Source organism: Cajanus cajan, chromosome 11, assembly GCF_000230855.2.
Source record: "Cajanus cajan strain Asha chromosome 11, NIPB_CcT2T_4, whole genome shotgun sequence".
Classification (NCBI taxonomy): domain Eukaryota; kingdom Viridiplantae; phylum Streptophyta; class Magnoliopsida; order Fabales; family Fabaceae; genus Cajanus; species Cajanus cajan.
The window spans coordinates 27216269-27360447 of NC_138527.1; the positions used below are offsets into that span (position 1 = coordinate 27216269).

At 35.9% G+C, this 144179-nt stretch overlaps 12 protein-coding genes and 1 pseudogene across 18 annotated transcripts; 9 read left to right on the top strand and 4 right to left on the bottom strand.

The window, feature by feature from the left end:
* Positions 1-5688: 5688 nt before the first annotated feature.
* Positions 5689-14878, bottom strand: LOC109802953 (Early-responsive to dehydration stress protein (ERD4)). Of its 4 annotated transcripts, none has more exons than XM_083066479.1 (11): positions 14860-14878; positions 12952-13277; positions 12628-12783; positions 12403-12466; positions 11753-11962; positions 10433-10624; positions 10037-10335; positions 8646-8922; positions 7756-8028; positions 6442-6675; positions 5689-6195 (listed from the first exon to the last, which is right to left on the bottom strand). In XM_083066479.1, exons 2-11 carry the CDS (start codon positions 13230-13232, stop codon positions 6037-6039), a joined length of 2145 nt encoding a protein of 714 aa, XP_082922605.1. In that variant the 5' UTR covers positions 13233-13277; positions 14860-14878; the 3' UTR covers positions 5689-6036. The 4 variants fall into 4 exon arrangements, with proteins under 4 accessions (XP_082922605.1, XP_020219976.1, XP_020219975.1 ...); XM_020364387.3 differs by lacking the exon at positions 14860-14878 and adding an exon at positions 14319-14677 and having other exon boundaries at positions 10037-10332; XM_020364386.3 differs by lacking the exon at positions 14860-14878 and adding an exon at positions 14319-14676.
* A 1552-nt stretch (positions 14879-16430) lies between these two features.
* On the top strand, positions 16431-20045 carry LOC145953480 (uncharacterized). Its single transcript, XM_083067444.1, has one exon. It carries the CDS (start codon positions 16431-16433, stop codon positions 20043-20045), a length of 3615 nt encoding a protein of 1204 aa, XP_082923570.1.
* A 19152-nt stretch (positions 20046-39197) lies between these two features.
* Positions 39198-40311, bottom strand: LOC109802983 (senescence-specific cysteine protease SAG39 pseudogene; annotated as a pseudogene).
* Positions 40312-42163: 1852 nt separating this feature from the next.
* LOC114915069 (uncharacterized) lies at positions 42164-43458 on the top strand. Its single transcript, XM_083067445.1, has 3 exons — positions 42164-42559; positions 42674-42905; positions 42986-43458. The coding sequence occupies exons 1-3, from the start codon at positions 42164-42166 to the stop codon at positions 43456-43458; spliced, it is 1101 nt and encodes a 366-aa protein (XP_082923571.1).
* A 4742-nt stretch (positions 43459-48200) lies between these two features.
* Positions 48201-54563, top strand: VTI1B (Vesicle transport v-SNARE family protein). The gene is made up of 6 exons (XM_020362871.3): positions 48201-48358; positions 48481-48588; positions 49244-49302; positions 49406-49594; positions 53812-53982; positions 54240-54563. Exons 2-6 carry the CDS (start codon positions 48492-48494, stop codon positions 54390-54392), a joined length of 669 nt encoding a protein of 222 aa, XP_020218460.1. The 5' UTR covers positions 48201-48358; positions 48481-48491; the 3' UTR covers positions 54393-54563.
* Positions 54564-54998: 435 nt separating this feature from the next.
* Positions 54999-58545, top strand: LOC109801751 (plant/protein). The gene is made up of 5 exons (XM_020362870.3): positions 54999-55472; positions 55561-55660; positions 55961-56099; positions 58079-58174; positions 58260-58545. The coding sequence occupies exons 1-5, from the start codon at positions 55193-55195 to the stop codon at positions 58395-58397; spliced, it is 753 nt and encodes a 250-aa protein (XP_020218459.1). The 5' UTR covers positions 54999-55192; the 3' UTR covers positions 58398-58545.
* Positions 58546-59669: 1124 nt separating this feature from the next.
* LOC109802240 (serine/threonine-protein kinase VIK) lies at positions 59670-64944 on the top strand. The gene is made up of 11 exons (XM_020363521.3): positions 59670-60301; positions 60422-60496; positions 60663-60779; positions 61269-61363; positions 61986-62106; positions 62214-62293; positions 62772-62831; positions 62970-63091; positions 63632-63717; positions 63817-63932; positions 64422-64944. The coding sequence occupies exons 1-11, from the start codon at positions 60032-60034 to the stop codon at positions 64546-64548; spliced, it is 1269 nt and encodes a 422-aa protein (XP_020219110.1). The 5' UTR covers positions 59670-60031; the 3' UTR covers positions 64549-64944.
* Positions 64945-65472: 528 nt separating this feature from the next.
* LOC145953481 (uncharacterized) lies at positions 65473-66633 on the top strand. Its single transcript, XM_083067446.1, has one exon. It carries the CDS (start codon positions 65473-65475, stop codon positions 66631-66633), a length of 1161 nt encoding a protein of 386 aa, XP_082923572.1.
* A 30672-nt stretch (positions 66634-97305) lies between these two features.
* LOC109802901 (rhamnogalacturonan I rhamnosyltransferase 1) lies at positions 97306-102465 on the top strand. Of its 2 annotated transcripts, none has more exons than XM_029272101.2 (9): positions 97306-97826; positions 97938-98252; positions 98955-99022; positions 99106-99194; positions 99279-99441; positions 100299-100588; positions 100793-100997; positions 101370-101479; positions 101725-102465. In XM_029272101.2, exons 2-9 carry the CDS (start codon positions 97982-97984, stop codon positions 101996-101998), a joined length of 1470 nt encoding a protein of 489 aa, XP_029127934.1. In that variant the 5' UTR covers positions 97306-97826; positions 97938-97981; the 3' UTR covers positions 101999-102465. The 2 variants fall into 2 exon arrangements, with proteins under 2 accessions (XP_029127934.1, XP_020219905.1); XM_020364316.3 differs by having other exon boundaries at positions 97307-97826; positions 101322-101479.
* Positions 102466-103356: 891 nt separating this feature from the next.
* On the top strand, positions 103357-107602 carry LOC109802485 (leukocyte immunoglobulin-like receptor family A protein). The gene is made up of 4 exons (XM_020363873.3): positions 103357-103516; positions 103904-103993; positions 106481-106748; positions 106943-107602. Exons 1-4 carry the CDS (start codon positions 103474-103476, stop codon positions 107250-107252), a joined length of 711 nt encoding a protein of 236 aa, XP_020219462.1. The 5' UTR covers positions 103357-103473; the 3' UTR covers positions 107253-107602.
* A 1336-nt stretch (positions 107603-108938) lies between these two features.
* LOC109801739 (phosphate transporter PHO1 homolog 10) lies at positions 108939-116558 on the bottom strand. Of its 3 annotated transcripts, none has more exons than XM_083066190.1 (14): positions 116342-116558; positions 114655-115138; positions 113719-114073; positions 113560-113608; positions 113317-113388; positions 112155-112284; positions 111922-112042; positions 111528-111786; positions 110940-111044; positions 110816-110860; positions 110616-110714; positions 109764-110042; positions 109532-109668; positions 108939-109189 (listed from the first exon to the last, which is right to left on the bottom strand). In XM_083066190.1, the coding sequence occupies exons 1-14, from the start codon at positions 116366-116368 to the stop codon at positions 109084-109086; spliced, it is 2268 nt and encodes a 755-aa protein (XP_082922316.1). In that variant the 5' UTR covers positions 116369-116558; the 3' UTR covers positions 108939-109083. The 3 variants fall into 3 exon arrangements, with proteins under 3 accessions (XP_082922316.1, XP_020218444.1, XP_020218445.1); XM_020362855.3 differs by having other exon boundaries at positions 110565-110714; positions 116342-116535; XM_020362856.3 differs by having other exon boundaries at positions 110565-110714; positions 116260-116474.
* A 3497-nt stretch (positions 116559-120055) lies between these two features.
* LOC145953482 (uncharacterized) lies at positions 120056-123457 on the top strand. The gene has a single exon (XM_083067447.1). It carries the CDS (start codon positions 120056-120058, stop codon positions 123455-123457), a length of 3402 nt encoding a protein of 1133 aa, XP_082923573.1.
* A 5437-nt stretch (positions 123458-128894) lies between these two features.
* On the bottom strand, positions 128895-137936 carry LOC109802652 (disease resistance protein Roq1). Its single transcript, XM_083066765.1, has 5 exons — positions 137087-137936; positions 135292-136390; positions 134839-135114; positions 133503-134327; positions 128895-130383 (listed from the first exon to the last, which is right to left on the bottom strand). The coding sequence occupies exons 1-5, from the start codon at positions 137584-137586 to the stop codon at positions 129907-129909; spliced, it is 3177 nt and encodes a 1058-aa protein (XP_082922891.1). The 5' UTR covers positions 137587-137936; the 3' UTR covers positions 128895-129906.
* Positions 137937-144179: the final 6243 nt, after the last annotated feature.

Consider the following 144179-nt stretch of genomic DNA (forward strand, 5'->3'; position numbering starts at 1 on the left):
CAAGAATTTTCTATTAGTTTAACGATACAGCTTGGATAAGGAAATTTCTTGTTACATTTGAAGAATGGATTCTACCAATTGCTTATGATCTATTAGGAGGAAGTCTTTAGCTTCTATAAATGTCGGATCAATTCAAAATGTAAAATTGGATTTAGAAAAGGAAAGTTATTTAATGGAAACCCATGCTGTTTACACTCTCTTGAAGTAAGAAAATGCTCCATTTTGCATTTTTGCTTGAATGGAAGAAAGACAAAATGTGAAATATGATATATGATATGAACATTTCTTTTTCTCTTAATTTTGAAGTTTTTAAATATGCTATTTTCTTATGTTTCTTCTCTTTCATCGCAAAGAAAGGTGTATATGTCATCCTCTTATCTTAATTTTGTTCACATTATGAGAGGAAAAAATATAAAAATAATTATGATAAATTCATTATGATTTTTATATATTTTTTTTATCAATTTTTGTGTTTGTGTGTAGATTTTCCTTTATAACAAAACTTCTCATGTTACTTATAAATATGAAAGATTCAAATCCATAAATTTTAGCATTAAGAAAGTCATTAAATAATTTTAATTTTATAAAAGTCTAACTACATTTAATTGAACTATTTTTTTATATTCCATTGATGCTTTATCTAATTTTGTTAATGGTAAAATTTAAAATAACTATTTTAAATTCTCAAAGTGAGAAATACAATTAAACAAGGTTTCCTTTTAAAAATGATTAATGTTTTCAAACATAGGAGTATAATAATTTACAAGGATGTGTAAGTTTTTTTTTTCTGAACACTTCTCAAGTTTTCTCTTTTTCCTCCATATTTGGGCAGGGCACAAAACAACTTTTCATCTCTTGACTTTTTGTCCACCATAAAATGAATCTTGTGAACCGACATTCTTCTCATAATATGCCATGTTACTTTATGATTGCCTTCGTTCTTGTAATCATACATTTTTACTTTTTTTTTTTTTTAACAAGTCTCTAGTTTCACACTTTTCTTTTCTTACATCTATTCTCATCCTCAACTATTATTATTCTTTTACAAAACTTACATACAGTGTCAACAATTATTGTATTATATCTAGTTTTCTTGTTATATATTTTCTTTTTTGGAAAAAAACTTAGATATATACTATAAAGGTTTAATATTTTTTTTATAATATTTTTGTAACTTAATTTATAAGAATAGAAATTTGTTAACAATCAATGAAATTTCACACGATATTTTTAGTACATATGGATGATAACAAAAAATAATAATTTAATATGATTGTCCAGATATCTAAATATTAAAAATATTTTGTTAAATTTTATGAATTGTAAATAAATTTTTAAAAGTAAGAACTAAATTAGAAAAATATAAAATAATGAATATATAATTACAAATTTTTTTAGTTTAAGATCAAATTGAAAATTTTCAAAAAAATTCAAACACTAAATGATGTATTAAATTCAGTGTAAATATTATTCATACTGTTCTCTTATTGAAATAAAAATTTTATATTAACAATATCATCAACATAAATAGAATAATTTATATGCATTTTATAGAAATAAAAGCTAAGTTTTAATTAGAGAACAACACCTGTAAATAATATTAAATTACAAGTAAGTTTTATCCTTTTATTTCTCCTTCTTATCACATTATTCAGCCAATTTCTTTTTTCCTTTTCTATCCAAAACTACAATGTATGTATTAAAGTGCGGGGAACAAGGGCCTTATAATTCGGGCTGGCTAGGTCTATATGGGTTGGGTCAAACATGGATTGATCCATGGTGGCCCACCTATAATTTACCTAATTTACACTATACAAGTTGAGTTATTTATATGATTGGATATAAAAATATATATATATATATATATATAAATAATCTATATTACTAAAATGTACTGAGACATTTAAATTAATTTTTAAGAAGTGTCATAACTTAATTATTATTTAAAATAAATAAATTTAAGTAAATTTAGAAAATAAAATCATGATAATTATAATCATTAATTATGTTTATTTCGAATTTGTTGACCGGGTCACCCAATGACAACATCAGATTGATTATAACAAATTAATCTTCTTATTTTTTTTTTCATTAAGGATTTGGGAAACAAATATCACACCAAGATAATCAATTTTTTTATCGACATATATAATAAAGAAAATCATTCGGTTATTGTAAAAAAAACTTTTTTGAAAATTATTCTATTAAATAATTTATGACTTATATTAAATTTTAATGATACAACTATTAAATTAAACTATCTTAATGAATAAACTAAATTTGTAAATTTTTGGTTATTTTCTTCTTAATAGGAGCTGCAGTGTTCTTAGTTGAAGGAGAATATTTTTTATTTGAAAATATTTCTATTTTTATGAGAAAGTTATTTTTAATAGGATTCATTATTTTCAACTCATTCTTATTATCCATGCAACAACTATATGAATATACCTATAGTCCTAAAGTTTTTATGTTGAATTTTGTGATAATTAAAACTCTATAAGAAATGTATTGTTTTTCCTTTGAGTTAATGAACTTATCTTTACCATTCAATATTATTATGTATTAAAAGTAAAGATTTGTAACCTACAAAATTGACTTGTAAGATGAGGGTTGGTCTATATATATACTAAGTAATTGTCTGATCTCTACTCGATGTATGATTTGTGTTTTTTCCAATACACCCTTCACGTCCAACACTATTAGATTTGGTATGTGGATAAATGATAGATGACTTTTTTTTAATGATTTAGGATAGGTGACCCTTTTTTAAGAATCTAGGATAACTTTAATACCATATTAAAATAATAGATTTAAGCCTAATTCAATCCTACAAAATCAACTTATAAAATAAGAGTTGTTATCTATTTATATACTATATAATTGTCTAATCTGTAGTCGAAGTAAATCTTAAGTTTTATCTAATAGAATTATTGTTTACAGGAGTTATTGTCGCAGTTAACCAGTGAATCAGAGTTATAAATATCTAAACACTATCTAAATCTAATAACGAAGTAGATAATAACAGTTAAAGGCTGGTCCTTATGATTCTTATTTTTATGCTTTCGTCGTCATCTGAATATATTATTTTTGTGTTCAACATATATATTTGGATCAATATATTTATGTATTATTTGATATCAAAGCATCTTATAGCTTATGACTTGCTTATATTGATGTTTTGTTAGAGTTTCTTTTTACTAGATTATAATCATTCCCTTTTGGGCCACTTTTAATCAAAATAAAACTAGAAATTGGATGAATATCCTTTTCTAGACATTTATGTGATTTAAAACATCCTTTTTCGATGTTAAAAAAATGGTTGAAAACGTCTAGTTTTGATTCAAACATGCGAGTTTCAACCAGAACACATCTAATGTGAGTTCGAAAGCCCGTTACTGCTTGAGGTTGGTGAAGATGATAACCCCTTGAACCATTTATTTAACTTTGGATATGATTGTAATTTATACATATATTATATAAAGCATGTGTGTTTTGTATATAATTATTATTTTTAAACACTTGGCATGTGGGAATCGAACCAAGTACGTTTTCTGCATATGTAATAATTCTAACCACTATGATATAATTAACTTACAATATTTTAAAGTTGCTTCGAATATATTTATACGCATAATGCGTCTATTAAATTCTAGTATGTATGAAATGTTTTATTTTGTTAATGGGAATAATGTTCATGAGTATGTGATATTGAGTTAAAATTGATTATTTAGAGCTTATAATTTATTAAATAATCACATGCATATTTTTGAAATTTATATATGTATAAATTTGTTATTATTGTACATGCAAAAAATAAGTTAGATAATATGTATAAATTAGCATTCAATTTATTTGTATTATTAAGGATGTTTATGTAAATATTTAGCTCTTTATTCAAAATTATTTGATGTTTAGTGATTAATGTATTTTTAATAAATTAAAGAGTAGCCACAATATCTTTAATCGATTAGAATTATACATTAAATCTTATGTTACTAGATTTATAAATTATGACATGTTATGTATTGGTAAAACATGACATTCATTTTAATCTCATTTTGTAGCTTCTCAATCTGCAAATATCTTTAATGTTAAATATAATCTTCAGAGCTAACGGGTGATAGTTATAAGAAGTTGAAGGAGAAAAGTCTTCTTCATTTAAGTTAATTGGACATCGATTATGCTATGTAAAAAATGAACTATTAGATATTACTGAAACTAGTAGTACTATAGATATTATTATTCTTTAAAAAAAGTGGGAGAGATCCAATCATCTATCTATCTATTATGTTCATGAAGACCAACATTTCTATCGATATGCAAGATTGTATTAACTAACATAAAAATGTTAGGCATCTTTCGAAGACAATTGATGAATAATTGACTTCATTTGACAAGGCCCTTGGCAACACTCTTATAATAAAGTTTCCATCCATCAAGTTCATTGGGGTAAGAGGAGTGGGAGACACATCATGTGCATAAGGGATATAATGAATTCCTTAAAAGCCATGAAGGTTATCATATCAAAGTCCCATCTAGGATACTGCAATTCGTGCACTCTGTCTCATGCCCTCACCAATATGCTCCATTTAATGTCTCCTCTAACACTCATAATAATAATAATAAAAGATCTTAAATGAGACATATTGAGTAATTTATTATTAAATATATTTTACAGTATTAAACTCATATTTAATCAATCTTTATTCAACCACAGTTGAACCAATATTTTCATTCGGGCAACATTTTAAAACATTAGTTACTTTACCTGATTATTACTTCAATTTGAGTTGACATTTCTACCTATTGCTAATTGATTTAAGAGTAAATTGTCAAATTTTCACAATATGAAACTCCTTTAGTCAACTTAGTTCTTTAATAATGAGTTTTTTTTTAATCAAATTAGTCATGTAAAGTTTTAAGGGCTTGATTACTTCTGTTTTCATTTTTCATTTTTTGTTTTTAGTTTTAGTTATGAAACTGTCATTTTGTTTTTAGTTTATTTACTGTCTTCAAAATAGAAAGAAAAAAGTCAGTTTTTGTTGTACAAATCTTTAAAAACAAATAACAAGTAATGACATAATTTTATAATTATAAATGAGGATAGAAAATGCATTTTTGAAGATAAACAGATCCTAATATATTTGTAATAAATTTTAATGTATTTGTCTTTATAATTTACCTTTAACTTAATTTTAGTCTTTATACTTTAAACCTGTAATTTATAGTCCTTTCGATTGAAAAAAAAAATGGTTTTAATCTATGCAATAAGAACCAAAACTAAGCGAAAATTACGTTGGTAAAAAATCTAAATTTACAAAAAAATTATAAGGATTGGTATTAAAAATAAAGTCAATTACTATGATAAAAGCATATTTGAACTTTTTAATATATAAAGTTTGGACCAGAAATTGTAGAGCCAGTTTGAAATTTCACCTATCAATAAAGTATTTGACAATAACAGGTCTTAAATTTTTGTTAACGTGCATCGAATGCATGTTAAAAAAAATGTCCAATAAAAATGCAAGAGTTAAATATCTTGAAAATCTAAATAATATTTAGTATTTTATTCTGCAGATAATTAAGCCCAATGAGAAAAAGTTAAAGTAATATATACATGATTTTATATTTAAGTTTTATTGCTGTCATTGTAATTTTTAATAATAATAATAATAAAAAAAAGACAAGTAAAAAATGTTGTTTTATTTCTAAATATGTGCTCTAGGTGTACACACAAAAACCCTTATCAAAATGTGGCAATTAAGCAATAAGAATCATCTTTGGCTCTGACATATCATGTTCAGAACAAATATACACAAACAAGGAAAGTGATTCAAGATCAAGGGCAAATATATAAGTTCAGTGCTGTGTGCAAGTTTTAGGCTCTTCATTTAAGAAGCTGGAAAAAATTGGCTACTGTTTTAGAATTCAACTTTTCTATCTGCAAACAGGCATATACAAATACCACCTTTTGCACTTCACTCATTGCTCTTGAAATTTGAATATTTCATCATTGAATAACATTGTGCCTTAGCATTAAGCTTGAGATATAAGGGGAGTGTGAAGACTGTCATTGTCCGGTGAGTAATGAATTGGAAGCAATGCAGGGTCTTCATAAGCACTTATCAAATTCTCATAAAACTGTGTCATTGTAGCATCATTTTGTTGGTCCTCCCTATCCTTCTTTATCAAACTCTGGAAACACAAACCCAAGTCAAAATCAGACATGACAGATTGAATGCAACATGCAACAACAACCCTTTAATTTTTCAGTAATGTTAAACATTTGAACGTTCAAGTTTAGAGTCTAGTCAGATATAATTTAGAAGTGTTTAAAAATTTCAGAATACTTTTTTGTAAAAAAGCTTTCGAAAACGTTTCTAAACTTGAATAAACTTGTACCAAACAGACTCTTAATCATTTGTTGGATATGAGATGTACCTCTGCAGAATATGCAACAAATATGGGCAGGAACCGTTTTCGGCAGTACTCATTGAAGATAAGTGTGAGAAGTGGTAGGGGAATCGTCAAGGAGGATGCTAGAGAAAGCTTTTTCAGTGCAAAGATTCCCACTGCAATGATGTGCATGAGTACCAGAGAAAATATCATTGAATTGTGTACAATAGGCCAAAATTTCCCAGCTGTATCGTACTTTGGTGCATATACATTTATAAACTGCATGATACATTTGCAGAGAATCAGTGTAAATTATTCAAAAATGTTTTTTAAGTGTCTCACATGTTTATGGATAAAGTTAACATTGTCAGATTCCAGAATCAACCAAATTTTATATTATGGACAAAATTAACCAACATCAGGAAATACTCTTAAATGTAGACAGAAATCAAAAAATATCTCTAAGATGTCTCCTCGCTTGAGAGCCTTTAGGACTTGAAGCATGATTAATGTTCGGATGTTCCTATTTTCTTGGTGCTTAAATTTATTTACTTTGGGTCCACAAACACTCTAGAAAAGAAAAATGAAATAAATTTCTCTTAAGTTAAAACTAACTTATACATAGGTTAGAAATAACATTTTAGAAAGGTTTATAAGAGAAAATTTTTACAAAAAGGTTTATAAGAGAAAATTTTTACAAATTAACTTATGCGTGAATTAATTTTAACTTATGAAAAAATTTATTTCAATTTTTTGTTCTTATTTTTTTTCCTATAAGTGTTTTTACAGAAATTTATTCGAACATATTCTATATAATGAGCGGGTGACACAAGGATCGACCATATTTTTAGAAGCTTTGGTACCAGATGACTTAGTTCACCCCAAAGTTTAAGCTAATTGGTTGAAGCTTAAAAACAGTTCTTGAATAGTACCTATATTAAAATAAATAAGATTACATATATGTTTTTAAGTCCTTGAACTTTTGTCCATTTTTGTTTTTATTCTTTGAACAAATATTTTACAAATTTTAGTCTATGAACTTTTATCAATTTTGACTTTTAGTCGTTAAATTTTTTCTGCTATTAACATTTCAATTTCTGATGTCAAAATTTTTTTGTTCATGGATAAAATTTTCAAGGACTAAAATCAAATAAAATTTGTTCAAATACTAAAAACAAAAATTGACAAAAGTTGAAGGATTGAAAACATATTTAATCCTTAAAAATAGTTGGCCTGGATTTCCAAAATGAAATTCTCCCTTATTTTTATCGGTAGAAGCTCATCCATGGCATAAAATAAGCTCAGAAAATATAAGAGGCTTCTAACAGATATCAAAATAACATCCAAAGAAATGCTGACCTGGTTTCGAAAAATGATGTAAGCAAGACAAAAGTAGGCCAAGAGGAAGGGCAAAATTAATGGAGCTAAGAAGAAATATGTAATGCCAAGAAGTCCAAAGAAAAGGACCCTTGGAATATCCTTGTGGTATGGAGCAGATGGAACTTCAAAATCATCGTCTGTACTAGTGAAAGGCCTTGTTATCAAACTGAAAATGAAAGGAATTACTCGAAAGAGTTCTGATGACACGCTTGTCCATCCTTGGGTGACAACATAGGTAATAAAAAATGATGCCTACAATTAAACCAAAATTAATGACATCAGAAACATACAAATAAATAAATTAAACAAAAATAAAATTATATATATATATATACATTACTAAAAATTGTTACTTGATTTTAGACTTGAGTTGGGATCATGACATTTTATCTTTCGAATAAGAAATGTCAGAGTTTTCCTCTCTGAAAAATTAACACTTTCCATGTCACATGTTATTTTATTATTATCATTTTCCTTTTGGTTAAATAACATGAAAGACTTCTGGGGTTAATTTGTTATGAGATTTTAAATTACAAATTATAAGTGTGGCAGCTGCTTAAGCAAAAGCTTAGAAAATTATATGGCTAGTCATACTTTATGTTTGAAAATCATGACTAATGATTGTGATATTTCTTTTCATGAATATTCTGACAATAGAAGGTAGGCTGAGATCAGATTAGTTTATGAACATAAAACATGGTTCAAGGCTGTACATTATTTTTATAGTCCTCACACCACAAAAATAATTTGAATAGAAGTTTCATGGTACTTTACAATAGGAGAAAATGTTTCTATCTTGCAACAAAAATTTTGTAGCCCTCAAATGTATGTTTCAGGAAAGTTTACGATGGAGAGAAACATTTTCTAACCTGAGCTGGAACTGCAACTGCCAGCTTCCCAGGAATGTTCTTGGGATCAAGGAGGGCTCTCAGCACAGATAGAATTGAGCCAGAAAATACAGTGGCAAAAAAGACATTCCATATTGTGAACCACAGCACTTTTCTAGATGCACTCATTTCTATATCACTATGTGAGATGTATCCTTGAATAGAGGAAAGGAACTCCATGGCAGGAGGCACCAATTTCAGAAACAACTGAAGAATAAGACTCGGTAGGTATCCTGTAACTATTTGACTGACGAATTTTCTGCAAGCAGATTCACAAAAGGCTCAGTGATTTTGTATTAAGAAATCAAAAATCAAATTATAAAGCTAAAAATAGCATGTCAGCAAAATGAAGATATAAGACATGTTTGGATAAACTTCTCCGGAAACATTTTTATAAGAATAAAATAGGAAGAAAAATTGAAATAAATTTTTTCATAAAATAAAATTAGTTTATTTATAAGTTAAAAGTAAGATTTTGAAAAGATTAATAAGAAAGAACTTCTATAAAACAGCTTATGTATAAGCTAATTTTAGTTTATAAAGAAACTTATTTAATTTTTTTTCTTCCTATTTTTCTCTTCTAGAAATACTTGTGCAGAAATTTACCCAACCAAATGCATAGCATCACAAGTAGATGGGAAAAAAAAATCACATGCAGATATTTGACTTGACACACTGCTGTGATTGGATCATCGTAGAGGCAAGAAATCTAAACAAGGAGTATATCTGGCAAAAAAATTGTCAACAACAACATCAACACTGGTCTTCAAGTAACCATCATCCTATATCAATTGCAAAACCCATACTTCGCATCTACAAGCAAGATTAATTAAAAAAATGTTGGGCACTGGAGTTCCTATGTGTATACCCCTAAGCATAGACATCCATGAAAAAAAAAAAAACTTTCTACCAATATATGGCATCATGGTTCAGAGTTCTGACCAATTAGTTTGATATATCAATTTTCTTTATATTTCAAAATCAATTCATAGCTTCTTGGCTTTTCCTTGTTTGAACTAACTAATATTTGTTGTCCTTAGATGTTAAGAACACAAATTGATTTGAACTCCTGAGACATGCATTAGATCAGTTTGTGTTCTCAGCATTTAAGGACAACAATATTCCTACTGATGAACTATAAATGCAATCAAGGCAATGTAAAATCTGCTGTCACCAACTTATGGCCTGGCCAATTCTTGAAAGCGTATGCTCTAAGAAACACTCAACAATCACTTTGACCTTATTCTCATGCAAGGTTTTTCTTTTGAGCAGAAACTCACAGGTTGATGAGACCATGAAGAGAGGGGCAATAAGAGAAGCATAGAGAGGGGGTTTGTCATTAACAAATAAATAAATAAACCAAGTTGACTTACATGGTTAGGATACTTGTCAAGAAGGGAAACAAAACTTCCAATTGACTAAGGTTGGTAAGCCCCTGTACGATTACTACAGGTATAAGGAACAAAATAGTGAAAAGAATGCACACAAATACAACCACCAACTTAGAAATCCATCTTCGCATGAACGACTCAGAGAAGAAGGGCCAGTACACATCGCTAGGTTCTGGAGCTAGCTCAGTAATCCAGTGGGTGGGATTGACTGATTGCTGCAAATGTACAGCAGTTGCAGCACCAAAACGAGACTTGAAGAACACAAAGGCAGCTCGAGCCTCCTTGAACAAGAATAGTGATCAGTAGGATGCACCTTATACAAAAAAATTGCAAATAGTTAAAACAAGACTGAAAAAGACATGAAAGATTACCACATACTTCTCCTGCCAATGAAGCCTCTGATTGCTTCAACCTCACATTCTCCTCAATGTTCTCTAATTTCTTTTCATAATGCTCTATAACACTGTTTTTTCGGCCAAAAAGTCCAGAAGAAAAACTACGCCTATGCTTCTGCTGAGTGGGATCCGACCGTAATTGAGTAACTGTCTTATACAATTTTTTTGCATCATTCTAGATAAAAGAAATGGAAAGATAGGAGTATCAGTTGCATAATTCCATAAAATGAAATGGAAATAGAATACATAAGCACTTAATCTGATCAACACATGGCAGCCACCTATACATATAATTGAAAAGATAATTGGATTTGGATTACCAGCAAAGCTGTTAAACTTAATAAACGACACTTGGGCGGTGAATATGATAATAATAAATTACTATGAAGATTTTGAGTATCATAATTGTCTCAAGGAATTTTCCTACAAACAATATTTTTTCATGGAATATCTCATTTATATTATAGACTATCATCAAAAGTGAACCAAACCAAAGGAAAGAAAAAACAAAATAGTAACATTAGGTCAGGGATGTGTTTTAATCACTCCAATATGGAAAGCAAATAGGTAGATTGTTCTACATATAAGGGTCTCTTTGGATACATGCTTAAAAATACTTTTGAGAGCTTCTCTATTGGAAATAATTCTTTATTTTAAGTAGAGAAACACTAAAAAATGTTTCTATTTTCTATACAAATAAGCTCTAAGTTGGATCAATTATCTCCTACTTATTTGTCAACCCAAATCATGTAAGTTAAAGGATCTACTAAAACCTTTGGAACTGTATTGTATGGGTGTAGTACAGCTATCTTATTATCTAGCTTATATTTCACAGCCAAAATTAGCATATTATGTTCTTTTAACTATCTAAATTAATCACTTAGTATTGCTTTTGTTCTTTCAAGTAACTATCCTTCTATCCTAACAGACTTCCATTCCTCCCCTTATCCTTACTTCCCCCTATTTATTATCTAACTAGTCTCCTCTAACTATCTAAACATACTACTTTGTATTTCTTTTATTCTTCCAAGCAACTAACCTTGTCTCCTAATCAATTCCTATCATTTTTTTGTGATTCACTCAAAGCTCCAATCCAATTTGACTTCTTTGTCAACTATAACTGATACATCTCTTAATGCTTAAATTTGAAATTAGAATCCCAAATATGCAGCAGATCAAAGCACAAAGCCACAAAATTATGCACACCTTTAGAAGACTAAAAATAATGTTTTCAAGAAAATGTAAAATATAGAGGCGAAAATCAATTAACAAGAAAGGAAATTAAATTAAACATGATCCTTACTAGGAGGCTACGGATTTTACTTGTTCGGCGAACAACCACATGTGACAGATATGTAGAAGGGTAAAGCTCATTAAAGAAGCTCCCAACACTGTCACTGATGCTACTAGAGGAGGAAGTGGGAATGCTGCGGACTAAAATTGTGAAGTGATGAGGCTGAGGTTTGGAAGAATAAAAGTAAGAAATTCTTCTAGAAGATATGTACTTGTATTCCTGAAGATTAAAACAATAGAGATATGAGTAAATATTTCAACTGTTAGCTCATGTATGTTAAAAATAATTCAACTGTTACCAGCAAAGCTCTTTTTCCAAAAATACTTCTAGAAGAAAAAAAATTAAAAGAAATGAAATAAGCTTCTTTAAAAGATAAAATTAGCTTATACATAAGTTAAAAAACATAGTTAATATTAGTTTTGACAAAAGCTTATTTCACTTTTTCTTTATAATTTCTTCTCCGAAAAGTATTTTTGGAGAAATTTATCCAACTAGACCTCTATTTATACGTTGAAGAAAATTAAATGAAAGAAAAAAAAAGGTTATTATCAAGCCCTGTATCAAATCTGTTGCACAATGCATAAAATGATAAAACTATTGAGATTGCTGAAGCAGTTAGACAAAAATATTTCCATAAGTTAAAGGGTGCATGTCCTTACATAAAAAAGTTGTATACATATGAATCCAGTGACAATATATACAGCACTGAAGTGGACCCATAACCTGAAACAAAAACCATAAAGGTAACAATCTCTTACAATTCTAATCCATAATGAGTCAGTAACAAAAAACCAATGCTGAACAAAAGACCTCCCAAAGCTGAAATAAGTTCTCTAAGCAATCTCAATTAGTACAATAAAAATCTTGAGTTAGTTAGTAATCACCAGCGAGAGCCACTGTTTACATTTGATATAGTGAACACATCCAAGGAATTACTGACAAAGTCCGCAACATCAATACTTTTTAGCTGATCTCCCCAACAATTGACTGGAAGAAGCACAAGGATACCAATAATCCCAGCAAAGGTGAACATTTTCAAACTGCATCCAAGAAACATAAGAACTCAGTCTACAATATAAATAGGAGAAGTTTATGTAGATGCTTCCTTTCTTTTTGTTTTGGAAGGGATGAATATGGAAAGGGTGACACACAAGGTTACAAAACCATGAAGATGAATGCACTATCACTTAAAGCAGGGAATGATATACCTGAAGGTTATCATGCGCATAAACACCACACCATCCAACCCGGATAATGATAGCAGTTCCTCCTCAGAAAGCCTCCAGGCTTTTGCAACCCAGCCTGTTGAAGGAATCAGTCTTTCTAAGTTGAAACGACTTCTCCTCTTAGAAGTTCCTTCGGCCAGCAGGCGTGGCACATAAACTTCATAATTGCTGGGTTGTTTCCTCAATATAGAATACAGTGCGAAGAACATCACACACAGGGCAGTGTTGATACCAACAGATGTCAATAGAGCAGACACAATCATGTTTACAAGGGAATATCAGAAACGGAGAAAATGGCAACAAAGCTACTGCAGGAAACATAAACAATGGAAACTCAGAATCAAATAGTTTCCAAATAGGGGTTTATCATTTGCACAAAACACAATTAAACCAAGAACATGGAGCAAACTTTGTAAATAAATAACTTATGGTTAAAATATCCTTTTTGCTCATCTTAATTTTTAGTTTCAATTTCATCCTCTAAAAAGTTTCACTTTAATTCCTTAAAATGTTTCTATTAAATTAGGTTGGTCGTTCCATTGGTTTATTATTACCCTAAATTCATCAACATGGTGACACATCACAAACTATGAGAGGTATCACATCAAATAGATGTTGGCCATGTCAGCCAAAGTTAACACAATTAGTGACATATAGAACCAATTTGGGCTGATTGGCCAAACTAGGCAATTTTACGTAATATTTACCAATTTGTAACTCTTCTGAAGAATATAATTATCACTTTGGGGTAGTCAACACTAAAAAATGCAATATGACGCTAGAAAAACATACATAGCATATTGCGTTTTCCAGCATTGACCAAAGTGGTAATTTGTTTCAAAAGAGTCCCAAATTGGTAAATAATTTGTAAAACTGCCATAGATAATTATCAATTTGGAGTAGTCAACACTAGAAAATGCAATATGACGCTAGAAAAACATACATAGCATATTGCGTTTTCCAGCATTGACCAAAGTGGTAATTTGTTTCAAAGGAGTCCCAAATTGGTAAATAGTTTGTAAAACTGTCATAGTTAGTCAACCACACCAATTCGGTTTAACATAGTTACTCTAATAGTCTAATGTCTAATGGATTAAAATAGAACTTTTTATAGAAAACAAATAAACTGAAACTAAAAATTAATATGATGGAGCAAAAGAGTATCCAAGCCATAACTGTTCACTACATTATTTGATTATAAACTAAAGTACAACGATATCCTAGGTCCAATTTCCTGCATTAAATCATCAATCAACCAATTGAAAACAGTCATACACATACAATGCTGCACAGACCCATATTTAATAGCTAAACAGAAGAACAATGAAGCAAGAAAAAAACAAACATACTCTCGAAATAGATGTTGAGAAGAAACCCAGATTCAGAAAACTCTCAAAGCATGAGACTTTAATCACAAATGATCGTTGAAATCAGTCAAAATTCAAAACCCAAGTTGAACACACTTGGATGGCAATATTGGAGACTTGGAATAGAAGCTGATATTATGTGGCAAATTGGCAATCTTTGCTATGCTGAAAGAATAGAAGCTACAGAGTAAGAAGGACCAACAGTTGAGAACAGAAGAAAAGAACAAAGATTTGCCAAATAGAAGCTACAGAGTAAGAAGCTAGACTTGTAGATTTGCCAAGGAAGAGTCGAGAAAAACGAGTGAACATAAAATATGTGTCAGAAATCAGAATAGCATCTGAACATGGACAAATTTTTGCCAAGTACCCAATTGAAAAGACAATCAATCACATCAAATCATTTTTAATTTTAAAAAGAAGTTTAATTTCAGAAGCAAAAAATAAGAGTCAACACAATACTCGATTAAAATAGTTAATAAAGCATAATTTTAATATACTAATTGATTATTTCATAGTTACTTACTGTAATATTTAATTTTGGGGAATGGAGTTGAAGGGTCGTTCAACCAATGGTTTCCAACTGCCCGTCACTGACAGTTAGCTGCACTGCTACCAAGATGGAGCTTGCTTAAATAATTTGTGCAATATTATAATTTTGGTGAAATTGATTTAATTTAAGAAAAAAAATTAATAGCATTGAATTGGAACCGTTGGATTCACTCTTAAAAGCATCTTTATTGCTGATATTTTATTGAGAGTGGATCTTAAAAATGGTGAATTCTTGGGTGAACTAGTAATGCAAGTGGTATATCATGGACCGTCAAAATTTACCGTGAAATATAATAATAAAATAATAAACGGTTGAGATGTTTAATTGGTGTATCATAACTGAGATTTTAAAATTGCATATTAGTCCTTTTGTTTGAGCTGCTTTGAAAACCTCTTTTCTTTTTTCGTCATAATATTGAAGTGATGAAACCCTTTCTTTCGTTGCTTGTTTTTCTTGAGTCATAGTAAAAATTATTTCCTTCATCATAGCATAAGAATACATGTTTTTTATTTTTATTTTTTTCACCGTATGCCAATATATTTGGACAAATTCTAAGCGTGGCAAGTCAAATGGTAATGAGTGAGGATTAATTGTTGAATTTGGACAAATATGGTGGAGGAAGAACTTCCATCCATAAATATGGCAAAGAAATAGTAGTGAACATTCTGGTTAAATGTTTATAAAGGACTTTTTGCAAATTTGTACTAACAGGTGGATCTTTGTTTGTAACATGTAAAAAGGACTAAAATGTAAATATTTTAGCTTTTGAAACATGTTATAAATTATAATTGCTAAGTCTACTATTAGATTTTCAATATATATAGAATATAATTGAGGCTAGATGTTGAATTACTAAATTGTGAACAGAAATCTAATTGAGTAATAAATCTCCATTCAGTTAAATTATTTTGTATTGTTTTTAAAAAAAATACTATATATACCGTATGGTGCCGACTAGGCCGAGCAGTCCGAACGCTTTGTGTACCTGAACACGCCGAGTACCCGACACCACCGACCCCGCACGAACGTACGGAACTTATCGGTACGGTCGGCCAAGGTCAACGTCATTACCGGCTTAATTACGGATAACTTAATTAGCATAAACTTCGGATCAGTCCCCTAATTTCCCGGGGCCCAACCCATAATCACGGCCCAACACGAACACCTATAAATAGAACTCCTGAGAGGTACGTAACTACTTTTGACTTACCGCATTTATTACGCCGAGTACTTACTTGAGCGTTGGAGTGTCTTTGCAGGCACACCCCCCCTCACATCGGACTACCCGGATAGGAACGAGAAGATCGAGACCCAGGATTAGACTCGCTACAACAAGGATAAGTGAAGTGTGTATCCTAACACAGGAACATTTGGCGCCCACCGTGGGGCCGAAGAGACGTTTTCAGCCCCTTTCTTAACTCTACGACTGAGACCGAGATATGGTAGTGACCCGCAAAGGAGAATCAACAACGACCCAACCGACTCACAACGTTAATACCGAAGCCAATCCCGCCATGACTAACTAAGAGCGTTACCCGTACGGAATGCCCCAAACTCAACCGGAACCCGTGATACAGCAGGTCCAGCCGAATACTGATCAAACCCAACCAAATTTACAAGACGACCTCCGCGCGTTGCGGGAAGAAATGGCCACCATACGCAGGCAAAGAGAAGCCGACGCCCGGGAGCTAGCCGAGTTACGGCGGCAGAATGCCGAACTCCGGAACCTGAACCAAACTTGTGTGTCGTCCACCCCCACAGCCGTGGAAGAATCTGCCTATCACGCCCCGACTGAGCCGGTAACTCGAATGCCGAGCACCTCATTGATAGCCAACAGGGCCGAAACCACCGTCCATTCCCTAAGACATCCCTTTTCACGGAGAATAATGGAAACAACCCTCATGGATCATTGGAAAAACCTCCCAATTGAGAAATATGACGGAACTTCCGACCCCGATGAACACCTAAATGTTTTCCTGACGCAGGCAACTCTCTCCACCCAAGACGACTCGGCCCTGTGTCGAATATTTCCCACCTCACTGAAAGGAAGAGCTCTAAACTGGTTCACCAGGTTGCGGAACTCTTCCATCGACTCGTTTGGCGAGTTGTCATCCCAGTTCACTTTGCAATTTGCGACGAGCAAGCCGTACAGGACGACCTCGTTGGCTTTAGCGGGAGTGCGTCAGGAGAAGAAAGAGAGTCTGAGATGTTTCATGGACCGGTTCAACAGGATTGCCATGGAGATCGGTGATCTTAACCCAGCCGTGGCGCTGGACCGGTTGAGCACTGCCCTCAGGCCGGGACCGTTCGTCAATAGCTTATGCAAAAAGCCACCTGTGGACATGAATGATCTCCGACGCCGAGCTGAAAAATACATGCAAATGGAGGAGTTGGCCGAAACAAGAAATCAAGCTAGAGCCGAGGAGAATTACAACCGGAAGGAATCTAGCCGGGAACCAACAAAAAAGATCAATGCCGACCCCTCAAATTCCCGCCCCCCGAGAGGACCACGATACACAACGTACACTCCCCTCAACGCTAGCAGGGCTAAGGTATTGGAGCAAGCCCTCTCGTCGGAAATCTTGATAATTCCAAAAAGAGCGAACACGCCCCCAAGAGCGGACAAGGCGAAAGCATGCCGATTCCACCGAAACCGGGGGCACTCGACAGAAGAATGCTCGGCGCTAAAGGACAAGCTTGAGGACCTTATCAAGCAAGGTCACCTGAAGAACTTTGTCTCACCGCAAGACCACCGGCCAAGAGGGAGAGACGAAGAATACAGTCGGCGAACGTCACCACCAAGGGATCGACGTCACAGGTCTCGTTCGGCCGAAAGGAAAGACCATTCACGAAATTCAAGAGAAGACAACACTCGGCCGAGAAAGATAATAAACACGATTGCCGGGGGTTTCGCCGGAGGAGGCTCCACCTCTTCGGCTAGAAAGCGGCACCTCCGGGCTGTCCGAGATGTAAATACCGTGAACCAACAGAAAGCACCGAGGATGCCGACCATCACATTCTCAGACCGAGACTTTCGTGGTGTCGACCCCATCCAAGACGACCCTATGGTGATTTCAGTCGAGATGCACAACTGCATCGTGAAGAAAACCCTGGTCGACCAAGGGAGCTCCGCCGACATCTTGTACTGGAATACTTTTGTGCAGCTAGGGATTCCCGAGGAGAGCTTAGAGCCATATCACGAACCCCTGGTCGGTTTTTCTGGCGAAAGAGTGATGACGAGAGGGTGCATCGACCTGTATACCCGTTTCGGGTTCGACCAAAAGACTTCCCGAGAGATCAAGATCCGATACATCGTGGTACACGCCAACACGTCGTACAATGTTCTACTGGGCCGACCCTCGATCAACACGTTGGGGGCCATTGTTTCGACCCCTCACCTGTGCATGAAATTTCCATCGAGGGATAAGCAGGAGGTGATCACCGTGCATGCCGACCAAAAAACTGCAAGGGAGTGTTACCTCTCTAGCCTGAAGGTGCATCCTCTGGCCGAGCCACCCGCGACAGCAAGAGGGGTAAACGTGGTTAGACAGGAGACAGCCGAGAGCATCGACCTCGATCCTCGTTTAGGGGAAGTGGAACGAATTGAGGCCGCCGAAGACCTCGTCCCTTTCCAGCTCGGCCGATCACCCGAACAAATCACCCAAATAGGATCCCAGTTGAGCGAAACTGATGCAAACCGAGTCAGGCAAACTGTCCGAGACAACAAAGACTTGTTTGCTTGGACGGCGTCAGACATGCCTGGGATAGACCCTGGTTTCTTGTGTCACCGGTTAGCAGTGTGCCGAGACGCCCGACCGATAGCCCAAAAGAAAAGGAAAATGGGAGACGAGAAACGAAGGGCTGCAAATGTTGAGGTGCAAAAACTATTGCAAGCAAAGTTCATCCGAGAAGTTACCTACACCACGTGGCTGGCAAATGTAGTTCTGGTCAAGAAGTCAAATGGCAAATGGAGAATGTGTACCGACTACACCGACCTCAATAAAGCCTGCCCGAAGGATGCATACCCGCTCCCTTGTATTGATCGGCTTGTAGACGGTGCGTCAGGGCACGCAATCTTCAGCTTCTTGGATGCATATTCAGGTTATAACCAAATAAAAATGCACCCGGCCGACGAGGAAAAAACGGTGTTCATCACCGAAAGCGCCAATTTTTGTTACAAGGTAATGTCGTTCGGGTTGAAGAACGCTGGGGCAACCTATCAGAGGTTGATGGACAAGGTATTCCGAGATCAAATCGGCCGCAACATCGAGATTTATGTGGACGATATGGTGGTGAAATCTAACTCCATGGAAGATCACGCGGCCGACCTCGCCGAAGCATTCGGAGCATTGCGTAAACATAACATGCGACTCAACCCCGAGAAGTGCACTTTCGGGGTTAAGGGAGGTAAATTTCTCGGTTTTATGCTATCATCGAGAGGCATAGAAGCTAACCGAGACAAATGCCAAGCTGTAATAGATATGCGGAGCCCGAGCAGCCTGAAGGAATTGCAGCGCCTCTCTGGAAGACTGGTTGCCCTGTCCCGATTCCTCCCTCGGCTAGGCGACAAAATCAGTCCGATGACGAAGCTCTTGAAAAAGGCGTCGACTTTCGCCTGGAACGAATCATGCGAAGAGGCCTTCGCGGCATTGAAAACAGCTTTGGCGACCCCTCCGACCCTGACGAGACCGGACCGTTCGAATCCGCTGTTGGTATACTTAGCCGTATCAGACGAAGCAATCAGCTCGGTTCTGGAACAAGAAAAGGGAGGCTCCCAGGTTCCCGTCTATTTCGTTAGCCGACTTCTTCAGGATTCTGAGACCCGATACCAACTTATTGAAAAAGTCGCTCTCGGATTGGTACATACCTCCCGACGTTTGAGACACTACTTTCAGAGCCACCGAATGGTCGTGCACACCGATTGCCCGGTTTCCAAAGTCCTAGGAAAACCCGAACTCGCTGGGAGAATGATGGCATGGGCTATCGAACTCTCACAATTTGACATTGCATACAGGCCGAGAGGGCCGATCAAAGCGCAATGCTTGGCCGACTTCGTGAACGAGTTACACCCCCACGGCCACTTCGAAGAACAATGGTGGACCCTCCACGTGGACGGCTCCTCAAACAGCCAAGGGAGCGGAGCAGGTGTAATCTTATAGGGGCCGAAGGGCATTACTTTGGAGCAATCCCTGCGTTTTCGATTCAAAGCCTCCAACAATCAGGCCGAGTACGAAGCCCTGATAGCCGGGCTCAGGTTAGCCGAAGACATGGGCGCGACGAGAATCAAATGTCTGACCGATTCTAAGGTTGTGGCCGAACAAGTAGGTGGTAATTTCCAGGTCAAGGACCACGTGATGATGAAATACTACCACACTTATCAAGGGCTGAAGTCAAACTTCCAGGAGGTGTCGGTCGAGCACATCCCACGAGAGAACAACACTCGAGCCGACCGGTTGGCTAGGCTAGCCACAACCAAAAAACCAGGTCACTTGAGAACCATCATCCAACAGGAGATCGACCACCCCAGTGTTGACACCGAATTGATAGCAAATGTCGATGCTGACCACACCGCACCGAAAGATCCCCCAGACTGGCGAGCCGAAATCAAAGCTCATCATTGACGGGGTCACACCGGACGATCCGGCCGAGGCCAAACGTTTGCGAACCCAAGCCAGTAGATATACCATCATTGCCGGGCAATTGTACAAACGTGGTTTCTCTACCCCGTTGCTAAAATGTCTCGACCTCCAGGAAGCCGATTATGTGACGAGAGAGGTGCACGAGGGAATCTGCGGCCTGCACTCAGGAGCAAGGACAACTGTCTCCAAGCTCTTACCGGCCGGATACTACTGGCCGACCATGAGCACCGACTGTGCAGCGTTTGTGAAGAAGTGTCTACCGTGTCAGAAGCATGGGAACCTAATCCACCAGCCGGCCGAGCAACTACATTGCATCCCCCCCGCATGGCCATTCGCTACCTGGGGAGCCGACATACTAGGACCATTTTCGATCGCCAAGGGGCAATGCAAGTTCCTCATCGTAGCCGTGGATTTGTTTACCAAGTGGATTGAGGCCGAACCCCTGGCATGCATCTCCGCCCTCCAGGTTCAAAAATTCCTATGGAAAAACATCATCACCCGCTTCGGCGTCCCTCACACACTAGTGACCGACAACGGCCTTCAATTCACCGATCGAAAACTCAACGAGTTCCTGGCTGGCCTAGGAGTACAACACAAGTTTACCTCGGTGGAACACCCACAAACAAATGGGCAGGCCGAGTCGGCCAACAAGGTCATCCTGGCAGAATTAAAGAAACGGCTAGGGGAGGCAAAGGGAGCATGGGCCGAGCAACTACCCGAGGTGCTCTGGGCATACCGATGTACCCCCCAATCGACTACGCAGGAGACCCCTTTTCGCATGGCTTATGGGTCCGATGCGATGATCCCAGTGGAAATCGGGGAACCGTCATTCCGCCGAACCCACTTTGATGAGGCAAACAACGAAGCCGAACTCCGAACAAACCTAGACGCGATAGAAGAGGTTCGAGACCGAGCGCTGGTTGTGGCCGAGGCCACCAAACAACGATACAAGAGAAGGTTCGACAGCAAGGTGAAGCCTCGAGCATTCCGAGAAGGAGATCTCGTTTGGAGAGCCACGGGCGAAGCGAGGAAAGATCCGAAGCAAGGGAAGCTCGCCCCAAACTGGGATGGGCCCTTCCGAGTCCGACACAACCTGAATAACGGAGCATTCAAGCTGGAGCACCTATCCGGAAAGCCTATCCCTAGAACTTGGAACTCAACTCACCTAAAGATGTATTACAGTTGATGTACTAGTGCACTCTTTTCCTTGACCGACTCTTTTGTCCCTAAGGAGGGTTTTGGGTCGGCAAGGTTTTTAACGAGGCACTTAATTAATAAAAAACTTATTTCATTATCTTTCCTCATCCAATATTATGCATATGTAGACCACAATGATGCGGAATTCGATCTCGATCGACACGTACAAACGCCGAGCAATCCTCGGCCGACCACTTCGACGTTCTACCGAGCCCGACAGGTTTCCCTGCCGAGTACCCTCCTCGGCTAAGGATGCCCCTGGGCCGAACGTTACTCACGCACCAACACCGAGCAATCCTCGGCCGACCACTTCGACGTTCTACCGAGCCCGACAGGTTTCCCTGCCGAGTACCCTCCTCGGCTAAGGATGCACCTGGGCCAACGTTACTCACGCACCAACGCCGAGCAACCTTCGGCCGACCACTTCGACGTTCCACCCGAGCCCGACCAAGCAACCCTCGGCCGACCACTTCGATGTTTCCTTGCCGAGTACCCCCTCGGTTAAGAACGCATCTAGGCCGAGTAGCATACCACCAGCATTTAAACCCAACATAACGCCCCGACTCCCAATGGGTCGGGCCCATCACGATTTGACCGAGCTACCTCCTACTCGCGTAAGTAGAACAAGAACCCGCTACGCACCATACATGGCGGTGGGATCACTTATGGCCGACCTAACCGACCTCTCACAAAGAAAACCCTCGGTTAACCCAAATGAAGTCTCATTATTAATAACTGCCGATTAAGCCGACCTCTCGAAAAGGTTTCATTTCCACCGAGTTGAGAAAGGGAAAACCCTCGGTTAAGCCGAGGCCGATTCATTTTAACTTAGCATTCAAATGCAGTCTCATTATTAATAATGGCAGATTGAGCCGGTCGCTCGCACAGGTTTCGTTTCTATCGCGTTGTGAAAAAACCCTCGGTTGAGGCGCGTTCGGTTCATCTTAACTTGAAATAAAAATTGTCTATTTAATCAGTGCCGATCAAAATGGCTACTTACAAAAAATTAAATCAGCCTACACCCCCGACACCTAAGGCCGAGCTAACAAAAGGCGCCACCGGCCAAATTACAAGTAATCCCTAAACCTAGCAGACTATACAAGCCGATCCTATTCAACCGCCGGCTCCACCGGGGTCCCGTCTCCGACAACATCAATTATTTGGTCATCCTCCCCAGTTGATTGCACCGGGGCCCGACTGGACATATTCTGGCGCGGGGCCTCGGCATCTGGCTCGGCTCCTTGGGGGAACTCGGCGTAGCTCATAAACTTGCCACCCAAGAAGTCCCGACTAACATCAAACTGAAAGTCAGCCGGGACGTCGCAAAAGTGATAAGCCTGCCGAACAGCGTGATGGAAGCCGGCGTCACGTTGGGAGAGAATTTGCTCGGTGGCCTCGGCCTCGAACTGCGCAGCCGACTCCTTAAGCCGGGCGATCTCGTTTGCAGCAGCGGCGGCGTCGACCTTCATCTTTTGCACGGTCAGCTTCAAGTCATCGGCCTCTCTGCGATACGCATCGGCGGCTTTCTTCAATTCCTCAGCCGATTCAGTGGCCTTGGCATTAGCACTCAAGGCATCTTTCACCGTCGCCTCAGCATCTTTCAAACGGCTTTGGAGCCTCTCGGCCGAGACAGCCGACCTCATCCTCACATGCTTGGCCACGAGGGAAGTCCGAGCATCAAGCTCACAGAATAGCTTGAACTCGGCCTCCGTTGACATCCCCTCCAAGTATTGAAGTCCTCCCCCGGTAGTAACGTCGAGACTGACCAAGTTCTCGACCTGCACGTTCGAAGCCAGGAAGTTGGACCCCGCAACAACAGCAGGAATGGCGATGGCCCCGCACCCTGTTTGATCCAGTGATAGCTGCTTCGGCCGCTTGGAGGAAGTGCTCGGTCGTTCCGACTCAAGGTTCTGTTCGGCCGCCCGAACCCTAGACGACCCCCCTTTCTTTTTGGGATCGGACACCGGAATCAGGACGTGAGGAGGCTTGTCTCGTTGTTCCTTGAGGGCCGATCTTGCCGGCGGCACCTTTCCGCTCTCCTTTGCTTCCTTTGCCCTCTTGGCGAGCATCGCGACCACGTCAAGTTTGCCTCCGGCCATCAATCCTACAACAAAGCAAATTTTAACATCAATTAAAAACGGTGCTACATTACCGAAGCCTAAGGTACATACCTAGCAAGACCATCTCAAAATGAGACGTCTCGAAAATATCCAGGAGGCTTCGGACGGGTAGTTCCTTCGGCAGTTGGTCGAGGAGTTCTACAATCTCTATGTCCTCGGCAGGGAGTTTTGATTTTGATATAGCTTCGTAACGAGTCGGACGCCTCGTCCAGTAGAAGGGGAATAGGGGAGTGTTTTCGCGATCATAGAAACAATCTCTCATGTCCGACCCCCAACGAACCTTAAAAAACCCACTCTTAAACCCTTTATAGGACGAGGTGAAGGCTTGAAGAAACCCACGCTTCGGCACCCGAGACAACGATACCCACTTCACCGGTTTACTCGGCCGACACGTATAAAAATATAGAAACGCCAACGGCCGAGGCGTGAGTCCTAAGCATAGACAGAAGTTTCGGAATGCCTGCATTGCCGCCCAGGCATTCGGATGTAATTGGGTCGGCGCAACATTTAGCACTCGGAGCACACCCATCTGGAAATCATCAAATGGCAATTGGACCCCGAGATCTTCGAACCAGCACATGTAGGCGTAGAAGTAGTCGGCCTCGTCGTCACTTGGTTCCAGAAAGACGAAATCAGTGTTCGGCCCATCGTCCTCGCACGTCTCGGCAAGCAAAGGAAATTCTCTGTCTCCACTGCCAAAACACTTCTCCAAAGAAACAAAGGTGTCTAGCATGGCTTGGTCAGACCACTTGGAGAAATATATGCCGACCTCTCCGTCTACCCATTCATACCCCGACATCTCCAGAGAGCCATAATCAATCCTCGCTCTCGGCTTAGGTCTCGAGGTGACCTTACGTTTACCTCGACCACCACCGATCACTTCCCTTACACCCCCCTGAATCTCCACGTCGGCAGGCTCTACCCCGACCAAACTCACCCCCCTCTTGTCAACTTCGACAGCTCGCGCCAGGGCTATACCTAGATTCGGCGGTGCCGAGATCTCAACCACCTCATCCCCACTATCTTCTGGATCGGGGCGGTCGGAAGGAAACACTACCTCGCACTGCAGAGGCGGCAGCCTAGATATCTCACTTGACCCCGACCCCCCTCTACTTGAATTAGTGTCTGAACTCTCCGAGGACGTCCAACTCCTTGCCGAGGAATATCCCCTATCCATTTATTGCTAAAAAATAACGAATACAAAATTTACCTTACTCGGTTAGCTCGGTCGAAACTGATTGCGAGAGAGCTCGGAGAATTTACAGCAAGTAAATTCTCACACACCCCCCCTATTTATAGGTGAGGTAAACGGGGAAGGTGAAAAGCCTCAGCAAGACCGGGACCGTTCGATCTAGAACATCCAACGGTCCAGATTAAATAACCGTTGGGCCTGTAACCGCTAAGGCCCACGTGGCAAGTCACACTCGTTTCAACCTCGGCATGACCTTCAACACTCGTTTGAGGCCTCGGCACAACAATTAATTCCAACATTGGAGGCCCACTCATCTCGGCGGTCTCGGTATCGGCTCCCAACATCTAAAAAGACCTCGGCACAACAATTAATTCCAACATTTGAGGCCCACTCATCTCGGCGGTCTCGGTATCGGCCCCCAACATCTAAAAAGGCCACGGCACGACCTCAAATTTGAGCATTTTCAGGTCACTTCTATCAGAAATCTCGGCATGATTTCCAGGCCACCTTGTCAACTCTAGGAACCCTCCACCGAAGTCCACGCGTCGATTTCACAACGCGTAATCCAAGGAGGGTTCGGCTCATCGACACTGAGAGCTCGGTGCAGCGTTACTTCAGGAGATTAAACCCCCCCCCCCCGAATTCAGGCCTTGCGAGAAATAAGGCCGAGCTACCCGAACGCCAGGGGCTCAATGGCTAAGTTTTCTTTATCGTCTTCGTCTTTTCTATCCTCGACGCTGAGGGGGTTGTATACCGTATGGTGCCGACTAGGCCGAGCAGTCCGAACGCTTTGTGTACCCGAACACATCGAGTACCCGACACCACCGACCCCGCACGAACGTACGGAACTTATCGGTACGGTCGGCCAAGGTCAACGTCATTACCGGCTTAATTACGGATAACTTAATTAGCATAAACTTCGGATCAGTCCCCTAATTTCCCGGGGCCCAACCCATAATCACGGCCCAACACGAACACCTATAAATAGAACTCCTGAGAGGTACGTAACTACTTTTGACCTACCGCATTTATTACGCCGAGTACTTACTTGAGCGTTGGAGTGTCTTTGCAGGCACACCCCCCCCTCACATCGGACTACCCGGATAGGAACGAGAAGACCGAGACCCAGGATTAGACTCGCTACAACAAGGATAAGTGAAGTGTGTATCCTAACACAGGAACACTATATTTTATTTTGTAATATTGATGTGTCGTTTATTTAATTAGAAGTAAATTAATTATCATGCTAACATTTTGTTTAATAATAAAAAAATTATTAATCACAATATAACAGTCATTTAAATATTTGTGTACCGGAAGGACCCTATCGGCCACGTGGATCAGCCACGTGGACCGACACGTCATGTCCTATCAGATATTGACACAGCTCAGACATCATTTCGGCTCGGCCACGTGGACCGGCACGTCATGTACTATCAGATGACACTGCTCGAATACCACTGAGAACTGTGCTCTTCCCCTATCGGCTCGGCCAGAAGCCGAGAGAGGACGTTTCGGCCGTTTTGTCTCGGTTCAGCCAAAAGTCAGCATCGAATAATTAGAACAACGATTATGATTAACAAGGATAAGCACATGATTAAGACATAATCAGCCGATTAACATCGTATTACCTAATTTGGTAAATGTCAGAGAAGGCACACCATGCTCAGGCCCATGTCAGGTATTATAAATAGGTCACACGTAACAAGGTATGTCACTGTTCATTTATTACACTAGAAAATCGTGTCTGTCCTGACTTGAGCGTCGGAGTACCTTTTGCGGGTACCTCCCCCCTCTGAAGAATCCACTTGAAGCTCCCGTTCGGCTCCCCTACACCCCAGAAGACTACGAGTGTGCCCTCAGACAGGTACATTTTGGCGCCCACCGTGGGGCCGAACCGGTAGCTTTTGAAGAAGTCAGATTGAGTACTATTTCGAAGAGATATCATGGCAAAGACAAGGAGAAATCACACGGAAGACCACCGATCCAAAGATGAACACCAATCCGAAGCAGATACCGCCGAGACGATTGACGAGACCAACATGGTCGAGATGGTACGGTAACTAAAGGAGGAAATGGCCGCCATGAAGCAACAATGAGAGAAAGATGCTCGTGAGATGGCCACCTTGAGGGAAGAGAATGCTGCCTTGAAAAACCAAAACAAAGTTCCCACATGGAAACCTTCCGAGCCGACTCATACCCAGGGTTCGTTCCACTCGCTCGGACATACCTCTCTTCCCCACACTTCCAATGTCGCCCCAAGAAACCACGCCTTGGCTGCCCAAGTCACCGGCCGACCCGCATACGCTCCACCTACCGGAGCACACCGACACCCTTTCACCCCCAACATAATGCAATCCTCCCTTCTAGACCATTGGAAATCCCTTCCGATAGATAAGTATGACGGGACCACTGACCCCGACGAGCACGTCGATATTTTCCTCACCCAAGTCACACTTAGCACCACCGACGACGCCGCCCTATGTCGTATCTTCCCAACATCTTTGAAAGGAAGGGCATTGAGTTGGTTCACTCGTCTCCCGGCCAACTCGATCGACTCTTTCAACACCCTGGCATCCCAGTTCACTATCCAGTTTGCCACCAGCCGACCCCACCATCTGACTTCCCTCGCACTGGTGAGCATAAGGCAAGAGAAGAAGGAATCCCTTCGAACCTTCATAAGCCGATTTAACAAAGCAGCCCTTGAAATCCGAGATCTCAATCCGGCTGTCGCCCTCCATCATTTGACCACCGCCTTGAAACCGGGACCATTTGCCAACAGTATCTGCAAAAAACCACCAACCGACATGGATGATTTGCGTTGGCGCGCCGATAAGTACATGCAGATGGAGGAGCTTTCTGAGTTCCGCAATCAGGCAAGAGCGGAGATAACCGTCAAGACCGAGAAGCCGACCGAGAACAGCTATCGGAGTCGCCCGAAAGAGATCGTCCCCCGCGAGAAGCCTACTCGGGGACCAAGGTACTCTCATTACACCTTGCTGAACGCGAGTCGATCGGCTGTATTAGACCAGGCACTCGCGTCGGAAGTCTTGGCCGTGCCAAAATGAGCTTCGAACCCCCCACGTGCGGACACAAGCAAGTCTTGCAGGTATCACCGCAACCGGGGTCACTCGACCGAAGAATGCGCAGCTCTAAAAGATAAAATTGAAGACCTAATCAAACAAGGGCAGCTTCAACGTTTTGTCGATCGACCTCGCTCTCCTCGACACGATGATCGTCGGCATCGTGAGGAACAAAACAACCGAGACCGATCCGACAGGCGCCCTTACAGGGAACGAAGTCGGTCGAGGGGCCAAAAGGAAGATGAGCCGGCAGCCCAACCTCGAAGAATCGTCAATACTATTGCTGGCGGATTCGCAGGCGGCGGCTCCACCTCTTCAGCTCAAAAAAGACATCTGCGAGCCGTCCGAGCCGTGGACGCGGTAGAACGTACTCAACGCAGGTTGCCGGCCATCACGTTCACCGAAGCGAATTTTAAAGGCATTGACCCGGACCAAGACGATCCAATGGTCATCAGTGTCGAAATCCACAACTGCATCGTTCGAAAAACGTTGGTCGATCAAGGCAGCTCGGCCGATATACTATACTGGAATACATTCAAGCAGCTCGGCATCCCGGAAGCCGAATTAATCCCGTACAATGAACCCTTGGTCGGATTTTCTGGTGAACGGGTACAAACAAAAGGGTACATCAAGTTATTCACTCGCTTCTGCTTTGATGGAGCCGAAGCCCGAGACATCCCGGTGAAGTACGTGGTTGTGCACGCCAACACGGCTTACAACATCCTCCTCGGAAGACCCTCCCTCAACAAGTTGGGTGCAATTGTGTCAACACCACACTTGGCTATGAAGTTCCCGTCCGAATCGGGCCGGATTATCACCGTCCATGCCGATCAAAAAGCGGATAGGGAATGTTATTTCGCTAGCCTCCGGCTGCCCCAGCTTGAAGCAACCGAGCCGCGGGGCTTAAAACGAGTTCACAGAGTGTCACAAGATATTGAAACGATAGTGGACTTCGACCCTCGTATGGAGCAAGACGAGAGGGTCGAACCGATTGAGGACCGACATCCAATTGTTATCGGACCGACCGACTTACATGTAACCTATCTCAGTTCCAACCTATCAGAAACAGAGAAGTGCGATATCGGCCAAGTTGTCAGAAAAAACAAGGATCTCTTCGCATGGCGGCCGGCCGATATGCCAGGGATTAACCCAACATTTTTGTGCCACAAACTTTCGGTGTGCCGGGAAGCAAAGCCAGTTGCCCAACGAAAAAGAAAAATGGGGGAAGAAAGGAAAAAGGCAGTCGAAGCAGAAGCTTCCAAGCTCTTAGAAGCAAGTTTCATTCGAGAAATCCAGTACACAACCTGGTTGGCCAACGTTGTGATGGTCAAAAAGTCAAACGGCAAGTGGCGAATGTGCACCGATTACACGGATTTGAACAAGGCATGCCCCAAGGATGCCTATCCGTTGCCGAATATAGACTGATTGGTTGATGGGGCGGCCGACCATAAGTTTTTAACTTTTCTCGACGCGTACTCAAGTTACAATCAAATCCGCATGCACTCCCGAGACGAGGACAAAACGGCGTTTGTCACAGAATCTGCCAATTACCGCTACCAAGTAATGTCGTTCGGCCTCAAGAATGCTGGTGCCACGTATCAACGACTCATGGACAAGATTTTCGGCAGCCAGATTGGGAAAAACATAGAAGTTTATGTAGATGATATGGTGGTCAAATCGGCTGACACACCTTCCCATGTAACGGACCTAGCCGAAGTCTTCCATTCCCTTCGGAAGCATCAGATGCGACTTAATCCTGATAAGTGCGTATTCGGTGTCTCAGGTGGAAAATTCTTAGGTTTCATGCTATCAAGTCGGGGCATTGAGGCTAACCCGGACAAATGCCAAGCTATCATCAATATGAGAAGCCCGACAAACTTGAAAGAGGTCCAAAAGTTGGCTAGCCGACTGACACCGTTGTCTCGTTTCCTGCCATGCATGGCCGAGACTTCCAGGCCGATTCTTAGCCTCTTGAAAAAAGCAAATCGATTTCAATGGACGGACGAGTGTGAAATATCTTTTCAACTCTTCAAAAAACGCCTCGGCACTCCACCAGTGCTGAACAAGCCGACATCCGGTCGAGAACTAATCCTATACTTGGCAGTTTCTTGTGAGGCCATAAGCGCTGGTCTGATACAGGAACAAGACGGCCAACAGCAACCCATATATTTTATCAGCCGAGTGCTTTAAGATGTCGAACGCCGATACCAACTGTTGGAGAAGGTAGCGCTGGGTCTCATATACGCAGTTAGGCGCCTTCGACAGTATTTCCAGAGCCACACTGTGGTGGTCCGAACAGATTGCCCGATCGCCAAAGTACTTCGAAAGCCAGAACTAGCCGGCCGAATAATGGCATGGTCGATTGAGTTATCCGAATTCAACATCTGTTTCGAACCATGGGGAACCATAAAAGCACAAAGTCTGGCCGATTTCATCAACGAACTATCACCACTTGGCCATTTCGAAGATAATACCTGGACCATGCATGTCGACGGATCATCCAACAAACAAGGAAGCGGCACTGGCATAATTTTGTAAAGCCCATCCGGTATTACCCTTGAGCAATCACTACGCTTCGGCTTCAAAACGTCAAACAATCAAGCAGAATATGAAGCTTTGCTTGCCGGCATGAGGCTAGCTGCCGAGATGGGAGCCACACAAATTGTATGCTGGACCGACTCGAAAGTGGTGGCCGAACAGGTCAATGATAACTTTCAAGTTAAGGACGAGAACTTGTTGAAGTATTACCATCTGTTCAAAGGGATGAAGGATTAGTTTCAGGATGTACAAGTCCGACACACACCGCGTTGTAACAATGAAAGAGCCGACCAGCTAGCTCAGCTGGCAAGTAGTCGAAAACCAGGACAGCTCCGAACGACCATCCACTTGGAATTACCCACATCCAGCATCCCACAAGAATGCATGCCGATCGAAGAACTTTCAAACTCTTGGATGACTGGCATCATGAATTTCATTGTTAACGGCTCAGAGCCGGCTGATCCAATCGACGCTAAAAAGATCTGAACCCAAGCAGCACGTTATTCCGTAGTGACAGGAGAGTTGTATCAGCGAGGGTTCTCCACACCCTTGTTGAAATGCCTTGACCAGCAGCAAGCCGACCATGTCATGTGAGAAGTTCACGAAGGAATCTGTGGATCCCACTCAGGAGGAAGGACGTTAGCTGCCAAGGTTTTGAGGGCCGGCTACTATTGGCCGACCCTTAAAACCGATTGCGCCGAATATGTGAAGAAATGCAAGCAATGCCAACAACACGGCAACCTAATACACGCCTCGGCCGAGCAGCTTCACACGGTTAGCGCTCCTTGGCCGTTTGCCTTATGGGGCATTGACATTCTCGGCCCTTTCCCACTCGCCAAGGGTCAGTGCAAGTTCCTAGTAGTAGCTGTTGATTATTTTACCAAGTGGATCGAAGCCGAACCGCTTGCCACCATCACGGCCACCAATGTCCAAAATTTTTTTGGAAGAACATCATCACCCGGTTCGGCATCCCATACACAATCATTTCCGACAACGGGCTTCAGTTCACGGATAAAAAATTCAATACCTTCTTGGAGAACCTCGGCATCCGGCACAGATTCACATCCGTCGAACACCCCCAGTCCAATGGTCAAGCTGAAGCAGCCAACAAGGTGGTCCTCTCGAATTGAAAAAGCGCCTCGGCTCGGCCAAAGGATCCTGGGCTGAAGAACTTCCCGAAGTTCTCTAGGCATACAGGTGCACGCCCCAATCAAGCCCAAAAGAAACTCCGTTCCGGTTGGCATACGACATAGATGCCATGATACCAGTCGAAGTGGGCGAACCCTCATTCCGACGCACACATTTTCATGAAGAGTCTAACGATGGCGCAATTCGGGCCGAATTGGATGTTGTTGATGAAGTCCGAGATAGATCACAAATCATAGCCGAAGCGTGCAAACAAAGAATGTCTCGACGGTTTAATTCCAAATTAAAACCACGAAATTTCCGAGAAGGTGACCTCGTTTGGAGGGCATCCGGTTCGGCACGACACAACCCGACTAAAGGAAAGTTGGCGACAAATTGGGACGGCCCCTTCCGCGTCCGACACGCCCTCCAAAACGGCGCGTACAAGTTGGAAGAATTGTCCGACAAGGTCATTCCTCGGACATGGAACTCCACCCATCTCAAGACCTATTACAGTTAGATTTTCACTCATGTAAATGTCCTATGGTGCACTCTTTTCCTTAAACCGGTCTTTTTTCCTCTTAAAAAATTGTGAAAAGAGGTTTTTGGCCGGCAAGGTTTTTAACGAGGCATCCAATCATCAATAACAATACAATTCAGATATTTATGTCTTGATTTATATTTTCGCAAAATTTACAAGTCTTCCCTCCCGAGATGTCTCTCGGCCAAGGACGTGGCTTTCATTACAAGTCTTCCCTCCCGAGATGTCTCTCGGCCAAGGATGTGGCTTTCATTACAAGTCTTCCCTCCCGAGATGTTTCTCGGCCAAGGATGTGACTTTCATTACAATTTACAAGTCTTCCCTCCCGAGATGTCTCTCGGCCAAGGATGTGACTTCAAATTACAAGTCTTCCCTCCCGAGACGTCTCTCGGCCAAGGATGTGACTTCTACAAGCATTCCCTCCCGAGAAGTCCTCTCGGTTAAGGGTATGACTATTTCAAGTCTTCCATGCGTTAAATACAAATTAAACTACGTTCGGCACATTTGTTATATTGATGTTCGGTCAGAAACACTTTGATAAAAGCAGTAAATTGCATTAAAAAAGACATAAGGGCTCTAACGGCCCGGAATTACAAGAAATTAACAGGGCACTATCGACCCCAGCATACAAAATCATAAAAAAGAAACATAATAACCCTAAGCCTGTGCCTCGGGCTCCCCTTGGATCGAAGGCTCCGGCTCGGCTACTTCCTCCCGCACATGGCCGTCGCCACTCGGTTCGGCCTCATGGCGAACAAGAACTTCAGTGTCCGGCTGTTCATTCGGCGGGATTTCGGTCAAATTGACAAATTTCCCTCGATAGAAGTCCATGGTCATATCAAATTGAAAGTCCACAGGCAGGCTTCCAAAATACCGGGTTTGCCGAGCCGCTAGGGTGAAACCGGTTTCATGCTGAGAGAGCACCTTGCTCCTAGCCCTCTCCCGATATACGCCGAAGTCCTTCTTCTCGGCTTCCAGCTCCTTCAACAGTAAAGCCGACTTCTCAGCCTCGGCCTTCAAAAGATGCTCCAATCGTTGAACCTTCAAGATTAGGTCATCATTCTGACGGCTCCGACGGTCCAGCTCCGCCTTACATTTCTTGCCATGACCTTGAGCCTCAGATAGAGCCGCCAAGGTCTCCTGCACGAACTTTTCCGACTCGGCCAGCTGTCGGTGCAGCCCGTCGGCCTCGGCGTTCGGTTGAATCATAATGCTTTGAGCCAAAGCCAGGGCCCGAGCCTGCAACTCGCAGAAAAAAGTCCACTTGTGGGACAAAGTCATCTGCCCCAATATGGACTGCCCCATCTCCAAAGTCAAATCCTGACTCAAGTAGTCTTGGGCACTAACATTCGACGCCAAGAAGCTGGGGCTCACAAGCCCCTGAGGGGCCACAAGCGCAGGCAGCCTCTGTTGCTTTTGCCGGCGCGGCTCGGCCTCGGCCTCAGCCCTTCTCTTGTTCTTCACTTTGTGAGCATCCTGGTTGCTCTTCTCCTTCGACTGCTGTTGAGGCCGAACCGGTTCACGGGACGGAGCCCGGCTCTCTCCATGTGGAGCCGATTGCTTTGCAACTCGGCCTTAGATCAGGGCACGAATATCTAAGTCGTCTTTGCAGTTCGCCATAATACCTGCACAAACACTAGTCAAAATCAATGGCAACACAAGAATTCAGGTAAAGGACAAACACTATACCAATTAAATCATCAACAGGTTGGGCTGATTTCATAAGGCGAACGAGATCTCGGCACGGCAACGGCCGCGACAACTTCTCCAACACTTCCAAGTCAGCTCTCTCCTCAGCAGACATCTTGGACTTCAACACCACATCATATTTTCTCGGCGCCCGAGTCCAATACAAAGGAAAAAATGCCTCTCCTGCTTCATCAAAAAAGTATTTGTTGCCGTTTTCGGGCCGAATCATCACCTTGAAAAACCCTACTTTAAATCCCTTGTAGGAGGTGGTAAATGGCTGAAGCAAGCAATGTTATGTCCGAACCAGTGATAACCACTTGGCCTTCTTTGTAGGCCGATAAGAGTAGAAATACAAAAACAGATGGGGAGTCGGCTCAATACCCAACGTCAAGCATAACTGCCGAAACCCTTGCATCGCGGCCCAGCTATTTGGATGTAACTGTGTCGGCGCAACATTAAGCAACCGGAGCACCCCCATAAAGAACTTATCAAACGGGAGGGTTACGCCCAAATCCCGAAACAAGTAGTCATTGTTAAGTCTCATTTTTACCTCTTTTTGGATGAGACTTATACAAGATTTAATGATCAAATTCTTCCATTCTTTGTATCATTGCATATAATTGTTCTCATTTTGGTTTCTTTTGTATATGCAGGTATTCAAGTAGAGAATTGAGGAAAAAAAGGGTTAAAGGAGTGGAAAACAAAAGAATTAAGGAGCAGAGCAGGCAACCGCGCCAGGCGCCGTATTAATCTCGCCGGGCGGGCATAAAATAGAGTACTCTCAGCCTTTGGGAACCTCGCGCCGGGCGCAATTTATAATTGCGCCGGGCTCAATTCAAGGCCGAGAGCACATTGAGCATCAGGGGAAGCCCGCGCCGGGCGCGAAGTGTAACGCGCCGGGCGCAATAACCCTAATTTGTCTCCTCGGGCTGCATAAAAGGAAAATGTCGAGGGTTTTCTCCCTCATTCGCCCAGGGGCGCCTCCAGGAGCGCTGCAGGAGGGATTCTCAGGCTTCGGAAGCCTCCCACGGTGGATCATTCCTTCGGTTCTTCCTTTCCTCTTCCATCTCTATTTTAGTTTTCCCCTCTTTGTTTTGAGAGGTTCTATCCATTGTATTGGGGTTTTGATGTAACCAACAGACTCTATTGTAATCCCTTTGTGTTTAATGATATATATGTTTTGTTTCATTCCTTGTTGTGTATGATTCTATGCTTAATGCTTGCTTTGGCTTGATCACCCTTTGCATGATTTAAGGTTTCATTGAGTATTGGGAAATATCCTTGAAACTAGTTATGAACATATGCCTAGTGGGAATTGTACCTAGGGATAGGGCTTGACCCATTAGTAGTCTTAAAACCCTAACCGGTAATGCGGGTGGAGGTATTGAGTACTCAAGGGACTGATATTCAATATTTTGCACCTAGGCTCTTTCTCTAAGGAATTAGGTCTGAGTAAATTTATGGTTGACTGAACAATGGTTGTAACAAGAGACATAGGATTCACTAGTGTTTGTTTGGTGAAATCAAACCCCCACAACTTCAAGTGTCCATTTTACCATTTCTCACCCCATTTCATTTCTAATTCATTCATTTGTGTTTTAACAATTCCAGTAGTTTTGTTCTTAAATTCATATTCATATTTATTGGGATTGTTCTCAAGTCACAAGTAGCCAATGAATGCTTAGTTTACCTTCTAATCCCTGTGGATACGATATTTTTACTACTTGTACGGCCGGTACACTTGCCGTGTTTGAGTCCGTTGAGGGAAGTAACCTAATCTATAATTATAATAAAAAGTACTTCAACGGAAATCTCAACAAGTTTTTGGCGCCGTTGCCGGGGATTAGAATGGCAAATTAAGTATTTATAGCTATTTGTGACTTGTTTGTTTATATGTAAATATGTTTTGTGTTATATGTTGTTTGTGTTATGTATTGTTTGTGTTATTTGTTAAGTGTGTGAATCATGTTTGAAATGAGTTAATGCCCCACGATTAATGCCCGACGGTTACAATTCCCCACTCCACCTCAACCGTCACAACTGTAAAGTCGCTTTTACCCTTTACGTCCTTGCACTCCTCAAGGTTGGGGGGCTTGTGTACCGGAAGGACCCTATCGGCCACATGGATCAGCCACGTGGACCGGCACATCATGTCCTATCAGATATTGACGCAACTCAGACATCATTTCGGCTCGACCACGTGGATCGGCCACGTCATGTACTATCAGATGACACTGCTCGAATACCACTTCGGCTCGACAGGGGACTAAGAACTGTGCTCTTCCCCTATTGGCTCGACCAGAAGCCGAGAGAGGACGTTTCGGCCGTTTTGTCTCGGTTCGTCCAAAAGTCAGCATCGAATAATTAGAACGACGATTATGATTAACAAGGATAAGCACATGATTAAGACATAATCATCCGATTAACATCGTATTACCTAATTTGGTAAATGTCAGAGAAGGCCCACCATGCTCAGGCCCATGTCAGGTATTATAAATAGGTCACACGTAACAAGGTATGTCACTGTTCATTTATTACCTTAGAAAATCGTGCATGTCCTGACTTGAGCGTCGGAGTACCTTTTGCGGGTACCTCTCCCCTCTGAAGAATCCACTTGAAGCTCCTGTTCGGCTCCCCTACACCCCAGAAGACTACGAGTGTGCCCTCAGACAGGTACAATTTGTATTGTTTAAAGTATGTTTTTTTCTTGGTAAAGTATTGTTTAAAGTATTTTAAATATGTGAGACTATTACAATATTTTTATTAAATTTTCTCTTATGTGATCCTTATATTTATTTAAAAGATATTGCTATTAAGGGTCATTTTGAGTGTCTCTTGTCCATATCATTCTCAATTGCTTACTTTGGTCATCTTCAAATACTTTTATAATTAAGCTTCTATTATATATGTTTTGTATACATTGATGTTAACATTAATAATGTTTTACATTTATCGATGGAAAGCATAGTTACCTGTTTATATATATATATAATGATCATCATTCACAACATGTAACGTTGTTACATTTTTAAGGTATTTAAGTCACAATGTAAGGAAATGGACATAATTGGTTGAGAATATTTCACTCTTTATAGTCAACTAGACATGGATCCGCACATTACGCCATTTATTAAAATTTTCTATTTTTTTATATAATATTTTAATATAAATTAAAATTTTGTAATATAATAACTATAATTTTGGAACATAAAGATATGAAATAAATATATGAAAATTGTCACATATTATTTTTTATTGATTGTATTACAAATTTGTGTTCACACTTCTACATTAAAAAAATAATTAATGAATAATAATATTAAGATTCTTTAAGATAAGTTTTAAAGGATATAAATTTTTTTCCTAATTTTAATATTAAAAGATAGGGACTTCCAAATTCATATATTCAACAAAATAAATATTAGAAGACCAAATAATGGAGAATAATATTATAGTACAAAATCTACCTCTATATTTTAATTTTTAAAATTATTAATTAATTAATTAATTAAAATTATTTCTAAATGGAAGATATTAATAAATAATAAATTATTTAATATAAAATAAAAATAATTTTTAAGTATAATCTACTTGAAATTTTTATTTTCAGTTGTGCATGTTAAATTACTAATTAACTAGTATATATTTGTATTTACTAATTTAATGCATCACATGGCTCTTCATAACAAACTAAATAATTTAAAAATTAAATTACTTATTCGTTCTCATTACCTTGAATCTAGTTTATTCTAAATTAACATGATATATATATATATATATATATATATATATATATATATATATATATATATTAAAATTTATGAAAATAAGAATAGTTTAATTATCAATTTATTATTGTTCAATTTTATTAAAATATAATTACGTTCCAATAGTTCAATTGATGAAAATAACATTTTATATAGAATAGGTGTTATAATCAATTGAAATTCAAATTGTGATAGATGTACAATATTATTTTCTTTGCCTCAGCGGAGACAATGTTTAACTTTGCAAAATATGAAAGTAAATTGAATGTTATTATGTAGATTAATTGAAATAGAATGTTCATTGTTAAAATAATAAATGTCAGTTATAGAAAATAATAAATAATATTCAATTATTATTTATTAAAATTAATGACATAGTAGGTAAAAAGAGAGAGATTTATAATTATTATGTGGAGGTAATTCAAAATGACACAAACAATTTTGTTGACATAGCCGTATGTTACAGATATTTTAAGTTAATGTGTCATCGTAATACAAAGTAGTTTAACTTTTATATTATAAATAGAAATTTATATGCATAATTTTTAATTAAAATAGAAATTTTAATTATAATAGTTCTAACAAATGATACTAATAAACAATCAAACATTCAAATAATATTTTTTTTTCTTCTTTATAACTACTTTTAGTAAAATCAATGACTTATTCATTAATCTTTCTTTACAATACTTTGAGATTAGTTCGATTTGTTCAAAACTTTGTTAAAAGGTTGATTATAGATTTGTCTTAACATGACAATCTATGATCATGTTAATCATTTATATTTCACCATGTATTTTCTAATATCTGATTATGACAATAAAGAAAAATAAGGTTAAGGGCAAAAGCATACAACAAATGCTTTTAGAATCAACAAAAATCCACCAACAAATAAAAATAGTTTAATATCAATTAATATTATTCATTTAGAAGTAATTTAAATTAAATAATTAATAGACTAAAGAATTGAAATATAAAAGAATAATAATTACAATATTACTAAATTTTTATATAAATATATATTAAAATATAAGATAAAAATTATGAGTTTCGATAAATCGCGTAATGCATAGATCCATGTCTAGTTTCAATTAACACTACTGCTTGACATTGAAGCTGCATGTTCCAAGTCTATCTTAATATTGTAGTGATCAACAATATTCTTTCAGAGACAATTCATTTTTCTCTCGTATGATCTTTGCCTTAATACTCCTTTTCTCTCCTTTATGGTATGGTTCTAATACTTTATCAAAATGAAATAATTCATAATAACCATTAAGTTAATCGTTCTTCATTTCATAGTATTTGATTGATAAGTACAATAGTTCATGCAGGGGATACAGTGATATACAGACCCAGTAACAAGAATCAAAGCTTAAAACTTAAAAAATATATGTAGAACTGTAAATTCTATATAGTCCAAAAATTTGATAATTATGCGGTCGGGTAAGATGCTTGCATAGCTATACCACAAAGTCCTTCAGCAGCACTCACGTTCCTTTGCATCCTAATGTACCCTTCTTCACCCCACTCAGTTCCCCATGAGTTCTTAACCAACCAATACTCAGTCCCATCATTGCTAACACCATATCCCACAGCAGTGACACCGTGATCCAACTCAGTTCCACATGAGCCTGTGAAGACACCACTTTTGTAATGCTGAAAGTCAAAGCCACTGGCATCAATGGCTACGGAAACTGGTTGATTAGCCACAGCTTTTTGCAGTGCCTTCTCATTGTTGGCAGGAACATCCTCATACCCAGTAATGGTAGCAGCATGGTTGCCTACTTCATTTGCATTGCACTTTCCATCAACACCCTTATAGGGGTAGCTGGCTTCTGTGTTGAGCCCATGGTTTTGGATGATGAATTTGAATGCATCGTCCATAAGACCACCTTCACAACCTTGGTCCACACCCTTTGTGTCACAATCAACAAGTTCTTGTTCTGACAAAGAGATCAATTTTCCACTACTCAGTTTATGAATTCCTTCCGTTGTTGCAGCAGTAGAAAATGCCCAGCAACATCCTGCAAGACAAATTAATAGTTAGATAATAGTTATTCAATTCAATTTCACTTTTTAAAAGTCATCAAGAACTAACCACATTGGCCTTGGTCCTTGATGGGTGTCACTGCTCCTTCTTGTCTCCAATCTATAGAGGATGGTACTGCAGTCACATTTTCATACTTAAAAGTTGTAGTCCTTGTGATTGAGGAACACATGTGCCCCTTGAATCTATTTCTTGATGCTATGAACTCCTCATTGGTGAGGTCTGAAAACTGATTAATGCCTAGCTTGTAAGGTTTATTATTAGCATTGTTGAAGGCTTCAATGTAATTCACGTTGTCCTTGAATATCCTGAAACGTTTTTCCCTTTCTTGAGGGTCCTTATACACTTTGCCATAACGAAGCATCCATTGCTCATGTCTCTCATACATGGAGGCATCTTGGAGAGTGCGAGATGAGACTTGAAGAGCCTAGAATGCCGTGCACAAAAGCATTGCCAATGAAATATGATACAAATGATTTTTGGATCATACCATGGTGGCTGGTAGTGTTGTGTGACAATTATGGGAAGAACTGCTTCAGGTTGGTTAATGAAGTGTGAGAAAGATGTGTTGTGGTGGCACAAATCTTTAAGGTAAAGACTCCATCCTTCCTTTCTTTATCTTACTTTTTTTTTATGTCTACACTAATTATAAATAGTAACAGATATTGTTTGTATCAGGCTTTATTGCAATCCTCTCTTTCCTTAGGTAAGATTGAGATTATCATTCCTAGGACACAAATTCCAAGGTGGTTCAGTAAACAAAATGTGGGTAGTTCAATAAGCATGGACCTATCTCCTATTGTGGAAGACCCAAATTGGATAGTTATTGTCTGTTGTGCTATGTTAGTGGCACATCATGATGATTCTGCTAATTTGAATGATAGATGGAAACTTGATGATTCTACAAGTAATGGATATAGTGCGTGTTTGGATGCGCGTTGCCGCAACGCGTGTATTTCGTTCTGCAAACGCAATTTGTCTCCGTGAAAGCATGTTTGGATGTTTTTTCTTCACACGATTCCATCAACGCAAATCAATTTTGGCTGAAGCGCGATGAAGATTGCTTCTACGTTTTCAGGAAATTGATTTTGGTAAGTGGATATTTGATTTTCCTCATTTGTCCTCATGAAACTTCAATATTCCCTTTCTCCTCACCTAATTCATAAATGTTCTGATTCTTGTCATCAATTTTATTTTCATTGATTTAGGGTTCTTTCCTCCTTGTGTAATGTTCTGATTCTTCTCATCAATTTTATTTTCACCGATTTAGGATTTTTTCCTCCTTGCATGTGTACATGTTGCACCTGTGAACCAGAAAGTTTATTGGGCATTTATTTTGTACTTCAATGCTAACCAACAACCTCTCCAAGTTGTAACTTTTATTTAAGTTGCATTTTGATGGATTGTGCGTTCATGCTCTATGAATCTGTTCATACTCTTACGGGATTCCAATTTCAGACTTGTGGAAAGATAGGAAAGCCGTTGTAGCATTTGCACGTCAGTTTGGGTGATTGCGATTTTATCATATTTACTGCACAAATTAACTTACCCTTTAGTAAAATCATAGATGTATCATGTGCTAGTTATTGTTTGAGTTTGTTTAACAATCACTTGTGCTCCTTTTTTTTTTGTTTCTCTGTACATTTACAGGTGCGTGTTGTGCTGTAAAAGGGCAAATTATCTTGCATCCAAGAAGGTAAAGTTTTCTGCCGTTGTCATTTTTCTTGTCTCCTGTTCTCAAAAATACTTATAAACTTGTATTCAAACAGACTTTAAATTACTATGTTCTTACAAGCTTTCAGCTTGAAGTTTTCGCAGGAGGAATCCTATATCATCTTTCTTATTTCATGGTAAATGTTTCTATTTCACTAAAAGTCTATTGCCTCCCTAACATGGATGTGTTCTATCGACAGGATATACTGGATGCATCTGGTGTAGCACTTGTATTGATTGGACCTGGGAGCATTGATCAAGTATATCAGACTTGTATTGATGTGTTCTATCGGGTTTACTGCAAATGTTACTATGAATCTGTTGGTGTGGCTGGTATAAATTTTAAGTTGCATTTAAGTATTAATTTTAGCTACTATTTGCTAAGTTATATTTTGTTAAACCTTTTAATGTAGAAGTATGGGTTCTGAGAAAGAAAAAGTTTGCTGGGATCTTAAAGCAACTGAATGTTTTATCATAGCATGCTTGGAACAAGTATGGGTTCTGAAATGCATGCTTCATTCCTCTGTTTGTGTTATGATACACTTTTTTTCCCCATTGAATCTTGATTTTATATGTGAGCATTCATCATAGTAGTTATTTTATATTTTTGTGTGTAGGTAAAAATGAATGAGCAATTTCTACAATTGGAATCAAACAATGATGAAGATGATGAATTTATGGAAGAAGCATCATATGTGGGTGTGCTTATTGGTGAATATGCAATAAAGCATATATGTAAAGAGCCACGTAGAACAAGTGAACAAACAGGTCATGCATGGGTGCACGAAATATTGCAAGGTCATCCTATTCGTTGTTATGAGATGTTTCGTATGAAAAAACATATTTTTTACAATCTTTGCTCTAAGTTAGTTGACCATGGTTTAAGGGCCTCTAAGCGCATGCGAGTTGAAGAAATGGTTGCAATTTTTTTAAACATGGTTGGACATGGGGTAGGAAATAGGATGCTTCAAGAGAGGTTTCAACACTCTGGAGAGACTATTAGTAGACATATCCATAAGGTATTAAATGCTTGCCTTAAGTTATGTGTAGAATATATTAGGCCACAAGATCCTCTATTTCATGATAGTCAAGCCAAAATAGAAAATGATACAAGATACTGACCATTTTTTAAGAATGCAATAGGGGCAATTGATGGAACTCATGTTCCATGTGTGGTTACTCCTAGTGACCAAGCAAGATTTATTGGGAGAAAGGGTACTCCAACACAAAATATAATGGCAGTTTGTGATTGGAACATGTGTTTTACTTTTGTACTAGCTGGATGGGAAGGTACTGCGCATGATGCTCGAATCTTCGATCATGCTCTCACAACTGCCAACTTGAATTTTCCACATCCTCCTCAAGGTATTATTTATTTATATCAATACAATTGAATTCCAATTTCAATTAAATTATATTAACATTTTTTTTTACTTTTTTAATAGGTAAATATTATTTGGTAGATGCTGGTTATCCAACACCAGTGGGATATCTTGGTCCCTATAGATGCGAACGTTATCATCTACCGGATTTTAGACGTCAGAATGGGTTTGAAAATAATAATGAAATTTTCAATTATTACCACTCAAGTTTAAGGTGTACAATTGAGAGAACCTTTGGGGTATGGAAGAATAGATTTGCAATCTTGCGACACATGCCTAAGTATAAATTGGAAACCCAAGTGCAAATTGTATGTGCAACAATGGCTATACACAATTTTATTAGAAGGAATGCAGAAAGTGATATTGATTTTAGCCGTTATAAAGATGAGAACATAACCTTTGAATCAGATGATAATTATCATGGTACAGTTAACTTAGAGAAAAATCAAGTTCTAAATGTTATTTCTTCATCCAAAATGGATCAAGTTCGAGATTCAATACGAGATGAAATTGTACAATTGAAGAACAAACATTAGTATTGATGTTGTAGGTTAATGTTTTATTGCATTAAAAAGTATTTTCCTTTTTTCCTATGTTAGTGTTGCTACTTTATATATTGTTAATTCACTTTATTTTTACTTGTTTTTATATACATCCATTTATATAATAAGGTAATATATTAATTGTTATTTTTAACATGTTATAAAATTAATAATATACATGTCAATATACAACTAAAAAATAATACATTACACTACAAAAAAAAATCAACAATTAACTAAGGTCTATTTTGGTAATTATACACTTAAAATCAATTTTGATAACTATTTTCCAAACATCATTTAATATGAAAATCAATTTTCTAATAAATGTATTCAAACAAAAATCACGTTAGTTTAAAATCACGTTTACTTAAAATCAATTATACAAAATCACGTTAATCGCAAATCAATTTTACAAACGCAAATCCAAACATGCACATAGTTTTCAAAATAATTAGGTTTTGCTGAAAACATATTGGGTAGTTCCAATATATAGCTTTAAACAATGATCTAATCATGAGTGAAATAGATCACTTGTTCATATTATTTCTTTCTCGGGAAAGACATTCATCATCTAAGTCTATATGAAGACGAAATGAGTGATCTTGATAAAATGGGATTCACAATTGCCATATTTAATCAGCCTAAAGATTTGCGTTTTGAGGTGAAAAATTGTGGGTATTGTTGTGTTTTTAAGGAGGATCTTGAACAATTAAACCTAAACATGATGTCCAGCGGAAATTCTTCATCTAGGAAGCGCAAGCTTTTAACAAGTGATTAGCCACGCATCATTCATTGTCATTAAGCTAATCCATCAAAGCGTAGAAATTTCTTTTCAACCACAATTCCATCAAAGAAATACTAATCCATTTAAGGTAAGATTTGAATAATACAGTAAAGTACAAATATTATTATAAATTTATAGTCAATTATAAATACTATTTTTTGTATCTTATAGTGATGATATGATTTTCTTTTTCCCATTATCTTTCCAAGGTAAACTCACTGTTACTCGAGAACATTGTTAAAAGTGATAATATAACCATATTTAGTCTTGGATTGTCATGAGTCATAAACTATTATGATCCATAGCCAATTGTCAAGATTTCAAGAAAAATGTTGTACAACATAAATTTTGATATAGCTACCTTAAATTATAAGTTTCTAATAATGATCCATTTTATTTTTGCTTGAATTAAATGTGATAGTCTAACTCCTTTCCTTAATTTACCAAAGTGAATTATTTGATATATGGGAAGCCTTTTTTTGTTTTCATGGCTTATATTATCAGAGCCACCAATCTCCACTTACAAAGGAAAAATGAGCTGAATGAATTGCAGGATTCAAGGCTGGTTTAGTAAGTGATTGTGCATTTGGAACTGAATGAAGATTACAACAAAATCAATTCCATGAATTTTTGCATGGTATTTGCCTAATTAATCAGTTTCCCATTTTTGGCAGAACTCAATCCACCTATTGGATTTAAGCTCAATCCCATTTTTAAAGTGTTGACACATGAGTTGCACGGGTAAAAAAATGTATATATAATATTTTAAAGAGATTACAATTATATTAAATTATTATTATTTTTTAAAATGAAATAATTAATGCATAATAATTATATGTAAGATATCTACATATGTTTGTGACAAATTAGGAGAAGAAGATTGGTAAGATAATATTCTTCTACACATTCATTAAAATTATTTAATTCAAACTCTATTACATATTTTGTGTGTGAAATTTGATAATCTTTTCTAAATTAATTAACCTGTAAAACAAAAGAAAAAAATTAGAGAACAAAAAATTATAATAAAATATATTATTAGCAATCAAACTTACTTTTAATCAAAACAAAACATCATACCATTGATTTCACAATATAAGAATATTGTTTCGCTTGTCAAAATATCTTACAGGAAACAATCTAAGAATATAGTGAGAAAAAAAAAAACACCTCATATTTGTATATCAACTCTATCAATTTCTTGAATATATTTATATATTTGTAGCTATGTCATATTTTCATGTAAAGGTAGGTTGGGTATGCCTTAACTCTTTTAAGAAAAAAGAATGATGTGATAAGAGAACAAAATAAATAAAGAAAGAAATTTTTTTGAAACATACATGTTTTGTTAAATGGGTTATCAAATCTCAAATCATGTGAGTGAAATCAAATTAAGTATTTAGTGAAAGAAAAATCCATGAAAATTAGTATTTAAACATTTCATGATATTCGACAATGGAGGAGTGACCGTTGAGATGGGAGAAGGTGGAGACAATGGAGGAGCGGCCATCCCACGTACGCGACAAAGGTACGTCATCCCACGTAAATAATAAGGGTATGAATGTTGCGATTTTGCTTCAATGGAGAAGCCATGACTAGTGAGTATTGGAGGTTTATGGGGTGGGGAGGTGACAATGGTCGATAAATGCGATAGAGAAATGATTGTCACAATTTTGGGGAATAGGGGATGGAGGAGGTTAGTATGACCATTGCAGGTAGAGGAGTTATGGATATGCTATGCAGCTATAGCGGGTGCTCCAAGTATTTAGGTTTTGTGACCATAAAGATATAGAGTTTGTAATTATGAAAATATATCTATCTATTTATAATATGCAAAGTAGCTTGAGTTTTATATTATAAATAGATAGATAGATGTTTAACATAAACACTCTTATACTATTAAGTAACATTGTGAGAATTAGTCTGATATTAAAAAATGAACATAAATAATGTAGTTTTAATTCAATATTTTTAATTTTGTATAAATAATAATACATTAATATTACATGATATATTTAAAATTATAACTTTTAATACTTAAGAATTTAATGAATTAAAAAAATAAAATATTTCATGCATCACACATGTCACCTATCTAATTTTAGTGAAACAAGACATTTAATATTATATCTAATGTATGTCAATAATGGCTCACTAATGGACCATTTAAGTGATGGTTCATGATAGAATCTACCCTTAAAAAAAAGATTTGTTTCTTATATAAACTACAGTATCTTAAGAATGAAAAACATTTTATTATATCAACTAGAAACATCAGAAAAGTGAAAGGGGAAAATGATAGCCTTAGGAGGAACATCATCTCTTGTGAACAAACCATAACTGAAACCGAACACTTTGTAGTAATTAAATTGAGCTTGCATCTAAGTTTGGGTTGGACGGCTACAACAACAAAGATGTATTGGGCTTGGCGTAGAGGCCTGGGGGGGCGAGGTGGACAGTTGAAGGAATTCATATGTGAAAGAGGTTTTATTTTATTTTATTTTATTTTTTTAATTTATTTATTTTAATTTTAATTATTAAAATGTTAAATTGGAGATCACACTCCTATGACTATTAGCTAGAGGGTTAATATCATACCGAAGATCTTTAGATTAAGCTCTAATATTCACTTATTATTTAATCGAACTAGTAGCATTCAATTTAATCCAAGACATTGCTTGTTGAATTGAGCAGCAATAAAAATCTATTTGAGGATTTTCACTGCTGATACTAAATTTTTTTTTTGAGTAGATATGTTTTTAAAGGAATGTCACCTCTTGCATGAAGAGATCTTCTTAAATAGGTATGCCAATTAGAAGATTTTCATTCTTTAACACTAAAAAATCTCTTTAAATAGATATATCCATCAAAGTAATGTTTTAATAGTAAAAAAGATGTCAAATTTATGTGATAAAAAACATAAATTTAATCTAGATTTAAAACATTTGTTTGAACCCATAACGATTAGGTAAAGGATTTACATATAAAAGTTGAGTGATAGAGGAAGAAATATAGAATACGAAGTATTTTAAATGTGACATGGACCTACACTATTTAAAAAAATAAATTAATATCGAGTCTATAGTGTTCTCCGCTCATAAGATAATGTTATAAATTTTCATTATTTATTCTTTCAAACACATGCCAAAAACTTAAGTAATTTTATCTCATTTCACCAAATCTAACATTAAATAACTTCCACCCCACTACAAAATCCAAATAATAAAATAAAGACTTTATTTTTGCTAAATTCATTTTACTCTATTTCATTATATTTATTTATTTATTATTTCATTTTCCTCCATCAATCCAAATATATATAGCTCGGGAATTTACTCAACATCTTTAATAAATTATGATACTTTCATTCGTAAACGCACGAACATACAATAAATTAAAGAAATGTAATTTAGTTGGTTAATCATGATATATGAGTTATGATAAACTTTCTAGATGCCATATTCTATTTCTATGAATTAAAAACAAACCAACAAAAACTTAATTGTCTCTTATAAAGTTAAAAAATCAATATATTCTTATGATATGGAAACTTAATTATCCGTGGTGTACTCTTTTAATTTTTATTTATAATCATTTTGACATTATTTTTCTTTTTTTTATTATTATTTTTCTAAAATTAATAATTTATTAATTTTCATTTTTATTTTTATCCTTGATCTAATTATCTAAAAGATATAACAAAAAAATAAATAATAAATATTTTAAAAAATTAAAAATATTAATTATTTTTTTTAAAATTTTTATGCATAACCTTAAACATAAAAAAAAATAAAAATGGGAAGGAGTACTACATTTTAATTTTACCTCTCCAATGCTATGGTAAAAACAAAAATTGACTGTTGACTTGTACCATCTATGTTCACAACGTACCGGACCAATGGTCCGAACCGCAGGCACTTGTTCTCTACGGTTAGTTAAATTACAGTTTCTCAGGTGCAAAAGGAAACTTCATAGTTAATAGAACTATACTACTATTCTTCCTTCTCCTCATAAATTTTCCACGCTCGTTTTTCACTGTTAACAACACCACCGTACCCAAAATCTCAACCTTGTTCAGATCTCTCACACCCTTCCACTCAAACTAAGGTAAGCAAAATCGATTCATCCACCACCTTCAATTGATGCGTTTCTCTATTATTTCTAATTTCCAATTTTTAATTTTCAATTTTCAATTTTCAATTTTTAATTTCTTCCTCTTTTCGGAAAAGGGTGTGACAAGATGAGTGAGGTCTTCGAAGGGTACGAGCGCCAGTACTGTGAGCTCTCTGCTAATCTCTCCCGCAAATGCAGTTCCACGTCTCTTGTTTCCGACCAAGGTACCTTCAAAATCCGAACTTTGTTGTCGTTTGATTCACCCCTTTTGATCTCACACCCTCTTACTTGTTTTTTTACCTCTTTTTCTGCGTTGCGTTTTGATGTCTTGGACTGCCCTTTGTGTTTTCTTACTCTGATTGGGAAATGGAGTATCTCATAGCTGCACTCTTCCTCATAATTGTTCTTTTACTTGTGTTAAATTGGCTCTGAGCAAGAAGACTATACGGATTATTATCCAGAATTTGTTGTGCTAGAAACTATTTGAGTGTCAAGGTGTGGTCAAAACAAGTAAAAGTTATTATTTTTCTGTTATTCAATGATTTTTTGCTACTTCTAAATGATTCGATCTATATGATTTGATGAAGTATCCTATATTATTGAGCAGTTGAGTTAATTATATTGTTGGGACTAGTCATGTTTGCTGGTTGCTGCTGTCCAATTTAATGTCCCTGGTGACATCGGTTTGTTTGCTTTTGTTAATAGTGTTTACTTGTTAGAAGTGGAATCTTAAACAAAATATCTGGAGGTGGTGGAGGATTTAGTTTGCTCTGCTGCCTGTCGGTTGTTATCTTGAGTGTTCACATGTGAAATGAAGATGTATGATGGCTCATCATTTACTTTCACACTAAATCTTTTTTTAATTAACACTGTTTTCAGAACAGAAGCAGCAGAAGCTTTCTGAGATCAAAACCGGACTTGATGACGCTGATGTTCTGGTATGGTAAAATATGAAATGTTTTCTTAAGTGCCTTTGCTTTGCTTTTGTAGGCTTTATCTTCTATTCACTTTCTATATGATATATCACTCTTCTCTCTTCAGATTCGGAAAATGGACCTTGAGGCTAGAAGTTTGCAGCCAAGTGTAAAAGCAATGCTTCTTGCAAAGTTAAGGGAATACAAATCCGATCTAACCAATTTGAAAAAGGAATTTAAAAGGATAACATCACCTAGTGCTGATGAGGCTGCCCGTGAAGAATTGTTGGAGACTGGAATGGCAGATACACATTTGGTATATTTTGAACCCTGGATTATATTACTTGATAACATCATTCCTTCCTTTTCTTAAAAATATTAAAATAAAGAAAGGAGCTTGTGACTTTCTTGGTTAGAGAGATCCAAATTAGGAAAAAAGTTCTGTTTCTAGTTCTTTTTATTTGTTTGTGATAATATGAAATGTTTTTCTTCTCTTTGGAACATGAATGAATATATCTTGACCTGTTAATTGAAGTAACTATTACAAATATGATAAAAATATACTGTCTCTGTTCCTATATATGTAAGACCCTTTTCATTTTTTTGTTTGTCCCTTATTATAAGATCCTCTTCTAATTGTTAGATGCATTAATTATATCTTCTCTAAAATATCCTTATTTAATTAGACAAAAGATAATAAATGCTTGAAATTAATTGGATAAAACTCTCTCTCTCTCTTATTAGGATTCTTTTATTTGGATTGGAGAAAATAAATAGACACAGATATCTGTCTCTTCCAAACATTAATTAATTAGGTGGAAAATAATTAAGTGGAAAGATAAAATGTTAATTTAAGAAATGTCAAGGATAATTTTGGAAAAGTGGTTTAAATTATTGACAAATTTAATGCTCTTAACTAAATTTAATTGAAAAAGTCTTATAATTAGGGACGGAGGTAGTATAACCTTTATTGTATCTTCTAACAGCTTAAACTTTTAGGATAATTGGTCCATGACATTGTACTAGAGCTTTTATGACCAAGTGTTGAGTTTGATAAAGAGGTTTAATTTCAGCATGAGATAGGTGGACCTGTGCATTGTCTTTGCTTTCAGCCCAAATGGCTCTTGTGTAAGGGGTCATGTTAGAAATATAATATAAAACCATTCACGTATCTTCACCTAGTATAGCAACTTAAGCTTTTCAGATGGTTCATGATAGTAAGTTAGTAACCACTATTAAGGCTTTTCACAAATCAATCTTTTTTGGAGATATTGTGGGAAATATTGTTGAAATATTTAGTATAATTAGGTAAATATTGTCCATTGATGTGATTAGAAAAATCCCAGTATTTTGTCCATTATTTCTATATGTAGATTGATTCTTATCCTTGATTCTAATATCTAAGAGTGTGCTTGGCAAGACATTGAAGGAGCTTATAAGTTAGTCTAATTAGCTTATAAGCTAGTTTGACCAAAATAAGTTTGTTCGGTAGGTATACGAACTTATTTTAGTAGCTTCTAAAAAAGAAAAAACAAAAAAGAAAAAGAAGAGTTAATAGCTTATAAGCTAGCTTATTTTCAAAAGCTACTTGAAATAGCTGATGAAAATAAGCTAACTTATAAGCTACTAACTTTTTTTGTTTTTTCATTTTTATCCTCATTAATTTAGTTGAAATCCTTTTTTACCTCAATAACTAAATATGTCCTTTTATGTCATTTTACACTTGCTAGCTAGCTTATTAGTTAATCTTATCACATACTTTTAATTCAATTAGTTAGCTTATATGTTTCTAGCTTTTCAGCTCCTAGCTTAGGATCTGTTTTGATAAACTTCTCCAGAATCACTTCTAGGAGAGAAAAATAGGAAGAAAAGATAAAATAAGCTTTTATAAGCTAAAATTAGCTTATGCATAAGTTAATTTGTAAAAATTTTATCTTGTTAGCTTGTCTAGAATCTTATTTTAACTCATAAAGAAGCTAGTTTTAGCTTATGGGGAAACTTATTTTGATTTTTCTTCTTATTTTATTCTCCCAGAAGTGCTTCTGGAGAAACTTATTCAAACTTGCCCTTATAGTTTATGAGCTTCAACTTCAACTAACTTTTAAGCTAATTTTACAAAACACATAAATTTATGGACTTGGGTTCTCAGCCTTTTATATATAGTACTGTTATCATTACATAAACATCATTCTCTAATCTCTAATTTCAACATGGTATCAAAGAACTACTATGCTTTATGGCCTGTCTCATCACTACTTCATCACCAAGCTCCCTAAAATTCGACTTCTACTTTAATTTTGTGATTCTTCTTGCAAATTAATCATCTTCCATTCTTTCCTCCAACATCTTGCGGCTTTTTAACTCCCTTCTATTTTGTTATTCACTTATTCCTTAGTACAACTGCGAGTTCAGTCCTCTTCCAGTTGTGTTCTTCATTCCAACCATCTCTTTCTTCATCTTTTCCTTCATGCATTTTACTGGTGTGTTCTAGATAATTTCTTTGGCAACCTTGTCCTCCTTTTGGTAGTTCTTGGTGTGTTCTTTATTCTGGTCATCTTTTACATTGTTTCTTCTACGGTTCTACCATTGACATATTTGGCATGCCCTAACACTTTTGTTTCTCTCTTGGTTCCTATCTCATCCGCCATTCATTTTTCTGGCATGTTTCAAATAATCTTTGGTCTCTGTTGCTGATCCCCCATTGTTGTGTCATCATTCTGACCAAGGTGGTCAAACTTGAGAATTTATTCAGACCCCAGGAAGGGGAAACAGAATTGTAAATGGTGGAATCGTAACACAAAAGTGTAAGATTCTACAATATTCATAAAATTCATATATATGCATATAATATATCATAAATAAAAGAGAAATTTTTTTTATAACACATCAAATATTTAATTAAGCTTTACATTCACAATCATATGCATTAAAGTATTTTGATTAGGTAGTTTTATAGTAGAATTTATGTAGTTTGATTAGGTATTTGTCACATTTTATAACACAATCATATTTGTCACAACCTCTTCACTCTTCAATCCCAAATTATGTAGTTTGATTAGGTATTTGGTATAATTAAGGAAATATTGTCCATTAAAGTAATTAGGCAAATTTTGCTCTCATTCCATAGTTTCTTTAGGTAGATGGATTCTAATTACTAAATTTATGAGATTGATTCTCGCAGCTTTGTATATAAGTATAGTAATCATGAAATAACATATCATTCTTTAGTTTCAACACTTTTGATTGATTGAATGTTTATAATTACAGCGTGATATAGATGGACCTGTGCATTGTCTACATTTCAAGCCCAAAGGGCTCTTGCATGAGGGGACATGGTAGGAATGTAGTATAACATCATTCAGGTGTTTTCACCTAGTAGCTTAAGCTTTTGGGATAGTTGGTTTATGACAGTAGCTACCATTAAGACTCTTCAAAATGTTTCCATAATTATGCACTCATTTACATCACTAATTTACTACTATTTTTTCATTGTTATATTACCTCTTTTTTAGTACATCATGTCAGGGTATTTAATGTTGATATCTTTAGAGCAACTCCAATGGGAGTTGCTTGACCCATGAAGTAACTCAAGCCCCGGTTTCTTGCCATTGGAGGACTCTAACGTGGCAACATGAGTTGCTTGAAAAAGAGAGAGAGTTGCTTCCTCAAGCAACCGTTTCTTACCAGATTTCAAGCAGATCTTATTGAACATATTTGGAAATGTCTCGGAAATAATAATGATGAAAATTAATTTCGTATAATGTCCATGTATTTATTATTGCTTTATTTTATTTTTAATATCTACTTATTATGTATTTTTTCTCGTAATTTATTTTCTTTCATTGTAGTGTAATTATCCTTTTTAATAAAAATTTAAAATTGGTTCATAAATGATTAGAAATTTTTTTTTTAAAAGTTGAATTTCTTAAAGTTTCTTACCATTGAAGTAAATTTGTGTTTGAGTTGCTTAATACTGACTTGGCACACTAGGGACCACTTTTTTCATTTTTCAATACATGAAGCAACTCAAATGAGTTGTTTCTATTGGAGATGCCCTTAACCTCTTTTAATCCTGAATTCTATAGTAGAATTTATGTTTCTAGTTCCTGGACACGATTGATGTTTGAAGAAATAACTCTGACCGAATGTGGGTTTGATCAATTACTGTGCCCAGTATAATTAGAGGCTATTTTATTACAGGAGTATTTATTGTAGAATGGTTGCAATTTGCCATTGTTTTTACATCCTGTGCATTATTATTATTATTATTAAGCTTGGCATATATGTATGATCAATGAGAGTATTATGCCTGTGATCAGAATAAAACTGATTGTTTCTTGCAAATAAGGTTGCAGACGTGTGCATATGAATATCTCAGCTTGGTTTATCTTATCCCAATATTTTGTTTTTTAAAATTTGAAATTAGTATAGGTTTTTGAAATTGATTGCACTTGTAAGCCAAAGAGTGCAGTGGATCTGATGCTGTTAAATGTTAATCCATTGTTTGGCGGGAAAATATGTACAATATTGCAGGCATCTGCTGATCAGAGAGAAAGATTAACTATGTCAGTGGAGAGAACAAACCAGTCAAGTGAGAGAATTAGGGAAAGCCATAGAACCTTGCTCGAGACTGAAGAACTCGGTGTCTCCATCCTCCAAGATTTGCACAGTCAGAGAGAGACTCTACTGAACTCCCATAAAAGGGTATGCTGATATGTGAATGCTATGTTTTTTTTTTTAAAGGGGTTCTTTGATTATGTTAACTTCAGGTAGTTTTTGTCATTTTTTCATTCACTAGGAAACAATCTTAAGATGATCTTATTCTGTAAGAAGTATTAAAATTTAAAACCAATCATGATACTTTTTCCTCGGTAAATATGATTGCGAACCTTCAAAATAACAAGTGAAATATTGAAGTTGTGATGGTTGCTTGTTGATGGTTGATTTTGTTTGTCTTACAGCTTCATGGGATTGATGACGCCATCGACAAGAGTAAGAAGGTTTTAACTACAATGTCAAGGAGAATAACTAGAAACAAATGGATTGTTGCATCTGTGATTGGAGGTCTTGTTTTTGCCATAGTTGTTATTCTTTTCTACAAGCTATCTCATTAACTATTATACGCAAGATACAACATTCAACAGGATGGAAGCAACGTTTAATGCTTTTTATGTACTCGGTTGTATATAGGAAACATATGACATGTGTGTTGGTATCATAACCCTGCAATTATTTCTCCATTGTTACGTTTATGATTGGTAATTTTCAATGATACCTTGCTGGCTCTTCCTTGTGTTTTTCTTTTGATCTGTAAGAGCGTTTACTTGATGCAAGTAATTTTCAATCAACATATGCTAAAGAGCTTTCACACTCGTGCGTAGGGGAAAAGAAAGCATAGAAACTTTGCTGAACAAGCAATTCCTATTATCTTCTCTGAAAAGTTTATTTTGATAATCTTTTTATAAAAGTATTTAATTAAGTAAATTATAAAAAAAAAAAAAAAAATCAGTGAACGCATAATCAGGATTTATTTTTATCAAAATTATGATACAATCATTTCATATCTTAATAAAAAGAAAGTGTGTAGAAAGTACGTAAAGGAATAGCGATAGGAAGAAAGATGGTTGGGTGGCGTAAGTAAGTAGGTAGTGTAGAGTACAAAATGATCACGAAGCGCAGTTCAGTGCGCGAAAGAAGGAGAATGGGCACGCGTGTCTTAATTGGTGAGCTGCGCCAACTTAGAAGAAATAAGATCCACGTGGACCCCACCTTAACAAAAAAATCTGAGATCCCCTCCCAATTCACTGGATTCACAACTTCAACTTTCCTTTTGCTTTTTCTCTCTAAATTCTCTCCTTCTTCTTCAAACTTGTAACTCACCAATCACTCTAACCTAATCAAATCAGTTGTATTAATGGATTCCCTTCCCTCCGTCTCCCCCTCCATGGCCCTCCCTCCCAGCCGCCCCTTCCGCCGCCTCCCTCCCCGCCTCCTCTCCGCCCGAACCAGAATCCGCCGCGTCTCCCTCTCATGCGCCCTCGCCGGCGACGGCACCGACGACGAACTCGACCGCGCCCTTCACATGGACGGCACCATTCCCGGCACCTCCAACGAGTTCGTCAAACGCGTCTCCTCACGCGCCTACGACATGCGCCGCAACCTCCAACAATCCTTCGACTCCAGCAGCTACGACGGTACACTGCCACCACCACAAACTCAACTTCTCCTCTCTCAATCAACAATTCGTTATTACTAATTCTCTCTTCCTTTTACTTTCACCAGTTTTGGATGCCAACCCTTGGAGGGAGACTTCGAAGCCCGTCTACGTGCTCACGCAAAAGGAGAACCAATTGTGCACCATGAAAACCCGCAGAAATAGAAGGTTTGTATTAATTTCTTTATTTACTTTCTCATTATCAAATTAAGAAATTCTTAAATATGTACTTGAATTCTAAACCATAAAAAAAAAATGTATGACTAAATTAATAATATAATATTGATATATTTAAAAATTTATTTGGCAATTTCTTAGTTTTAGAAATTAATATAACAATGTCTTCCAAATTGAGGATCAAAGTAGGTGTTTACTTTGATTGATGATTTGATCTTCCTTGCTTTTCTCTTGAGTGGTGTTCGGCGTTTTGTTTCCCCTTCCTGAGTGAGTGTGCTTTATGTGTGACAGTGAGGTTGAACGAGAGCTTGGGTTGTTGTTTTCTAAAGGAGGCAAGTGGAGATCTGGAATTGGAAATCAGTCCAAACAAGCGAGGGGAGGGACTAACAAGTTTCAAATGCTTGTGGAGGATGTTAGAGAGGGAGTGCTGGTATGTCTTCTTTTTTATTCACACGCCCACACATTGTGGCCCATATTTTATGTTTATTCCGCACGTGGCAAACATTTTGTAGTGTGAAATGCATCTGAAAATGGCAAAATGCTCTGATTTATGTGCTTCCCTTTTGTTTGAAGGAATTTGTTACTATATCGATACTTCAACTGTAATGTGATGATTACTTTGTTATGTGTGAATTAGGATGCAACTTGTAAACTATAAAATTCTTTGATTAACTTTTTATACCCTACTACCCTAAATAACAAGTTGAACCATAGATAAAACTTAAATGCAGTTTTCTAAGGTACTTCTGGTACAAATAAACCATCAATTTCATCCTTAAAATAATATTATTTTTTTCCCTAAATAGTCTCTAACAGTTTAACATAACAAAGTTATATAAGTAATTTGTCAAGTATTAGAATTCATACTTCTTCTAAGTATAGAAGGATAATCCCTCAAATTAGTCCTTAACCATCAATAAAATATATCAACTCAGATTAAACTGATGAATATTTAATATTTTAGGGACTACTTATTATGTAGCACAAATTCGGACATGACACAGACAAACATAGTGATGCAACAAAATCAAAAAACACAAGACACAAAGATACAACATATATATAATATGAATAACATGACAAAAAAAATATATTGATATGACAATAACTTACTAAGTCTCAAAAACAAATTAGTTTCATGCTCTTTAATTAACAAAAAAAATGAAAAAATAGTGACAAAAAATAATAGAGCATCAGAAATTGTTTCATGTTCTGAAATCGAAAAAAAAAACAGATACATGAAAATAATAGAAAATTAAAAATTAAAACAAATACATAAAACTGATATATGTCCAAACTTTTTCAGTTAGTGACCTTATATCAATTGCGTGGTGATTAGAAAATGAAAAAGAAAGACTTAAAAAAATGGTTCCATTTTCAGTGATTAGAGATTAGAGAAAATGAAAAAAGACAAGACTTTACCATGCCACGACTTGCACAATGGATGAATGTTGAATGGCATTCTGGTTGGTTCTGATTCTTTGGCTTTGGTTCTATTACGTGAAAGTTAAGTAAGGATCCAAGAAGAGAGAACCATTCCTTTCCTTGTTTCTTTTTTAACAAGATTTTATTTTTAATCCTGAATCCACATGTCAGAGTGTTGGGCCGGCTCTTGTCAGTGTTGGATCATGCCTGTGTCAAAGTGTCTGACGACTGGGTCATGTCAGTTTTTTTGGGCTGTGTCCGACACTACATCCGTGCCGCAATTGCACCATGTCTGTGTCGGATCTGTTTCCGATCCAGGGATGCGGCAGCCCAAAGGCCTGTACGTGCTTCCTATATTACTTGATTACTTTAAGGACTATTTAGGATAAATGGTAATGCTTGAGGGAAGAAATTGAGACTTTATTCTCTTTTGGCGGTCATCTCTAGTTAGAATTGGAATTTCACTTTTGGTAACTTACATTGATCTTCAATGCGAACTTATGTGAGAAATTCTAGCAATACACTACCAATCTCTCCACTTTACTATTGATTTGTTGTTGGTTGAAACTTGTTGAAAATCATATAATTATGTGGGTCTTATTCCTTATCTGATGAATCCTACTAATATTTTGTAATTTTTAATAAATTTTAACTAATGAGAGAGTACATCGGTAACACTTCTCAACTTTTATTACATTGATTAACAAGTAAACTATAATTCTATTTGCCATGTGTTTGGATTCACTATAGACAAGCTGGTTGCACATCACCAACACAATATTTAGTTGCTTTTACGTTCAAATAAACGTGAATCACAACATAATAATGGGATGTAAAACCAAACATTGAAGAACTACATTGAGAGCGTTTGAAGAAGTACTAGTGCATTGTTTTGTCCCCATGCTACCATAGGACCTGTGCATTGGATTAATTTTCATATGCAATGAAACAGTAATCAATTACAATTTGACAATATGGTTGCAGGTATTTGAAGATGAAAATGAGGCAGTAAAGTATTGTGACTTGCTAGAAGGAGGTGGTCAAGGTTGTGAGGGTGTTGCCGAGATAGAAGCCTCATCGGTACAAATAACTAGGCAATTATTATTGTCCCTCTCCTCTGTTTGAAAACATTATACCTAACATTTGCTTTGATAATTTCTTGCAGATATTTGATCTTTGCCAGAAAATGAGGGCTCTTGCAGTTCTATTCCGCAGAGGGAGGACACCTCCTCTACCTGAGAGTCTTAAGCTCAATCTGCGAGCACGTAAACGGTCTCTCGAAGACCAAGATGATTTGATGTGAAATTCAGCTTCCCTTTTGATGAAAGGGAAACAATTGTACGCGAATTGCTAATATGCTTGGCCTCCCAAAGGAACAAAATATGTATATTGAATAGAAATCCATTCATCATATAATTGAAAATAATAAAAACATGTATATGGTTGTCAAATGATCATGTTCAAAATTTCGGCTTTTCATTGAGAATTTAAATCAACCCATGGGAGGTGTGGCTCTGTGTGGATCATGGATACAAGATAAAATGAGTAGAGCAATATATCCTCTTAATTTTTAATCTATCAGAATTGAGCATGGTATCAGGTGTCTATAACAACTCACTTAATTGTTCAACTTAGTGAGATAGAATCCTTTGGTATATCCTATTGTTAATTTTCTCAAAAAAAAATTCTACTTATTAATAAAGTATTAAATGAAAAAGTAATATTTAATATCTTGAAAATATAACACGTATTTAATGCTTTTCATACAAAATAAGCAAACAAATTAGTAAGAGGATGTTGTAAGGAGAACTTATAATTATTTAATGATTGAAATTCACGTTTTATGTATATAAAAATAATATCGTTGGTTTTGCTAACCTATTGGAATACTAAATATCGAATAAATCATTTTTTTCAAATATTATTCACTTTAAAAGTAAAATATATTTTTAAGTATTATAAATCATGCTAAATAGTTTCTCAAATATTGAAATTTTTTTAAATCAATTCTTATTAGAACGATATATATTAATAAATGGGTTGAACAAATGATATATATATTTTTTAATTCATGAGAATCAATCTTGTTACTAGATAATTTATATCAACTTACTAATCATGTTCAATCAATTGAATTAAATGTCTTTTTAAATTATTTATGTAATTTTATCATTTTAAAGAATATATAAGAGAAAGGATAATCTTATTATTTTAAATACTGTTTAAGAGAAAAGATAATTATCGGTGGATGATGAATTCTTAAATATTCAATGACACACTACCATGTCCATGTTCAAGAGTTTGGGGCCCACCCGTAGAATTTTTCACATTTTATTTTATTGTAATGATTCCCCCACAAAGTTTTTATTATATAGTTTTTGATTCGACGTAGCAATAATAATAATAATCCGATTTTATCCACTTAGGTATGAGCACGAGGAATTGAACAAAATTTCCCAAATAAATGAAATCTTCGTAAGTGGAAGCATTTGACATTGACAATATAGATTCTCATTCTCTCGTCCCAATTTGAAAGCATATAAAATTAGGCTAGTGGCAACCTGAAGAGCCACTTACAGTTAAAGAATCACACAAAAATAGAATATACCCCACACCTAATCCAAACAAGAAAATGCTCCAAAATGTTTTTCAAAAACCCAATTAGAATATAGAGTAATTAAACTGAAACGTAGTCGAATAAATAAAATTGATATAATTAACTCTACTTTTTAATAGGAAAAAGAAAAAAAAAACAGAAGTGTGTTGAATTAGTAAAAGTAGGATAACGAATAACTGATAAGAGAGCCAAAAACTTAACAATCACATCGCACCAAGAAACCAGAAACAAATTTGCATACCGGAGAACCATTTTCTGATTTTCATTTGCATTGCATGTGCATTTGCATTTGCATTTGATTCCGCCAGCAGTAATCCGCGATGAGCAGCGGCGGATCGTCCGGCACGGCGGCGAAGGAGAGGGAGAAGGCGCGGGTGAGTCGAACGTCGCTGATACTGTGGCACGCGCACCAAAACGACGCCGCGTCGGTGCGGAAGCTTCTCGAGGAGGATCCGTCGCTCGTGAAGGCTAGGGATTACGACAACCGCACGCCGCTGCACGTGGCGTCGCTCCACGGCTGGGTCGACGTCGCCAACTGCTTGATCGAATTCGGTGCTGACGTCAACGCTCAGGATCGTTGGAAAAACACTGTACTCTCTCTCTCTCTCTCTATGTTTGTGTGTGTGTTGTGATTGATTAATTGGAGAGGTTTTCAGTTTTCAGTTTTCTGACGAATGTCTGAAAAGTTTGTGTTGTTTTGTTGTGGAAAGCCTCTGGCTGATGCAGAGGGAGCTGAAAGGACTGCGATGATTGAGCTTTTGGAGTCACATGGAGGCTTGTCTTATGTAAGTACCTCGTTTTCTCTCTCTAATGGAAGAGGCATTTTTGTAAAAATGTATTTTCTATTGAATGAAAATGAAACCGAGGGGAAAGTGAGTTTGTGATACTAATATGAATGTGTTGTGATTGGTGAATGGGGATGAATCATGAATCTGGTGTTTGATGGTGCAGGGCCATAATGGAAGCCATTTTGAACCGAGGCCTGTTCTTCCTCCATTGCCTAACAAGTGTGATTGGGAAGTTGACCCTTCTGAGCTGGACTTCTCCAGTTCGGTCTGCATTGGGAAGGTGTTTTCTACGTTTTCTTGATGTCATTGGCGTTGTATTGTGTACCAAAATCTTACCGTGATTTTTAGAACTTACACTGTATTTATTGTGGTAGAGTTGAGTCTGAATTTGTGTGTTATCATAGATCGTAGATTAGTCTGAGATTCATGCTACTATGCTTCAGGAGTCAGGACCTTCTCGTGAGTCTGCAATTGTCAATTTTCATGATGATAATCTGGCTATTGAATTTGCTTTAATTTCTTTCTGTCTTGGTTTTTCATTGTTGGGATCGTCAGTGTTAAAGATTAGTCATTGTTGACTGACAGAAAAACAGACACACTTATCTGCACTTGCTAAGTTTGCTTTCTCTTTACACTTGTGATTGTTGCAGTTACTTTTATGTGATTGCTTTACTGCTCATGTGATTTTACTTTTAATATTGCATTTATACTGTTGATGAACCAAATCTGCACTTGAGGTTTGGTCTTATTGTGGGTGTGTTTCCTGAAGGGATCTTTTGGTGAGATTTTAAGAGCCCATTGGCGTGGAACACCTGTTGCTGTCAAACGTATTCTTCCATCTCTGTCAGATGATAGATTGGTGATGTAAGACTCTTTATTTAATTTCCAGAATTTGTCTGGATTTGATTGCTATATGGGTTTCAGATGATGGGTGATGTGAAAGTTTTCTGATTGCATGCGGTTGATGAATCTTTTAAAACGAATAACTTTTATTTGTCTTCTGTCAAGTCTTACACGAGGCTATAGGCAGGGTTCTCCTCTTGGAGCCTGAGAAGATGGACATGGTCCCCCACAAAACTTTTTTAGTTTACTTTTTTATTTTAAACTTTTTTTTTCTTCATGTGCTTCTTTTTTATTTAAAAAATTAACTTGTACCTCCCAAACTGAAATTGTGTCATTGTGGATCCAATCACAACGGTTCTTCCCTGGCTACGGGTAACCATTTAAATAATTGAATTGTTTCTGATGATGTTATTTTGCTATGGTTGAACCACAACCACCTACCTCTTTAGGGAAAAATGATTTACTGTAAAGCCCATGTAATTATTTCTGTGTATCAATAAATAATCAAAACTAAATGAGAGAGAAGGCAACAGACAAAAACTTGTGATTGAGCTTGTGTATTTTCAGAAATAGACCATTTTTTCTATCTTAGACTTTGTCAGTCACTTATCCTTTTCTTTTTTGCTGATTACTTTTAATACAGTCAGGACTTCAGGCATGAGGTTAATTTACTTGTGAAGCTTCGACACCCTAATGTCGTCCAATTTCTTGGAGCTGTTACTGACAGGAAGCCCCTTATGTTAATTACCGAGTATCTGAGAGGAGTATGTGAATGCATATAACTAGGCACCTAGGTTCTGATGCACTGAACTTATTCAATCTCATGCTTTAAGATTAAACTCTCTAAATTTCTATTTTGTGCCATTTTTAGGGTGATCTTCATAAGTACCTCAAGGACAAAGGTGCGCTTAGTCCTTCAACAGCTATCAGCTTTGCCTTGGATATTGCGAGGTATGGTGTGTCATACCTGAAGTTTCCTTTCCTTTTCTTTTTAAATTTGTTTATAAAGAGAAGAAGAGAACAGAAAACCACAGAAGAGAAAAATTAACTTCAAGACCTCTGAACCTCTCTGTAAACCTGTTATTTAAACCACCCCTAATTTGCCATTTTTGTTTTAAAAAGAACTGAATCGAGCAATAATGGCTACAGACTGTATTCACTAGCTCACTTAAAAATGATCGAAGTTTTTGTTATTCCTCATATAAAGAAACTGAATATTTCTTTTTGAGGAGGTGGCTGAGGGAGGGGGACAGAAGGAGGCCCTCAAGGATGTTGCTGGATGCATAACTAAGGCAATTGTAGAACATCCTGTATTTTATTGATGCCGATAAAACATCATTAGGAAATCCAGAAACATTTGAAAGCATGCAACTTCATTGAATCTAACTATTAATTATGCTAATCTATATTTTGTGTATATTGTTTGTAGAGGGATGGCCTATCTTCACAATGAACCAAATGTTATCATTCATCGAGACCTAAAGCCAAGGTAAATATATTATTCTTACTAGTTGATTTAAACTTTGTTTTCCCCTAGATTGAGAATATTTAATGTGATCTGGAACATGGCAGGAATTTATGTCTGTGAATTACATGTTGAAATCTTTTTTTACCCCTAAAATTTCAGGAATGTTCTTTTAGTCAATTCTAGTGCTGACCATTTAAAAGTTGGTGATTTTGGACTCAGTAAGCTTATTAAGGTTCAAAGTTCTCATGACGTATACAAGATGACAGGGGAAACTGGAAGCTGTGAGTATTAGAATTTCTTTCAAATTAATAAGGGAAAAATGCATAGACATGCCATGAACTCTGCCTTGTTTTTGAAATAACCGCCTTGAACTTTCATAACAAGGTGAGTGCATAACTTTCTAAATCAGACCATTCCATTCAGAAATTAAATTAAAATCACTGATCATGTGACTTGTATGTGATAATCTCTAATTTGTTCATTTATTTTCAGTTTTTATTTATTTTCAATTTCCATAAATTAGAATAATGTAGTATAATTTAAAAGGAAAAGAAAGTAAGAGAGGATTTTAAAAAAATAAAATCATATGGATAAGTAAGAGATTATCACGTGTATTAATCAATACACGTAGTATGACGAATGATTTTTGTTATGCTTATGGTCTATACAATTTATGAAAGGTTAAGGGCCTTCCATATGGCTATTTCAAAATGAAGTAGAGACCGGTGGGGTTGAGGGAATTTGTGCACTTTTTTCAATTAATATTAGTAACTTTTCCACACAAAATTGAAATTTCCTTCTTTTTTGGGGAAAAAATATAGACCGCTATATGGCTCCTGAAGTTTTCAAACACCGGAGATATGATAAGAAGGTTGATGTGTTCTCCTTTGCAATGATTCTGTATGAGGTAATTCTGCACACTCAAGATTTGGGATTTTGTTTGATAAAATTTGAAGCTATTTCTAAACTTCAAATTCATGATTCTTGGAATCCTTCTTTGGTTCAGATGCTTGAAGGTGAACCTCCTTTTTCAAATTATGAACCTTATGATGGAGCCAAATATGTGGCAGAAGGACACAGGCCTTCTTTTCGGGCAAAGGGCTATGTATCTGACCTGCGAGAGTAAGTCGTTTTTTATTTTTCTCGAAATCCAATTTCTCTTCTCTTACATTCCATACATGTGTGCTATTTATTAGAAACGTAAATCATTCTTGGCCTTGAACCTAATAACTTAAGCATCCACTTCCTTTCTTTTTTTACACCAATCCAGCATCTATATTCTCTGCGTGTGTGATTTTGAAGTACTTTAAGATCTGGTTCATTATGAATGAGATTAAGATTTAAGAGAACAAAAGGGATGCATATCTTTTTATTCTGCCTTTTTGTCGTACTTGGAAAAAAATTGAACAACTAAGCTTACTAGTGAGTACATCCAATTTTCAATACTCCTAGTAGTAGCTTCTGAATGCTTTACTGATTAGGCTGTTGGAAGTTTCAGTCTACTCGAGTACTTATTTCTTTTATATCAACAATTTATTAGAGCAACTTTAGGGTTGTAATTGGTAATCATATATGAGTAGTCTTATGGACTTTTACCTTGCGTGTCCTTAGGTTAACAGAGCAGTGTTGGGCTGCTGACATTAATCAAAGACCTTCGTTCATTGAGATCCTTAAACGACTTGAAAAGGTCAAGGAAAATTTGCCTTCAGATCATCACTGGAGTTTGTTCACTTCATGAACTCTAGGAGCATTAGTGTCCAGAAATTCAGATGATTATCTGCTATTACCATTCCAGCAGGGGTTGCCTTATCTACTGCTGTGGGGTTTGTGAACAGAGGCAACATGGAAAACCTAACTAAGGTCACGAGCCTTGTTTTGAACACTTAGACCCAGATGAGCATAACAGGTTGATGCCGATTGCTTTTATCAGGTGTTTACATTCAATTACTCTTTTTGTCTGATTAAAATTCTTGGCTGAGTTCCATTCAGCTATTCAAGTGAGCAGATACTAGTTGTTGCTTGAGTGTAATATGCTGTGTACAAAACCCACTGAGGAAAAATATAACACATCATGCTACTACTGTTTAATATTTTATCTTACGTTTAAAATTAATTGTAGTTTTGATTTCTTGAATATTGTTTCACCAATTATTGTGTTAAATGCTACCAAGTACCAAATACTATCAGATTTCCCTTCTCAATTTCTGGGTTGAAGTTCTCTCTATTGGTTTAGTGAGAGTTGACTAACAAATAATGTAAGATAACTTATTTGAAGAAGGGTTGGTTATCTGCTAATCACACTTATGACTTAACTAGTCTGTAATTGAGTTGTAGTGCTCTATGTTATGAAACTTAAATTAGGAGTTATTTTGCTTTAATAATAATAATGGTGTTAATTATGAGAGGCATTTAAAATATGTAAACGTTGTTTTTTTTTCAGCTACAAATAAGTGTAATTTCATTTGCAACAGGAATGAGAATATAGAGAGTTTATTTGCTCCCAATTTTGCCTTATTTGTGATTAACAAATTGGCATCAGAGCTGGTTGTGTAAGGTGAGTGTGTGAGCCGACCTGCAAAAGTATTGCAGTGTACTCAGCCTGAGAGAAGAGTGTCAAAAAGTCTTGTGAGGTGTGTGAGTAGAGCATATACACTCAAGAGAGATGGCAGGTTTAACTAATGGCATTCCACTACCCAAGTTGACTAAAGATGTCAACTACGACAACTGGAAGGTGCAGATGAAGGCCCTTCTCGGCTCCCAAGATAACTGGGATGTGATTGAGAATGGGCACGAGGAACCAGTGACCACCGAGGGGTATACAAATGCCCAACTGAATGCATTGAAGGTTGTTCGAGCAAAGGACAAGGCAGCACTGTATTTGCTGTACCGAGTTGTTGACGAGTCGGGTTTTGAGAAGATAGCAAATGCTAAATCTTCAAAAGAGGCATGGGATATACTCGAGAAAGCAAAAAAGGGAGATGAACGCGTGAAGCAAGTTCGACTTCAAACTCTTAGAGGCGAACTTGAAAATATGAGAATGAAGGAGTTCGAAGGAGTATCCGAGTTCATTACTCGGGTGGAGACCGTGGCGAACAAACTAAACAGGAATGGAGAGAATCTTCCCTCAAGCCGAGTTGTGGAGAAGATCTTAAGGTCGTTAACAGATGACTTTGAGAATATAGTGTGTGCAATCGAAGAGTCCAAGGACTTGTCAACGCTCACTGTCGAAGAGCTTACTGGGTCCCTGGAGGCATATGAGCAGAGAAAGAAGAATAAGAAGGAGAAGGGGGAGTCCCTTGAACAAGCTCTCCAGGCAAAGGCAACAATAAAGGAGGAGAAGGTGCTCTATGCTCAGAATAATAGAGGACGAGGAAGAGGCAGAGGCCTAGGTGGTCGAGGAAGAGGAGGACGAGGTAATGAGTATGTCGGCCAACAAAACTGGCGTGGCCGAGGTCAAGCTCAGGGTGGCCGAGGTCAAGCGCGGGGAGGCCGAGGTCAGACCTGGGGTGGCCGATCTAACACAAACAATAATATTGAATGTTATAACTGTGGGAAGTATGGACATGTTGCCAAGGAGTGTTACTCGATAAAATGCTACAATTGTGGAAATCTGGGTCATATTTCCAAAGATTGTAGGTCCGAGAAGAAAAAGGAGGAATCAACCAATTTTCTTGCCGAGGAAGAAGATGAAGGATTGTTGCTGGTGACAACCATTCCAGAAACCGAGATCAAACCGAGTTGTTCTGATAACTCAGTTTGGTACTTGGACACCAGCGCAAGTAATCACATGTGTGGTGACGAGCAGTTGTTCAAAATACTTTAAAAGGAGGAGTTCGGATCCGTTTCTTTTGGCGATGCTTTAAAAGTAGCTGTTAAAGGCCGAGGAATGATCCGATATCAACAGAGAAATGGGAAAATCGGAGAGATCAGAGATGTATACTACGTACCCGATCTCAAAAGCAACATACTAAGCATGGGACAGTTAATGGAGAAAGGGTACTCGGTTCTAATGAAGGACCGAGAACTACAACTGAAGGATAAACTCGGGAGGCTTATTGCTCAAGTAGAGATGAAGAAAAATCGCATGTACAAACTTGAACTGAAAATAGTTCGAGATGAATGCATGCAACTTGATTTGGAGGATGAGGCCATGAAGTGGCATCGGAGGTTCGGTCATCTTCACTTTAGGGGGTTGACCGAGCTGGTGAAAAAGGAGATGGTGATTGGACTGCCTAAAATGGAGTTTGAAAAGAAGTTCTGTGAAGAATGTGTGATCGGGAAGCACGCGAGGACTTCTTTCCCAAGGAGTTCTGAGTACCGAGAAAATGAGCAACTCGGACTGATCCATACCGACCTGTGTGGCCCAATAACTCCAGAATCATTCAGTGGTAAGAAATATTTTGTCTCTTTCATTGATGATTTCTCAAGAAAGACGTGGGTTTATTTTTTGAAGGAGAAGCTAGAAGTGTTTGAAACCTTCAAGAAATTCAAAGTGATGGTGGAAAAAGAGACAAGTAAATTTATTAAAGCAATCCGATCTGACAGAGGATGCGAGTTCACTTCCTTTGAGTTCAACAAATACTGCGAGGAACATGGGATCAAGCGTTTCTTGACTGCCCCATATTCTCCACAGCAAAACGGTGTAGCAGAACGGAAGAACCGAACTATTCTTGATATGGTTCGTTCTATGTTGAAAGGGAAGAACATGCCGAAGAAGTTTTGGGCAGAGGCGGTACAGTGTGCAATCTATGTACAAAATAGATGTCCACATGCAAAGTTAGGAGAAAAGACGCCTCAGGAGATCTGGAGTAGCATGAAGCCGAGTGTCTCTCATCTTAGGGTGTTCGGTAGCGTGGCCTATGGGCAAGTACCAAGACAGCACAGGACAAAATTAGAAGATCGGAGCAAGAAGTACATATTTATTGGATATGATGAAAAATCCAAAGCATACAAGTTGTTTGATCCTGATAACAAAAAAGTAGTGGTGAGTCGAGATGTTCACGTGGAGGAAACAAAGCAATGGTGTTGGAGTAACTCGGCCGAAGTAGAAACTAGCTCGGACATTGTTGTACCTTCAAAAACAACTACCACCGAGTTTTCAGATGAAGAATTCGAGCCCCAACAGCCCAGGATGAGAAGTCTGAGGGAAATATATGACACTACAAGTGAAGTTCATGCTGTATGTCTTCTCGCCGACTCTGAAGACTTAAGTTTTGAGAAAGCTGTCCAAGATGAGAAGTGGAGAACAGCCATGGATGAGGAGTTTGAGGCGATTGAGCGTAATAAAACTTGGGAATTGACCAACCTTCCTGAAGGAGCTCGACCCATTGGAGTAAAATGGGTGTACAAAAAGAAGATTAATGCTGAGGGAGAGGTTGAGCGATATAAAGCTCGGCTTGTAGTAAAGGGCTATAAACAAAAGGAAGGAGTAGACTATGATGAAGTATTTGCTCCTGTCACGAGAATGGAGTCAATCCGACTTCTGATCTCGTTAGCTGCTCAGAGACATTGGCAAATTCTACAGATGGATGTAAAGTTAGCCTTTCTAAATGGAGTGCTGAAGGAGGAGGTGTACGTAGAGCAACCACTTGGTTACATGAAGAGAGGAGATGAAAAGAAGGTGTTGAGATTGAGAAAAGCTCTCTACGGACTGAAGCAAGCTCCTCGTGCTTGGAATGAAAGGATCGATGAGTATTTCAAGAAAAACGGATATGAGCAATGTCTGTACGAGCATGCCTTGTACATAAAGAAATCAGGAAAGGATATGATGGTAGTTGCTCTCTATGTAGACGACCTCATATTCACTGGAAGCAATGCAAAGCTGATTAAGGAGTTCAAGGAGATAATGAAGAAAGAGTTTGAGATGACAGACTTAGGCCTGATGAAATATTTTCTTGGCCTAGAAGTGAAGCAATCGGACAAAGGGATTTTTATATCCCAAGAAAGGTATGCACTTGAAATCCTAAAGAAGTTTAAAATGGAGGATTGCAACCCGGTTTCTACTCCAATGGAACCAGGCACGAAACTTTCAAAGTTTGATGGAGGAGAACGAGCTGATTTTGGGAGATATCGAAGCTTAGTCGGAAGTTTGAGATATCTTACAAGCACGAGACCCGACTTAATGTTGAGTGTTGGGATAACGAGCAGATTTATGGAGGATCCGAGTTACACACACTGGAAGGCCTTGAAGAGAATTCTGAGATATGTTCGAGGAAGCCTATCACTTGGTCTTTTCTATTCAAAATCGGATAACTACCGATTAGTGGGTTACTCGGATAGTGATTGGTGTGGAGATGTCGATGATAGGAAGAGTACTTCGGGTTATGTATTTCTACTCGGGAATACGGCTTTTACTTGGCTGTCAAAGAAGCAACCCATTGTAACTCTGTTGACTTGCGAGGCCGAGTACGTGGCGGCATCTTGGAGCGTATGTCATGCAGTTTGGCTTTCAAATTTACTAAGGCTTATGGGAGTGATCCGAGATGAAGCAGTTGTGATCCGAGTTGATAACAAGTCAGCAATCGAATTGGCAAAGAACCTGGGAGCAAGCATATTGACGTCCGATTTCATTTCATCCCAGAACAGATTAGAGAGGGAAAGGTCGAGTTGGAGCATGTCGGAAGCCGAGTTCAAGTTGCCGACATATTTACCAAGCCACTGCCAACTACACTGCTGGAAAATTGCAAAAAGCTGATTAGAATGAGAGATGGGAGAAGCATTTAAGTTTCAGGGGGAGATTTGTTATGAAACTTAAATTAGGAGTTATTTTGCTTTAATAATAATAATGGTGTTAATTATGAGAGACATTTAAAATATGTAAACGTTGTGTTTTTTTCAGCTACAAATAAGTGTAATTTCATTTGCAACAGGAATGAGAATATAGAGAGTTTATTTGCTCCCAATTTTGCCTTATTTGTGATTAACACTCTAGAGTGGCTCTAAAGGTTTAGCTGGGAATTGTGCTCCTATGCCAGGCAATACTGGGCTTGCCCCTACCAAGTGTCAGTTTGATCTCCTGAGGGTGGTTTTAGCTTTTAGGTGATGACCACACTAGATTATTAAATAATATATTGTGACCCTAGTAAGCAAGCAACTCTCTTTTAAATAATGTAAATAAATTATTAAATAATTAAGTACTTTATTTTTATAAGATACATGTATATAAAAGATAAATAAGAATTACATCCATCAATCGCCACAAATTCTCGTCAATTCCATGAATTAATTAATTATTTTAATTTTTATTCATAAAATGTCAATAATTAATATAAAAACAGTATAATAATGATATCACCATATAATGCACAAAACAGGATTTTATAACCGCAGTAATAGAGGACATGTAAATGTGATCTTAGTTAGCAACTCTCCTTTATATATTGATTGATGTATTTTTACAACAAAAACAAATATTTTTGTTAAAAAAATAGTAACTTATTACTTTATTACAAGAATAAATGAGATTTGCATTTTTTTATGTAAATGTGTAAGTTACAATAATTGATATTTTTTATCAATAAAAATTATAATAATAATAATAATAATATAATAGAGTTTAAATTTAAAACTTTGTATATATCTCTTTAGCCCAAGACTTACAACAACATGATATGTAATTTCAAAAGATTTTTTTTTCCACATTGATATTGATCGATTGATTCAGCAACTCTCATTTAAATAATATACATTGATTTTATTTTTTTATTTAAATTTGTAAGTTACAACGATTGATATTGAATATTATTAAATTTTATAAACAACCTAATTGATTGGTTGGTTGGAATGAGAAATGGAGAAATGGAGGGGGGAAAATGGACCAGAAGATGCTAGACCAAACTAGACTTACCATATATCTATATACCATTCTATGATAAATGCATTTTAAAAATAGAGAACACAACAACACTAAATTGATGCTAGACCAAAATAATTAATTTATAAACTTATCATACCCGAAATTAGTTGATGACATATTTGATTTACCAAATTTGATCCCATTCTCTACTGTTTTCTTTCTTTTAACCACTTGTCAAATTAAATCGTGTGGAATGTTATTTTGTTCACTTATCAATTTGATCGTATTTAGGGAAAACAAAACACAGAATAGAGGCCAAGGCTAAACTCAAGTATTACTATTATTGATTAATTGATTATTACATTATTATAAATTTGCGGTATTATTAGGAGTGATGAAACGAATGAGTTTGGTTCGTTTTAACTCGCTCCAGCACTAGCCCACAAAAAGAAGACGAGATAGAGCAGCCTTATCTGCTTGTTGAAATTAGGCTAAAAATCTTGTCTCACCTTGCTAAGGACTAACCTGCTAAAACTGAAAACAATATTTATTTTACCATTAATTTAATTATTTTTCTTTTACAGCAATCAACAGATTTAATTAAAAGATACATAACATTAATTTGTCGGATTAAAATACAAAAAATATCAAATTATAAATTATTAAAAAAAATTATCTTTCAATCAAAAGCATTACTAATAGTCATTCATATAATTTGTATACAAATTATAGTAATCTTTAAAACTACAATACAAATACTAATAATTCTTCATTAATAAAACTTTATCGTAACACAAAGTAAATATAAATGAAATTATAATGTTATGAAGTAAGTTACAAAATAAATTAAAACTAATATTTAAAAATTAAAATAACTTGGTAGATTAATTTGTCTCAATCCACCATTTGACCTAAGAAATTGGTAAATTAAACGAGAGTCCATACCTAATGAGTTGTGACTCGCTTTCCCACCCTTAAATAATATCATAAAAATTAATTATTTGACATAAAAAAATGGATTGGTCCCTTGTAATAAACAAAACTCTTTAAATTAATCATCAAATTAATTTTACCAAATTATATAAACATGCCACAAAATGATAACATGAACAAAATAATCTGATAATCATGCTATTCTTGGTCTTAAATTAATAAGAAGCAAAATATACTTCATACTATTTTCGATCTGAATTATAAATAACTAATTTAATTTTTTAAATCTTAATTATAAACTAATTATTAATTTTTAAAGATACTAAAAATTATATTTCTTTAATATCTTTCATTTATTATAAACTCTATTTTCTAAATATTTATTTATAACTAACATTAAAGATAATAATATTTGAAATTAAATTTAATTTATAATAAAATTAATTAAAAATAATTATATTAATCTCAATAGATTTTTACTATGTTCTTGAGGTGAACTTGGGCGTGACCCTTATTCAAATTTCAAATATCCTTGATTTTTTGACTTCATTCAGTCGTGAATCTTCTCATGTAACATATAATCAAATTAAGATTACATCAAAATATTATTCAAAAATAAAGTGAAAAAAAATAACACAGTAAGAAAAAGGAATATTATTTGATACACATAAATCTTGATTTTCTGAATTTGATTAAAATGAACAAAAGTACAAAACAAAGAAAAGAAGAAAGTGAATGCAAAAATTCTGACTCAAATCGAAGACTACACATATATGAGTGCCATAATATTTTAAAAATTTATTATTAGTCAATAAACCAGTAAATTTTTTAAGTTACACTTAAGAGATAAATACATGTCATTTGCAAAAAGGCACTTTCTGAGTATAAATAATTTTGTTAAATAAAAAAATACATCTATAATTTCTAATACTAAAATGGTGCAAAACTGAAAATGCTTAATTTTCCGAGAAAACAAATCAAATTAGATTGTGTAACTTGATAAATATGGAACACTTGTTGATTCATTTCATGTAAAGAACTAAAAATACAATCATAAAATATTTTGTAGTCTAAAATGAGATTCTAGGGACAAATTGAATGAGAACTTAATAGAAGTTGACACCTCTATAAGAAAAAATAAAAATAAAAATAGAGAGATGCTCTTTCATTTTTCTCCTTTACCAATAAATAATAAGGTAGTCGGCAATTTAACAGTTTCTAACTTTTGAATGATGCAGTTACAAATTCCTTGATAATTTTATAATTGATCCTTGAGATTTGAAGACATTGTTCTTCTTTTAACATGCAAATTAAGACAACTTAAGGGTGTGCTTGAAATGAGAAAGAGGTTATGTTCCAATTCTAACAATTTCAATTGCAAAATTAAAGAGGGTTTGTTACATATATATATTATAATATATATATATATATATATATATATATATATATATATATATATATATATATATATATATATATATATATATATATATATAAGATAAAGAAGGAAAAACTATAGTGAAAAGAAGTCTGACAATTTAGAATAAAACAAAAACTTACAATAAAAACTTTAGAATGCATGTTGTAAAAATTACCTTGGCCAGCAACAAAACTTTGGTGCTGCATGCTTGATCCTATAAGTTTCGATACACACGCATACCTACATTACCGAGGACAATGAAATAAGAACGCAGAGACATTGAAAAATGAGAATTATGAGTGTGTGCAATAAATGTTATTGAGAATGATCGAGAGAAAATCATGGTCATTTGTTGGTGGATGTGAAGGTGAAAGTAGAAGAAGTTAAAAGAAATTGGAAAAATTGAAAAAGAAAAAATGGAGAGTAATGGTAATGGGTGGTGCATGGTTTATGGCTTTACGTGGAGTATAAAATGAACGTGAAAATAATGTTTTTCTTACATTTCTAATTTGTAATTTTTTTTTGGAATGCCACAATTTTATTAAATAAAGTCCATTACGCACAAGAAGTACTAATTGAGATAAGTACAGTAATATCATTAAATCCACATTTCTCGTTAAACAAGAACACTGTAATGTCAAAGAATAATGAGAGTCTCACTCTGCGACTGTGACACCCTCTACCCCATTATTAATATACAACAAATATAACAATAAAATATTTCTTTTCTTCTTTTTGGGTAAATAAAATCTTTCATAGTTTTCAAATATCACAAGGTAGAAGATTCACATTCGTAACTCATAAATCATAACTCCAGTGTAGAAATTATAAAAGAAAAGAAGTTAAGATTTTCAATACAATTTAGTGAAAAACAAGAAATCATATATATACAAATAATAATAAAGGAAATATAAATTAACTCCAGTAAAGGTGGCAGTGCCTCCTAGTTAGGGATTAATTTATACTCCCAAATCATATAATAATAAATATAACAAAGATGTACATTTTGGTCTTTTCTTAGGAACGTTCAAAATTACATAAGAGAAAATTAAAGCTTTTTAATATAATAACATCCAAAATAAACCTAGCTATGCCCGACGTCACATCCTATCAGAGCATGCCCCACTGAAGCCTTTAAGCCTCATCACCAACATCCCCATGATGCTGATCATCTGCAACATAATTTAAAACATATACAAAAAAACAACAAGGGAGTGAGAAACATCTCACTCAGTTTCAGGTGAAGAATAAAGGTTAGATAGCACCCACACACACACAACAAATATAAGTCATATGTAAATAATACACATAAATAATCAATATCACATATATATACTCATTTATCATGCTTATGATGTCATGGACTCAACTCATAAATGCATGCATGTGGCGCCATACGGAAGATTCACAATTCATCGTTGGTGACCCTAAGGTACACCTGGTTACATCACTGGTGACCCTAAGGTACACCTTGTTAGCATGTTACATCGTGGGTGACCCTAAGGTACACCTTGTTAGTCGTGGGTGACCATAAGGTATACCTTGTTAGCATGTTACATCGTGGGTGACCATAAGGTACACCTTATTAGTCGTGGGTATGCGGCCTCAGCGGCACACCTGGAGTAATATATGCATATGATGCATGTCATACATTCATAATCTCATGGACTCAACATTTAACTTATTACATAATTTCATTTAGTACATCATATCATTATTTGTCATAGTATCATAATCATAGTTTGTCTCAATAGTCCATTCTTAGGTCTCATGTCATTTGTCCATATTTCACATGGTCATGTCATCAATACTCCTCATAAGGTCCGCATAGGTATTCACAGAGATTCAGAGAGCATTCTTATTCATATTAAAACTCATGTATTATTAACATTAATTTCATATTCATTTATTACTTCAACAAAGAAAAAGGTAGAGTAAATAGAAAATCAGACAGAACAACGGCACTTTCAACAAAACAAAGTAGAATAAATAGAAAATCGGACAGAACAACGGCACCTTTAACAAAAAGCAAAGTAGAGTAAATAGAAATTTAGACAGAACAACGACACCTTCAACAAAAAGCAAAGTAGAGTAAATAGAAATTAAACAGAATAACGACAAAGGATTGGGGGCCAATCCGACAAACAACTATCCAACAATTATCCCCACACCCCTGAGCGAGGTTCTCACTCCCCCCTTACCTGGATAGGCGGAGTTGGAACTTGGGCAGGGTCTCCTCCTTTGGATCCCCTTTTTCTTCCCTTTCTTTCTTTCTTTCTTTCTTTCTCTCTCTCTCTCTTTCTCTCTCTCTCCTCTTTCTCTCTCTAAGATTTTCACTTCTTCTCTTCTGTACCAAATTTTCACCCCCCTGCCCTTATTTATAGGCCTCCTGGCGCAACCGGAACGGCCGTACTGATTTCGGAACGGCCCGTTCCGAATCCTTCAAACGTGGGCAAATTTCTCAACTGGAACGGCCCGTTCCAAAATCGGAACGGCCCGTTCTCAAAAAGCAGAACGGCCCGTTCTGAAACCAGAACGGCCCGTTCTCAAACCCAGCAGAACGGCCCGTTCTCCCTCCGGAACGGCCCGTTCTCCTTGTTGGAACGGCCCGTTCTGGGCCCGTTCCCAACCTAAAATTTTAGCTTATTTTAAATGCTCAGAACGGCCCGTTCCACTTTCGGAACAGCCCGTTCCGAGTTACTCAAATACCCCTAATACCTTTATAAAATTACGAAAATGCCATCAATAATTACGAAAATGCCATTATTAATAAAAATATCCTTTTAAGGAAATTGGGGTGTTACAGCGACAAATTATAAAACCATAGTAAATACATAAATTCACTCACAGCAAATTGCAATATTGTAACAAACACATAGACCAACTCTGTTGTTCTGTTAGCTTCTACCTTGAACTTGAACTATTCTCCTTCCTTTTTGATTTCACATTTTTGTTGTAAGCTTTCACCATCTTACTGAATTCGAATACAAATTTGAATGTTGCTTACCCATTGACTCAAGTTAAATTTGTAAATTGGTATTGTTATTTTTTATTTCCTAATGTAGACGATGTTGAGTGTCTATAAAGGGTAAAATGATAAAAAAAAATGAAAATGAAAATTGAAAGTATTTTTTTTATCTATTATTATTATTATTATTATTATTATTATATCAAGTTAACTTATAAGTTTGAGAATCAATTTGATCTAAGTTCATTTGATTTATAAGATTAACCGACTAAATTAAAATTGATTAAATTTATTTAAATCGTTCTTTTTAAAATTTGGTCTAACTCCAACTTATCAATCCAAAATCTAAATTGACAATTAAAAAAAATATTAAAATAGAAAAATTAATTATAAATCCAAATCCAAATTAAAAATTGAAAAATTATTAAAATAAAAAATAAAACATAAAAAACACAAGTTCATGCAAATGCCTAGTATTGGAAGAATCATGCAAAATTTGTTTATTTGTGAGCACCAAACTGCGTCATGCAACATTTATGTCTTATTTTTTTCATATATGAGCTGTAACTCCCTTTTGATACCAGGAAGAAAGGAGATGGAGTTTTGTGCACATAAGAAAAGGGATATCAAATATTAGAGGAATATGGGTAAAAAAAAGGGACTTTGACCAAAAGTTTATTTATAATGCAAATCCTTTGCACTTATAATTTCTTAAAAATGTTTTTTTCTTCTCCTTCTAAATATACAATTTTCTTTGCAATGGTTAAGGTATTTAGTAAATTCTAATAAATAAAACACTTCTAAATGTATTTTCTTCAACTATATTATTTATTGATAACTTAAATTTATTAAAAAATTATAAATTTGTACTTATCTAAATTTTTTTTTTATTGAATCTCACTGTCGTATTCGATAAATTTTAATGAAGAAGTTAATATGCTGTTAACTTTCTTTATGGTTAAAAAATAAAATATTTTAACTTTTGAAAACAAAAACTTCTAATAAATGGTTTAGTTTTTTTTTTGTTTAATTATACTTTTGGTCCTCCTAATTTAGTGTAGGAGCAATTTTGGTCCTCATAATTTAAATTGCTTAATTTTGGTCTATAAATTCAAATACAAATAATTTACTATCCAAAATTTAACAGAAGTTAATGATATGAATTTTATACTAAATAAACATTAATTATATATTATTTAATTTCTTACGTGTCAAATTATTTAATATTCAAATTTTAAAAATTTTAAATTCATTTATTTTATATTTCTCCTTCTAATACGTGTTAATGTTGCAACTGGAACGGCCCGTTCTCCAATCAGAACTTGCACATGTAGTCTATTAATTTTAAAACTGGAACGTCCAAGCAGAACGGCCCGTTTTAATCTATCGTCATGTGTGTATTTTTTACATCCGGAACGACCCGTTCTAAAAATAAAACGGGCCGTTATGTAAGTGCTGCAAGGAAAACGGACCGTTTTTTGGTAAAAAAATTTTAAAAAAATTCTATTTTAGTAAAAAATTCTCACTGCGATTGATATCAATACCCTTTTCATTTTTGTTTTCAATGTTATTTGAATTTAAAATTTGAATATTAAATAATTTGACACGTAAGAAATTAAATGATATATAATTAATGTTTATTTAGCATAAAATTCACATTATTAACGTCTGTTAAATTTTGGATGGTAAATTGTTTATGAGACTAAAATTGTCTATTATTTAAATTTATGGACCAAAATTAAGCAATTCAAATTATGAGGATCAAAATTACTCCTGCATTAAATTAGGAGGACCAAAAGTGCAATTAAGCCTTTTTTTCTTCTAAATATCCTTTTAGTTTTTTTAAAGTATTAATACAAGTCATACTTTTTTAGTGGTTTCAAAGAAAAAGAAAAAGAAAATAGTTATTCTTCTTTTGAGAAAACAATCACAATTTTTGTTAATAGGTATTTGTCATAATTGCATTTTTATCCTTTATTATTATAATTGTGTGAATTTTGATTTGTAAAGTTCTATTTAAATAATTTTAATTTTTTAAATATCGTAATTATATGATTTTGGTCTTCTAATTTTAATTAAGTAATTTTAGTCATTTAAGTATCGTAATTATATAATTTTAGTCTCTTAAATATCACAATTATATAATTTTTTTACTTATTTAAGTTTATTCATTATTATTTTTATTTATATATTAAATGATATATATTTATTATTATTAAAATTACTAATATATGTAACTTAAATAATCAAAAATTTGTGTAATTATGATACTTGAAAGATTAAAATCATACAATTGTGATATTTAAAAAATTAAAATTATTTAATTAAAAATTAAAGGATCAAAATTACATAACTGTAATACTTGATAAATTTATTCGATTAAAACTTAAAAGACTAAAATCGCATGACTGCTATATTTTTCTAAAACACATTTAGGCCTAATTCTTTTTAAACTTGTTAAAAATGGTTTTTTAACTAACATTTTAGTTAATGTCTCAAAAAAATAATTTAATATATCTAAAATTTATAATAAATAAATATTTTTAATGTATAAATTATATTATAATTATAATTTATAATTATATTTTATAGTACATCTAACATTCATATAATACAAATAATATCTGTAATGCCGTAATATAATATATTTTTTATATGTTATTATACAATTATAATAATAATATTTTACATAAAACAAAGAAAATTTTTTGAACTTGTTTACATATAGTTAGCTTATAATTATATTACATATTGTTCTAAAAAATATTTACAATAATGTACATAATTGTCAACTATTTATTTCTTACACTCTATTACAATATTTACATCTTAGGTTGATATAAATTTATTATACGATTGACGTGATTAGCTGTGGTAGATAGAAAGTAACTATTATAGGGTCGTCCTGTAGAACTTCTTGATTTGGAAAAAATGTGAAGGATGACACTGTCACTCCCATTGAAAGTGACCGAATTTGTAACAACATCTACATTCCAATTAGTACCAGAGAATACTGCGAATATGACTGAAGAAAAGGACTCGAAATTGCCCGTAGATCCATCTATATATATTTTTTCTATTATAATTAATTACACATTTTAAACAAAAAAAAAATATTAGAAATAAGAACAATTGTCAATAATTAAATAATATGTATAAAAATATTTTTAACTAATATTAATAAATATATATACTATTCTTATCATTGTGAATTTTCTTAAATGTAATAATATTAAATAAGCGACTATTTTTAAGTAAAAATCTTTATCATATTAAACCGAAAGATGACTCAATCGTTATTCTTCTTCGGCATCTAAAATTTCAAAAAGTTTAACAAATAAAGTAATTAATACTTTGTATTCTGATGTATTCAAAATCAAATAATAACTAGGCATGAAACTTCCTGTATATATTAAAAGACGAGGCTTTGAATATAGGTGAAGTTTTTAACCCTTTTTTTTATATAAAAATTTGAATCATATTCATAGTGAATAGTCAGGATAAATAAGCATTAAAATAACAAATAACTAAAGGTTATTTTACCTTAAGTTTTACTCATATAAATCTTAAGGTCAAATTTCTAACTACAAATTAATTCAAACTTTCATTCTTATCACCATAAAATAATATTTTTTTTATAAATACATGAAGAAATAACAACAAGATGAGTTTAAGATATTTTTAATAAAATTATATTATAGTTAATATTAACATACAAATGATTAAGCTAAATAAATTTGAGTATTTTTCATTATTTAAGCTTTAATAAAATAAAGTTTACATACATATGAAGTGTATTAAAGAGTATTAATCAAGTAAATGATAGTGATAATCAATATAAAATAATTAAACAACATAAACTAGGATCACCTTATTAATTATTAAGAGTAAAAAACTATTATAGATTAAGCAAGTGAGGTTAGGGACACCTCACTAGGTAAATACACATAAAATATAACATAAATAAATAGACACAATAGCATATAAAATTTTAAAAAGATAAAGTTCTCTTCCCCTTACTTTAAGAAAATAATATACCTCGGAGATATTCAAAAAGTGGTATCTTTCCCTCTTTTCCTCCTTCACATTTTTTTTAAATTGCATGTTCCTCTTCAATCTTAAGTCTATTTATAGTAGAAATTGTAATGATTACTTGTTAGTATTTGACCAAGAATTTGTCTCATTTAATTTAATTTTTATTCTCCATTACAACTTAGTTACTTATAGATAAACTTAATGAATGTAAGAGATAAGGTATAATAATGGTGTAACAGAGATTTTTCTATTACAAATTTATCTTCATTTTTAAAATTTTTTTTTTACCCATTCATATTATAATCATATGTATAAAATTTTAATATAATCACTTATATTAAACATTTAAATTTTTTAACAATTATATATATATATCATAATAATTAAAATATCATTCTTAAAAAATTATAATAAAATTGAATAATAAATATTTATATTTTAATTTTTTGAAATATAAAAATTATAAAATATCAAAATAAGACATTTATATTTATTTATTTTAAATGTGACAAAATAAAAATTTAAAATTATTATTTTAAAAATAAGATAATGATAAAAAAAAATTCATAATATTATATCAAAGTTTCGGAATATTACAGTGCCTCAACTCACAAATAGATTTTTTGTTGGGAGAAATGTTAACAAGATTGTTTGAAATTATATTAAGGATTCAATTACTTTTTTTATTTTTTTTAATCTGTACTTTTTATTATCTATTTTAAAATAAAGACATTTAATTTCTTTAATTTTATAATACAAAATTTTGGTTCTCTTCTCAAGTTAACATTTACCAATAATTAATTTTTAATGTGTTTACTCATTAATTATTAAATGATGCTACATTTAATGGCATGATATTTATAAATAAAAAACTAAAATAGACACATAGAAGTAAAATTTTTATTAATAGAATAAATATCAATCACTTGTAAAAATAGATATAAATGAAGAACTTTTTATTTTATTTTTAATTTTTTATTTATATGCTATGTCACTAAATATGTAACGACCCGCCAGGTCTCACACTGTCTATAGCGTCCAAATACAAGTATAAAAATAAAATTTCACTACTAAACAATTATATATATATATATATATATATATATATATATTGAGGATACACAACTAAAAAAAAATCTCATACTATATATAACTGAAAGTAGGGAAATAATATCCTATACAACAACTAGGTAGTCAAAAGCTACCAATCAACTAAATACAACGCCAGCCCTCCTCCTGAGTCCCAACCAAAAGGAAGCTCACTCAGTCCAGCAGAGCACCTATTCCTGATCTGCTCGCATACCAAGGTATGGTCATCATAGTCCCAACCACATAGGGAAACACACTAGGATAAGCTCACAACAATAAACATAAAAAAATAGCATCAACATATAATAAACAACAATAGAATTCTACTTTCAACTTACAACTTAAAGCAACACAATATCTACAACAATAGATATACAATATCATCTACTAGCAACAACATTTTCAACACATCACACTTTATTCAAATTTACCGCTTGTAATCGGTATAGCTCGGCCTGACCCCTATACCGTGGTCGCTTCATACATGTGTGCCTCGACCTTGCTCACACACGGGACCAACCAAGTTCTAGAGGAGAACAACACATCATCCACTCCAAGGGACAACTTTCCAAGGAGGGTTTTCAAACAAATTGGACTCTTAGAGCACCACAACTATCTCAATCTGCACAATGGATGAGCAACTTTAAAAACTTCTCCTCTAGTCCTAGTGATCAACAACTCATCACAACACAATCACATAGCTCAACTATCAACTCATTCATACAACATTATATACAACTTGAATGCAACAACCCATGCAACATCAACTAATGCGTCGTCACGCATATACAACTAGGAGATCTCCAACAATTGAGGTTGAGCAGTCTAGGTGGCATAAACCATACCGAATCCAATGTTTGACCTATCTTAACCAGGTCAGGTATAGAACATCGTTAGGAACTCTGAAGAGAACCAGGTATAAACAATAATAGACGATTTCTCAGGTGTGTCACTTAGACTCGGAGGTCCAGTACTACTGTCAAGACATAAGGGTTTGGGTATGAGCTTACCACGGCCTTGGCTAGCATCACCAATCCACATATGGAGTTAGCCCACCCACTGTCCTCCAAGTACCATGCACCCTCCAGTACCTAGTCAAAGACTACATCTCTAACTAGATACCTTATTCAAATTGGTCATTCAACCATGACATGGATCGACTACTTCCATGTCGCCCACACAATACTAAGGGATTCAACTTTAAAACAACTTTCAACTTAATTATCTCCTTAGTACTATGTATCTCAACATAGGACATATATCTTCATCATATGTCCCCAACTTTTCAACTTCACAACAATAAGCAGCTTTACAACTTTACTACAATAGGCAACTTTTTACAACTTTACAACTATAGGTATCATAACAACTTCACAAGTATAGGCATCATAACAACTTCACAACTATAGGCATCATAACAACTTTACAACTATAGTCATCTGTCTCAACTTCAGTAACTTTAAGACAACTTTCAACTTTACAGCGATAGGCATCTTTATGCTACTTAATTAAACAACTAGAGCAACTATAGTCAACATAATATCAACTTTACAACAATGAACTACTTCAACTTATACATCTCAACTTATTAATAATTCAACAATAAACAACATAAAAATAACTTAGTTTCACCAAATACACAACATATAGCAACTTTTACAACATATCACATTTTATCAACACACAACATATGAACAACTTAAGTCAATAATTACCCAACTCATCTTCATCAGGCAACTTAGCAACTTAACCATGTTATAAACAACTTCTAAAACACAAGAACAACTACATGCAACCACTAATTTAAATCAATCATCTCTTTTTCTTTCAAACAACAAAACCCAACTTTTTAACTCAATCCACACCAAACAACTCAACCATTGCATGAAGTTTCCCTAACTCGAAGATTGGCTCTAAAAGCCAAGAATCTGATAGGAAGAAGAAGAAAAAGAAGAAATATTTGAGCTCGACTCTTGAACTTCAATCCTCCCAAAAGTAAGCTTTCTAGTATGAAATTCAAGGGAAGACAGAAGAATTAGTGACCTAGAGGAAAAAAAGAGTTATACAGAGAAAGTTGAGAGAGAAACGAGCTCACCAACCCAGAGTCCTTTTTTTTAGAACCTCTCTCTAAAACCTCTCCTCCTCATCTGCACATAGGTCCTATTTATAGAAGTCCAGGAATGGCCAAAACAACCCTTTTTGAATCTGGAACGGCCTGTTCTGGACTCATACTTCATGTGTAAAATTCACATGCAGAACGGCCCGTTTTGGCACGTCTAGAACGACCCGCTCCTAAACCAGAACGACCCTATCTGGAGTTAAATTTAACTCACAACAACCACGTTTGGAACGGTTCATTCCAGTCTAGGATTTACAAGCTTATTTAGTAGTCTGGAACGGCCCGTTCCAGTTTGGGAACGGCCCATTCTGGGCTACTAAATCACCTTTCTTTTAGTAAATTGAAACGGCCCGTTCCAATTTTGGAACGCCCCGTTCTAGTCTACCAACTACGTTACAAAATATTACTTCATAAGTGGTGACTTATGATCGTATAATATCAAAATTTAATAATCGACGCCTCAAATTGATGATAGAACCAAAATTTTGTATTTTTAAAAATAAGAAGATTAAATGACTTTTTTAAAATAGAGATCAGAATTATCGATCGAAAAAAATGAAGAAACTAAAAGTATAATTTAATCTAAACTAAATTAACATTTTATCTGTGTAATAGAATAATTATTTATTTAATAAACTAAATTTATAATAATAAATATTTTTTAAAACAAAAAATTTTATGTTAGGACAAAATAATAAATAATTATTTTTATTATATATTTTATTATAATGAATAAAATTTGTAATAAGTAAATAATTTTTAATGTATAAAATTATATTTTATATTTATAATATATAATTTATATTGTGATATAAATTTTTTTTTTAACTATTGACAATCTTTTCAAAAAATATTAAAATAAATATAAAAATTATATCTATATATATGTATATTATATTTAAAATTTATATTATCTATTTATATTATTTTTTATATTTAATTTAATATTATTTTAACATTTTATCTCTTTGAATATATCATTATATATATATATACTTTACTTTTTAATTTTAATCTCTAATATATATATATATATATATATATATATTCTGTTATATAAACTATATTATAATTAAAATTCATAGTTGACCATATTATATAAATTATTATCTATATCAAGTAAGTGCTTGACTCTTTTCTTTGTTATTCAATTTCATTTATAAAGTATCTTATTTTTTTATCATGTGAATAGTCACCATTCTCAAACAACAAATTGAATTATCATTAAAAAAATAATTTAAAATTATCTGACTTACATATATATATATATATATATATATATATATATATATATATATATATATATATATATATATATATATATATATATATATATATATATATAGTTATGAGAATAATGATGGTGAAAAATAATAAATATTTTTATGGAATGAAAGATTTAAAGCTTATAACAAACACAAATTTAGAGTTTTAAGAAAAAATATAAAAAGAAAGTAAAAGTTGTGGTATGATAGTGCAACGTTAAAAAAAGTTTAAAAATAAAAAATTGTTACCCAATAACATTGTTAGATCTAACTCTTATATTTTTTGAGGTTTTTTCTTAGAATCTTCTCTAAGAGAAATAAAGGTAAAATATGAAGAAAAAAAAAAGAAAAAAAAAAAAAGCAGAACAATGAGAGAAAAGAGCAATGTGTATATAACTGACCAAACAATATAAAGAGAGAGAAGTAAATTAGTGATTTTATTAGAAGGAAGCAGGAAAGAAGAAAAACATTAATACTTTGAAGAATTTTTCATTACTGTTGCATATGTATTTTTATTTTAAAAAAAAATTAAATCTCTATACATGTTTAATTATGAATGTTTCATGTAACTATGTATTTTGTAACATTTGTTTTTCTGTATTGATTGATCTTGATGATGTCATTTTTAATTATATATACATTATTTTTTTTCATTATTTTACTTAATTTTTTATACTATCTATAATTTATGTTTATGAAAGAAAGAAACTAATTATTATTTCATTTATATTTCTGTCATTTTTATCTAGTGACAATGAAGCCCCTTAACGTTGTTAGGGTAGTTAAATAATAAAGCGACTTAAATTGATTTATGATATTTCAATTTCAGAATTATTTTATTATTTTCTAGATTTTATTCTTAATCCATATGGCATCTTCATCAAATATTTTGGCAACAATATTCACACACTATTGAACCAAATTGTTGGGAGTAGAAGTGCATGATTGATTTACATTTCAACACAATAAACTAACCTATTTGATGTTCTTTGTTGGATTTTAAAACTCAAAATAAAGAACACCAACAATCTCTTAAGAGTTATTTGCCACGAATCTATTCTTATAATTGAGAAAAGAAAAAAAAAAGGAAAAATATTAGATAATTCAGATGTAACGACCCGATTGGTCACTACACACAGCACAACACACCAGAACACTATACAGAAAAGAACAAGTATATATAATAGTGTCTAGAATATATATATATATACAATGTCCAAATCTGGCTAGAGTCAGAGTGTACAAAATACATCCAGCAGTGCTACACTAAGTAGCTAAAAACAAAAACAAAAACAAACGCCATCTGCCAGCTACAGACTCTCCTCAGCACACCAACCTAACCCTGCTCTGCTCATAGTGACACCAATGAACACAGTTGGGGCGTTGGTCACACCAAACGGCATCACAACATACTCATAGTGACCATACCTAGTCCTGAAAGCAGTCTTCGGTATGTCACCCTCCTTCACCCTGATCTGGTGATAACCTGACCTCAAGTCAATCTTAGAAAACACCGATGCTCCCCTCAGTTGATCCATTAAGTCATCTATCCGGGGAAGTGGATATTTGTTCTTAATGGTCAACTTGTTCAACTGCCGGTAATCAACACACAGTCGACTACCTCCATCTTTCTTCTTCACCAACAACACGGGAGCATCCCACAGCGATACACTCGGTCGCACCAACTGCTTCTCCAATAGGTCCTCCAACTGACCTTTCAGCTCAACCAGCTCAGCAGGGGCCATCCTATAGGGAGCCACCGACACTGGCCCCACACCTGGAACCAAGTCAATGCTAAACTCCATCTCCCTAGTAGGAGGCAACCTAGGCACCTCATCCGGGAACACCTCAGCAAAATCCCGCACCACATCAATCTCAACTATGACCCTTTCGGTCTCCACACTCATGGCAGCAAGTAGAAAATAACACTCTGCTCCATCTCTCAACAATGATTCAGCTTGGCCAGCTGAAATCAACAGCTCATCCTCCACCTAAGGAAAGATCAACCTCCTATTGGCACAATCTATAAGAATGCGATTAGAAGACAACCAATTTATTCCTAAGATTATGTCAATATCCACTAAAGGCAAACAGATCAAGTTCACCTTGTACCTCTTCTCATTCACAATAATCAACAAAGAAATCAACACAACAATCAACACAACACAGAGCTCAGCACAACAAAAGCCTAAAGGAACCACCTCCACAGAGTGTCCACTAGACTCGAACTGCTCTGATACCACTAAAGTGTAATGACCCGACTGGTCACTACACACAGCACAACACACCAGAACACCACACAGAAAAGAACAAGTATATACATATAGTGTCTAGAATATATATATATATATATATATATATATATATATATATATATATATATATATATATATATATATATATACAAGGTCTAAATCTGGCTAGAGTCAGAGTGTACAAAATACATCCAGCAATGCTACACTAAGTAGCTAAATACAAAAACAAAAACAATTGCATCTGCCAGCTACAGACTCTCCTCAGCACACCAACCTAACCCTGCTCTGCTCCCATACATAGTATGATCATCGCAGTCCAAACCACATGGAAACAACAAAGGGTAAGCTAGTGAAAAGAAACAACATACATATATAAATATATGAATAGTAAATAGCTACAGCTATCAGCACATCAATCAGCTTAACAACATCATCTTAATATATATAACAACACACATATCACATCATTCAGCAATAACAGCAGTAAACATTAGTACACAGCGGTAAACAGCAGTAAACACACAATGCATCGTCACGCATATAAGTTAGTATTGGTCGCTTGTAAGCGGTATAGCTCGACCTGACCCCTATATCGTGGTCGCTTTGTACATGTGTGCCTCAACCTTGCCCACACACGGGACCACTAAGAACCTAGAGGAGAACAACAAGTTACCACTCCAAGGGTCAGCTTTACAGGGAGGGTTTTCAACAAATTGGGCTCGAAGAGCACCACAGCCGCTGCATCCACACAATGGGATGAGGTAAATTTCGAAAACAACTCCTCTAGTCTTAGTGATCAACAACTCAGCCTAATAGCAATAACAGCTCAAACAACATACAACATATTCAACACACAATACGACTCATACATCTTGTTTACAACTCATCTATCTTGTCAAATTACCCACCCAAACAACACCAATCAACCTAAGCACCTAAAACAACTTTCAACTTAACCAAATCACTAACTGTAAAATGGCAACCTTCACATAAAACAACATATCAGGAATTATACTACTCCTACCATGCTCGTCCTTATCTCATATGAAAGATAAGAAGATTTACTACAACTCTCAAGAAGACACCAAATCCTAATTCCTTCATCTACCTTGTTAAAAATGATAAAAACCGCAACAGCTACAACCAATGCTGGCAGCTTGACCCCTCTTCACTAAAACAGTCATATCTGGAGTTCTAGAACTCCTTTTTGGGTGATTCTAGCGCCATTGGAAAGCTAACATCCAAGGTTACAACTTTCATGAAGACTATAAAGTCAAATTCTGAAAGAAAAGCGCACTCCCGACGAAAATATCAACCAGAGACCTACAGAGGTCTTTCGCCCAGCGCAATTAACCTGCGCCCGGCGCAATATCAGTAACAAAAACATAAGATTTACGTCTAATAGTGCGCCCGACGTGGTTCTCCCCACGCCCGGCGTGATTCACCCAGGGATTCCCCATTTCAAATCAAGCCCGGCGCGAAGAATTGCGCCCGGCGCAATTTCAAATAATAACCCTCACCACTTCGAAAAATTCAACCAAAACCTGCAAATCAACCAGCTCAAACACATGCAATCCATAAAATGAACTACATTTACAGCAAACAACTCGAAAACCAACTCCTTTCCAAAATGCAACCACAAATCAAGTAAAAACCCCAAATTTTCTCCAAACCCCGGAAAACCCGAAAACCCCAATTTCTTCAATCTCAGCCAAAATCATCAAATATCAAACAATTAATGAGTTCCTAGAACTCATTTACAGCAAAAAATTAGCAAAACCTAGCTTCCCTTACCTCGGTGAGACGATTCCGAGCTCCGGGAATAGAAGAATGGAAGAAAGACGAACGGAGAAGGAGAAGTTCAGCTCCTAAGATCACCACAGCCACCAAAATGAAGTTTAGTAGAGGAAAGGAGAATGAGAGAGAACAAAAATCAAGAGTAAAAAGAGAAAAGGCAAGAAATGAGTGTTGAGTGGGAAAGAAAAAGGAAACGAGAGGGGTCTCACATCAGAGATCTGCATTACATATTCTATAAATTTATGCAATGTATTCAACTGTAACACAATTTGAGGAAAATTTATAAACGAGACAAAAATTTTAGAGGATTTTCTTTTTCTGGAAAAGGGTCTTTAAATGGCATAGTGAAATTTGAATTAAGATTACATGTACAAATGTGCATGCTTACTGTTTAAGAAGATAAATCATCTCCTCATTAATGGAAGAGGCAATTTCTTGCAAAATCTGTAGCTCTAGTACCATGGTGAGGTATGTGAGACAAATTAGTAGAGGAATTTTTTTTTCTCTATCAAACACAAAAATATAAAAGATTATCACTTTAAAAACTAATTTAATAATAAAAAAGAAGTTATAAATTAAAAAAAAAAAAGTTAGGGCTAGAAGAATTTGAGAATTCCAAGGTTGAGAATTCATCCTATTGCATTAAATTTATTTTTTCTAGTGCATAATTATCCCATGAAATTGGACCATTATGATGAGCTCATGCAAATTCTCACTAACTGAATCCTAATGGTTCTACTTATTATTGTGGGGTAAAAGGAAACTATATATTTTATTAGAGTTGTCGTCTTTTTCTTTTTAAAAAAAACTTCCATTATTTTTTTTTAAAAAAATTCTGTTACATCACTTCTTATCTCACTCACACATTTCATTCTGATGTTTATATTATATCTCTATCAATTGTAAAAAAAATTATATAAATATGATTTCTTTTTTAACTGTTTCATGTTAATTATTTTAAATTCACCTTTATATTCTTTATCAAACGTACCTTTTTTTTTTTTTTTTTTTTTAACACTTCTCATTTTCTACACTTTTGAGATCCCATCTTTTTTCTCATTCTCTTCATATATATCATCTATGCCAGTGATCCCTTTCTCTCATTTTTTTCTCATTTATTTTCTATGTATAACACTTTGTAATAATGTTTACAATTACATTTCATTTATTATCAAAAAGGAGTTTTTCTTACTCTCTTCTTCCTCTATAATAATTGGTTTAATATTTTGAAAATGAATGTAAGTCCAAAAAATGAGGTGTAAGACAAACACTTTTCCTAGATTGATGTTATTTTCCATTCAAATAAAAAATTCACGACAATATATATTAATTAAATATACTTTAATATAAATATAAATAAATCTCTAATTTTGATAATAAAAAAAATAATATAAATTACATATATGAAATTGTAACTAAATTTTTTCCATAATTATATAGACACAACCATTTACATGGATATGGCTTTTCCAATTGAATTCAATTGTGAGCATTATTTTGGGATGGTGATTGGTAGCCCAAAAACATGCAATGTGATGACCATCTTCCACTGCAACAAATGCAAAATTCCCTGAATTCACCTAACACAAATATTCAAATAACTCACTAATCAAATTCACCACTTGATAATTCAGGCACAAAAATTAAAAAAAAAAAAAAAAAAAGGGCATAATTAAACACTTCTTGAAAAGGAAGAAGCAAATATATATAATCAACGGTGATAGTGTGTGATTTAGGCAAGGGTTGATCATGAATGTTGTATGTTCTTAGTGTCTGATTCTTTTGGTTTCATAAAATGGTTGATTTTTTTCGGTAAAATAAATGTTTGATTTAGTACGATGGACCAATTTATTGAATATATATTATGAGTAGGTGATCAAAATTTGATCTTGTATGATAGGAGGAATATTTTTGAGAAAATATCATTAAAATAAAATAAAAATAATTAAAATTTACTTTTATTTAAAAATAAAAAAAATGTGTTTTTTTTTTTCCTGATAATAAATAATAGAGAGTATCTTAATGCTTTTTACATTCTCTTTTCACATGTGTGCGTCTCTATATGGAATTATTGGTATTTAAAATTTTAAATATTGCTAGGTCTTATATATTTAACTAGTGTTGGGTTTTAATTGAATATTTTTTTTCACAAATATTGACTCGTGCTAAATTCTTAATTAATAATTATTTATTCAATTAAACATTTTTGAACAACAATAAAGAACATTCCACATCAACTAATTTATTCAAATAAAGGATATTAATTGATACTACATTTGGTCAATCAATAAATAATAAACATGAAAAAAAAATCAATCCTTAAATAGAGCTACAATAAGAATAATGACAATTTTAGTAAAATCATTCCACATTTTTTATTTTTAGTTAAAAAATATTAACAATATTAAAAAAACCATTCTACACATTAACTAATTTATTCAAATAAAGGATTGAATTCCAAATAAAGGATATTGATGCTTCATTTGGTCAACCAATAAATAATAAACATGATGGAATCAATCCTTAAATAGAGAATAATAATAATAATGACAATTTAGTAAAATCATTCCACGCTTTTTAATTTTAAGTAAAATAATGTTATTTTGACATAAAACAATTGAGGCATGTTGTGTTTCACAAACACGACCTTTTAATTTGAACAAATAAAAGCAAATAAAAGTTTTGTTATTAAATCTGACCTTCATTTTTTTATTAAATAAAAGGTTAAAGTTGTGTATGTGAAACACAACTTTCACAAGTCGCATTTTATAAACACAACTTAGTCATCCTAGATTTTTTTTTTTTAAAGTCATATTAGTTTTAAAATAAAAATAAAAATTACTCTGATACATTAAAAAAAAAAAACAAAAAAACAAAACACCAATATCTTTCATGGTATATTTCTCATATCGTGATATGGTTTACTTTTCTACCTATCGGAACATTGCCCGCATGTAATAAGGAATTTTCTTATAAGGGATCATTACAAAAAAAAAAAAATCTAATAAGGTGATGTACACAATTTCCAATCACTTCTTACATGTATTAAAGTTTTAAATTTTATGAAAATTATAACGTCCTAATTTTGTTGACACTCTTCTGATTTAAATAAGTTTATATAACATAAAAATAGAATATGATAATTTATAAATAGGAAATCTTATACTCATGAATAAAATAATTTATATAAAAGATTTTCTTCTATAAGACTCAAGTAGTTCAATAATAATATAAGTTTTAAAAAGGAAAAGTTAGACATTAAATCAACTCTTACAAGTTCTGAAACATAGTCATAAACATAATATAAAATTAGAGTTCAACAAGTGATATGTATAAGTAAATTAAACAAACTATTACTCTTATGTCACATGTGCAAAACAATCCTATCAAAATTAAATAAAAAGCCTAAGTTACATCATCTACAAATTCAAACTCTTATACCTCAATGCCTAAAAATGACATTCTATCCAATTAAGAAAACATAACATAGAGGAGTGAAAATTATGTCATAAATGTAAAGAACACATAAAGAAGGTAGGTAATGTCTAAACAACTCAATACATATAAAGAAGGTATGAAATATCTAAACAACTCACATATCACATATCAATTGTAATCTCATTCATAATTCAAAACATAAGATTCAATACTAGAATTTCTCTTATTACATACGACTTTTTCTACAAATTTTGTATTAAAATCTGCAGCAAACATTATTCCTATGAATTTTTCTGCGAAATTTTATCTGTAGGTAATACCTTCATGGATAATATATTTTTGCGAATTTTAAAATTCGCAAGAAATTTTCCTGCAAAATTTATTGCGAAAAAAATTCACAGGAAATTTTTTCGCAAGAAATTCTGTAGGAATATTTTTTACAAAAAAAATCAAAGAAATTACTACAAATTCTATCAATAATTCTTAAACTTTCAAATGCTTACAATGAATTCCACTGAAGCATTTGTTTCCACGTCTCCAACATGTTGGCCCCACAGAGCTCATTCACGCTCAGAGTGCTTGCACCGTCGCTCCATCATGACCTCCCTCATGACAGCGGGACACGCTTCCTAAGCCTCCATGTTACTTGTTGAGCACCGAGTGGGTTACCACACATATACACATGTCTCCACATCAGTGAGATATTGTCCGCTTTGGGCCCAAGCCTTCACGGATTTGCTTTTGGACATCACCCAAAAGGCCTCTCAACCAATGGAGACAACTGTGTGTATATAAACCCATGTCCATCCTCTTGTTTGAACGATGTGGGACTTTGCTTGCATCCCAACACAACATGTGATACATAATTTTTTAAACTCTAAGATTGTAGATTATAAATCTAACACTCAACCATACAAATCAATTGGTAAGATAAGTGTTGCCCCAACTTATATACTCTTTAATTGTTTTATTTTCAACCGATGTAGGACTTGAAGTTTTTTTAAAATATTAAACTTATAAATGTAAATATTTTTTTAATTTTTCTTGCAGATTAAAATTGGCAAGAAAAGTTACCTACGAAATTTTTCTACCATTTAGTAAACATTACTTGCGAATTTATTTTTGCAAGAAAATCTGCAAGAAACAAAAAAATTCTTATAATATTTTCTGCAAATTTTACCATGAAAAAAATTTTCTATGATCATTAAAATTGTAGCAAAATTTGCAAAAATTTCTTGCAGATTATTTTTCATAAAAAAATTTGTAAGAAATATCTGTAAATTATTTTTCGCAAATCAATTCGTAAAAAAATTTTGTGAAATTATTATTACAAGAAAATTCGTAAAAGATTTCTACGAATATTTTTTTGTAAGAAAATTCGTAGGAAAATAACGTTTTTCTAGTAGTGATTCATGGGCTCATATGCTCTTATCTTTGTATGCATCACATTAAGTACACGCATATGAAGTAGTTTAGAAGCACGTGCAAGAAAATGATTTTTACTTTATGGATAATCAACACACGATCCACTCTCACTATAATGAAATTTATCAACAATCAGTTAGTGTGCGAGAGTTGCGCATAATTGCCCCTCATTTAGGATATTCCCACCATAGCACCCTTGAGGCTAAGGTAGAAGACCATAGAAACCCTTCCAAATAGACCTGTATCCACCTCTAACAACTATGCATGAATATATGGCCTCTATCACAACACACAACACATCACACATATGTCGCGGTTATCACATTGCTAGGAAAACCTAGACTTCCACTCGACTAGACCATTGTCTAGATTTCATAAATGACCAAACTAAATCTTGGGTTTTACATGGCTAAGCTAGCTCTTAGACTTACTCACATCACACATATAACTTACAATGTAAGGTCTCAAGTACAAGATCACACAACCATAATTTTTCATATTCATCATAACCCACTCCTAACTCATTTACAAATGTTCTCTTTCACACTTTCTCTTTAGTAAATATTGATATAAGTATCTCAAACTATTCTCAAGATTAAGTATATGACACCCAATACCCTCAAAGAAATAATAAGATATCCAAATATTATCCAAATATAATTAATCACAATAGTCTTCAACTTTCAAAGTAAAGTTCACAAGGTTTATAATTTACTACTAAACCAAATAAACAAGCCAAATGTCTAACATTAAGGCTCATGCCTCATCACTCACATCATCATCATGATGACCATTTCCTGCAAAACACTCAACATAGAACAATAGAAAACAAAAAGAGTGGAAAATTTCTCACTCTAACATATTCAGTATATACATAAATAATACAAGAGAACATTTCATAGTTCATATTAAACAACAATACTCTCACAACTTTATTGCCCAAACGTTCACATTAACACACTCATACTCCACATTCTCAACCCAATAAGTTCTACTCCTCTAATTATACTTACATAAATAATTAATAACTCAAAATTTTAACAACTCTACTCATGGTTCAATGACATACCCTTTTAGTCAAAGGCATTTACTCATGACCCTAAGGCAATTACTCGTGATCCAAAAGCAAATACTCATGACTCAATGGCATAGTCTCATGGTCTGAAGGCGAATTCTGGTGTTTTGAAGGCATAAAGTCTTGACCCGAAGGTGAACACTCATTTTTCGTAATACATACCTCATGCCCTTAACACATATCTCATACACATAACAACCATCTCTTAACCAAAGGTTATACACATCTCATACTCATAATAAATACCTCGAACTCATTCATCAAACATATCTCATATTGTTTAAACTTGCAATAAAAATCACACCCGCCCTTTTACACATGTAATCACAACCATTATTTCACATTCTCCATTACACTCCACTTTGTAACTACACTACCATAGCAATCACAATATAAGGTTCTCATTACACATACAACATTTCTCAATCTCTTTAGAATTGCACATACCACAAGTCACTAGTTTTGATGTCGCTCCCGACAATACTCATACTGTGTTTTGTGCCAACCTCACAAAGAGGACACTTTGCTCTCTAGAAGGATCACATCTAGTGTGACTTCACTCACACTTGATGAATTTACCATAGAGACACCCCTCGAGCTTGCATGCTCGACCTGGGTACACCACACCTAGTGTCATCATCACTTAGAGAAACTTATGCTCTTTATTGCTCTTATGCCTAACACCCCTTCACCTACATTAAACATCACTACAATTCATTAAGAACTATATAAAGTGTGAGTTTCACACTATCACATCAAATTCCCAATTTTCAAGATAATTGGTAAATTAAATCACTAGGTTAGTACCCCTTATTAATTGTTTTACCATTACACACTCAAATTACACCATAATTTTAGAAAATTTATTTTGTTATCACAAAATTTTATGTTGCTCTATAATACAAGAGCTTTTACAAGATTCATAGGCACTCTTAGGCTTATGACCACAACCCCAATGCGAAATCAATCATACATACAACTCAAACATAGCATCTCATGCTCATAAAAAAAGTACAAGACCCAAATTCCACTTTTCAAGTCAAACTATGAATTTTCCCAAGAATGAGATGCTTAAGCAAAGAAAGGAATGTAAACCCTATTCCACATATTACTTGACTCCCAAAGAAGAAAACCTTCACTCCTCTTGCCTTTGTAAGCGCTTGTTAAAGGATGAAGATCTACTCTTGTTGCTTTGCATTCTCCTCTCCACATTCTTCAATTAAAAATGAGAAGGTGAGAAGTGTAAGCGTAATCCCCAAATGTAACTTCTAATTCCTTATAAAAAAATAACTTTCAACCCCACTTTAACTCCAATTAAATTATTCTTAACTCTAGTTATAAAAACACTTCCCTCATATATAATATAAATAATATAATTCATAAAATAAAACATTTTTTTATCCCCCTCACAAAACATTTAGATTATTTATAAAATTCCATTAATTAATTAAACACCTTTTATTAACTATAGAAAACTCAAGGTGTTACAACTCACAATTATAACTCAAATTGTTTTTTTTCTTCTTTTAAGTTTCTATGACCTCATGTTGTCTAAACATAATATTTGGAGTTATAAATATGCTATGAAGTTGATATCAATTTATTAAAAAGTTAAGAAATTTATCTACAACTTATATGTTGACCTTAAGACTTGGTTTAATTATCTATTATACTTAAAAATCACAAAATCGAAATAGTTAAGCCTAAATTTGATAGTTTGACCTTTACCCACTAATTTGATCATATATTAAGTTCTAGATCTCTTTTTTGGATTATTCTAACGACATTGGCTCTTAAAATTAGACTTGTGCTTAGCTTTTAAAGTCAAATTCACTAAACAAAACTTAACCCAACATCTTTATTTTATTTTATTAAAATTCCCTTTATATTATAAACCCAATTAATAAATTAATTAGGTCAATAATATAAATATTAATTAAATAACTATATTATTATTAATTTTTGAAAAATAAGATGTTACAATTCTTTCCCTTTTACAAAAAAAAAAAAAAAATCATCCTCAAATTTTACATGTAATGAACTTCATTTATCTTGTTCGCAAGGCGTCCATGTATCACTCTTAGTAGTAACTTTTCGCTAAACAACCTTAATTAAAGAAATCTCCTCCCCTATGAGTTTTTTAATCCTTTGGTTTTCAACCCTTAACACTCCGGCAGTTCCTATGCTAAAATCACCACCCCTCCCTTGTTCTATGACTTTTACACGAGACATCAAAAGTTGATAAATCATATGATCATATTAAATTTTAATTAACAAATCACTAGTCACTCTCAATATTCCTAATCTTACACAATTAGGGATAATTTCACAATCTAAACTCATATCTCTAAACTTGGTTATCAAATTCATCTTTGTAATTATCAAAATTGATATATACAAAGACTTTTGCATTAACCATCACATTAACTTTTCTTGAATGATTATTAAAATCTATAGGTATAATAAGATAAAATTTATTGTATAAAACATCGGTAACAATAATTACATATATACACAAATTTTTAATAATAAAATATACGTAACAATTTTACATATTATCATCATATCTTACTCAAAATTTTAAATTTCAATAATTTATAATAATTTTGATTTTTTGTCATTGAAATTACAATGATATCATAATTTCAACCTAAAATCTAGCATAAACTCTAATGGCATAATTTTAAGTTGAAATTGCGTTTTATTCAAAATTTTTGTTCTATCTTAAATAATTAATGAAGTAATGAATTTTGTGTACTCCAGAATTTTCATTGTCGGTAAATATTAAATAAGTTGTCAGAAATTTATAATTATATGAAATTCTTTAGTTTTGACCAATTGATTTATTTATTAGTTTCCATATACCATCGTGCCTGTACCTTTTTCTTGAGAAAGAGTAAGGTAACTGATGTGGGTTTGGGTTATACTCATCTCCTTCTAAAAATTACTGTAAAGCAAGAAAATCAAAATCGGAGAGAGAGAAAGCGAACATTTTTTTTCTGTGAAAAAAAGAGAGAGAGAACATCCATTGAGATTGGCGAAATCGTGGTGTGTGGAATAGAAAAGGAGAGAGAGAGAAAAGAAAAATTTTTTTTCCTGGAAAAGGGAATCCAAAAATGCATTGCAAGACCGTTTGTTTGTTGTTGAGATTTGATCCTTTCCCTTCACTCCCTTGTTCTTGGATCGCTGTCTTTTCTTGCTCTCCTAATTTTTCTCTATAACACTTTTTCCCTTTTCCTTTTAATTTTCTGGTCATTGATTCTTGAAGTGCTTCAAATTCTGTTGGAGCCAAAAAGATCGTTTTTTGAGCCTCCCCCACGATAATCTGCTCCAAATTCAATTCTGGGTCGGTTCAATTTCTCCAAAAGATTCAGTCACTTTGTTGCATTGTTTGTGCCGGAGGTAGGGCTTCACAGGGTTGCAAATTTTGCAATGTAATGTGCATTAATGAGTTTATTTATTTCCGTGTAATGCTGATTTGGTTTTTGTGGGAATGTTGGAAACCATATGAAGGTTTTAAGGTTCGATGAAGAGGCAATGAGGTGTGTGGCTGAGAAATGGAGGTTAGATCAGAGGGTATACAAGTGAGGTGTGATAAACTTCCGGGTCCAGTGATACCCAAGACACGTTTGAGGATTTGGTTCATTCGTGTGTGCTCAAGCATTGTGCTGTGGACGTGTCTGGTTCAGTTAGTGACAGTGAGTGAACTATGGCATTCACAATTGATTTCTGGGATCACTAATGGTATATATCACATAACTCAAGTTCAGCTTCCAATACAAGGGGATAATGGGGTTGCTCAATCGCCTCCTGTTTTTCTTCCCCCGAGTTAGTTTCTTTACTGAATACTTACTTGTCTTACTGCTAAGTTTTTGTTTGCTTAAATGAAGAATTTGAAGTTGTAATGCAATCTTAGATATAGTATAATTTAGCAATGAAATTCAGGTGTCTTATTGATCTTGTGTTGTTATTGTTGTAAGATGGTCATAGTTGTTATTAACTAAAAATGGGTGCAAATTGTATCTGTTAGATTTGTGGATTGTGAAATCTGTTTGGAACATTAATGACGTATGGATTTATGATTATTAGCTGGTTTTCATTACTGGGTTTTCAAACATCCTAGGGGCTATTTTAAAGTTGTGATTGGGGATGTATGATGAGAGCATTAGAATTTCAAGACTAAGATCAGATCAGATATTACTCAATTCTGAATAATGAAGTTAATTTTGATATTTTATGATGTTCTGAGGATTTTCTGCAAGAAGTGCTTGTGGGTTTTGTTTTGGATAATATTGATAATTTCCTGAGTGCTAGACCAAAATGGTGTCCTGTTGTTGTGTCCCATCTTTTGATTTCCATTGCCGTGTGTTTTGGTTGTTAAAAGGATTGTGAATTGGTATTGAATGACTAATATAAAGCAATACTTACAAATGTATAGGTTTGATAGATAGAATATTTTTGTTGTTGTTTACATGTTTTCTCCATCACATTTTGGTATATGTTAAAGCCTTTTGACCTTAAACCTTACAGGAAATTATACAAGTAATGGATTTCTAAGAGTTTCCTGCAATGGGGGCTTGAATCAAATGCGTGCTGCGGTTTGTACTTCCTATTCTGCCATTTCTCTTTTTCTATTGTATGACAAGCATAAATACTCATTTAGAGGCACATGATATTTCAGATTTGTGATATGGTGACAGTTGCTAGATTTTTGAATCTCACATTGGTAGTTCCAGAGCTTGATAAGACATCATTTTGGGCAGACCCTAGGTATATACTAGGTTCTGAAAAAAGTTGAGTATCCTCTAATTTGGCCTCCTTGTCATTTTAAGTTTTTTAGTTTTCTTTTTGCAGCAACTTTGAGGATATTTTTGATGTGAAGCATTTCATTGATTCTTTAAGAGATGAAGTTCGGATAGTGAAAAGAGTGCCCAAAAAGTTCAGTAGCAAATGGGGATACTCTACCTTGGAGATGCCTCCTGTTAGTTGGTCAAATGAAAAATATTACCTGGAGCAGGTGTGTACGTTTTATTTGTTTCATTTGAGCAAAACACCAAAAACTATATAGTATTCAAATCACTATTTAAGTTTTGGTATTGTGATTATGATTCTTCATCTTTGTTTTTATGTAATTGAAATATATAGTTTTAGGACAGCATGGATTCTTTAATTTGTCAGTATTATGATATGAGGGTGTAGTTTCCCCCTAAATTGATATTTTTTATGCTTTCTGAGAAGGCCTCGTAGCTTTTCTTAACTTTTATGATTTTAAGGCATGTAGTTGCCATCTTATTTAGTAGACGTGAAAGTAGGATGGATTGTGTATGTCAGTAATTTTACCCTTTTACAAATTGATTGGAACTTCCGCATGATTGTTGTCACTAGTTATTTATTATTATTGTTTTATTCTAAATCATGTTATCGGTTGAGAATTCCAAATTCTGCAGATTATCAAATTCATTAGTGTTCTTTTTCCTAAATATCTTATGTCTGTTCTTTAAAAAGGAAATACCAGTAAAGGAAAATGCGCAATGCAGAGGAAGAAATGTGTTATGTTGTAGAAAATGGACTCTGTTGGTTATGTTATATTAAGAAATATATTAGCATTGAAGTGTAACATTTCAACTTTCCAATTAAATTGAAGTATATTAATCAGTCATATGAAGAAAACAAGAAGTACTTCTTTAGGTTATAGGTGACTACTTGTATTTATTATTTAGCTACTAGATTGAGTTGCTTCTGATGTAGCAAAGTCGAAGTAGCACTTCATCGAGTGTGTGGAAGTAAGAAAAGAATTGCATGTTAGTATAGTCTTCCCTTTATTTTGAGTAGCGTATGTCGAGTTTAATGCAATGCTGTTGTTTCGAACTGCAGATTCTGCCACTTTTTGGAAAACATAAGGTGTTACGCTTCAACAAAACTGATACACGTTTAGCAAACAATGGTCTTCCACTTGATCTACAGAAACTCAGGTGTCGTGTCAATTACCAGGCACTTAAATTCACTCCTCAAATTGAGCACTTGGGGCGCAAATTGATTCGTATGCTTCATGAGAAGGGACCGTTTGTGGCATTGCATCTGAGATATGAGATGGACATGTTGGCTTTCTCAGGTTGTACACACGGTTGCACCGAGACAGAAGCTGAAGAACTCAAGCGGCTGAGGTCTTTTATGTTTCTTGCTTGGCTCCATTTATTGGTTTTTAATACATTCTTGCTTCTGTCCCTAATTGAGAGATAGCTGCTTCTTATCTGACAGTTCCACCTTCTGGTTGGATTTGAATTATTTTGATACACTTGATAAGTATTTTTTGTGATCAGAATTTTTTCAATGAGTCACACAATGTTGATTTTGCTTATGTAATTCAGGTATGCTTTCCCTTGGTGGAGAGAAAAGGAGATAATTTCTGACGAGAGGAGATCACAGGGTCTATGTCCTTTGACACCAGAGGAGGCAGCCTTAACTCTGCGAGCCTTAGGTTTTGGTAGGGAGACACAGATCTATATTGCAGCTGGTGAGATTTATGGCGGTGAACGTAGACTTGCACAATTAAGAGCTGTATTTCCACGAATTGTGAGTTTTCATTGGCATTGTAGTTTTTCCTACCATTTTTCTGTTTATCGTTTGGATCTTAAATTGTGCTGAATAACTGTGACTTCTACAAATGGATTTCTGGGGATTATGCAAAGTTTGTTCATGCACATATTGTGTCACATAGGTACATGGAAAATTCTGCAAAAAACTTTCAAAACTATGGTTGAAAATTAGTCTAGCTTCAGTTCAGAGTGGTTGGACCTGATCTGAATGATGCAATGCATGTTCACTGTGATCCTCATTTCTGCACCTCAGTTTTATTCTGCATGGCAGCATCTGACTTTTCTTTTTCTCCAATTTTAGGTGAAAAAGGAAACGTTGCTAACCCGTGATGATTTGTGGCAATTCCAGAATCATTCATCACAGATGGCAGCCTTGGATTTTATGGTTTCAGTAGCCAGTAACACATTTGTTCCTACCTATGACGGGAACATGGCAAAAGTAGTGGAGGGTCATCGCCGGTATGTATTTACCCTCGTTCCAGCCAGGTTGCAATTTGATTATAAGGAATGTTAATAACATACTCTTTTTAACACAATGCCTTGTTCTCTATTGAAACAAGTGAATTTCACATGGGTCCCTAATAAAATGAGTGCAAATGGTTTATTGTGAACCATATGAAATTCATGGGTTTATTTTTAGCATTTCTCTTTCATTTTCCTCGAATATCTATGGAAAGTTTCTTACTAGTTAGCTTTGTGTGCAGGTATTCTGGTTTTAAAAAGACCATCTTGTTGGATCGAAAAAAGCTGGTAGAATTGTTTGATATGCATAGGAATGGAACCCTTTCATGGAATGAGTTTGCAGATGCTGCGAGACAGGTTCATGAAAAGAGAATGGCTCAGCCAACTCGGCGAAGAGTTATCTTAGATAAGCCAAAGGAAGAGGACTATTTCTATGCCAACCCTCATGAGTGCTTGTGTGAGGAAACAAATTGTGATGACTTGCTAGGTCCTCATAACACTACTCAGGTATCATGAGTTAAGAGAAGGAATCCAACATATGAACCCATTCCACTAACTTTCTCAGGTGCTGCATTAAGAATCAAGATTACTGTCACAAGATCTTAGATTACAAGAATTTTGTAGGAAAGGAAAGCAAGAGAGTAAAAATAACAAGAGTGGAAATATTAGCTTATGTTTGAGGCTAGCAAAAGATGCCCCTTCATTTGTATCTTCATTAGTTAATTTTTTTTTTCTTCCGTCTTTTAGAAGTTACATTCAATGAATATTTGACTATTCACATTGAGTATACCCATTAATGATAAAAAAGAAGAATGAGAGTAACCCATTATCGTATCCTAATCTCAAAGGATATGATTTTAATGAATTGATGTATTATGATTTTAATGAATAGGAGTATACATTTAGTTAAGTCGTGGGACATGAATTGTAAATTTGAATATTTGATTTTTCACAATGCATTTTGTCTCTTTCTTATTCCTCTATATGCTCTCTCTATCTTTATCTTTACCATAAGGCTTATGAATTCTCTTAAAAGAAAAGCATTAGTAGTATTTATGGCCTACAATGGCACAATAATGGGTTAGTATCTTGTAGAGATGCTCCCAAAGACTATTAAAATGTCAACATGATAAACAAAGGAGTTTTATAAAAGAAAATCAGGATTTCGTTATTTATTTATTATATATATATATATATATATAATAGGTTTAATTACCTTTTTGTTCATGATTTTTAATAGATTTTATCTTTTAGTTTTCATAGTTAAAAATATTTTATTTTAATCTTTATACTTATCATTGTTGGTATATTTTAGTCTTTGTAGACTAAAAAAATAAAATTTATGAAATCATTCAGAGTAAAAATAAACAAAAATAGTGTATATAGGGACTAAATAATATTTTTAATTATAAGAATTAAAAAATAAGTTTCATGAAATTATATAGATCAAAGGGACAATTAAATTAAAAACTATTATTTTAACTAAAAAAGTCAAGAAAAAACGATGTTGAAAAAACGTGTTAGTAAAATGCGACTTCTATTTTTTTTTAAGAAAAGAAATTGCTCATTTTGAATTTTTTTTTTAAATTATCATAATGTTTTGTCTTGAATCAACTTTGAAAAAAATTCAGAATCGTCTTTGAAAATTTTAGGAAGAATAATACTATTTAAAATTCAACAATGAAAATTAAAATATTTTTTAAAAGATAAAAAAATTAAAATCAATTATAGTAGAAAGATAAGACATAAAAAATTTATTTTAGTATAAAATTCAATGACATTAGAAGCAACTTTAAAATGTTTTTCTTTTTAAAAAAATGACAGCAATACAAATTTTTTTAATAGAGCAATCTGGATTCCTAATAATACGAGCCAAACAAGGCCTGGGTGAACACGCTTTAAACACGATTCTTTCACTGTAGATGATAGAAAGACAAATAAATTAGAAGAGGCGAAGGAATCAGAAAACACAGCGATTAGTTGCACAAGATATGTATCATCCAACAAGAGGTGGAGTTCGTGGTGGTCGAGATCGTAAGTTTTCTCTTCTCTTCTCTTCTCTTCCCTCGCCTTCTTCAATTTCTCGCTATTTTCCAAATTCTCTATTTCTTTTCGGTAACGAATGTTTACGGAATCCATCAAATTGAAACTCGCAATGTCCTCTCCGTGCGCCAATTTCATGAATTCGTTCTTCAATTCGCTGCGATGGACGCTGTCTACGAATTGGGGTTTTGTCTTTTTTATTTATACGTTTTTATAAGTTGATCATATTAAACCCTAAATTTGCAAAATTTACGCTTAGGAGTAAAAGCTTATGTATATAATTTTAATTTTAATTATTTTCTGTATGATAGTGATGAACGTGGTACTCAGTTTAAGACTTACAAATTTGTTTGTTTGTGTTTTGCTTTTGATGGCCAGAATTCACTTGGGATGATGTAAAAGTTGATAAGCATAGGGAGAACTATCTTGGTCATAGTATCAAGGCCCCGGTTGGAAGATGGCAGAAAGGTAAAGTTGATTGTTTATTTCAGCTCAGCGTACTCTTACATCATTGGTAATGTGATTTCTTGTATTATTATTATTATAATCTTGCATTTAGGATGATGACAAGCCATTACTTAGTTACGTTAGCAGACATTGGATGCCAGGGTCACTTGATGCCTGGGAGATATGGCTGTGCTAGATATCGGGGTTATTATTTTGGTGCCTCTAATTGGTATTTGTAGTTTTATGCTTTGAATTGGCTAATGGAAAATTGAAATTGTGCTGCCCTAAACACTTTTTGGTATTTTGTTTATCAAGTTAGATTCCATTTTAATTTTCAATTGGATATTGTCAGACTAAAATGTCAGCCTATTGAGAGAATATCCCATTGTTCTTTTATATGAAGGCTATTGTTACCTCCACTCTTGTGTAGGATATTATGTAAGCTGAAGGGCTTCTACATTGTATGTGTATTTTGTTTAATACAAAAAAGGAAAGAGATTTTTCTACAGGGACCACTAAAATTCCCTCATGATATTTTTTCCAACTTGATTATTTAAACTATTTGTTGTTTGTAGTCTTGATCAGGCATTTCAGATGTTCAAAATTTAAGCTTTTCTTATTCTATGTTTGAGTTGATCAAAATGTTGATTGGTTAATCTTTGGTTGTCAAAATCCAGTGAAAAGGTTGTCTAAATAGAACATGAAATTTGATGCTATTGGAAAGATCTGAAAAGGGGTCTTCTATGTAGAACAAATGTAATCCCAAATTTCAACTTTTTAATTCAAAGTTCACATCCTCTAACACCTAAGCTTCTCAGTGCTGCCTTACCTCCTATCCTCAGTCTATGCATTGCATAGTAATTTATCTGTACCTTTTCATTTAATTCATTTTGGTATTGGAGATTAGGCCACACATGTAGTGCATTCTTAGTTTGGTCCATACATATAGAGGCTCAAATTAAGAATGTGTTTATCGTGTATGGACCAAATTAAGAATACACTACATATATAAGAACTAAATTAAGAATATATAAGAGAGATAACAGTTTTAGGGACTATCTCCGTAATATTTACATATAGAGACCAATTAATAAATTTTTAGTTTTTTACATGTACTAGGGAGCAAATTGAGGATCTACAACATGAGTAGGGACTAAATTATATGTTTAACCTAAAAAGAATAAAAATAGACATGGAATTCGATGTGTTTCAACCAACCTACTGTGAACTACTTGGCATATGTCCATAAATAAAATAGAGAATTCATGATAAACCCTAAACCATAATAATAATACCACTTTACCAGGATTAGCCACTTAGTGCTCACCCTAATCCCAATATGTCTAAAACCTCACTTCCACAGATTTAATCTGTGGCCTAAATATATAGGTTTGTATTGTGAGGCCTAACTTGTTCTTTCTAATATCCTGTTTCCCCCACCAAAGATTAGGTTGGTCAGTGGTCCCAACTCTATGCCTGGTTCCTTCACAGTTCACATAAACCACAAATCTTCCTGAAAGATCCTTATTGAGTTGTTGTATGGACTTTTTTCAAGTCTGGTCACATGTTGGGCAACAAAGGGTGGAAATGAGCTGAACCAACTCGAAAATAGTTCAAATTCGATAATTAATTCGTTGAACTTGATTCATGAACTAAATGAATTGAAACTGAGTAACAAATTGAATTCGATAAATAAATGAGTCGAACTTGAGTTGTGTATAGTTCGACTCATTTGGTTTATAAATCAGTTGGACATATAAATATATAATTTATATAATTAATTTTCTATTTAATTTCATCTTATTAAAATTTGAAAGGACCCTCAAAATATAATTATAAGTTAATAATAATAATAGTAATAATAATAGAAGTGAACACTTTAGAATTTTATGGTTATGGATTGAATTTTCTTGTATTTTATACAAGGTGGAGTAATTTTTATTTATAAAGTTGTAATTAAGTTTTTTTGGAGCCATACCTTGTAAATTTTCAAAACTAATAGAATAAGTTAAAATAAAAATACTCCTGGTCTATGGGATTTGAGCTAATGAGCTGAACTGTACTGCCAACAAGCTTGAACCATGTTGAGCTGCGAATTGAGCCAAATAATATTGAAATGAGTTGAGTTAAACCAAGTATGACCCAACTCTTTCCATTATTAAATAAAAACCGCTACAAAACTGGAACTATAGGAAACTTGCTTCATATTTAAATCATTTTATTTTTCATTATTAGTTGTTAATATTAAATTATAGTCATTTGAATACAAGAGCGTTAGCTTATTGCAAGATTCATTTTTGTAGTTTCCTAAAATGACCATGGTTCCATCTCATTTTTGAACCTGTACAGAGGACAGTAGCTATTCTCATTGTATTCGTTATATAGCTTTCTTTTTCATTATGGTAGTTTTTCATTATGGTAGTTCATTGATCTAATTTTTTAGCAATGCATGCTTTGTTATTGTCTTAGTAAAAGATAATTATTAAATCTTCTCTTTTAATTCGACAGGAAAAGATCTTTTCTGGTATGCTAGAGATAAAAAGTCGCAAAATGCAGAAATGGAGGCTGCAAAAGAAGAAATAAAAAGAATTAAGGAAGAGGAGGAGCAGGCAATGAGGGAAGCTCTTGGCTTAGCTCCTAAGCGAGCTAACCGTCCCCAAGGCAACCGACTTGATAAACATGAGTTTTCAGAACTGGTAAAGCGTGGGTCTACAGCAGAGGACTTAGGTGCAGGTCATGCTGAAGCAGCAAGGGTTCAAGGTCTTGGTTTTGCAAGGTAAAGTGATTAGGAAAATAAAACATTTTTTTTATAGCCATAAAGTCAATTTGATTATCTGTATATTTACTTTAATTTTTGCTATTTTCTGTTTCAGTTGTTTCAGATTTTTTTAACCGACTGAGTCAGTTTGTTTACTTACGTCAAAACTATTATGCAATCGATCATGTTTACTTATTTCCTACTTTCTGTAGAGAACCACGCCCTTGGGAAGAACCCGGTTCTTCAAAGCTTCCAATTAGTGATACACCGGCTGAGGAGCAAAATGTATCAATGCCAAATCAACCAGCAACGAAGACTGAAGATGATTCAGAAGATGAAGGTAGAAGAAAGAGAAGACGTGAGGAGAGGAAGGAAGAGAAACGTGATAAGCGTGAGAAGCATCGTTCCCATGAGGAGAGGAAGCACGAGAAGCGTGAGAGACATGAGAAGCGGCATTCTCGTGATTCAGATGACAGGAAGAGACATAGGAAAGACAAGAAGAGGAGACATGATTCAGATTGAATATTCCCTCTTGAGTTTTCTCAGTATCTTATGTGAATTAGCATGTTTATGCTAGTTTCATGGCTCTATGGATGGTTATCTTGGTAATTGACAATCCTAAATGCCTGCACGTTGGTACGAACAATCAGGCATTCTTATGTGGTTTTTTAAATTTGGAATTCATGATTAAGGGAAATGAAGCCAATTAGGCTTAGAAATTGGGAGTGTTCTTGATTCGGGGTAAAAATTTAATTGAAGTATGCCATAGATTATTCGCCAACCAAAGCATAACCTGTCACAAGTAATTGAGGCCTACCAGTAAAGGTTTACTAAGAATAAAATTCAGCAACTTTGCCTTGTCTTTCTGTCAATACGGTAGTATCATAATTTTGACAAGAAAAGTATATATATATATATATATATATATATACTTTGCTTGATTGGTAATTGTCATACCATGAGTTTATTTCTATACTCGGGTTTTGGTTTTATTTCCGTTAACTTTATATTTTGCAAAATTAAATAATTTATAGTGTGGTTAAACGAGAAATTTAAAAAATTCAAGTAATTTAAAATTTTTAGAATTTGAAATACTTTAATTTTCATCATTTTTAAATGTTTTGTTTGAAATATTCAAATTTTTGAATTTTAAATTCTTTAGATGGGATAAATTTGGTTTTCATCATGTTTAAAATTGATTTTAAACACATACATATTAAAATTTTTAGATTAAATTTTATATAATTAAGTATTAGATAATTTTAAGTATTTAATAATTTTAAATATTAACTAATTAAGAATTATTAACATTTTTTATATCAATTTGAAAGAAGGGAGAGTTAAGAGAGAGAGAAAAGAAAGACGGATCTTAAATTTTTTTTTTAAGAATTTAAAGTTTTATAATTTTAAAAATTTTTACAAATACTTAAATTTCAATTTTTTTATTATAAATTTTCCATCTAAACAAAACATTTCACTTCAAAATATTTAAAATTTTTTAAAAAAATTAAATTACTCTACTAAAATTCTTCATCTAAACACTCTCACAAATTTAAAATGCTTAAAATCTTAAAGATCCCAAACATCTTATCTAAGGTATGCAAAAAATAAAAGCTCAAAAATCTTTAATTTGAAAAAATAATACTTGCTCAGTTGTTGTTGTTGTTTTTTATTTTTTATTACCTTGACACTACTTAAAAAGTTATTTTACAAATGAAGAAATAAGTTCAAAATTTTCCAAATCCCTTCCAATTCCTTGCAAATATAAGTTATCTCACTATAATTATATGCCAAATTAGTTTTAAAGTAAATATTAGTTGAAAATATGGATAGAAAAAACTAAGTTAAGATTGACAGTTTCAAGGTTTGCTCTTGAACTTCTCATTTTTTTTGAGAAGTGAAAGTTGTATAGCGTGGTCAATAAATAGTAGACACCACTAAATATATATATATATATATATATATATATATATATATATATATTTTTTTTTTTTCGTTATTCTAAAACATTGGCAACGAGAAAAAAAAAGAAAAAAAAAGTGATCTAAATAGAATGCTTACTATAACTTGTACCCATATAAATGAACGTTAATTGCCCAAGACAGAATTGCTAACTTGAACAAAAATTCCTTTGCTGCTGTGAATGTCCTCGCTGAACTATTTTTTTTTAACCAAGATTTTTCTTTAAAGAAGTAAAAGCCAAATATCCTATTAAATCATTTTTTTATACCTATGTTCATCTTGCCAACTTGTTAACATCTTAGCTTCTTTCTCACTGTTTCATATCCAATTAAAAGTACAATTTTGCTTTGAATTTCTAGCTGCTGCAATCATGCACTGGAGTAGGGTGCCACTAGTCATCCTTGTCATCATTTTTCTCATCATAATAACTAAAAGGATGTGGCACAGACTTGAAGGCACGGTAGTTTCCAACATTGTTCAAGTTCTCGTTCTCCAACCTGAGTTATCACAAAGTGTCATGCAATATCTTCCTTCATTACACTTGAACTACTCATGATATAAAAACTATTCAAGCATGTCTCATACATATATATACATGGGATTTGTTTGTGTAAACTTCTCAAAAAATACTTCTAGGAGAGAAACATAGAAAAAAGAATAAATTAAAATAAGTTTCTCAATAAGTTAAAACTAATTTATACATAAGATTTTGAAGAAGCCATTTGGAGAGAATTTCTACAAATTAACTTATTCATAAGCCAAAAATACCTTTGAAGAAACTTATCTAAACAGACTCATACCAGAGCCAATGCCATAAAGTTTTATGTCAAAGATGTTACCTAAAGAAGTTCCAAATGCCACGGCGAATAATTTCAAGGCAGGAAGTTACTGTAATTATTGCCACTTTATGAAGAGGACTCCAATCCATTTCAAACACCAACTGCATCCAGGAAATTCTAAGAACTACGTTCAGGACCTGTGGATTTGCAAAGAGATCATTGAATTAATATCCAAGAACAATAAGAAGAAGAATACACACCCTTTTTTTTTTAACTTTGGTCACTTTATTACCATGGCTATGAAATAGACACTTTTGCGTGGAACTACGAGTTTATCTCTCAAATAAGGGTTCTTTGAATGCCTTCTTAGGAGCCCCCAGTCCTTGACAATGTCCCAATATGTGTTCTGAACTACTGCTAGTGCTGAAGTTACAAGTGCCAACACCTTCCAACCCTTTCCCTTCTTTAGTTCAAAGGTAGTCCTGAAGACCATGGCAACAATTGTTGAGAGATAATTTAAACCATTGAATGCACGGTTGATATCTCTCTCATCATAGAATTGTCGCATGCACTACACAAATATGATATGCTAAGTTAGTGAAGTTGCTTTTGTATATCAGTGAGACATACCTCAGCATGAGTTAGAACTTAGAAACCTTGATTATCATAAGACAGCATGAAACAAGAGAAAAGTAAGGATAATGTGTTCTAATTAGATATAGCTCTTCATATGTACTGTTGCTATGGACTTCAGATACAGGAATGGATGCGGTTGTCATTTTTTATTCAAATTCAAATTAGTTTTGCAAACCATTCTTCTAGGACTAGAAAGGACGAACAGGAGCCTCATCAAACATAAGCTGTCACAATTGTTAACATTGTTCAATCAGAAATTGTCCTTCAACACTTCAACCGTACAAAGTTCCTTTCAACCAAAAATTTATCTTTTCTACCAATCATAAAGTTACAACCATCCAAAGGCCTAACCTCATAAATTCAAAGGAAGAAGATACTTTGCTTATTTATCACTGCAAACAATGCCATGATGCACATAGATATTAGAAGGCATGTGGAAAGAAAAGATTGTATGGACCTGTGCTAGGCGAAACCAATAAGGAATGATGCCAACAATGAAATACATTACGTTATAGGAACCACGATTGTGACATTTCTTTTGCCTCATTGAGTGTTCTCCAAGGCCATAATAGCATATGTAAAGCTCAAAACTCCTGAAGGCTTGGAACTAAATCCAAAAGTAGAACATGGAACAATATATTAGAATATGTAAATGGAATATATGCATGTTAGTGACACATGAATAAATAATCCATGGGAGCAAAATACCTGGCTAGTAAGCTGACTAGCTAAGAAGAAATCTGGAAGACTAACCTGCAAATATAAGTTAGTTTGAGTTGCATCTAGTCAATTTAATTGTGTCATTCAAAATTTGCATGTTTCTTTCCGTTACCTTGAAAAGAGGAGCACATAAACAGTGAAATAAGCATCTGACAAAGAAGAAACGACTTGAGTGGTATATGATGTTCAGAGGGCAAAAGGTAATCAGAAGAACAAGCTGCACAAGAAACCAAGAGTTTATTAAACTGAAGTGGTTACTGAAGTATAGTTGAGGGCAAATTGTGGTGAGGATCAATGGTCAAGGCAAGTGTACTTCTGAAAGTATATATAAAATAGTCAATTAAGGATCTTTATAGATATACTTCTTCATAAGCACTTTCAGAAGAAGAAAATACGAAGGAAAAATGAAAGAAGTTTTTCCATAAGCTAAAGTTTATGCATAAGTTAAAAAATATGGTTTTGAGGTTTATGAGTCTCTTTGGATACAAGTTTAAAAGATTTTTTAAGAGTTTCTTTTTTTTTTTTCGGTAGAGAAACTCTCAAAAACCCTTTTAAACTTGTATCCAAATAATTTCTATATTATAAACTAATTCTAAGTTATAGAGGAACTTACTTTGTTTATTTATTTTCTGTTTTCTTGTTAATAGAGAAATTTATCCAAATAGATCTTAAGAAGTTAAATCCAAAGTAGGCATCTTACAACAACTAAGGTCAGAGGAACAAGTTCAGTGGCTGTCTTATAGTGTCGATTACTTGGGTTCATCTCGAGCTGCAAATTTATCAAGAAACATAGTAGCGCTACCACTCCATGACCTGCTGTCAGAAGGAAAACTTCTCTATAGTCCAATTCAGTTCCAGGCTTGAAGCCAAATAAGAATGGATAATTGATCCTATAACGCTTCCAAAAATATGTGTTTGCAGCATACATAAGCATATGTAGAGTGATATATCCAAACAGACTGCAAAAAATACTCCCATCTTAAAAACTGATTTGGAAGTAAAGAGAACAAGTCATCATGAATATTAAGGATTAAGGAAAATAGAATAAAAGCAATAGTAGATTCTCTAATCATGTTTCTATAAAATACTGTCACCTGTATAGTGGGAAAATGTTTTCCATATAAAATGTTCCCTTCTGCTTCTTCATTACTTGTTGAGATGTTATTCTTAATATAGTAGCAACCAATAGAGCAACAAAGCAACCAGAAAGGAAACCTATAGGTAACAAGGCAAGGTACACATGAGTCAATAAATGACTCAGAGTAATACTTCAATTTAATCATTTACATTCTATTATTTAATCAACATTGTGTTATTTAGCATTTACCTGTAAAAAATGTTATGCTGTGCCTTTCTGTTTTTGTTTTTTGCCTTAATAACTTCCTCCCCTTTTTGTGATTCGAGTGTGTAAAGTTTCTGATGAAGGTAGACTCCACTTTCTCCAAAAGAAAATTAACCTAAAATCAGATAAAACAGACAGCATTACTGGATTCATTTGGAAAGAATGCAACAAAATGTGTTCATTTGGACAGAATGCAACAAGTAGCATAGCAGCTCCTTTTGGAAATTTATTGGATTTCTTCACTTGGTCAAGGGCATACATTGCATTGTAACTTACATTCAATTATAAAGTGTCTCTTCCCGTCTCTGATTAAATTAATACAATAGAAAGTGAATTGTGTATCGTCTTAAAGACACAATGTATGTTCACAAGGTATTTCCAAATGAAAGATTTTTGGATTATTAGTTCAAGAACTTTGGCCAATGGCCTGTGAGTCCCTGACCTAAATTGGAATGGAAATGTGCAGATTAAGTGATTAACATAAGTAGAAGGAAAAGGAAAACATTTGATGATTGTTTATCTGAACTATTCCATAGTGATATATACATCTATTTTGAGTTTAGTCCTATTCAGTTCCTACATGCAACTATGAATGACTACAAAGTTTTCCAAATAACAGATTCATATTAAAATGATAGCAAGCTATTTTTCTAGATCACACAATCCGGAAACTTAACATAATCAATAAGAAGAAAGGTGCAACATAATCACAATAAACACAGACTTAATTCCAATGATATCCCGACAGCAATATAAGTTCTAAAAAAGCATCCGTACATGATCACCTAGTGAAATAAATGTATCTTGTCTATTCATTTAAACATTAGAGAATGTAAATCTATAAAGTTCTCCTATGAAAGTTGCCAAAAAATAAAGATGCTATCAAGCTGAACTTACCTTCATCCCAATTAATTTTTCATATTCAAGAACTATCAATTAAGATTTTCATACCGTAGGATGTTTATTTCTGTGAAGACTAAGCTATAGCAATAATTTTCCAACATGATGATTGATACTCTAGGTAAAGGAGAAAAGAACCAACTATGCTTTTTCTCCACTTTAGACTAACTCCACAAACACAACACAACAAGAGAGAAACAATCATGAATGATACTGTGGATATAACAAAGATATGATTCAAACCAACCTCATCAGAATTGCCCAAATAAGAGTTATCCACTACTGTCATGTATGCTGCAGATGCTGTTCTTGATGTATGCTTTTGCAAGCAAACATATTAAAAAAATAAAAGAAAATGAAGGTAAAAAACATTGTCAGAGTTCTGTTTCTGAGCAGAGCGATGTATTTTTAAGTGTCTCAAGTCCAATTTAAATTTGTAAAGAACAGCCAAGAAAACTGAAGCTTCTCAGGTACTAAGTATACTTCTAACCTTTTCATACTTCTTCATGATCTTGGAAAATGCTGAGAGATTCATAAAACTGTTGCATCCATTTGTACAAATACAAAAGCACGTGGCAAGACTGATTTAGAAATGGAAGACTATTTGACTTTATTAGAAATTAGTAAGGTCCCATTGTTTGTTTATTACCTATAATCTTTGAGATGGAGGAGTTTCTGATAGAACTCGATAAACACAAGTCTAAGTTGCTCTTCTGTTTTCCTCAGGTACATTTTGCTGAGGCTCAATTCATTATCACTGGAATCAGCCAAAGCTTTTTTAATTGTTGATATTGGAGATTGAAGAACATTGTCAACCTTTACGTGCTCAAGGATTTCCAGGGGATCTCTTGTGTTGTAATTATTGTGTGCTTCTCCTTGCTCCTCATGATGAGTGTTTCTATTGGCCTGTTGAACATGATCAACCTCAAGGCCAACCATAGAATCTTTTTGCTGATGATTTTGATCCTTGGTCTCTTCAGGCGAGGAGATATTCTGCTTCAGTCCTACATATTCAGTTCAAATTCAGTCTTCTAGACATATTTTACTCTGGAGTTTAATTTCACTGATTAACAGTAACTAAATTTCCACTATGAGTGTCAGTGAGTTCTTCTGAATGATACATTCCTGATATTCACAGGTGCATGGCAACATAAAAAAACATAAACTGGATGTACATTCCTAAAAGCAAATAATTCCACCCAATAGAACTGAGTCTGATACAAGTTTAGAAGAGTTTTTGAAAACTTCTCTACTAAAAATAAAGAGTTTTTTTTTCGAGTAGAGAAACTTTTAAAAGAACTTCTAGCTTGTATTCAAACAGGTTCGTCTGTACCTTTCAAGCTTGACACTTGAGGAGCTATAGACCATCTAATAGAGGACGGGTTAGCATATTATCCTAGGCCCAATATAGTGGATTCTAAAGAGCACATTCAATAAATAGATGTGCTGCCATGGTGTTAGGTTAGCCACAACAAAACTTATTGAGATTCCTTGAGTTCTCTAGAGATTTCAGGACTCATTAGTAAGAGTATTCTCTGGCTTGAACACAAACAAAATAGAAGCACTGTTTGAATTTTGCATTTACCTGAATCAGGACTTTTCACCTTTACCCTTAGTGCAACCAAAGCCTCTACTTGTTTACTCAAAAGGTTTGCTTCATGCTTAGCTGCCTCCACCTGATCCTTGTAAAATGCATTGACCTTGTTGAGCTCTTCATCAAGCTTCTGAAAGAGTCTTGCCTCAGCCTCTCCCCCTTCTTCATGGGGCTTCTGAAACTCAGTCTTATATAACTGTTTGGAACCATCTAGTTCTAATGTCTTAACTTCTATAACCTGCTCTTCAACATCCCCCTCTCTCTCATGATTGCTACCATGCAAGTGTATTCCACTGAATGCTCTTTCAAGCCTCAGTCTGTGCTGCAAGGACCTGTTGTGTGTAGCTTGCTTGCTGCATTTGATCTCTTTCAATATTCTTTTGAGGCCTTCATAGTCCATGTATTCTTTCTCCCACTCAAGCACCATTTGTTGTTTAAAGTCTCTCTTAAATGTCATTTTGTCTGGAATATTTTTCTGAGAAAGATTGAATCATGTTACAAAAGATGATAAGTTTATACAATAAAATTAAAGTTCAAAATGATAACCAACAAAAGAAAAACATATTGAGTTCTGTTTGAGTAAACTTTTGCTGAAACACTTTTAAGAGAGAAAAATAGGAAGGATAAATGGAATAACCTTTCACCATAAAAAGCTCTAACTTCTTCAAAATATATTTTTTTTAAACTTATAAATAAGATGGTTTTAGTTTATGAAAAAATTTATTTTGATTTTTTTTCCAATTTTTTTTCTTCTATTAGTATTTTTGGATTATGAAGATTTTTTTTATAATTTTTCTTCCTATTTTTTTTTTTTTATACTTTAACTTATGCATAAGTTAAAACTAAAAGAAGTTTATTTTGATTATTCTTCATATATTTTTCTTCTAAAAGTGTTTCTAGATTATGGAAAAATTTATTTCAACTTTTCTTCCTATTTCTTTAATTTTAGAAATGTTTCTAAAAATGTTTATCTAAAAAGGATTTCAAGACTAGGATTGATGGATAATGAGTAGAGAGAAATCTCATCAACATGTGAATTCTAACAAGTCATTCCTATGATGAAAAATCAAATGCAAAATAATTTAATGGTAGCTTGTAGTTTGGACTATTACCCTATGTCCAGACTTTAATGTTATACAATTTTAACAATGTTTATCTAAAAGGCTTTCAAGACTAGGATTGATGGATAATGAGTAGAGAGAAATCTCATCAACATGTGAATTCTAACAAGTCATTCCTATGATGAAAAATCAAATGCAAAATAATTTAATGGTTGCTTGTAGTTTGGACTATTACCCTATGTCCAGACTTTAATGCTATACAATCATATAATATTCCTTCATAAATCAATCTAACAAAGGAAGAAAGAAAATTGATAATAGTGATAAAGACAGAAAAGATTAGCATTTCACATACAGTGCCCTTGAGGCATCAGAATTTTAGTTTGAACTTTGGATATATGTTTGCACTCAACCAAATGCAAGGACCCTACATTCTAGTCAGCATAACAGCCCCATAGGTTTTAAGAACAAAAATAACCACTCATATCACAGTATACAAGTTCAAACCATGAAAACCAAGCAATTCAGAAATTACATGGAAGGAGAACTGAGAAGAATACACGGGCTAGGCTCAGCAAAAACTGCAACAACACTATATAACAAACAAACTAAGTCACCTTAAATGTGTAGGCACATTGTCTCATACGCACAATGCATAGTTTATAAATATAGTTAGAAGAAAAAACAAAGAACACTCCACAGCTTTTAAGAAAACATGATTTGAAGATTAGTTGGCAAAGAGAATGCTCCTAGGTAGTGCTGCGTGTCTCCTTTCTTATCCTACTCATGACTCATCCACCCAAAACCACTTGTGCTAGAGGACTTGCACGTGGACTCTACTGAAGATCATCATCACCTCCTTTCTTATTAGAGAAGAAAACTAAATAACAAATTAGTGAACACTAGTCCTAGTTATAGACTCAAACCACTTAAAGAAGAAGGTCAAAAACATCATTGTAAAAAAATATAAAAAATTTGTACTTTAACTGAGTAACACTTCTTAAAAAATATCAAGTTACAACAGTTAATAGAAAACATAATTGCTAAAATCTTTTTATAATATATAGAAACAAAATGTAGTATTGATATTTTAGCTAGTTAATTAGCATACTATTTTTTTTTTATATCTAATAATAGTTGGAGACTAATTATACTTGTAAAATTATCTGTTATTTTTTTCTTGGATACTTTTTCATGAAAAAAGTTCTCACAATATAAAATAATTTTACTCAATCGTCTAATCACAAATTATTATTTATTAAATTATGATAAATTAGTTGATTTTTACAAATTTATCTTGAAATTCATGTTAATAGTAATTTTTTATTAGTTAACATTGTAAAAACTTATAAACTTATATATTGACAATGTATGATCATCAATTTTTTTTTTAATTATATATATATATATATATATAAATTATATATGACCCTTCAATTACTCAATTAAATGAATGTTTGTGACATTTTTTTTCTCTTAAATAACCTATTGTTATTAACTATTAAAATAAAATCTTTTCACTTTATTTCAAACTACAAAGGTAAAAAATGCATAATAAGACCACATTATTGTATGTCCATATTGTTTTTTTGGGTGAAAATATCCATATTTTTGTAAGAACAGCATATTGTATCTCTACGTGTAAGGACAAAAAGAAAAGAAAACATATTAAATATATTATTTTCGTGTTAAAAATATTACTAAAAAAAAAATAATTTTAATTTGTATCTTACGTTATGTTAAGAATTATAATATTAAAAAGAAAATATGTAAGCATCCGCATGGCATGGGTACTAGTTATAATAAAATATATGCATATATTATAAAATTAATAAAATTCAAATATTGAATTCTTTTAATCACCGATTGCTTGGAGGAATCAATAAAGTGATCGTGAAGATGAATGCAGAGTCCAGAGCCATATAGTTGTGAATATCCAAATCGGTCCTAGAAAATGAGGCCATAATTACTATTTTTAAAATGTAGGAACTGGGATAAGTTTTGATGAAATTAAAAACATATTTTTATCAATAATATTTAATTAAAATTTGGAAAAATATTTTAATTGAATAAATAATCACATAAAAATAAAATAAAATTTATACATAATTACCACCAACCAAACAAACAGTAGCATTCGGTGCCATAAACTTGCTGCTGTAATAAATTTTTTATTATTTTTCGAGACACTTCCTCTCGGTTATTTACTAAGGGGGCTTTTAGAAAATTTTTACTTTCTCAAAAGTCTAACATCGAAAATGTTAATTTTTTGAGAGGTTAGTTTGTCATTTAGAAAATAACATTTCCAGAAAATATTATTTTTTAAGAATGATTTTTACATAAATTTTCCATAAAATTACTTCTCATGGAGAGGTGAAAATTAACTTTTCCGAAATAAAAACAAAATTTTAATGCAGTATGTTACCTTTATTTATTTATTCAATGGGGTAAATTTTTTTTATTCTTAATTAATATTTAAATACATTTCTGAAGCATTTATGACCAACTAAATAGATTTTCATGATTCTCAAGAATCATATACTTATACATGAAAAAATTTACTCTATACCATGTTTAGAACTGAGTATGTAAGAAGAAAATAGGAAGAAATGTGTGCTTGTTTGCATGTTCATTTCCACATTCAATGGCAATCCATCATTTTCTTCCAATCAGATTTGGGTGTTCTACTACCTACAGGAAACCAAATATAATAGAAGTCATGCACATTCCTTAACTTTTAACTTAATTGTATTTTTTTTTCTTTATTATTGTCGGGAGAAATATTAGTGACACTTTCCCTCACACTCTTTTACTAATACTCTCTACCATTAGTTGAAAATCGAAAGTTTTGGTAGGTCAAACAAAAACTCATTAAATCAAATACCAAACCCATAAAGTTTGAAATTTTCAATAAATTTCAGTAAATAATATAGGAGCATTAGAGTGAGTGTTAAAGAGAGCAAAACTAATATTCCTCTTATTATCATTTCTTGAATTTTGTTCTTTCATTTTTTTTTTGGGTTAATTTGATCTCCTCACTATTTTAATAATGCAATCTTGATACATCAGCTAACATATAATCTAATATTTAACTGAAATACTGATATGGATTATCTGCTAACACTTAGCGGCGTAGAATTTAATATTTATTTAATATTTATCACTTTCGCTAAATACTACTCTCTCCGTTTTTTATTCATAGTCGTTTTGTCAGAATTTGTCATTTTTTTTTCATTGTTATTTTACTAAAATCAATGACTTATTAATTTTTCTTTCTCATTTTTACCCTTGATAATTAATGTATGTTTACTGAACAATGTATCTATTTATTTCTAATGTCTACCTATTTTTTCTCTAACTACCTATGTGAAGTTAATGTTGCATTTAAAAGGGCAATATGTTTCCAACGAAATACTATAAAAAAAAATAAAGGATAGAATAGGAAAGTAAGTAATAAATATTTTTGAAAACTAAAATATCAATCATTTTCTTAAGTCTCGTGCAAAACTTTAAACGACTATGAATAAAAAATGGAGGGAATATATTAACTATTAAGTTATCAGATGAGCTAAATAATACAATTAATATAGTGGATGACCAATGTCTTAGAAAAACATGGTGTACCGGAAGGTCCCTATCGGTCACGTTGACCAACACGTGCCGTTCTGTCAGACACCTACGCCATGATGTCGGAAACATCGGTCCAGCCAACGTCCGGGACGAATGTTACTAACGGCTCGGCATAAGACCGAGCCGAAGAGTCCCCCGTAGGGCAGGATGGCTAGACAACTGTTGATCAACCCGATTAATAATAGCGCCCTTACTAACGGCTCGGCATAAGACCGAGCCGGAGAGTCCCCCGTAGGGAAGGATAGCTAGACAACTGTTGATCAACCCGATTAATAATAGCGCCCCATCCTTTACCTATCGGATCGACGAAATACCGTACCGATAGGTGAAGAGCGGTTATTAATCATGATTAGCAGGTAAGCGCATGGTTAAGTTAGTAAGTAGGTAATTAACATCGTATTACCTAATTTAGTAAACACCTGAAAAAGCCCACAATGCTCAGGCCCACGTCAGGCACTATAAATAGGTCACACATAACGAGGTATGTCACTGTTCATTTTTACCCTAGATATTCGTGCGTATACTGACTTGAGCGTTGGAGTACCCTTTGCAGGTACCTCCCCCATCCCTTGGAGATACCGTTGGAGCTCTTATTCGGTCCCCTTTCACCCAGAAGAAAAGGAGTGTGCCCTTAGACAGGTACATTTTGGCGCCCACCGTGGGGCCGAACCGAGAGCTATTCCGAGATTATTTTTGAAAGAATGGTGAAGACGAGAAAGAATAACGTTGAAGAACACCTGTCCGAGGACGAGCATCAGTCAGGAGCCGAGACGACAGAAGAGACAAACTTGAACAGTATGATGCGACAGATGAAAGAGGAGATGGCCGCTATGAAGCAACAGCGGGAGAGAGATGCGGCCGAAATGGCTGCGTTACGGGCGGAAAATGCCACCCTCAAAAACCAATACCGCGATCCTACATGGAAGCCCTCCGAGACAACCCACACTCAAGGGTCGTTCCATTCGCATGGCCAGCACGCCTCGGTCCCTTACACTTCTGTTGCCCCTGCCGCCCACGCCTCGGCCAGCCGACCAATACAGCCCATGCCGGCAGGATCACACCGACATCCCTTTACACCCAATATCATGCAGTCCGCCCTCCTTGACAACTGGAAGTCCTTGTCTCTCGACAAGTACGACGGAACCACCGATCCAGATGAACATGTTGACGTGTTCTTGACTCAGGTCACATTAAGCACCACTGATGACGCCGCCCTGTGCCGAATTTTCCCGACGTCGCTAAAAGGACGAGCGTTGAGCTGGTTCACTCGGCTCCCGGCCAATTCGATCGACTCATTCGGCACCTTAGCCTCTCAGTTTACCATCCAGTTCGCTACAAGCCGACCACACCAGTTAACTTCTCTATCACTAGTCACCATCCGCCAGGAGAAAAAGGAGTCTCTCCGGACGTTCATGAGCCGATTCAACAAGGCGGCATTAGAGATCAGGGACCTCAACCCAGCCGTCGCCTTACACCATCTAACCACCGCGTTGAAGCCGGGTCCCTTTGCCAACAGTATTTGTAAAAAGCCACCGGCAAACATGGATGACCTTCGGCGCAGGGCCGATAAGTATATGCAGATGGAAGAACTAGCCGAGTTTCGCAACCAGGCCAGAGCAGAAGTGGTGAGCAAGACAAAAAAGCCAATAGAAAACAATTTTCGCGGTCGTCCGAAGGAACTCGTACCCCGCGAGCGGCCACCCCGTGGTCCGAAGTATACACAGTACACACCACTGAACACCAGCCGGTCAGCAGTACTAGAACAAGCATTGGCTTCGGAAGTGCTGACTATCCCGAAGAGAGCATCGACCCCTCCCCGAGCCGACACAACCAAATCCTGCAGATTTCACCGCAATCGTGGGCATTCAACTGACGAATGTTCAGCCTTGAAAGACAAAATTGAAGATTTAATCAAGCAAGGACAGTTGCAAGGTTTTGTGAACCGTCCCGACCGGCCCCGACACGGCGAACAATCACAGAGACGTGACCATGCCGAACACCGCAGAGCAGAAACGCGCTCGTATAGAGAGCGCAGTCGGTCACGGGATAGGCATGAAGAACAACAAGCAACACAGCCACGGCGAGTTATTAACACCATTGCTGGTGGATTTGCTGGCGGGGGCTCATCTTCGTCGGCACAACGAAGACACCTGCGAGCCGTCCGACACGTGCACGCCGTGGAAACAAACCGTTGCCGTTTGCCAACCATTACCTTCACAGAGGCCGACTTCAAGGGAATCGACCCAGATCAGGACGATCCGATGGTGATCAGCGTTGAAATTCACAATTGCATCGTCCGTAAGACATTGGTTGATCAAGGAAGTTCAGCGGACATACTATATTGGAATACGTTCAAACAGTTGGGAATTCCAGAGTCCGAACTGGTCCCTTACGATGAACCTTTGGTGGGATTCTCTGGTGAACAAGTCAAGACAAAAGGATTTATCAAGTTATCAACACGATTTGGGTTCGAAGGGGCGGAATACCGAGACATCTCGGTTAAATACGTGGTCGTTCATGCGAGCACCTCCTATAACATTCTGCTCGGTCGGCCATCCTTGAATCGGCTCGGAGCAATCGTGTCTACTCCTCATTTAGCTATGAAGTTTCCGGCACAGTCAGGACGGGTTATCACCGTGCACGCCGATCAAAAAACTGCACGCGAATGCTACTTTGCCAGCTTGCGGCTACCGAAAGTGCAAGACGAAACGATCAAAGAGCCACAGAAAGTCCACTCGGTAACCCAACAGTCCTCCATAGACCTCGACCCCCGAATCGGGCACGACGAAAGGGTCGAGCCTATTGAAGAGAGACAACCACTCCAAGTTGGAACCCTTGATACCCAACTGACTTATTTGGGAACTGTTCTGACGGAGCAAGAGAAAGCAGCCATCGGACAGGTAATACTTGATAACCGAGATCTATTTGCATGGCACCCCTCCGATATGCCGGGTATCGATCCAGAGTTTTTGTGCCATAAGCTCTCAATTAGTAGGGAGGCAAGGCCGATCGCCCAGCGGCGTCGGAAGACCGGAGAAGAGAAGAAGGCGGCAATCGATGCTGAGGTAGCCAAATTGTTAGAAGCACGGTTTATACGGGAGATCCACTACACGACGTGGTTGGCTAATGTGGTCATGGTCCGAAAGCCGAACGGGAAATGGCGTATGTGTACCGATTACACAAACTTGAATAAAGCTTGCCCGAAAGACGCCTACCCGTTGCCCAATATTGATCGTCTCGTGGATGGGGCGTCTGGCCACCGTTTCCTATCCTTCTTAGACGCGTATTCAGGGTATAACCAAATTCGCATGCACCCTTACGATGAAGACAAAACAACATTCATCACCGAGACAGCCAACTATTGCTACCGTGTAATGCCGTTCAGTCTGAAGAACGCCGGTGCTACATATCAGCGTCTGATGAACAAAATTTTCCAGAGTCAAATTGGTCAGTGCCTCGAAGTGTATGTTGATGACATGGTCGTCAAATCTGATGAAGTTTCTGCCCATGTACGCCACCTGGCCGAGGTATTCCAAGCGCTCAGACAACACCAAATGAGGCTGAACCCCGAAAAATGTGTGTTCGGTGTATCAGGTGGAAAATTCTTGGGATTCATGTTGTCTAGCCGGGGCATCGAGGCAAACCCAGACAAATGCCAAGCCATACTGGAGATGAAGAGTCCCACCACTCTCAAAGATGTACAAAAGTTGGCAGGGCGGCTAACTTCGCTTTCACGTTTCCTTCCTCGGCTTGCCGAGATATCTCAACCTATCCTCGCCCTGCTGAAGAAAGCAAAGCAATTTACATGGACTCATGAATGTGAAGAAGCGTTCCAACAGTTTAAGCATCGCCTAAGTTCACCTCCCGTACTGTCCAAACCTACTGCCGGCTCCGACATGGTCATTTACCTTGCCGTGTCGGGACATTCAGTTAGTGCTGTTTTAATACAGGAACAGAGGAGTCAAAGGCCGATATATTTCACCAGTCGAACACTGCAAGAAGCCGAGAAGCGTTACCAGTTAATTGAAAAGGTAGCTCTAGCGCTCGTCTACACGGCTCGCAGGCTCAGGCAATACTTCCAGAGTCATAGGGTGGTTGTCTGAACCGACTGCCCGATTGCGAAAGTTCTTCGTAAACCGGAAATCGCGGGCAGGATGATGGCCTGGTCGGTCGAACTCTCAGAGTTTGACATATCGTTCGAGCCGAGAGGACCCATCAAATCACAGCATTTGGCCGACTTCGTCAATGAGCTTACCCCTACAGGTAGTTTTCACGACGAGTCGTGGACAATGCATGTCGACGGCTCATCCAATGCGCAGGGAAGCGGAGCGGGAATAATTCTAGCCAGCCCTTCGGGCATCACGGTCGAACAGTCACTCCGGTTCGGTTTTCGGGCATCAAATAACCAAGCCGAGTACGAAGCACTCCTGGCCGGTATGAGACTAGCAGCCGAGATGGGTGTGACAACGGTCGTATGCTGTACCGATTCAAAGATCGTGGCCGAACAGGTCAACGACAATTTTCAAATTAAGGATGCTAATTTGTTGCAGTATTACCACCTCTTCCAGAAGCTCAAAGAGGAGTTCACTGACGTGCAAATCCGACACGTTCCCAGGAGCACCAATGAACGAGCCGATCAGTTGGCTCGGCTTGCTAGTAGTCGAAAACCAGGACAGCTGAGAACAACCATTCACCTAGAAATCCCTGCCCCAAGTGTGGCGATCGAGTGCATGGCGGCCGATATTGACACACCGAACTGGATGACTCCTATTCGGAACTACATCCTCCAACAAGAGTTGCCCACCGATCCGAAGGAGGCAAAAAAGCTTCGCACTCAGGCCGCTCGGTACTCCATAGTGGCTAACGACCTCTACAGGCGAGGATTCTCCACCCCGTTGCTCAAGTGCATTGGTAACTCGCAGGCGGATTATGTGATGCGGGAAGTTCATGAGGGTATCTGTGGGTCTCATTCCGGAGGCCGTACCCTAGCTGCAAAAGTGTCACGAGCCGGTTATTATTGGCCAACTATGAAAGGGGATTGCGCTGAGTTCGTCAAACGTTGCTTACAATGTCAGCGACATGGAAACCTCATCCATGCCTCCGCCACCGAGCTGCACAGCATCAGCTCTCCATGGCCGTTTGCCTTATGGGGCATTGACGTACTTGGCCCGTTCCCCGTGGCAAAGGGACAGGTTAAATTCCTCCTCGTGGCAGTAGATTACTTCACAAAGTGGATTGAGGCCGAGCCGCTCGCCTGCATCTCCGCTGCTAACGTCCAAAAGTTTGTATGGAAGAACATCATCACCCGTTTTGGCATCCCATATGCCATCATCTCCGATAACGGCTTACAATTTACAGACAAAAAGTTCAACTCATTCCTCGAAAACCTTGGCATTCGGCACAGATTTACATCGGTGGAGCACCCTCAGTCAAACGGCCAAGCCGAAGCAGCCAACAAGGTTATCCTGACTGAATTAAAAAGAAGACTCGGCTCGGCAAAAGGAGTGTGGGCCGATGAATTGCCAGAGGTTCTCTGGGCGTACCGGTGTACACCACAATCCACTAATAGAGAAACACCCTTCCGCCTCACATACGGCACTGATGCGATGATTCCGGTTGAGGTTGGAGAACCATCTTTCCGGCGACAAAGCTTTCAGGAGGAATCTAACGACGACGCACTCCGAGCCGAACTCGATGTCCTCGAGGAAGTGCGGGACAAGGCACAGGTGGTGGCCGAGGCATGCAAACAGCGAATGACTCGGCGCTTTAATTCCAATCTAAAGCCAAGAACTTTTCACGAGGGCGACCTTGTGTGGCGTGCAACGGGGGCAGCCAGGCGAAACTCTTCTGAAGGAAAGCTCTCGGCCAATTGGGATGGACCATTCCGGATACGACATGCACTCCACAATGGGGCCTACAAGCTAGAAGAGCTGTCCGGCAAGGTTATTCCAAGAACATGGAATTCTACCCACCTAAAGACATACTACAGTTAAATTCGAATTTGTAATACTCGAACTATGTAATTGTATCGCGGTGCACTCTTTTCCTTGACTGATCTTTTTCCCTCTTGTAAAAATGTGAAAAGAGGTTTTTGATTAGCAAGGTTTTTAACGAGGCACCTTCTTATCAATGAAGATACATCTCCCTCTTAATTATCTCCACTTATTTCTTCAAGTCTTCCCTCCCGAGAAGTCTCTCGGCCAAGGATGTGGCTTAAATCTAATTACAAGTCTTCCCTCCCGAGAAGTCTCTCGGCCAAGGATGTGGCTTAAATCTAATTACAAGTCTTCCCTCCCGAGAAGTCTCTCGGCCAAGGATGTGGCTTAAATCTAATTATAAGTCTTCCCTCCCGAGAAGTCTCTCGGCCAAGGATGTGGCTTAAATCTAATTACAAGTCTTCCCTCCCGAGAAGTCTCTCGGCCAAGGATGTGGCTTAAATCTAATTATAAGTCTTCCCTCCCGAGAAGTCTCTCGGCCAAGGATGTGGCTTAAATCTAATTACAAGTCTTCCCTCCCGAGAAGTCTCTCGGCCAAGGATGTGGCTTAAATCTAATTATAAGTCTTCCCTCCCGAGAAGTCTCTCGGCCAAGGATGTGGCTTAAATCTAATTATAAGTCTTCCCTCCCGAGAAGTCTCTCGGCCAAGGATGTGGCTTAAATCTAATTATAAGTCTTCCCTCCCGAGAAGTCTCTCGGCCAAGGACGTGGCTTAAATAAATAGTCTTCCCTAGTCTCTTGGCCAAGGACGTGGCTTAAATAAATATTTAAAAGTCTTCCCTCCCGGGAAGTCTTTTGGTTACGAATTTAACAGAATTACTCAAATATTGCGAGAATTTAAATTTCATTCAAAAGGCCCTAAAAGGCCTAGAAGTACATGCAAGGGGGGGGCGCTATCGGCCCAGCATTACAAAATAAAAATTTTAAGACACGACCTCAGGCTCTCCCTGGTTCGCATCATCCTCGGCAGCGGGCTCCTCGTAAGCCGTCTCCTCCTCATTCGGCCTGGCGGGCCGCTCTGGGGCCTCAGCATCGGCCTCTTGATCCGGCGGGATTGAGCTTAAGTCCACCAACTTCCCCTGAAAGAAGTCCTTCGTCATATCCAGTTGAAAGTCAGGGGGGAAGTCACCAAAGTAGCTAGCTTGCCGAGCAGCTTGGGCAAAGCCAGCCTCATGCTGGGACAGGAGCTTGTCGCGAGCCTTCTCCCTGAAGGAACCAAAAGATATTTTCTCGGCCTCCAGTTCCTTTTGAAGCAGGGTAGCCTTCTCCGTTTCATTTTTCAAAGACGTCTCCAAGCGCTGGACCTTTAAGGTGAGATCGTCAACCGCACGCCCTCGGCGGTCAACCTCGGCCTGGAACTTGCCGTTAGACGTCTGAGCATCGGTCAACGCCGTCAGCGTCTCTCGCAGCGACTTCTCCTGCTCAGCTAGCTGACGGCGAAGTCCATCAGCCTCCCCATTCGGTTCCATGACGATGCTTTGAGCAAAGCCACAGCCCGAACTTGGAACTCACAGAAGAAGTTCCACTTCTGCGCCGAACTCATCCGGCCCAGAGCTGCCTGCCCAGCCTCAGAAGTCAAGTCTTGGCTTAGGAAATCCTGCGCGTTCACATTACTAGCCAAGAAGTTTGGTCCAACCAAGCTCTCCGGGGCATTGGGATTGGCTAGCCGCTGCTGCTTGGCTTGGCGGCTCTCCTCCACACCCCTCCCTTCAGTAGGCTTTCTTTTTTCGGGCTGCCGAGAGGAACCCTTGCCCCCTTTCTTGGGATTGGAGGGTTTCCCTGCTCCGCTCGGTCGTGGAGCTGGTTGATTCACACCTGCACGTGTCTCGGTCGGAGTCTTGTTTCCTGTGACCCCTGCCACTCGGCTCCCGATCAGATTGCGGATATTCAAGTCATGGTCAAAGTTCGCCATAATACCTGCACATCATTAGTCAAAATCAATGGTAACGCAGGAATTTAAACAAACAAAAGTTACTATACCGATTAGTTCCTCGGTGACGTTGGCCGATTCGAATAATCGGACCAGGGGACGACACGGTAATGGCCGTGGCAATTTCTCCAAAATATCCAAGCTCTGCCTTTCCTCCGGCGACATTCGAGATTTCGATACGGTATCGTACTTTCTCGGCCTTCGGGTCCAATACAGGGGAAAGACCGAGTTCCCCTCATCGTCAAAAAAGTATTTATTCCCCGTCTCGGGTCGAATCATCACCTTCATAAAACCCACTTTAAATTTTTTGTAAGAAGTGGTGAATGGCTGAAGCAAGCAATCACTATGCCAAATCAATGACAACCACTTCGCTTTCTTCGTCGGCCGAGAGGAGTAGTAATACAAAAATAAATGTGGAGTAGGTTGGAGGCCAAGAGCTAAGCACAACCGTCTAAATCCTTGCATTGCTGCCCAGGTGTTAGGATGGACCTGAGACGGCGCCACGTTCAGAAGACGAAGTATACCCGAAAAATAATTATCAAAGGGGAGGGATATCTTCAAATCCCGAATCATATAGTCATACACATAAAAGAACGGGTATTTGGATGACCCCTGGTCTAGATAAACAAAATCCGGATTAGGAACCCCATCACCTCGGCATGGCTGGAAAAAGATAGCAGACGGCTCCTCGTCTTCGGGAAAATTTAAAAACTTCATTGCCGATACGAAGTTAACAAGTGATTTCTTGGTCGTATACCGGGAGTACACACTACCAACTTCCCCGTGTACCCATGAAAATCCAGGCGTCGATACGGGAGGAAAGCTTCTTGATGAACCCCCACCCCCACTTGGACGGTCATCAGAACCTATAGCCGAGGCGGAACCACTTCCACTAACGCTTTGGGCCCGCTCAGATCCAGAAAAGGACTCGGTGCGATCTCCATTAGAGGCCGAAGCTGAGGCAGCGTCCCGGACCGGAGATCTTCTCCGCCTTGATTCCCCTTCGTCACCGGAGGAGTCGACATGAACAATATTTAAATCTGCCATTACGTACCTGAATGCTAAACTTCAGATCTTCCTTCGACGAACACTCGAACGCTGATTTACTAATTCGGATCCGGAGATAATGAGTGTGCACGTATGTGGAGCCCCCTCTTCATGCCTATTTATAGACCCCGCAGGTTGCAAATTCAAGTGTCGCAGCCTTAGGAAACCGTTGGATCCATTTAATCTAACGATCCTCAATACGCAACCCCTCGTATGCTCCACCTAAGCCCAACGGACACAACCTTTGGCGTTCCACACTTAATGCGAACCCTAGCACGTGCTATTCCACGCATAATGATGGCAACCCTTGACATCCCATCAGCAGTTGTAACCCCTCACGCGTAATTAATGTCTGTCAGTTATGCACCAGAGAAATTAATGCTTGTCAGCTACGCATCAGAGAGGCACTTTAATCATAACCCCTCACATTCCTGAATCTTTCATCGTATTCCAATCGGAACAATTAATCCTTTGCGTCGCTTCCCTCCTCAAGGCTGGGGGGCTTGTGTACCGGAAGGTCCCTATCGGTCACGTTGACCAACACGTGCCGTTCTGTCAGACACCTACGCCATGATGTCGGAAACATCGGTCCAGCCAACGTCCGGGACGAATGTTACTAACGGCTCGGCATAAGACCGAGCCGGAGAGTCCCCCGTAGGGCAGGATGGCTAGACAACTGTTGATCAACCCGATTAATAATAGCGCCCTTACTAACGGCTCGGCATAAGACCGAGCCGGAGAGTCCCCCGTAGGGAAGGATAGCTAGACAACTGTTGATCAACCCGATTAATAATAGCGCCCCATCCTTTACCTATCGGATCGGCGAAATACCGTACCGATAGGTGAAGAGCGGTTATTAATCATGATTAGCAGGTAAGCGCATGGTTAAGTTAGTAAGTAGGTAATTAACATCGTATTACCTAATTTAGTAAACACCTGAAAAAGCCCACAATGCTCAGGCCCACGTCAGGCACTATAAATAGGTCACACATAACGAGGTATGTCACTGTTCATTTTTACCCTAGATATTCGTGCGTATACTGACTTGAGCGTTGGAGTACCCTTTGCAGGTACCTCCCCCATCCCTTGGAGATACCGTTGGAGCTCTTATTCGGTCCCCTTTCACCCAGAAGAAAAGGAGTGTGCCCTTAGACAGGTACACATGGAGAGATCAAATTCAAGACATGACAGAGAATCAAAAGTACAATTCAACCTTAAGATTACCTCATGCATCATCAGATTTCGCAAATTGCAAACTATTCAGCAAGGATGGTCATAATGTTGTCAATGAATGCTAAAAACACCGAACTAACTTATCTTCATGAGGCATGCAAGAACACTGATACAAAGGACTTTATGGCATCATTAAGATTACCTCATGCGAGATTTTGTCTGCTTTAGTACTTGTTGTACAACACATAGCTCATTGGAGTGTACAGAACACTGATACAAAGGACTTTATGGCATCATTAAGATTACCTCATGCGAGATTTTGTCTGCTTTAGTACTTGTTGTACAACACATAGCTCATTGGAGTGTACAGACAGAGCTAAACATAACTAGAACTTGTAAATTGTAACTACTTTTCACACGATCCAGTAATGAGCATTTTCCCAGGATTTGTAAATCGAATATCCGCCATGTTTGTATTGTGTTCCTTCACATAAACTCCCATCCATTCAAAATCCGTTCTTTCATTTTCCGAAAATGAAATCTCAGCATGGTTCCATTCATTCACAGTGCACAATGTGTCAAACTCATCACTGCTAAATTGGAGCTGCAGATTGAACAAAACAACATGATTTGACTGAATTGAATCATCAATAGTCATATATTTGAAATAGCCGGGGAACTTTTGATTGCCATTAACGAACAGGTCCAACACACAACACCCACAACTATCCAAAGCTCCAACAACACAGAGAGTAATCATTGGGAATTTGCTGCTGAACCAGAAAGACAGCGATGGTCCCTTGCTGCAGTGATTGAACAAACTTTTGATAGTCCATCCTGGCACCGGAAAACAGAAACATGTATCCCCCGTTCTATGCAGTGCCTACAGAAGTGAGTGTGAGTTAATAAAGTTGGAAAACAAATCTCAAATTGTAGAAATTATTGCATGATCTGGGATCACGCTTCTCAGCTAATCTCTACATGACACATAAAAGTAATTTGAAAATGAAAATGGTAGTTGTTGTGTCTGTAGTGTCACTGAAGATTTCCAAAAGTCCAAAGCATCAAACTGTCTTTGGACAAGTAGAACGCTTAAACTATTGCCAACTAGCATATTATTTCTCACCGTTGAACAAGGGCCAAATCTCACATCAGTTAGTTGGACAAAGTAAAGAAGTATATAAATAAACAAAAATACTGATTAATGATTAGTATGAAAACAATTTCATCCAATTCACATTACATTTCTTTTTTGGAGATGTTAGATAGCTTTTGTAATAGTCAATTTTATAACTGAATTAGTTAGTGGATGACAGCTAACTAATTCTATAAATAGTTAACTAAGGCATAAAGAAAGGGATTCTGAATCTTGGATAACAATTGTAATTCTTTCTCTCTGTATTCTCTCAAGTAATAAAGTCTCGAGGTTCTTTCTTTTATAGAACTTCCTGCAAATTGAGATTCTTCGAACGAAGTTCCTAGCATCTTGTGTTCTATTAATTACCGTAACAACTGGTATCAGTAGTCTTGTTCCTGTGGCACATTTCTTACAACCATGACAGAATCTACGCGATCACAAGCAGCTTTGCGTGAGATAGAAGAAAGATTGGAAACTCGCATTTCGGAGAAAATTGAAGTGAAGATGGTGGAACTTGTGGGTGCGATGCAGAAGACATTATACGATTCATTGAAAAAGACATTAATGGAATTGTTGCAAGAAAGTCATGAAAATGGTGGATCGAGACCCAGGCATCAAAATTTAGAGGGCAATCATGATTCTGGTTCTGGTAATCATCATTCTGGTTCTGGTAATCATCATTTTCATTATAGGGCTCCTTACGCTTGTGGCACTAGGTTGGCTAGAATTGATTTCCCTAAATTCAATGGTGAAAATGTGAATCAATGGATTTATCAATGTGACATGTATTTTGCAATTGACCTAACTCCTGAGGAATTCAAAGTGCAGTTAGCAGTTGTGCATTTTGAAGGCAAGGCTATGCAATGGCATCATGCTTTTTCAAAATCTATAAAAAACGATAATTGGCCAACTTGGCTGCATATGTTAAATTGTTAAGAGATAGATTTGGAAGAATTTGTGAAGATCCCATGGTTGAATTGATGAATCTGAGGCAACATTCTACTGTTACCATATATCATGAAGAATTTGATGCCATAATTAATCAATTGGATTTACCAGCTGATTATATTCTTAGCTGTTTTCTGGGAGGATTAAAGCATGATATCCAAATGTTAGTGCGAATGTTCCAACCTACTACTATAATGAAAGCCTTTTCACTTGCCAAACTTTATGAATCAGCAAATCAAATGGGTGGCACAGCTAAGCCTACTCCTTTTAAAGGTAATTCGGTGGATTCCACAGCGAGGAAGGTGAGGAGAAATTTAACACCAGCTTATATGAATGAAAGAAGGTCTAAAGGCTTATGCTATTTTTGTGATGAACCCTTCACATATGAGCATAGCTTGACTCACAAGAAGATTCAATTAGACATGGTGGAAGTGGAAGCTGAGGAGGAGGATGAAGAGAAATTACAATCAGAAACAATTGCAAGAGAGACATTGACAACTAGTAACTTTGGAGAACCACACATTTCGGTTAGTGCACTCACTGGGATCACAGGCTTCAGAAACATGAGAGTCACTAGTAGATACAGAAAAAAATCCTTGCATATACTCATTGACAGTGGCAGTACACATAATTTTTTAGATGTTCAAGTAGCTAAGAAATTAGGTTGTAAAATGGAAGCATTGAACCCTTTACAAGTTACTATGGCAGATGGCAATAAATTGAAGATTGAAGCCATTGTAAAAAACTTTAATTGGATGCTACAGCACAACAATTTTCAAGCAGATATGATGTTGATTCCTTTGGGTTGTTGTGACATGTTGTTAGGAATTGAATGGTTAGTGACAGTGGGAGACATCATTTGGAACTTCGACAAATTAAAGATGGAATTTACTATGGCTGGTAAAAGACATGTGCTTAGGGGTTCTACCCAGGGCAATGTGAAACTAATCATGAACCAACAGATGGAGAAAACAACCCTAAATGGAGTACATTTGTCCATGATTCAAGTTTGTAATGATGAGGGAATATTGCTGCAAAAGCTTCCACATTTTGGGTAATCCTTGAGGACAAGGATTTTTTTTAAGGGAGGAGAATTGTTAGATAGCTTTTGTAATAGTCAATTTTATAACTGAATTAGTTAGCGGATGACAGCTAACTAATTCTATAAATAGTTAAATAAGGCATAAAGAAAGGAATTGTGAACCTTGGATAACAATTGTAATTCTTTCTCTCTGTATTCTCTCAAGTAATAAAGTCTCGAGGTTCTTTCTTTTATAGAACTTCCTGCAAATTGAGATTCTTCGAACGAAGTTCCTAGCATCTTGTGTTCTATTAATTACCGTAACAGGAGACTACTGGTATTCTCTATAGGAGATATATTCTTGACTTAAACTCAAGATTATTGGTTATGTTGAAACAATTCTATCAATCTTGTGTTGGTTGATCAACATGCTTGATGGTCTGGCATGAACAAAACTGTATTTTATATTTTTTGTGAATATTTATTAAAAAAATGGATATTCATCCATGTGTCTAATTCCTGCATTTCGTGCAGTTAAGTTTTCCTGCAAAATAGCTGTTGAGATAAGTAAAAGAGTTTAATTTTTGTGTATGTAAAAATTTTATACTATTAACCACTTAGAAATTGTGGTTGATATGACTTTTAAAGTAAATATTGTAAAAGTCAAAACTTATCTTATATCACAATTTATGATTAGATAACAGTATAAAAATCCTTTACATCAGCATATTCACTATTTTATCTCAGTGGAGTTCAACTTAAAATGCTAAGACAATTTTCGACAAACAACTCTACTAACTCACTCTTGGAAAACAAAGACATGCACACAAATTATAGTATTTAATTAACTAATTACTTGAAGACCGAAATGATGAAAACAGAGGTATGATGATACCTGAGTCAGCAACATTCCCTTGGACTGGGAAGTCAATGACGTGCAGTTTACTGCTGATAGACGTATTATATTTGGTGGCAACCCTCTGATTTCTTTAAGCTCCTTGCATCCATCCAAATAAAGTTCTGTTAAAGAGTGGCATGCATTGATGCATGATGGTAAGACTGTGATATTGTTACGCATGAGGTACAAACGTGTCGCATGGTGCAAGCAAGGAAGAAGGGTAGCAAGGAATTCATCTGTGAGACAGCAATGACCAAAACTAGCATTTCTTTCAAAGGGAAAAGAACCGACATCTCTCACATTGGTAGACATTGTTTCTTGCTCTTGTCCTTTGCCATTTTTTATCTGTGCAAGCCCATTGCAGCTGTTAGCTTGCAAGATCTCAAGTTTTGGAAGCATAAAAATACTACTCGGTAGTTCAAGTAGCCCGTTGCATCCACTGAGAGTGAGCATTGTAAGCCCCACAAGATTTCCAAATGAAAAGGGCAATTCTCTTATGGCACTATCATTCAAATAAATGTACCTTAAGTTTTCCATCTTCCCTAAAATTTCTGGAAAACTCTTGAGACTTGTACAAATCCTGAGGGACAGGGTTTCAAGAGAAGTTAAGTTGATGCCACAAGGAAGAACCCTGAGACTGGTGCAATAATCAAGATTCAACACTTCAAGTTTTTGAAGGAATCCAATGGAATCATGAACTTCAACTAAATTCTTGCAGTGATCAAGATGCAGTTTCTTTAAATTTGGTGCCCCAGACAAGTCAGGTACTTGTTTTAATAATTTGCAACCGCTTAACTTCATTTCAGACAAAGACTTAAATTTCTGCAAAATGCAAACAATAACTATGAGTGACTATACATGTAGAGTAAGCAATAGAGCACTGCTATTTGTTAGGATGGGAAATTGCACGAATCACATCCAGTAAATGGTTGTTTGCATTTGACAGAAAATAAGGGTGGTTAATTATATTAAATTAACCAATCAAACACATTTGTCTCTTTTTGGCACAAATTCATCTTCGTACAATTGTGTTGGGATACAAACAAGTTCCACATAGATAAAATAAGAAAAAATAATAACTTATAAAACATATTCATACTCCAATGTTAGAGAGACCTTTTGGGTGATGATCAAAAGCAAAACCGTGAAGGCATAAGCCCAAAGCGGACAATATCTCATCATTGTAGAGTTGTGTGTAATAATCTAATAAAAATAGAGTTAATCACCTTTATACTGACAGTGTATGGATGATTAACTCATAAAAATAACCCTCAGACAAATATCATAAAATAACCCCATCAAATTGAGCATTTTTCCAAGCAATAATACATACCATGATGAGCTGATTGTCAAATGAAAAGAAACTCATAGACAAGTCAAGTATGACAATTTTCTTTGGATCACAATGAGCTGGCAGCAAAGCTTCAGGATATCGAAACCATTTCAGCACTCTTAAACTTTTTGGGAGATGACTAGGTCCTCTAGAGAAGCGAGCATTTTCTACAACCAGTATTTTAAGGTTTTCCATCCTCTTTAACGCATTTCCATCCCATTGCACTTCTTTGTCTTTGAGCAGATTTAGCATGATGATTTCAGTTTTGTCCGAACCCTTTAATCCAAAAGCATGGAATTCAGGTCAATTTTCAAATTATAAAGCATTTTCACAGCTAAACTTTTTCAAAATAAAATTAAAATTGTAGAGGGTTAAGAATCAGATCTTCCACTATGTATTTTGTCTAAAAAGGAAAAATCAAGGATCCAAGAGATGAACAAACCCTGCACATACCTTGTTCTCTTTGAAAACATGAAGAATATCTTTAGAGAACCACAATCTACTACGTTCACCTGGCTTTAAGGGTGATTCTTGCCGTACAATGTCCCTACCCATATCCTCAATCAGGTCATGCATTCTCACATGACAGTGAACAATTTTTATGAGACACTTATCGATCAACACCTGGATAACATAGTCTATTGGAGAGCCACGACCACCGTGTAGTATGCTTATGACATCACTTAATTTGTTTCCTTTAAAGAAGCATGCTATGTCAAGAAAAATTTCCTTCTCAAATTCCTTTAAGCCATCATAGCTTACTCTAAGAATTCCCTGAACATTTTGATGAGGAATTCTTTCATAAGTATCTAATGCCGAAATCCATTCCGACACTGTTTTATCAAATAAGTCAGAACCTATTATTTCAAGGGACAATGGGAGCCCATTAGAATAAAGTACTACTCTCTTTAAAATGTCCATATAACTAGGATTAACTTCTTTTCTTTTGAATGCACACCAGCTAAACAATTCAATGGCTTCTTTATGATTTAACCCTTCTACTTCGTAAGTTTTTTCCACACCATAAACATGTAGCAAATGCTTATCCCTTGTTGTTATAATAATTCTGCTTCCAGAACCAAACCAATCAAGTCCACCAGCAAGTGCTTCTAGATGCTCCAATTTGTTTACATCATCGAGAATCAAAAGTATTTTCTTTTGACAGAGCCTGTTTTTAATTATTGGAATTCCTTTGTTTACATTCCCCAACTTAGCATCCTTCTCCCCTACTAAATCATAAAGAAGTGTCTCCTGTAGTTGTACCAACCCGTGCTTCACTGAATTTTCTCTAATATCAGCCAGAAAACAAAGACTCTCAAATTGATCGGCAATGAAATTATACACTGCACATGCAAGTGTCGTTTTACCAATTCCTCCCATGCCATAAATCCCTACCATGTGGACTTGATCACTTAATTCAACATCAAGAAGTGAGGCTATTTTCTGCACACGAGACTCTAACCCAACTGGGTTCTTAGCAACGTATAAAGGGCTACCATTAATCTCTTTAGAGACCTCTTGAACCATCTTCCTAATGAACTCATATTCGTACCTGCTCAAGTACAAATTCAAGTGTGAAGTCAAAACCATGTCTAGTTTCACTCATTAAATTCTAATGCCATACCAATAAAACTTGTGTACAGGAATTTCTCAAGGATAAAATAAAATTGGCTAAAATATATTTTTGGTCCTTCATCTTATCTTTTGATTTCACTTTTTTGGGTTCATAAACATTGTTCAAATAGTGTTCCAAAGCTAATAACTCAAGACTAATCTAAGCTGAAATGTTTCACTTTAGTTTCTTATTAGGTTAGACCAAATCTACTGTCAATTTATCACACTAAGTAAATATTTGGATATCAGTTTAAAACCACTTTCAACAAACACACACACACACACATTCTAATACAAAAAAAAAAAAAAAAAAAAAAACTGTGCATTTTTTCCAACTTTAATTGAGTTCAACTCAACTGTTACTCAAACATACCATAAGTCAACTTAGTGACATGGCAAAATGTGCAACCTGGCACATTAGTGTTAAACGTAGTGACATATAGCAAACTGTAAGACATGTAACATCAGACTGACGATTTGCTACATCAGTTAAAATTAACACTGTTGGTGAAAAAACTAGTACAAGAATTAATTTAGTTTATCAGATTTATTTCAAAGTACTAAAGTAAAACTTTCTAAACTTACAAATCAAACATTAAAAAGAAAAAAACTGAGTGACAAAAAGCATACTCACCCATATGTGAAATGCCAGCCAGAGAGATTAGCAGCTTCCTGCAATGCAAGCCTCCACTTTTTCACCTTCTCCTTGTCATTAATTTTTCTTTCATGCATGGCTAGTGCTTCTGCAAAACTCCCTTTCTGATGGCGCACATCACATGGATCCACTTGATAAAAAACAGGCCAAACCAACCTACCCTTGTGATTTATGCACTCCATGATATTCACAAGTTCTTCCAAACAAAAAGATGATGATGCATAGTTTGCTGAAAAGACCACAATGGCAATCCTAGAATTTTGAATCGCATGCATTAGAGCTGGCGTGATTTCTTCTCCTTTTCCAAGCTCTTGATCATCGATGAAGGTGTTGATTCCTTTTTCATGCAGAGCATTGTAAAGGTTACCGGTGAAACCCGTGCGAGTATCTGCACCCCGGAAACTAAGGAAAACATCATACATCCATTGGAAGGTTAAGGAAGCAGAGTACGAGAATGCCGGAATTGTCATGCTACTCATAACAAAGATAAAAAAGACACTTGAGGATGAAAGGGGTGTAGTAGGAGTTCTAAAGAATCAGTGTGAGAGATAACAGTAGATTAATATGAAGAAGTTTGTAGAAAAAAATGAGAGATGACTCCTAATTTTCCACGCAGTCAAAGTCAAATGAAGACTGGAAAAAGGATTAAGAAAGGATAGAGGAGGTAACTTGGAAGCCAGAGAGGAAGGAAGAAAGACTATCTTTTCATGCATTCAACCGAAGAACACGTATTTTAATTAAAAAAATAAACATAATGAGTACTTTAAAGATAATTTTTTCAATTTCAGTTAAGCTTAATTCAACCAGTTCCTTTAACACATTTAGTACCTGTTTAAGATTCTATTTGCAATGAAACAAACAGAATTTCACACATTTTTCAAGTCCAACATTGATAAAATAAAATAAAAAATAACAAACTTATATAATACAAATATATAATGTGATAGAGAGACTTGATGATCAAAAATAAAATCGTGAAGGCTAAGACACAAAGAGGACAATATCTCATAAAAATTTATGAATAAAAAATTTTCCAATAAAAAAGCTGAGATACCTTGACTTCAGTTCAAATGATTTTGGTTTTTCCTCCGTTGTCCAAACAAGCTTCAAAGCACGTCAAACTCATGTGTCCAGTGATATTGAACTCCTCGCTTTTAGAAGCTTTTTAATGGAAAATCAACACCCTCACAGTGATTCCATGCAATTGGTCCGTGTTAAGACTAAGGGGGGTGTATTGGATTAGGATTTTAAAGGACTTTTTTAGTTAAAAAAAATCCTGCGGATTTTAAAAGACTTTGCAGGATTTTCATGACTTTTAAGATTTTGCAAGATTCTACAAGACTTAAAATCAGGATTTTAATGGATTCTGCAAGACTTTTAAATTAGGATTTTAATGGATTCTGTGGGATTTTGTGGAGTTTTGACATTTGATAAGATTTAAAAAAAATTATACATTCAAATTTAAAAAGAGTCAAAAATAAAAATAATAAATAAAAAAAATAATGTCTAGATAAATAATAATAATAATTCTCTATAATATTCTATCATCTTTTTATAGCATCCACTATCAATTGTAACAATTCATCGGAATCATCCTTAATCCAAGCTTCATAGTTTTCTTTGTCTTTTCATTTTTCTTTATTATTTCCTTGTGAATCTCCCATTTGAATTACTAAAACAATATATGTTAAAAAATAGTTATATAAATAATTACGGATAATAGACAAAATCAATAAAATTATATTATTATTTTTAGAAGCACACCATCATACAAGATCGAATATATTTTTGCTATCCAAATGGATCAAATACCTCAGTTATTATAAAAAAAATGTAAAAACGAAAATATAGAAACATAAGATAATTTTTTATATAAAAAAATTAGTATATTCGATACTGAAAAAATATTTAGATATATAATTTTTTTTATATAAACAGAAGTATTTAGATATAGAGAATATATATATATATATATATATATATGATAATTTTTAACGATATTTATAAATATAAATTATTCTAACAAATATTTTAACAATATTTTCTTTTTTAAAAAATAAGTTAATGAAGGCATAAATCCTAAACCCTAAAAAATTAGATATTGCAATGTCTTATGTTAATTTTCTTTTTTTAAAATATAAAAAATCTTAATTTCATAATATAAAAATAAAAAAGAAAAATTCATAGTAAATAAAATAAAATAATTGTTGAGTCATAAAAGGAGGAGGGATAAGAGTAACAAATTCAAGGGAAAGAGAGAATTCACAATTTTTATGCTAAGAGGGTTCTTCCCCCTACTAAGATCCATTTTTATCTCATTCTACTCACAAAAACCCTAACAAATTCATCTTTTATATATATATATATATATATATATATATATATATATATATATATATATTGTTGAGATTATGATATCAATTTCATCTTTCACCTTTTTTTTTTCTTAACGTGTGTCATAAAAAAAATTACCACTTAAAAGTTAAAATTTCAAGTATTTTTTTGTGTTATATAAAGGAACAAATTCAACTACATAGAATAAAATAAAGTAAGTCAATTAAAGAGAACGAACAGAAAAATAAAACAAGTCAATGACACTATCATTTACATATTAGAGTTTCACAAAATAAGAGAATGGTATGAGAATAGTATTATATATGAGCAATGAACAATAGTGTAGTATTATTAGTAGAGAAAAAATGGAGAAGACAGGAGCATAGAAAAAAAAGATGAAAAACTCACTTGAAAATTCTTAAAACACTTGAAAAATCATTTCAAACAATCCTTCAAAATCCGATGGGTTTGGATGAGATTGTTTTATGAATCTGGTATTTATAGATAACACTAGAAAGTCTTTCAAAATCCCTCTCACACAACAATCCTTTAAAATCCTTAAATTTTTGAATACCAATGGATTGTTTTTAAGTTGTAAAAAATATCAAATGAATACCAGTGGATTTTAATGGACTCTTTAAAAAATCCTAAAAATCCAGATTGAATACCACTTGATTGTTTTTAAGTGACATAAAATCCTGATTGAATACCAATGGACTTTTTTACTCAAAAAAAGTCTTTTAAAATCCTACGAAATCCTAAACCAATACACCCCCCTAAGTGTGTGTTTGTTTTTTTTTTTTGGAGGAAAGAAACGTGGATTCATTTTAATCTATTAAAATTCATGCTTTTTTATTTTGTACTTTGAAATGCACGTCAACTCAACGGATGTACAAACACAAAGTAAGACACTTTAACACGTTTCATGTCGGCAAGTCTGAAGTTGATAGTGGACTTGAGGTAACAAGAGGCTAAAGGTGTGAACCATATATTTTGAGCATGGTTATAAATTGTGATTAGTGTGGTAGATTCAGTTGCAATCGTAGATGTTGCGGTTGTGATTATTATGGCTATTGCAATGTTCATTGTGGTTATTGGGATATAAAATTGTACTATCCGTACTGCGAGGCCGAGTTCACAGCTCGGCATCACAGTGTAAGATAACCTCGGATAGGCGCAGTCAGATTGTAACTGATCTCAGGCCCAAGGCCCAATGCAACCTTAATTCACACCAAGGTACGTGCATTACTTATACGAGACTCATACTCATACAAACCCTAATTTTGGCATCAGAGTCTCTTTTGCAGGTATCACCCCCATCTTGGAGCACAACACGTACCAGTGAAAGAGGCTCACCGATCTTACTTGGCGGATCATCTCTACAGCAGATCTCCGGTAAGAACATTTGGCGCCCAGCGTGGGGCCGATCAAGACAGCTCTTATCGGCCACGCTTATGGTATTCACCCGAAGCCATAGTAGACGCGCAACGGACGACGCAGATCGCACGACAAGCATGGACAACGAAGCGGCATTGAGAAGGCTGATCGAACAGGTCGAACAGATGCGGCAACAACACGACACCGATCTACAAAACATGCGTGCCAAGCACGAAACCGACCTAGCCGCAATGCGGACTGCCAATGAAGCTGATCTAGCGGCACTACGACCTGAAAACGAGCGAATTTGCGCCCAGCTCCCTCGACGCCCCTCTGATCATCCTCCTGAGGCGAGCAACCTCCACGAGGAAGAAGGGCATTTGGTCTCTCAGCCCCAAACTGCGACTAGGGCACCGACTCCACGACCTGCCACACATTGGTCTCACTCAGCAAGGCCCCTACTCATGTCACGGGGGATCAAGCAACCTTCCGCCGTCACCCTTTCGTGGATGGCATCATGGAGACGCCGCTCCCTCACAGATGGAAACCTCTCCACCTCGACCGTTACGACGGCACGACGGACCCGGATGAGCACATCGACCTATATACAACACAGGTAAACCTCTACACCAATAACGATGCTATTCTGTGTAGGGTTCTTCCAACCTCGCTCAAAGGGGCCGCGCTCAACTGGTACACCCAGCTACCTGTCGAGTCAATTGACAGCTTCGGCACCCTGGTCAGACGGTTCACAACACAGTATGCGACGAGCTGACCTCATCACATAACATCAGCTGCCCTGGCCAGTCTCCGACAGGGTGACGATGAACCACTCTGAACGTTCATGGAACGATTCGCCGCCATCTCGGTAAAGATCCGGAATCTAAACCCTAAGGTCGCTCTACACGCCATGCTCATGGCACTCAAGCCCGGACCGTTCGTTGACAGCCTATGTCGTGAAGCTCCTCGTGATATGGACGAGCTCCGCGCCCGTGCTGCTGGATACATCTAGATGGAGGAACATTCTGCCTTCCGTGATCAAGTTCGCGAAAAATCACAAGCGAAACTTGACAGTGGCCACAAAGACAAGATGAAGGTCACCAACGACAGCCAGTTCAAGAAAACTGCTCGGACAAACAAGGGGTGGAGATATGACTTCTACACTCCCCTGAATACGCCCCGAGTTCATATCCTGGAGGAGGCCAGTAACAACAACCTGCTCACCCTGCCACCACCAGGTCACACCCCCAACAGTGCGGACAAGTCCAAACACTGTCGGTATCACAGAAACCACAGTCACACCACTGAAGAGTGTCGAACACTCCGAGACCGTATCGAAGAACTCATACAAGCAGGCCACCTCGGCCAGTATGTCCAAAGATAGCAGGGTCACCGAGGAGGCTATGGGGGACGAGGACGAGGCAAAGGTCGTGGTTCGGGAGCTCGCACGCGGATCAGTGCAAGCCGAGGTAAGCCAGGAAATGGGGTCAGCTCCCCTACGGGGAGTAATCAACACAATTGCAGGTCGTTTTGTAGGGGGTCCCGGAAGAGACACCTGCGCAACATCAACAGCGTCCACTCCACTACCTCGGCTTCGCACCAGAGCTCGCTGCCCATCACCTTCACCGATGACGACTACACTAGCGTCAGCCCCAACTAGGATGATCCTATGGTCATCGCCGTGGAGGTAGCTAATTGGGAGGTCCACAAGACACTGATCGACCAAGGGAGCTCGGTTGAGATCCTATATTGGCCGACGTTCCTCAGGTTAGACATCCCTCACTCTCTCATCCAACCTCACACAGAGCCCCTAGTTGGTTTTGCAGGAGAGTGAGTACACACTCGGGGATACGTGGATCTGCTGACTACTTTCGGGACCTCTCCAGACACAAGGCGGATCATGGTCCGATATCTCCTCGTGGAAGCCAACACCTCCTACAACATAATCATAGGGAGGCCGACCTTGAATCAACTCGGAGTAGTGGTGTCTACCCCACACCTCACCATGAAATTCCCGGGGAATGGTGGGAAGATTATCTCTGTCAAGGCAAACCAAAAAACAGCCTGGCAATGTTACACCGAGAGCCTGAAAGTCTCCCCTTCCAGCGAGCAGTGCAAGAGCGACCCCCCTACGGTGGCTCACATCACCCACGTGGAGAACGCTAATCTCGATCCGAGGTCCGACTCCCATGACGAACGGCCAAGTCCCATTGACGAGCTCGACGACCTCCAGATTGGGAAACTCCCCAGGCAGTGCACAAAAATCAGCAGACAGTTGAACCCGGAGTTGCGGCAGCAGCTCGAAGCTGAGATCCTCAAGAACGCCAACCTCTTTGCCTGGTCCAGCGCCGACATGCCAGGTATAAACGCTGACTTCATCTGTCACAGGTTAGCGATACTGCCGATACACAAGGAGGCAAGGCCAGTGGCCTAGAGGAAGAGGAAGGTCGGTGGTGAAAGACGGGAGGCCATCATCACCGAGACACAGAAATTGCTGAACGCCGGCTTCATCCGCGAGGTCAGGTACACCACACGGCTGACAAACGTGGTGTTGGTAAAAAAGAGCTCGGGAAAATGACGAATGTGCGTCGACTATACCGACTTGAACAAGACATGCCCCAAGGACTCATACCCCTTGCCGAGCATCGACAGGCTGGTCGATGGAGCATCCGGGCACGCCCTCCTCAGTTTCCTCGACGCTTACTCCGGGTACAACCAAATCATGATGTACCCACCAGACGAGGTGCACACGTCATTCATCATTGATCACGCCAATTACTGCTATCGAGTGATGCCCTTCGGTCTCAAGAACGCGGGGGCCACTTACCAGTGACTGATGGACAAGGTTTTCCACCAGTGTTAAGTCTCAATTTTACTTCTTTTTAGATGAGACTTATTGAACAAATTACACTCATCCTCTGAACCATTGCAATATAATTGTTCTCTTTTTGGTTCATTTTGTGTGCAGATATAACTAACCCAAATTCAGCTAACAATACCTTAATACACCTCATTTTTTGTGCAGGTATTGAGCTAGTGACTTGAGGATTGAAGACTCTTAGGATTGGAAACCTAAGAAGCTAAGGAGCAGAGAAGAGGTTCTGCGCCGGGCTCAATATAACCCGCGCTGGGCGTGACAAAAACAGAGTATTTCATCTCTGCCAGTTATATTGCGCCGGGCGCAAAAGGAATTGAGCCGGGCGCAAAAGGAATTAAGTCGGGCGCAAAAGGAATTGCGCCGGGCTTGTGTTGAGACAGAGAGTGCTTGACTCCTTTGGAAGAACTTGCGCCGGGCGCGAAGAATTGTGCGCCGGGCGCGGAACCCTAATCTGATCTCCCAGGCTCATATTTGAAGCCATTT

Coding starts and splice junctions, on each gene's coding strand:
- LOC109802953 (XM_083066479.1), bottom strand. CDS start 13,232: ATGATTGTGTCTGCTCTATTGACATCTGTTGGTATCAACACTGCCCTG. Junction 12,784..12,951: donor ATGCGCATGATAACCTTCAG/GTATATCATTCC, acceptor TCTTGGATGCAG/TTTGAAAATGTTCACCTTTG. Junction 10,336..10,432: donor AGGCTTCATTGGCAGGAGAA/GTATGTGGTAAT, acceptor TTCTTGTTCAAG/GAGGCTCGAGCTGCCTTTGT.
- LOC145953480 (XM_083067444.1), top strand. CDS start 16,431: ATGCCCCAAACTCAACCGGAACCCGTGATACAGCAGGTCCAGCCGAAT.
- LOC114915069 (XM_083067445.1), top strand. CDS start 42,164: ATGAATGAGCAATTTCTACAATTGGAATCAAACAATGATGAAGATGAT. Junction 42,560..42,673: donor TTAGTAGACATATCCATAAG/GTATTAAATGCT, acceptor CCATTTTTTAAG/AATGCAATAGGGGCAATTGA. Junction 42,906..42,985: donor TTTTCCACATCCTCCTCAAG/GTATTATTTATT, acceptor CTTTTTTAATAG/GTAAATATTATTTGGTAGAT.
- VTI1B (XM_020362871.3), top strand. CDS start 48,492: ATGAGTGAGGTCTTCGAAGGGTACGAGCGCCAGTACTGTGAGCTCTCT. Junction 49,303..49,405: donor TTGATGACGCTGATGTTCTG/GTATGGTAAAAT, acceptor TTCTCTCTTCAG/ATTCGGAAAATGGACCTTGA. Junction 53,983..54,239: donor TACTGAACTCCCATAAAAGG/GTATGCTGATAT, acceptor TTTGTCTTACAG/CTTCATGGGATTGATGACGC.
- LOC109801751 (XM_020362870.3), top strand. CDS start 55,193: ATGGATTCCCTTCCCTCCGTCTCCCCCTCCATGGCCCTCCCTCCCAGC. Junction 56,100..58,078: donor ATGTTAGAGAGGGAGTGCTG/GTATGTCTTCTT, acceptor ATATGGTTGCAG/GTATTTGAAGATGAAAATGA. Junction 58,175..58,259: donor CCGAGATAGAAGCCTCATCG/GTACAAATAACT, acceptor AATTTCTTGCAG/ATATTTGATCTTTGCCAGAA.
- LOC109802240 (XM_020363521.3), top strand. CDS start 60,032: ATGAGCAGCGGCGGATCGTCCGGCACGGCGGCGAAGGAGAGGGAGAAG. Junction 60,497..60,662: donor CACATGGAGGCTTGTCTTAT/GTAAGTACCTCG, acceptor TTGATGGTGCAG/GGCCATAATGGAAGCCATTT. Junction 60,780..61,268: donor GTTCGGTCTGCATTGGGAAG/GTGTTTTCTACG, acceptor TGTTTCCTGAAG/GGATCTTTTGGTGAGATTTT.
- LOC145953481 (XM_083067446.1), top strand. CDS start 65,473: ATGGCAGGTTTAACTAATGGCATTCCACTACCCAAGTTGACTAAAGAT.
- LOC109802901 (XM_020364316.3), top strand. CDS start 97,982: ATGGAGGTTAGATCAGAGGGTATACAAGTGAGGTGTGATAAACTTCCG. Junction 100,589..100,792: donor GAAGAACTCAAGCGGCTGAG/GTCTTTTATGTT, acceptor TATGTAATTCAG/GTATGCTTTCCCTTGGTGGA. Junction 101,480..101,724: donor GTAGTGGAGGGTCATCGCCG/GTATGTATTTAC, acceptor CTTTGTGTGCAG/GTATTCTGGTTTTAAAAAGA.
- LOC109802485 (XM_020363873.3), top strand. CDS start 103,474: ATGTATCATCCAACAAGAGGTGGAGTTCGTGGTGGTCGAGATC. Junction 103,517..103,903: donor AGTTCGTGGTGGTCGAGATC/GTAAGTTTTCTC, acceptor TTTGATGGCCAG/AATTCACTTGGGATGATGTA. Junction 106,749..106,942: donor CAAGGTCTTGGTTTTGCAAG/GTAAAGTGATTA, acceptor TACTTTCTGTAG/AGAACCACGCCCTTGGGAAG.
- LOC109801739 (XM_020362855.3), bottom strand. CDS start 116,368: ATGAGACAATGTGCCTACACATTTAAG. Junction 115,139..116,341: donor AATGTGCCTACACATTTAAG/GTGACTTAGTTT, acceptor AATCTTTCTCAG/AAAAATATTCCAGACAAAAT. Junction 113,389..113,559: donor TCATGAAGAAGTATGAAAAG/GTTAGAAGTATA, acceptor TGCTTGCAAAAG/CATACATCAAGAACAGCATC.
- LOC145953482 (XM_083067447.1), top strand. CDS start 120,056: ATGGTGAAGACGAGAAAGAATAACGTTGAAGAACACCTGTCCGAGGAC.
- LOC109802652 (XM_083066765.1), bottom strand. CDS start 137,586: ATGAGTAGCATGACAATTCCGGCATTCTCGTACTCTGCTTCCTTAACC. Junction 135,115..135,291: donor ATGTTTTCAAAGAGAACAAG/GTATGTGCAGGG, acceptor TTTGGATTAAAG/GGTTCGGACAAAACTGAAAT. Junction 134,328..134,838: donor TTGACAATCAGCTCATCATG/GTATGTATTATT, acceptor TGCATTTTGCAG/AAATTTAAGTCTTTGTCTGA.